This window comes from Bombus vosnesenskii, unplaced genomic scaffold (genome assembly GCF_011952255.1).
Source record: "Bombus vosnesenskii isolate JDL3184/JDL3185 unplaced genomic scaffold, Bvos_JDL3184-5_v1.1 scf7180000016264, whole genome shotgun sequence".
Classification (NCBI taxonomy): domain Eukaryota; kingdom Metazoa; phylum Arthropoda; class Insecta; order Hymenoptera; family Apidae; genus Bombus; species Bombus vosnesenskii.
In genome coordinates, this window is record NW_022884333.1 from 59,203 (window position 1) to 169,449 (window position 110,247).

Here is a 110,247-nt window from a genome sequence, read left to right on the forward strand (position 1 = left end):
TTACGTTAATCAAGGGATTTTTAAAAAATACTACACTTGGCTTATTTATGAAACTATACAGATTAAACAGCAACAATAAACTATACAGATTGAACAAAAGAAAGTAACAGGAAGCATATCGTGGGAATGTCCATACTTAATAACACAACACCAACAGAAAACAAGCAGAAGCAGGAGTTTCATAGCTCGAAACTCCCAATTAATACATCGTTTCGTGTCAAATATTCGCTCTTTTTTTTCAAAAATAAAGTTTTAAATGAAAAAATGTTATTCTTTTTTCCGGCTTATCTTTTCACGAATCGCCACCGGGACTGTTGTATTACTATTTTCAGGACACCCTGTATGCACCAGATGATCTAAAAATCAGTTGCCGCGATTTTTCACGCACGTCTGATAGTCGGAGAACAAAATGTTTCGGACAAAAGTTAATCAGCTTTTAATCGACTACAAATTGCAATATCATAAATTTCAAAAAAAGCTTTAGTTCGCTGAAAAGTCAACGTCGCCTCTATTTTTTAAAAGGAACAATGCATTTTTTAATTCTCTGCAAAAAGGTATCAAGGTACTTGGATCCAAACATGATTAGCTTAAAAGATGTTTTAACTTCAATGTTGTGAAACTTGTCGGATAAAAAACAAGGAAAACATAAAAACAAAAAAGTCTTACGCTATCTTTCCTTGTCTTTCACACGATTAATTTTACAACATTAAAGCTAACATATTTTTTAAACTAATCACGTTTTGAACCAGGTGCGTTAATACCTTTTCACGGAGAATTAAAAATGAATTGGATGGTGTAAAAAAAATGTGTTGTTCCATTAAAAAAGTGGAGCTGACTTTAATTTCTCGTTGTAGTACGATGTTTTTTAAGTTCTTAATATTGCAAATTTGTAGTCGATCAAAAATTGATTAACTTTTCTTCGAAATATTCTTCTTGTTCGACTATTGCTGATCTAACCTGAAAAATCGTGACGATTGATCTTTAAACCACCCTGTATATAGATATAGATATTATATACAGGTTAACTGAAATTAAAAAATGCGTAATATTGAACACATGGTATCTATTTATTTTGAAATGCCAAATTCGACAGAAGTTGTTATATTAAAATAAAAACTGTAGTGACCATTTGAAAATCTTTGTAAGTATAATAATAATTCGCGCGTTCTAATTAATATCATCTTATTTTGACGTACCTTACAGATTCTCTTCGGGTTTAAAAGTTGTTCCTTTCAAAGATCCTTTAAAACATTTTATTAATTATTCATTCTGAGACGGTTGAAAGGTCAAATGCTCCGAGTTTAAGTGATATCGACTAAAGATATCTATATATATAATCAGGAATTATGATAGTCGACCTACTTGTTCCTTGGAAACGTCGATTTCGCCTTCTCGATAATAATTCCTCATTAGGAACAAATATCGAGTATTCTGTCTGTTGGATTTCTTGCTCGGACAGTTAGCATAAAAAAGTTTTTTAGCACTCGAAATATCTAACTTCATAGAAAGTATTTTTTAGTTGATAAATTTAAGTGACGCAACCAATAAATTTGAAGTTTGGAATTGTAATTGCAGAGTTTCCGTGCTTATTATACAATTAAAGGCTTAGAAGGTTTTCTTGGTTTCTTAGTCAACACTTTAACTGCCACGTTGGTCATATATGACCGGTCACGGTTTCTCATGTGACGCCACGGTGGTCATTGGTGGTTATTCTTACAATTATAAAAATGGTATGAAAATTGAAAGTTATGACATTTTGAATATAACCGATAAATAGAAGATACTTTAAAACAAAAAGTGCTCCATTAAACAATTAAACATTTTTATTAGAACAAATTTTGCATCTAACGGTGCACTGTGTTTGCATCCATATCTTTGAATATTATCTAATCTATGAATATTATTATAAACACACCTTAGAAAATAATCGTAAATGCTGCTTTATAATCATATAATTCAAGTTAGAAGTGTGCACATACCTTACTATTATACAGTGTGATTGGTAACTGGTAGTACAAGCGGAAAGGGGGTGATTCTACGCGAAAAAAAGAAGCCGAAAATATAGAATAAAAATTTTTTTTAATTTTCTGTTTTTTTTTTTTTTAATTTTTCCATCGAGACAACGATTTACAGTGAGATCCGTTATAACGAGTCGTGATAAAGTGCACAAGTACCGAGCGAAAATTCAAAGTCGATTTTCTCGAAAACAAAACCTCAAACGAAAAATTTTATTCTATATTTTCGACTTCTTTTTTCGCGTAGAATCACTCCATTTCCGCTTACACCACCAGTTACCAACCACCCTGTATATAGAATGAGCAAATACTGTTTACTAATATCTTTTACGCGTTTCAACAATATATTCTGGACGTTTTGCTTACGACGAAATAACGAATGCGAATGGTTTGTTGAAATAAACGAAGCCTTGTTATCATATATCACTATTAACTGTTACCAAGACGTCACGGTGGTCACGTATGACCACCAATAAAATAAACGGTCCATTGGGGAAGAATGTTGTCTTACATCATCAGTTTATTATTATTTTGCCATTATATGCTTTGAAGAATAAAAATACTCCCGTGGCGACCTGAACGAAACATGTAATTTCGGCGTCAAAGTGTTAATGGTAATTATTAATTTCAAATTCTGACACTATATACGTATATTATGCAAGCTATCGCAATATAACTATTGTTATGTACTGTGCCCATTTAAAATTTATACACGCGATTACATCTCTATGTAACAAACATACGAAAAAATGTTTCAGACGAAAGATGTATAGTATCAAAGGGGACATAATCTAATATAATTCAATTTTTTGTAGATGGCTAAGTGAAGATCATATGAACGTTTTTTAAAATGGAATCATATAGCTTGAAATATAATAATCGATCGGTCTCGACATTTCCTACAAAAAGGTATTAACACATTGTAGACCAGCAATTTTACTGAGAATTTATCCCATGTCACCGGCTATTATTTCGTAATTGGATGTGGAAGTAAAACAATATAAATAAATTTTAATAAATTTTGTTTATTATTCAACTTTTAATATTTCTTTTTCCTATAATAAACAGTGTAACAATCACCTACGTGTAATGGTACACAACAGCTTTTGCAAATATATCTAGTTTCGCTGCGTTTTCTTTTTGAATAGCATACTCTACACGCTCTAGTCAGATTTGTTTTTCTTCCAGTGACTATTTTTTCTGAGACGTGGTCTCTTAGTTGTCCGGAAAGCCTGAAAGGTGTATCATTATAAGGAGCTGTTTTAGAAATTCGAGAAGCGTCAGGTGCAATGCTGCATTCTTTGAAATCCACAGTTATCCATTTTCTAGCTACTTCCAGTAGAAATTTTTTGTATACTGTTTTATTTTCTGGCAGATAGGTACAGTACATTTTATATGCATTGAGCAAGGTGCAGTTTATTAGAAAAAATGCTAATTTTTTCGACCACTTTAAAGTTAAACGACGCTGATGCGAAAAAAGCGCATCACGAGATAACTCGTGACCGGTCAACGATGTGTTTACCTATTTATGACGAAAAATCGTTAATGTAGAAGATGTCTTAACTTCAATTTGCCAAATTTAATTTACGTTGTCTTCGCTTTCCATACGCAAATTTAACAAATGAAAGTTAAAATATCTCCTAAACTAGTAATTTTTCGACATATATAGATTAATATATTTTTGTGATAATGCCGAATCGATTATTGTATTTAAATTCGCTTATGATTCACTTTCATATGACCTCTACTTGGCCACCTATGAAAATATCAATTTCACCAGATTATGTCCGCTTTGATACCATATAACTTTTTACTGAAACATTTATTTCTATTTCTCAAACTTACAGAAATAATCGCCTGTATACACTTAAAACGGACATACAGTGTACTTGCTTTTTTACCGCGTTCTAAAAATTTAGTCCGATAGAATTACGATATTTGCATTATAAAACATCAAAATTAATTGAATTAATCAACTTTATTAAAACGACGTACCTTCCAAAACCAGATACGTGTCATTAAATATTCGTGTAAGAGCATAAGAAAACATCAAAATTAATTAATTTAGTTAATGTTATTAAGACAACGTACTTTCCAAAATCAGAAACGTGTCATTAAATATTTGCGTAAGACCATAAGAAAACGAAAGAAATCAGGGTAGGGAATGCCGAATAGTCGATGACGATAGAGAAAGGGCGGCGATGAAGAGCCAAGAGGGTAGTCGGTAGGTAGATTCTTTCTCCGTATAAGTGGCACAACAGCATTTTCGTTTCAACCCACGTTGCCTCCGGAGAATTTACTTCTCCTGGCATAGGCATCAACCTACACGAAATATCCTGCGCGTTCTCCGTGACTTTTGCGATCTCCCCATCTCGTGGCCACGGTCCCACGGGAATCCCGGTTCGATGCATGCCCCGGTATAAGCCTCTGCGCGTCCCCATGGCCATCCGGTTCCCGTGGCACATAAATAAATAAATAAATGGATTTACGAGGGCTCGAGCACGAGCTCATCCCGTGACTCGTGACGGTTCGCTGGAACGAAAAAGGGAACCGAGGACCTTCTACGCTTCAAACTATGCCGGAACAATGCGAATATTGCGCCGAAAATAAAGCGGCAAGCGTGAAATACAAAGGGGTTGAAAAAGGTGGAAGATGAAGGTGCTGTTACGTCGCGAATACTTAGCGGTTTTCTACTTTCAAAGTGGACTGTATGATGATGCGTGAGTACAGATTAGATCCACTGAATATTGAATGAAAAGGTAACAAAATTAACATGAAGTTTATATTTCTTCACAGCCAAAAACACTATTTTAAGAAAAAATTTCAGTTTCTCCGGAAAGAAGACAATTTTTCTTTACCGTACCTTCAATTTTGTCTTACATTACAATATAAAATTATATGAACGATCTCATCAATTTTTGTTTTAATATTACGAAGAATCTAAAAATAGAATCGAGTTTATAATTATTCATGACACTGCCAATGTCTGGAGTTTCCAACTCGCATCTTTCATTCCCTTCCACGAGGGTAGGATGCGCCAAGTTCCTTACGAGACAGGAGACTGAGCGTTGCGCAACGAATAATTAGTTAACTTCTCAAACATTGCTACCGCCCAAGAGAACGCCGATCTGAGGACGTAGGTACGAAGTACAGGTCATCTGAGTTAGGCAAAGTCGCGTAAATGTGACGATGCACACCGTTCGCGTGCGTAGGTTCTATACTGCGAGAGTTTACAATATGCCAACTGTTACTGAAGTGCCAGGCGAAACTCCGACTATTTCGTTAATTTTATACAAATTAAAGTTCTCCTGACTATAAACGAAATTACGTGGTATGTAGCAGTTATACGTATAGAAATCTAAACTCCAAAATAGGAAAATAGGGAAGTCGCGTCAGTATCGTAAATCCTGCAAAACTAATTGCTGACGCCTTAACAGATGCATAGTGGCGCCTTCGCCTTCATATCACACTGATTGCGAGACTTTCATCTCCCGCTTATTAACATATAATTATAATTGTAATATTATATAAATAAATATATAATTATAATTTGTATTAAATAGTTTGAATAAGTTGTAGATAGGCTATTTCATAAGAACGTAGAATATACTCGAGAATAAACTTCAAACGACATAAGGAAAACCGTATGAGATAATTTATAGAGACGGACGTTTATTTGTCGTGGTTCTCAAAAATATTCCAATACTTACATTTCTTATTATTGATTATAGGTAATAAATTAGAAAATGTAATTAGAAATGTAAGTAGAAATATAAGTAGAAAATAATCCTTTGTTGTAATAATTATTGCTTTATTGAATTTATATTTGAGGAAACCACGTCAATATTTTGGATTGAATTCTTGAAAACTAACCGTTAGTAATACAAAATAAACAGAGAAAACAATATTGGCGTCCACTTGTGCTAAACAAATCTATCTATGTACACAGATAATTTATTTTCAATATGTTCAATAATTTTTGCTGTCACATACTATGCACACATGCATTCATTTTTCATAATAATCGTATAAAAACAAGCAATTGTTGAGAACCAAACGAAATTTTCATTGTTTAATTTCTCCAAAACGAAGGTGTCAGACTCCATAGTTCACGCAGCTAAAACACTTAAATATACAGGGTGGTTGGTAACTGGTGGTACAAGCGGAAAGGGGGTGATTCTGCGCGAAAAAAGAAGTCAAAAATATAGAATAAAATTTTTTTTAATTTTTCTTTCTTTTAAATTTTTTTAAAAATCTACAGTGAGATCCGTTATAACGAGACGTGATAAAGTGCACGCGTACCGAGCGAAAATTCAAAGTCGATTTTCTCGAAAACAAAGCCTCAAACGAAAAATTTTTATTCTATATTTTCGACTTCTTTTTTCGCGCAGAATCATCCCCTTTCCGCTTGTACCACCAGTTACCAATCACCCTGTATATATATCTACAAGGCTTTGACTGTCCAAATATCGTTTATTTGGTTCAATCCAGTTTCAAATACCACGAGGGTAAAATGAGCACTGTGCCTTTAGCGACCTATATTGACGCCAACGTCAGTCTTTTGCTAAGTTTCTTTCTTTTTTTTTTTTATTATTTAATTTGTACTTCACAATTTGTCCGGGTGGACATTTACTAAATTTTTCTAACTTAATTGCTAAATAACGTGTGGATGGCTACCTCCAGTGGGATACCATCTTCGAGTTTGACTATTTTATTTCTCTTTTGCTAAATAAGTGGATTTTTTATATGCATAATTTTTTTTGTTTTGGTATATATACTAATCTCTTGGCAACAGCCTCAGTGTCGTATATCTCCTATGTTTCTCATACGTTAGTAAGTATGAGATACGGAGCATTTCGTTTTCGCCGCGAGTTTCAGGTCATTTTCCAATAACGAGTAATCCACTGAAAAATCCCACAAATTTAGGCCTCGAAATGATTATACTTTTCTAAGGGCTGTTAAATTTCTTTATATTTTTCTGAAAAATCATAATCTTACGGGTAAGATTCTACAATAGCTTTTTTTTAATATTTGTTAAGTACAAAATTGTGTAGTTTTAAATAAATTCCCTTTTTCTCATAACTTTCCGTCAAATTTTTATTTTTATCGCGAAAAAGTTTAAACATTTGGTTAAAGTATTACTTGTATAGGAAATTGGGGACTATAATAAGTACTTCAGAATTTGTTCGGATCTTTCTAAAGCGCAAAACTACAAGAAATCAGGCCAGACTAAAAGACACACAATGTTGCTCACGTTAGCGAAACTTCATATTCCCGGCGAAGAGTTAAATTAACGTTACGACAAGGCAAAGTTCAATACGTGGAAAATTGATGCAATTACCTTCAAATGTTGTAACGTGTCTTACAAATAAAATCAAGGATTTCGCATTATCTTCTAATGTTTGTCTTCATTTTGTATGTATTTATAATGAACGAGAAAAATTATTCGTGTTATAGTAAATATACTGTTATGGTTTATAAAATACTTGAAGTACCTATCGAAATATAGTTAAAGGAAGGTGCTGGTACAGTGGTACAATGGTACAGTGTCATTGTCATATGTCAAAAATTCCTTTAAAGTCAGTAATATACTTAAAAAATCAGTAAGACGATACTCAGACATAGATAATTGCACAAATTAAATCGAAAAGTCAGTAAAAAAGATTGGAATTTATAATTTTTATCGTCACGAATACGCATTGGTATAACTATATGCATAAGATACCTTATGCATATCCTTTGCACGAATTTTCTCAAGATACTGAGTAAATTTCCCGAGAGTGCGAAAATCATTTTTATAGGAAAGTAAATTTTCGAACTACGATATATAGATATACGTAGGTCTATCGGGCTTAAAACTTCCACGCTTTCCTATATGGATCTACGGGGCTTAAAACTTTCATACTGTTACGATACCCGTACGAGTACCGTACGAGAAGTTATTCCATCATATCCTACAGTACTGAAGATAAAATTTCGTAATCTTTTCTCATCTCATTTAAAGTATAATCTTACTCGCGCAATATCATTATCGATACAATCCAATATTTCGAGCAGAACTCCTTTATACGATTATCTATTATCGCATTATGTTATATCGACTTACATAAAAATCATTATTATCTAAATTCTAAAAATCAGCTTTAAATTGATACAATTCGCAGCTTTGTAAATTACAATAATATATAATATATATATAGCTAATTAATTAAAAAATTTGTGAATGTATAATATATATTCTACTGGAATTTATCCCGACATATTATTATTAATTACGATTAATTCATAGACTAACAAATTTTTTTAAAATTTCAGTATGTAGAAGGATTATATAAAATTAGGATGTGGAGTAAATTTTGTATTTTAATCTCACTTGCTTCTCATTCGTAAAACATTCTTCGTATTGATCACTATTTTATGTTATTATTACTATACTTATTACTATATTTTACTATACCATTGTTACTATACTTATTATGACTATATCTTACTATGATGATGTTACTATACTTATTATTGCTATATCTTACTACGCTATTATTACTATTCTTATTATTACTCTATTTTACTATAGTATTGTAACTATAACTATTGTATTATTATTACACTATATTTATATACATTTTATGCCACTTTATATCATTTAATAGGTTTATCATTCAGGGCACATTATTCATCGAACAGTAAACTATAGAAGTGAATGCTGTGCAGTGAAAACGTGTCTCAAACTTTTGTGATCACGTATGGATGAGTCATAAATACATGAGCGTATTGCAAAAAAGACTTTTCTATAAACTATGATTGATGATTGACGACACGCTTCGTACCAAAAGACAAAATGTTCCTTTCGAAAGTTATTTGTCACTATGAGAGGGACTGAACGAACTTGCAAAACTTAATTGCCACGTTTTATGGTTATGTAGAAATTAGTTTCGGAGAAAAACACAGTGGTGTGAGATGAAAGGCGTCCATTGAGTAACAATCTTAAAGAATACAGTGTATAGTGTGACGATGTTACACAACATGTACAATTGAAGACTTCTTGTAGACAACACTGTAAATACCGAACACCATATTTTTTAGCAGAAAGAGAAAAGGCTTCTCTGACTTGAAATTACTTTCGAAATTTCATCTGCTTTCATTATTATAGAATCTTAAGCATATAAAATAATCTAATGCATCAGGAAATTTTCCATTTTTTGCACTAATATTCATCAGACAAATAGGTTTTGTAGAAAAGTCTATATGTGTCTCTTAGTTGTATCGAAAATTGAATGTGCCATTCATTTAAATTTGCAGGCAATATATGTACCAATCCTATTTGTCCCTAGATTACTGGTACAAAAACAAAAAATATATTTCTTCAAGATGTTCTTTTTATTTTTATTATAAAAATGTTTTATAATGTGTGAGTGAGAACAATTATAAAACTTATGATATTTAATGTCCATGTGCTGGAACATGTCTATCGCTTAACTTACATTGTCTTATACAAAGATAATGTTGAACGTACCGGTAGCATCATCCTCAAACAATATTAGTAATTATTTACAAATGGAAATTCCTCATAAATGCTATACTACAACACATTGGCATGTGGCACACTACATGATAAAGAAACAGTTTTTAATTTTTCATTTACAGTGTTGTCTACAAGAAATCCTCAATTTATGTAATGATTTTGTTACTCAACAGCCCAGATGCACATGTAGATAATTTCTTTAATAAAACATAAATAGATCGCGCAACTTTCCTAATTCATACTTTTCTGAACACAAATTCATATTTCTTATGTAAAATAATAATTTTCGTTAACAACAATCTACACAGCCTATAACTTTCACTTAATGCCACACGATATGCATCGCAATTAACATGTAGCTACATACACGTGCATTTTTGTAATTTTGGCATTTAACGAATCCGTGATAAACCTCGAAACCATACTTACGATGATGAGAGAAAAGAGAATCACGTTGCCTGAGACCGTCTAGCGTGAGATAGAAGCACGTAACGTGCATGTATGCATTAATAGGGGGTTTGATGGATTAGGAAAAAAGAGGCAAAGGCACGTTGTAATTAATAGTAGCTCATACTGATTGCAAAGGTTTCGCAAAGTCTTTGGGATAGATCGGTGTACGCTACTGTGTAATTTACCAACAGGTCAGATTCGTTCGCCTGCCGACCAAGCGTCGTGTATTCGTATTTTGATTTTTGACACGTACTGTTGCGAGAAAACGCGAGGCAATGAAGAAATAAATGGTTAACGTCTAAACATGTTGACAGATAACGAGAAAATTACTTAATTAAATACAAAATGTCAAATACCAGACAAATAGAAGAGACGAATTAAATGTTAGGGATTAAATAAAGATTAATTATAGTGCGATTCTACTATGGTAGAAATGTTGTATGTATGTACGTATTATACGAAACTTTTTAAAATCCGCATTGTACATGCAGATACGACTAACGTGATTGTCTTCTCATAGTTTGCATACAATCCGAGAATATACATGTGGGATAAAAGCTGCAAATTACTAGATTGCGGATTTTTATACATTTATAGGAAATTTGAAAGTGCAAAATTACATAAAATGTGCATGATGTGAAAAAATATATAAAATACCCAAGGTACAGTACTTTCTATAAAACTTAGAAGGTAACACGATTTTCTACCAACGTTCTACTTTTTTAACTCTGATATATACTATAATATATTTAACTATAACTATAATAACTATCTTAAAAATATGAATCTGCATAAAAATCCGCAGTCTATCTATTGCAAACGTACAGAAAATTAACGTAAGGTGTAGACAATGATTCTAAACATGTAATTAGTGATAAAAATGGTCTCGCTAAATATTCTGACTTATCAATATATGTAATGGATAAAATAAAAATTCACTGCTTATACATATACAAGGTGGTCTAAAAATCATCAGTTGCCGCGATTTTTCAGGCACTTTTAATAATTGGACGAAAATATGTTTCGAACAAAAGTTAATCAAGTTAAGCTCTCGGTCGACTATAAATTGCAATGTTAAGAATTTAGAAAAAGTTTTACTTAAATGGGAAATTAAGATCAGCTCTACTTTTTTAATGGAACAATACATTTTTTTATAAACCATTGTTTTTTACTTCTTTGTAAAAATGTATGAAGATACTTGGATCGAAAAAGGATTAATTTAAAAGATATTTTACCTCCGATGTAGTGTAAAACTTAACGTATGAAAGATAGGGAAAGACAACGTAGTACTTTATTGTTTTTACGTTCTCTTTGTCTTTTGTACGATAAACTTTACGACATTGAAGTTAAAATATCTTTCAAACTAATCATATTTCTATCCGAGTATCCTAATACCTTTACCTGTCGTAGACGATTAAAAAATTCATCGAATAGTGTATAAAAAAAATGTTACCGTTCCATTTAAAAAATAGAGGTGACCTTGACTTTTCATCGAAGTAAAACTTTTTTTAAATCCTTACTATTGCAGTTTGTAAATGACGGAAAGCTGATAAACTTTTATTCGAACCAACTTTTTCCCCGACTATCGCAAGTCTGAAAAATCGTGACGACTGTTACGATAAACATCCTGTACAGATACCTTGTAATTTCCATACATATTTTTAGATTGTTTGAAATATTAAAATATAATATAACAACTGGTTGTTATTTCTATACTCAGAGATAGGATCACAATAGTTATTATTTTATTGAATGGATAAATCTATCACACAGTTGTGAGCCAAAAAAAAACCTTTATTGCAAGCGCTTACAAAAACTAGGGATAAAAACAAAAAAGCACCTTAAGCCTATCGATTAAATCTATCGATTGTAACTAGGATTATCTTCCAGTTATTATTTCTTATAACTAACGCATCTGCATATGGATGGAGAGCACGAACTCACGTTGTCATTTTTAACACAACTATTTTATTTAATCTACTAAATATTCCAAAGATCGTTCCATTTCGGATACATTATATTCGGATTATTGTACGAATTGTAAATATTTTTACCAACTTGTCGCTAATCAAAAAGCATTGTGTTAAACTACTGGCTTAGAAATGTTAGGATTTCACCTTTGCAGAAGGCATCCTCGTTTCAAACGTTTCTGACTATTAGAACAGGAATCTTATGCTGCCTATCGTGAAATTTCGCCATACTACAACGTTGTGCAACGGCTTTAGAAGGAACGCGGCCGATGCGTTGCTCCATTAATCGACGTCCAGGGGAAAACGAAGACGCGAGCTGAATGAGACTCACCCACGCGCATCGTCGCAATCTGAAAATATTTTTAGCGCTGATAAATCTACCCAAAGAATTTACTTCCCTCTCGTAACGGCTCGTCTTAGTCGTCTTACGGTAGCAGTGCGTGTTACGTGATTAAATTGCGCCATGAAATGTTCGCTCGCTATGATCAAATGATGTATGAAAAATCTAATACGGAGTAGCTTTCGTTTGTACATCGGCTATTTCAACAGATAAATCCAGAACGCGGTGTAAGAAGCATGTGTTATGTTAAGCAGATATATGTATTTGCTCTGCCTTTACTTTGGCGGAAGATATCAACTAGACATCTGTGTACATTAGGTAAATTAAATCACGCACGGTATTCAAGGGAAATCGGTAACACTCGATAGAATCGGGTGACTGCGAAGCTTGTGCAAATGGATTGCAATGTGCGCAGCAAATAAATTTCTGTTTCACTTTCTCTGTCGTATTATTTCACTTCTATTTAAAGATTTTTTTTTTATTTAATTTGTATCTTACAATTTATCCAGCTGGACATTTGGTAAATTTGGTATCTAAAGATGACGCAAGAAAAACGTGATAAGTAGGTTAAGTGACACGAATTTCGTCCCCTGATCAATCTTTGTCGATAGATGCACCAGCCTGTAAGCTGCAATTAGAATTTGAAGTAGGAATGTCGTTAGTTAAGCGACAAAAGAACAAAGGAATTCGTTGTTTCCACAATCTTGTGTGACGTTCTGCTTTTTCACGAGCAATGCACTACGTTATTTTTTAATATTCGAAGTGGCATTTTAACGTCTAACGTACGTGATTTAGTTTTGATGACGCGTAATATGTTGCTTCTACTTTCGTATTCCGAAATGACGTCCTGTCATTTAACGATTACAGCTGGCAATTATATTAGAAAATAGCTTTGTGTCTAATTTCGTCCCCCTACGTAGATACGCGGAGACGAAATTAGGAACACGGCTTTCGCAAAGAAATTCGGAATAGAACCATCGAATGAAAGCGAAGAAGATCAAAATGTGGCCTGTTTTATACGATGTAAGGACAGGTTAGATACACCGCGTCCTTCGGATGTTGCTGTACACTGTGCACATCTATATCACAAAATTACAAAATTTGTATATGATTTTTGTATAGATGCACGATTTGTTTTATATAATTCTATAATGAAACATATTTTGAATGTATAAAAGGCGCATAATACTAAGGAAAACAAACATTTTCTCACCAAAAGTGCAGGGACGAAATTAGGAACACTTTTTTAAACAATTGAAAAACGCATCCTTTCACAAATATATTTTTTACTTCGTTCGTATAAACTTTTATAAAATATCGTTTACAGATCTGCGTTACTAAGCTTCCAAGCTAGTTATACAAATTTTTTCAGATTAAAAATTGATTCAGTTTTAGACGAAATTTGGACACCTTACCCTACGTTTTTGTTAGGTTTCTAATTTGAATGTCACTCATTGTCAACGATCCAACAAACGGATTTTGTTATCAAAATCAGAACCATTTATCCTTACACGATAAACTGTGCGCCTGTCCACTGTCCACCCACAATGTCCATACATCGCCTTATGCAAACACTGAAATTAATATTCGAATCGATTCCAATTCGTGTCATGGGACACGATATTCCTCTGTGTATACATGGCATACGGAGCTCTTCAATTTTTCACCTCGCCGAACATTCTACGCGGAAACGGCAGCAAAAAAGCTCGTCGTTCTGCATCTTGATCGGAAGTGAATAATGCAGCCAGTTAGACACGACCATCGATCAGACCAAGTCGAGGAGGCGTTGTCGCGAGAAAAGGAGAAGAAGGAAGATCGAACGAATGGCAATTCGTAACGCGTTCGCTTCTGTTGAGAAAATTGCTTTCGCGACATTTCGCAGGGGTCGTTGAGTCGTTCGCCCCAGCCCTTCGAGGCGAGAAACGAAAATGTATTTCCGGATGTGTATACCGGTAAATAGAAGACTCCACCCATCGATAACTATTTCTCGTTTTCCCCTATGGACAATTATCCAAGCGGCCCATGTCTTTCTCTGCGACAATTTTTATGTTCGCTACGTATCCGAGAAAAACGCGGGTCAAACTGTAGAGAAAAGAAAAAGACGTTTGTATGAAAAAGATCTGCCTCGGTATCGTTTTTGACTCTCGGAAATTTGGAATGGAAAATCGTTTTTAGTTTCGAGTAATTTCATGTACGTTAGAATTCCGTTTATATGACGTAAATGCATTTATTGATCCTATTAATCCTACCAATTCTATCGATCAGTTTCTATACTTGCACCTAAATAATCGTGCAGCGAATGATAAATGTTCGAAATTCACTGCGATAGTTTCCTATAGAAATGGCAAGATAATAGGCTGTCCGGAAAGTGTCTTTCTTTCATAAACGTGTTTTTTACAACAGTGCACCTTCATACAAACGTGAAACCAAGTCTGTGAAATGTCGCGGTGTTTATCTCAACAGAACAAAATGGACCGTACGTAATTCGACAAAATAATATAAAACAAAAAACGTTGTACGTCTATTATTTCCTCATAAAACGAAAGAAACTTTTCGGACAACCTAATACTATTGAGGTGCTTATAAGGTGTCGACTTATTTAATAAGGTAACAAGTATATGAATTTGTAATAGCCAGATGTATTAAAATAAGTACAAGTACAAGTACAAGTACAGAGATACTGTATGCCGGTTTTAATCGTCGCTCGCTCAATGCTACTATACCAATCGATGAAAGAATAATAATCTCATAGGGAGCACGTTCATACGTTTATATCAACGGACGTTACCACAAGAAACAGTAATAAAAATCTATTAAAAGTCCTTTTTCTTCTAGAGTTTGCCCAACCCAAAACACCTTTAGTGTTCCAAGGCACAATATTATGGATCTTTCAGTTTTGAATTTTCCGTTTCAACTTGAAACTTTTTCTACGGCCACGAACCGCTACACTATGATTCAATACTATAACTCGCTAACTCGAAAACCTCTACGAGACCGCAGTTTTGTTCATCCCCTCCCACTGCGCTGCGAAAATCTCTGAAAGTCGAAATAAAGTTTACTCTAACTCGAATTCACCTGTCCAGATGCGTTATTTGAACTCTGTAAACCGAATTTAAAATTTCCAAACACAGGTCGAAATTTGCCTCCGTAAGTCGAACTTTTATCCTCGCTGCCTCTGCAAGTCGAAGTGTACCTGTAGCTATGCCGCGTGTCACAAGATATGAGAAACCAATCGTTCAATATCCAATTAGAATACGAATAAACATTTATTGTGAAGAATATTTGTCTAATAATATAACAGGATTAAGCGAACATTTATTTTCACCAACTTTGATCCTCTCCCGTGCCAGTACTCCTGCGCGTAGCAGGTTAGCCGAAACGTGAAGTTTAATTGCCAATCGCATTAAACATTAGACAACGCTACAATTTAATCTGAATTCAAAAATTAACGGCAACACAACCAAAACGAACCAAACAAAAACGTACCAGGGTAAATATTTTGGATATGAACTCCTTTCATTCAATCGTTAGAATCACCTCTAATAACGTAAAACGACACAAGCTGTATCCCTACTTCTTTGCCCTTTGACCACGTGCATATCCATGCAAGCTAAACGCTTTTTAAATGAGTTCCAAGAGCAAGGTTAAAATACTTTCGCTTTCCGAAATGACGAACGAACTTCGATATGTTTGTTTTATTTTTATTATTTAATTTGTACTTTGCAATTTGTCCAGTTGGACATTCGGTAAATTTTTCTAGCTTAATTGCTAAATAACATGTGGATGGCTACCCCCAGATGGGTCTTCGAGTTTGTCTATTTTATTTTTTTATTGAGGTCAGTGGGGTGTTTTCTCTTTAATCTTCTTTTTATGAGAGTCTTCGATATGTGGAATTTTCGTTTGTTGAGCCTCTTTTACCCGGAAATTTCGATAAATCGAAACCGCCGTAACTCGAGGATTTTAGCTCTTCCCTCGAGTTAGTTCGAATTACCGAGGTTCGACTGTGACAACGTAGATTATTAAATCGGAGCGCAGAAATTAAAACGGTCGCTAATTGGGCGATCTGAAATGGAGGAAATCGTAGAGAAATGGAGAGAGCGCGAGGTCCGAGGGTCCGCACGGCCGGCTATTTCGTGCCCTTGTAATTCGAATTGAATTTACCGCCAGGAAAGGTATGAACGGACCAGGAACGGGGCAGAGGGCCGGGTATGGAGCGGTTCGCGGATGAATAATGGAAGTTCCAATGAAATTTTCCAGTTCGCCGCGGGGCTCCGTAATATTAGCAACTAAAGCCCCCACCGTGAGGAATGGCAAAGCGGCCCGGGGTTGTCCGCCCCATACTAGGATTTTAGAGAGGCGACCTTTTCTCGCCTCCGAGAACGCAACGGCCTATTGTCAGGCCGGCGAAAAACGGGGAGAGGCGCAACGAAATCCGGAGCAAAACGACGAAGAAAATAAGCATGGAATTGCCACACTTGCCAAGGGGAGTTGATTAAGACAGCGGTAAACGAATCTGCTGGAATTTACGTCTCGCTTCATTATGACGTCTGCTCAATGTTATTTGATCGAACGTTGATTGCGCCGGTAAACGGGGAAGCAATTTATGGCTATTATTCGCGTTTCAGACAATTGAATTGTATTTATATTTCTTCGAAATGAAATATTAAACGCGTTCATAAATAACTCTCGCTTGAAACGTTTCTAAATGGATATGATGGATTCATTGAGAATAATTGAATTGGAACGGACGGCTTCTATAGTTGCTGTAGCCTTTCATTGTTTGTAGCTTTCATTTGTTTGTCTCTTTGATCACGAGATACAAAGCTAAAATATACGTGTTTTCAAATAAATGTGTAAATAAATACAGGGAACTATTCGACACTTTTTGTTACTTTTAATATCTTTCAAGTAATCGTTTATTTGATTCGAAGGTAAACGATGTGTACTTATACAATTTGAGATTTTAAGTGCGATTTATAGCAAGATTCTTAGTACAGGATATTGATACAAAAGAAGATTCTTTTTACTTTGCTTTAACACTAGAACTACCGATAGTTAACACGAAACTATTTCTACCAAAACCAATCAAAATGACTGGTCTTTAAAAAATACGTAATAATAGAATATTTTTTATTGATTTATTACTTTCTTACAGAAGGAATTCCATGTTATATAGTACATTTTTGGTATTATTAATCCATTGGGACCATGATCCCTAAACGAGGGTCGACACATTTATAAAATTGTAAAACCAGTCGTTTTGACTGGTGTGGTATTTCTAGTGTTAGTATCTAGCGATCTAGCGATCGATCCGGAATTTCCCTCATAATAAATATCATCATATCGAATGATACACAGTAAAAATTTTAAAAACGTGTGCAAAGTTGTGCAAAACGAGGAAACTGGTTCGATAAACAGATTGCAGGATCCTTTTACAGTTTGACAAGTACCAGTTATTTTGACTGGTATTGGTATAAGTAGCCTTGATACAAAATTATTTTGAATTTGAATACATAAAGAACAAAATAAAATTCATTATATTATATATATATCATTGTTGCGAAACTCGTTACATCATTGCGGGAAAAAAATATAACACGAAGTAAGAATTTGAAAATGAAATTGTAAAACCAGTCAATTCGACTGGTGTGGTAGTTCTAGTCTTAAACTACTAGTGGATTTGCATATAGTGGTTCTGTATCTTTATTGTTGAGGCTCACTGATAGAGGAACGAGTAGATGAATTTGTAATAGAAAAATATATTGAAATAAGTATAAGTATAAGTATATTGTATGCTGATCCAGATCCTCACTCTTACATTGTTACAATACAATAGGAAGAAGAATGGGGAGCACGTTCATATATTGAGTTGGCAACAAAGTGATTGCAGATTTTGTCATTAGGTAGTAATACAATCCAATACAATATTTATAGCAAAGGACATTACCAAAAAGTTAACCTTGGTGTGTAGCTCTAGCTGAAGGCTACAAGAAACAGCAATAGAAATCTACTTATAGCTCTTTTGTTTCTAGACCTTGTAACACAAAACAAAATTTATATTCAAGGACACAATAATATGGACCTCTCCTTATTTTGAATTTTTCCACTAAATTCTATTCTCTTCGTAGCAACGATCTCCAGGTCACGGATATGCAAAAAAAATAAGGTGTAGAGATTTTCTTGAAGTAATTACTTCAACAGTTATAATGATAAAACATAATATATTTGAACAATTTACTCCGTCATATTTATAATAACGAGCATATTTTAAAATAAATTTGTTTAAATAGATTCGTTAAGTAAGATGGGTTTAATTAATAAAATGTAAACATACGTACAGTGCCTGCATAGCAATGATAAAATATAATAATGATATAATATATAATAAAATATAATAATCAAGATAAATGATGAGTATGTTGTTAGTTTGCGATGAAAGTTGCAACATCTATAACCAGGGAAATAAAAAAGGAAGAAATAAAGAGATATCTCGTGACCAGATGGACGCTTCCCCAAAAATATCGTAGACACGTGCAAATGGCTATGTGTCTCTGGCTCAGTCTCAGAGGGATGTAGTTGTAGGCCCTTGTACATACCGCAGGGAAAAGTAGCTCGCCTTCTCACTCCCATCGACGAGATCAGGAAAGGAGTGAAGCAGGGGAAAGAGGCAATAAAGTTTCATGGCTCGGCCAGTAACGTTCCTCAAACTCAGGGAAATCCCCTTTCCAAACACTTCAACTGACATAGCTTATTTCTCCGATAAGCTTTTAAAAAACGATCGTTCCGTATATCGTCTTATCTAACTCTAAGTAATCAAATTGACATACTGTAATATATTTGTTTGCTTAAATCTTCCGGGAAACTGAACAGAAGAAAGATGTGATATTTGAGATAATCTTCATTAGCAAAGTACCTAAAGGTATCGTTGACTGTCCGGATATCACGCAGCTGCTCTTCCTCGATGTATCATCAAGAAGCTTAAGATGTCACGTATTGTTTCATACATAACAATATTGCGCGCTATTTAGTCACTATATTTGCATAAATCGTATGGTCAATCACGTAAACTCTTGCCATGATCTTCGACCAATCTATAGCATCTTTAAGACATTCTCTCGAGCGTTTTCTATGACAATGTTATGTTGTAACTTGTTTTTATACTTCTATGCCGTGCCTCTATCTCGTTACGTCTATTCTTATTCCTTTCCATTTTTTTCTGTACACATGCATCTTCTGCTCCTTTTTTGTTCTTGTGTTTCATCTTTTCTTTTTTCGTTCTTCTGTTGCTTATGTTAATCTGCTATGTAACATTCTTCCAAGAAACATTAGCTTCTGAACCGTACCTAGCCAAGGACACGCAACGTCATCCAAAAATAGAAAAACTTGAAAATTTCTTGACGAAAAAACATGAAAACTTTCCTCCAAAGCCATGCAGAAGTGGTTGATCCCATAACGACGAGCCGACGCTTTACGCCTTACGCCTTACGCGATCAAGAGAAAGAGAGAGAGAGAGAGAAAGAAATAGAAGCGTAGTATTTTTCCACAAAGAGGGGTGGTACACCGGTGGAAAAGCTGGCGTTGGGAATCACCTCCAAGTAGGTAACTTTTCTTATGAATCCCCGCGGACACTGTGCGCCACGGGGAAAAGAACGAGGAGAATAGGGGGTGACGATCCAAGTTTTCCCTCTTTTCACGCGTTCAGCCGACTTCTTTTTGGTCGTTTCTGTTTTTCTCCGGTGAAGCAGCAGAAAAAACGTGTAGGAAAGCCGTACGCAGTCTTATAGATACATGCTTAGGTTTGTAATTTCTTAATTTATGAAAAGAATCGTGCAATCGATATAGCATTTATTAAGTGTTTTCGTAATGAAAGTGAAATACCAGTGGTGGCTCACAGTATACAAGACTCAAATAACATTGGCCAGTAAACACTCGATAATTGCAGGGAAGGAAACTTTCGTTAATTGCACGGTTGTCATCCCCACCATAGGCAGAAGGTTTCCTTCAACGCACGGAGAAATTTGACAGCTCGCCATGACCAAGTAGTCTAACCCGATCCAATGTGGGGTTGCTGAGACAATGTCTAGGTATTAATACAAAAGTGAAATTCTTTTATTTTTCTACATTATGTTCATTTATGTTTTCTACATTAAAGTTCTCGCGTATTCGCGAGATCTTGCCAACCCAAACAAGACCCAACACGATATAATTTGAATTATATTTACTTATCGATATGTATCTAATTATCGTTTATCAAATAAACAAATATGGGCCAAATCATGTCGTGTTTGGTGTCGTTTTAACCAGAAAAATGTAACAAACATGTCGGTAAAACTTTCATTCGTCACAAGTCAAAAACAAGCGAGTTTGATTTTTTAGTTAAAGGTCTCAACCTATCGCGGGCCTTTAACGTTTACCAAACGCTTGGACTTTTAGTCCCTTCTCTTTCACTCGCGTTGCCCTTTTCCACGTTCGGTACGTCTAAAATCTCCGTTTTCACAAATCGTTCCTACCTTCGCATAATTGGGAAACCTGCGTTCCGATTTTTCTCCAATTATCGATGGTTCCCTCTGTTATATACGATCTTGCCCTGCTGTACAATTTCATATGAATTTCTCCTGTCTTCGTGATATATATTACAAAATACGTACTTTGGATTGTGAAGCCACTTTTTCACCGCGTTTTAACGTTCGTAGATACCTTCGAACGGAAGAACGGCTGCTTGCCACGATGTTAGATTAGGTCGAGGCAAGAAGCGATAAAGTCAAAGGCTCGAGTAAATCGATACCCTTGTAGAAACGGGAGCAGATTCCTCTTTCTGCTCGGGCTTCTCCTTTTTTAGCCATTTTCAGGATCTTTTTCAAGGCGAGGTAAAAAGAAGCGTAGGAACAAGACCGCCTTTGTCAGGCGAGATGCGCCCTTCTTAGCTTGGATTTACTACTACTTCATTAGATAAATTATTCGAAGCCCTCGGAATGTCCGCTGTGGCACGTTTTTTTGATGACTTAACACTCTTTTTGGACAGATTGAACGAACGCTTGTGGAGTTCGTATTAGTTGTCGGATTGTCTTAAATTGACATTAATAGATTCTTATATTATAAGGTAAATTCGCAATGATACAATTTTATATAGTCGTTAAAAGTCTATAATTTAGTATTTATTATGTATCGTTATAATTAGATATTATTATTCATATCTCTCTGTCTTACATGCCATATAGCTTTATCTATATAGCGCCGTGAATAATTATAAACTCAACCCTATTTTGTCACGTTTTCATACAAAATATATAGTGGAGTTTCCTTTATTTTTGATTACTTGTATTAGTTTGTTAGGTAATAGTGTTTGAATCTGTAATTATTTTTAGCGCTGTATATTATATGTATATCGCTTACTCATACGAATAATTCACATTATCAGAATATGAAAATATTCTATAATTTGTAGGGAAAATAACTAACAATGAGATACCATGTCACAGAAAATAATGTAAAAGTTGTATAGATATCCGTAAAGTAATATCAGTAAATATCCAAACAATCGCAGGAAATGTTTCTACAAAATGTCTTAATTTAATAACTATTCTAAATTTAGAAACAAATATTTCCCAATTTTTACACGAGTCATCGAACGCAAACGTTTAATATCGTACACAAAATATCGATAACCTCGTTGTTTATCGAGTTTATACGTACAAACGTAACATTCAGCGTTGTTTTACAATATTTTTGCAAATATACGATATGAAAGCTCTTTTTACAGCATCGCTTGCCTTTGTATTTAATGCATTACCGTTGAATGAACATCCGAACGGAATTATGGCGGACTTCTCTTTGGCCATACTTTGCCTTTGATCTCGAGCGAATCGTATTTTCGCCGCGACTGCGACTCCGAGAGCCTCTTTTGCGGCATGATCTGAGAAGCAAACAGTGCTGTTCGAAGGGTGAGCAGAAGGGTGAACGCGAACACATTCCATAAACCTATAATAATAGATATAATAGAGATCTAACGAACTTTGGAAATCATTTCTTGAGAAAATTATTGAACAGCGCTTGTAGAAAACGCTGTAAGTGGTAAAATTTGAAAATTTTGATTTCTTATTGAGAAATGTTCTACGTAGCATTGAGAATACTGTACTGTAGAATTTAAGAGCAATTTCCCTTTCCAAATAATGATTAATAATGCCAGAAAATGGTATCACAACGCCGCCTCTACAGAAAGAAATATAAGTAGTAATAAACATTAGATAACTGAAGACTTCTGGTAAACGACACTGTAAGTGCAAAAATGTTGTTTGTAAATAATTATACATAATAATATATAATTATATTTTTGTAAATAATTATATATACACAATAATTATTAATATATTATATATTTGTAAATAATTACTAGTAGTGTTAAAAAGTGATACCACCGGTGTTTCTAACATTGTTTCTGTATAAAACAATATAAATTAAGTGATAGATATGCTCGAACACGTGAATACTAAATATCACCAATTTTATAACAATTCTCACTCCAAATATTATAAAATACATTTTTACAATAGAAATAAAAATCACGTCTTGAAAGGATATATTTCCTGTTTTTGTGCAAGTTATCTAAGAACAGACAAGATTGGCACTTACAATACTTGCAAATTTATATGAATGACACATTCAGCTTTCCCTCCAATTAAGAGGCACATATTTTCTATAAAAATAATTCTGTTTATGATGAATATATCAGCGCACAAAATAGAAAATTTTGTGATGCATTTGGATTATTTTGTATACTTAAGACCTTATATTAGTCAAAACAAATGAAGTCTTGGAAATAATTTTAAGTCGGAGAAGCTTTTTCTCTCTGGTGAAAAGTTTGATATTTGACACTTACAGTGTCTACACAAAATCTTCAATTGTTTCTTAGATTTTATCTACGCCATTTGTCTAAATGAATGGAACATCGAGTTTTCTTTGCAACTAAGGAGCACGTACAGACTATATTTCTACAGATACACTTTCTCATAAATTTTGGCTACATTAACGTACAAGTTTTCTTTTCCTCCTGAAAAACTTGTTTCTTGGTACTTAACGATATCTTCTATGAGCTCTCATCATCTTGCACCATGTCTTCAATTTTATTTTTTAAACGACGTTAGATTAATAGATCTTTTCGTGCCTTACAGTTCGTACACATCATCTGAAATTCTTGAAAGATTTCCGTTTGATTGATTGATTAATTGTGTGCTGTATGGCGGTATAATTTAATATCGACAAGGTTTCGTAACGTAGAAAAATCCCATGAATTGCAGCGTACAAACTTACCAGGTTATTACAAACGAAGATTGATCGCAACATGCCATAACCTTTTTCGTAGCCTATACGATTTTATGTGCCGATTTACATCATGCTAACGATGGCTTGTGCAAACATTGTATAAATATTAATACAGTTTATTTGAGCGCACGTCTTCCCTGTATGCGCAAGCCACAAGATTTTTATCGTTAGATTATAGAAAACGAAGGTTAATTGTAATATTGTATTTAGTATATAATTTTGATTTATGTATTTTATAGAGTTTATACGATACATGTTATTGATGGTCTTCATGACGCAAAATGTGCTATATAATACGCTTCGTAATAAATATACTATAGACATTAGAGTGGAATATTCTACAATTAAGTAATTGCTTCTAAAGTCTTGTTACAAGTCAATCCATTACAACAAAATGATACCAATTAGGGTTTAATGATGTGTTATGATGTGGGTAATGATAAGAATTAAAGATACATTTTTAATGGCATCATTAACATCTATATGTACTTCTCATTGTCGTTTCTTAAACATTCTATTTAACAGATAAATAGTCAAAAGATATATTTCAAAACAATGATAGCTTCTTGTGTTTGTGAAGAGCCGAATTTACACTGTTTCATACGCGGATAAATATATTCTTTAACTATTTCTTTATTCATGCGCGTATGAAACAAGAATGAAAGCAGCGTTCATCCGCCGTGTTCCCCTAAAGTGAAACAATGTAAATTTAGCCAAAACGATTATAGAAAAAGTATAGGAAATTTGTCAAAATATTAACCATTTTCCAATTTTTCTATAAATTCAAATAATTATACAATGGTCGTCCAGAAAGTACTATCCGTTTACGTATATAAATTTAAATATAATACGTAAATTTACGTATATAAAACGATGTACTTGTAGAATGTCACCTAGCTTCCTTCATACGTCCACATAAGTCATAGCAAATTTTCTGTTTAAATCTTTAATATTCTCGTCGTATCGCACGTTTAAAACGGTGATGCGAATTGAAAGTCCCGCCGACGACAAAGTACAGTCTGCCGCATTTTTACGCTTTTCAACTGCTTAAAACATTCTTCTAGAAGGAATTTACTACCGAAATACAGCACTTTACGGTAATAAAGTTATGGATGAATCAATGGCAATACGGTGGATGTGGGACTTCGATACGGCTAGAGAAACTGTATGCGATCGTAAGCGTTCGATCTCTCGTTACGGAGAAACTCAAAAGTCTCAAAATCAAAGAATTCGACGTATGTGTAATTTCATTGCAAACGATAGATGCATCAAAAAAGCCAGATTACTATATTTTTGCAAAATTTTAAGAGATTTTTGCTCGGTAACGCTTTACAGGAAACGATGATTCAAGCGTATGACGATAGGGTACAAAGGGGAGAAACTCGTACAACGTTACTATGTGTTCACATAGAGCTGATGGTTGTATTGAGAAATAACTTAGTATATACACTAAAGTTACAAATTGATACATTTGTACTTGTTGAATTATTACAAAAAGTACAAATTGCAAAAGTGCAAATAGGACGGGTGATTTATTGAAAAATAACTAAATAAATAAATAGTATATATACCAAATAAAGAAATATATATTAGAAATACAGACAACTTTTGAAGATGCATTTGTATTTCTTGGATTATTGTTAGAAGTGTTCAAATAGGGCTGGTGGCTGTATTGAAAAATAACTTAGTATATACATTAGTTATAAACAAAGGAAACCTTTTAACACTTTGACTGCCACGGTGGTCATTGGTAACCGGAGCCCTTGAACTTCTTACAATTGTAAAAATTGCATGAAAATTGGCAGTTGGGACATTTTGAATGTAACCGATAAATAGAAGATACTTTGAAATAAAAAGTGCCCCATTGAATAATTAAACATTTTTATTACAACATCAATAAAAGAAAATGAGAACAAATCTTGCATCTAACAGTGAACTGTGTTAAAACACTTTAAACATAGATGTGGCTCATCGATACAATCTGGACAATAGGTGGTCACCTTTTCGGTCCGATTCTTAGCAATTTTTGATCGTAACTGTTTAACATTTTTTTTATGGCACTCTCTGCAAAGTTTTCGTGCCAGGTACGCTTACCCTTTTTTCTTGTGCATTTCGTGTCGCACAGTTAGAAGTGTGCATATACTTTACCATTATATATAGAATGAGCAGTTACCGTTTACTAATATCTTCTACACGTTTCAACAATATATTCTGGACGTTTTGCTTACGACGAAATAACGAGTGCGAATGATTTGTTGAAATAAACGAAGCCTTGTTATAATATGTCGCTATCAACTGTTACCAAGGCGCCACGACGGTCACCCCTGACCACCAATAAGATAAACGGTCCATTAAGAAAGAATGTTCTCTTACATCATCAATTTATTATTATTTTGCCATTGTATGCTTTGAATAATAAAAATACTCTCGTGGCATCCTGAGCGAAACATGTGATTTCGGCGTGACAGTCAAAGTGTTAAAACGCATTCGTATTTGTTGGTTTATTGTGAGAAGCGAGTACGTGTGTGATTGGAAACATCTAATCAACGTATCGTAAATGTCTTATACGTGGATTGTAATATGAATGGGAGTGTATTGTTTAGTATAAGTGGACGGCGATCTTCTATTTTTTTTCTTTTTGTTTCATTAGTTACGATTAATTTTTGAAGAGTAAATCAGAAAAATAGACGCACCTTTCTCAGATAGAAATTAGTTGAATTAAATAATTATTGCAACAAGAATTATTACATCTTATAATTTATTACCTTTAACCAACAGTGTTGTTGTTGTTTCAAAAGGAATATTACTTTCTGCAGGACCCTATGATATAATTTTATTATAAAAATATATATTGTTTATTAAATTAATCCGATGGGTTTTAATATCTCGTGCGCGTTTAAATTTGCACGAATATCCGCGTAATCGACTAATTACGCAGCATAAAAGTTACACTAACTTCCATCATCGCATAAACGTAATTTTTCTCAGAATCTTCTTACCAAGCTACCTGCGTGAAACGCGTAATCTAATCTCGAAGAACAGCTCATTGTCAGAGTCGACCTCACTCGTTGAGCCGGCAATCACGACGAGCGAATTAAAAATTTCTCTTAACGATCGCCAACACGCGATTCGACGATACATGTTCCCTGAAACAACAATATTTGAAGATGCGAAATTGCAGTAAAAGACCGCCTCGAGCGAAACACGTACCGATTAAAACGATAAGCGCTCGCTTCGTGCATCATGGTGTATCCTCGGCCGCAGGAATATCGCGTTTAAATAGAAACTTAACTTTCAAAGCCTCTGTTGAATCGAATATGGTAACAACTTCCAATTGTGTATTGTTAATATTTCCGACAAGAGCTGCTGTGGATATGATATGTCGTCAGAATGCTATCAGAATGATATTGAGTGGATTAAGACGACGGCACACGGATGTTCAGTGTAATCCCTGGAAGTGTACAGTTGGGATTCTGAAATGATATGCATTTGTGACATCGAGAATTTGATTATCGCTCGATACATGTTTACTTACTATTACTACGTAGTATTACTATTACAAGAAATAACGTTTCGTTTTCTGTGTTTATGAAATACTTGAATTGTATTAGGGGTATGAATTAGATTCCAGGGCTCTCAAAAGAATGCTATAGTTGTAAGTTACAGCGGGCGCATCAAATTAAAGATCTTGGTGCAAGAACAGGGCAAGTGCAGAATTTACAAGTTGTAGGAAATTGAATAAAGCTGAATTAAGTACAATTTGTTTGAGCATTGATATTAACATTTTGGATTTAGCAAAACATTCGTGTGACAAATAATACAGACAATAATATTTTTTACATTTATGAAGAATGTACCTAATAAATCTTTTCCAATATTTGGATTTGTTTGATTTCTTCAGCAAAGTGCTGGGAATTTGAAATGAAATATTTTACCTTTTCACATCTTTATTTCTGCTTGACTTTCTTTCACGTTCCATAAAAGTTCCATAAAAGTCATCTCTCGTTGGCACATATTTACTTTCTTGCAGAGAACGCTGTGAATGGAAAGATTAAAAAATATTACTTCTTTATTGTATAATGTCTTACATGCCAAAGTAGAGTATAGAATTTAAGAACAACTTCCATTCAAATAAGTAAATAATTACTAATAATCCAACATTGCCTCTGTATAAAACAATGTAAATGCCACTATTTTATAACGATACTTATTCGGAGTATTATAAAACGCTGTTTCTCAATAAAAATGAAAAGAACGTATTGGAAAAGTATATTTTTTCTTTTTATACAAATTGTATAGCAACAAACAGGATTCGCGCTTACAGTGCTTGCGAATTTAAATGGCACATTCAGTTTTCCCTTCAATTAAAAGGCACATACAGGCTTTTTTTTACAAAGACAATTCTTCTTCTGATGAATATACTAGTGCAAAGAATAGAAAATTTCGCGATGCATTTGCATTATTCTACACTAAAATCTTATAATAATCGAAACGAGTGAAATTTCGAAAAAGAATTTTATGTCAGAGAAGATAAAGAATTGGATGTTTGGCATTCACAGTATTATCTACAGAAAGTCTTCGTCTATGTACGATGTTTTCTATGTTACTGGTATATTACGCTGTAAAAGTAATGAAACGAATCTTATAAAATTCACAGTCGAAAGGTAATGCTTACTATTTGTTAGAACCAAAAGGATCTGTTGAAACCGATCGAAGCTGTTACTGGTGATCGTTATCGCGATCGACAACTGTCCAATTTGAACCGTACTCTGCAAGAAAAATACCCAAAAATACCAAATGAACAACGCAATTTCATTTACTTGAACAGCAATGCGCGACTAGTCGTTGCAATAAGCAACGTTGTTTGAACGAAACGAATGTTGTTGCAGCTCGAATGGAAAGTCCTGGTTTCATTGGCTCTTTTCTGGTCAATACAGCACGCACTGCAAGGTACACGCTTCTCAAATGTCGAAGAAGTGCAAAAATTCGTTGATGAATGGATCGATTCGAAAAACAAATATTTCTATCGTCGTGGTTTTCATCTCTTGCCAAAAAGATGGACAAAAGTTGTAGAGAACAGATAATAAAATACTCGTATTTTGATCAATGTAATAATTTTTTCCCTCGATTCTCTTTCAATAAATGCGCTTTTAGTCAACAAATTCGTCGAAACTAATTCACACTGCTAATACAAATTGATTTGAAACTCCAAGAATTTTGATCGCTAGAAAGGTGATATGTCACTTGCGCGTAACACAGTGCTATTTACAAAAAATAATACGATGCAATTAACCATAATAATTATATATAACAATCAGTATAATATTATATATAATGAATAATAAATATAATATTATATATAATGAAAATGCAAATGTCCTCAAGTATCGCTTTCTTGCGTTGACGTTTCACGAGATGTTATGAGATCCTATAATGATAATAATAATAAGATTGTATAATCGATGGACTAACCCTCTCTGTAAATCCTTGCGAAATAACGTCGCTAGTGGGACCCAAGGTATTTGCCCTAACTGTTAGAAAAGTTTCATCCGCTGGGCTACTTCGTAATCTTGGCAATTTAAATGTTTGTCTCTGATACGGATACGCAGGATCGCGTATCGTTCAGCTTAGGGAAGCGGTGGTAATCCCTTGTTGAAACAGCGTTAAGCCCTTACGGATTGTCTGTGGGATTGCAACAACGATACGACAGAAACGCTCGGAAGGGCTACGCACCCTTCTCCGCAGTTTTCTCTTCGGCGGTTTGTCCAATTCCTGTACCTGTCATCTATCTTTATTTCACGTCGCAGACGTGACTCGACTCTCACAGAATTAAACCTGTGATAGAGATTAGAAACAAAAATATTTAGAACTGTATTATCGTTATTATAAAAGCATTTAACCCATGTACGTTCGAAACGTGTATGTACGTTCGATTCTTCTGGTTGTTACATAGGTGTTCTTGGGCCATGTTCACAATGTTAGTAGCATGATGAATGATAGTAATATGGATTGTATTTATAATATATATGTGATCCGCGTCAAGCCATTTTTGCGAAATTGTTATTTTTCGAATACGTATGCATTTCATTTTCGGTAGTACATTGTAAAATTTGATAGATCTGTGAAAATAATTTATTTCTTAATTTTCTATGAAGTGAAATTTAATTGTTAGTAAAATGAATATTCAATATATATATTTACAATATATGGTATAAAATAATGGTTAATGTAAGCGATATTATCCTTCTTACAACGGTTCATAACGATTTATATCAAACAAGTTACTTAATCGCGAAAATGATAATTTTCAATATTTTACTTTCCCTCGAACGTGCTGTCATATTAGTACAAGTCGATATCCTCAACTAAATTTTTACGAAAGGAAGTATGTAGTTACTAAAACAATACAAATGATTATATGTACATTGCGAAAATAGATTGCGGAGAGACAGAACGAGAAGCGTGAGCAAGCTGAAATATTAAAGAAACCCTAGGGACAGTATCACGTGAAATAGACGAAATCGAGCATTGTCCTCGAAATTGCTCAATATGTTCTATGGATGGAGGAAAAATCGGTTTCGTGCAAACCAGGAGGAATACGAAGTCAATTTTACCCTGGAGATTCACGAAACGCAGCAGACATTAATACCGAATCTAGATCCACCCTCGACTGATCTATTGCGAACTGTGACTAATTCTGAAATAGAACCTAAGGCAGTATGAAAAAGTACTCAGTATCACGCGTGACAAATTTTATTATGCACCGTTTCGTGACAAAAGACTATCAATGTAACGTAACTATAATTACATGACATATATATATATATAAACATGTATATTTTACTAGGTCATTTTTTGTGTACAAACCGTAATACTAATAATAATGAATAAAAAATATACATGTGTACTTTACTACGTTATTTTTTGTTTAATATTTGCTGATGTGTAGAGAACGATTAATAGAAATTTAAAATACTAAGTTTCACTTGTTGTACAAAATGGATTTTGATGTTATTTTAATGACATGGATAAATTCGTGAACATTTCTGCTTTATCAGCTAAATTATATATCTTTTCATCTTTGAATATTGACGTATATTTCTAACTTCGTGGAAAAAATTAAGGACGCCAGACAGAATAAAAGTAATTTATTATTAATGTTGTTTTAATAAATTGCACCTAGCCCGATCCTAATTTATAGTTAGTTCAGAAAAATAGAAAGTACTATTATTCTCCCAAAATTGAGAAATGCAAATTATCTATCTTGTACGACACCTGAAATTTGAATTTCAAGAAATGTTCAATTCCTTGCTTGAAAGATAACATTTATCTATAATAAATACAATATTTACTGATCTAACAGATCCTACAGAAAGGATCATCCGAACATTCGAATCATGTTTATATTTTCACGAAAAGTACATCAGTACAAAAAGTACAAGTGAAATCGGGCGAATCGAATGTTTTCCTCGACTAGACAGGCTATTCGATGGCGTTAGCAGGAGAGAAGCCGCGTTTCGTGTCGCGCAGCCTGTTCTTATATTCCAGAGGCACTTAAGAGCGCAAATATTTATGGTATCTTGAAGTTTCGTGCAAAAAAACAAAGGCTTCTGGCGATGCGGGAGATGACTTAAAGAGAAAAGAAAAGGGAAATCCATCCCTCGCAGGTTCCGTATACCCCGCGGGATTAACCTTTAATTCTATCCTGACTTGACAGCCCCTTCGTCCTTGAGGAGGGGTCCTCTACGTGCACATCAAACGTCCTTCAAGTTCCGACATCGAACAGGAAAGGAACAAGATGAAAATGAAATTTCGAAAGTAGATTTTCAGGAAGGAACGAGCTCTGTGAAATTATTGTTAGAATCACATGAAACGGCTGAAAGAAAATGCAAGAAATTCTCATCATTCGAGGTATCAAACGAACCTCTATAAGACCTCTATTTTGTTCATTTCAGGTTGTTGAAAGCAATAAATTGAAAGATGCGATAATTCTTGTCGAGGAAGACACATCCATTTTTCTGATTTATTCTAGAAAAACTGGTCGTAACTAATCAAACAAAACAAGCGACAGGTTCTTTCACTCATATTAAATAAATGGTTGCCACGTCCCTCTGCTATTCATATTACAATCCACGTATAAAGGAACATTTACGATACGTTGATTAAATTCTTTCAGTCGCTTCTTACAATAAATCAACAAATACGATTGCTTTTTAAAAAGTTTCCTTTATTTATAACTTTAATATACTAAGTTATTTTTTAATATAACCAGCAGCCCTATTTGAACACCTCTCGCAATAATCTAACAAATACAAATGAATCTTAAAAAGGTTTGTTTATTTCTAACGTCGAATAAAACGAGTCCCAAGAGGAAGCTTAAAGTACTAATACTTTTTAAAAAGGTGAACTTAATTGTGTCTTCGTACGAAATTTCTGTACATCAAATTTTCATTTGTTTGCCTCGTTTACTTGGAGATTTCGATAAGTCGAAAGTTCTACAACTCGAAGATTTTAGCTCCTTCTTCGAGGTTCAACGATATGTAAAGTGAAAATTAAAACGAATTAAAATGAAGTTTTCCAGTCATTTATTAGTTGCTTTCGATAGCTTTGTGTTTGGAGGTTCCGCATGTCAGAAATCAGACAGGTCTTTCCGGCAGATCTAATAAATTTACAAGCCTTTTAGTCACTGACTTCCGTACATAAACGATCGACATCCTTCCGCAAATACCCAAAGTCCATAATAGAACACGCAACCAGCGATAAACCCATGAAATTAACTAACTGAAATAGCTAACGGATGTAGGCGTAATTGAATATTTAATTGACTCCAAGTTTAATCCTCCAAGTAGCATAATCAATAGATCTACTCTATGGTCGCACGATTTTAATGTCTATTTCACTGTCATTTTTACCGTCATTTCTATTGACATGCAGCAACTTATTAGACACCACTGCATCTTAATCTTCAAATTTCTCAAATTTATTTCTTATTCCACTTGTTTTTTCGACCGTTCGCGGAGAAACTCGATCGCGAGGAAGCGCGTCAACGGGAGTCGTAAATTCCCGTTACGATTAGACAATCGACGCCACGAACTGATCGATCCCCTATTTCGCTTAGGATAATAGAGGTGATTTAATGAGTAGAACGATTGATTAACAATTCAAAGGCAGTATATATTTCCAGCAACTTTGTAGAGAAGATAGTTACGCTGGTGCTTTGTAGAGAAGTAGGTAACTGATTGAAGGGTATAAATCCGGTAAAGAGATGTTGACTGTTCTAAAGATGATGAACCAGTGAAGTTCGGTGACGATCCTATTGCAAAGGAAAACTCTTGCTCGGTGATGATCACCCCACCCCTGGTTACTTGCGGGTGGAATTCCGGGAAACATGGGGGAAAACCAACGTTTCCCCAATTTTTACCTGATGGAGCAATAACCATAAGGAACCTCTTGACTCGAAGATGTTTTATGCCAATTGACGGCCTTAACGGCAAATCAAAAAGCCTCGTTTTATGACAGTTCCTTAGGATTATTGCGATCCGCTTAATTCTATGTGTGTAGCTGGTGGCCGCCTCGAACGTAAAGAGTCGCCGGACGTAACACCACTTTCAAAAAAATGCAATTTAACAATTGCATGCAATCATAGTAAATTAAAGTATGTCTTCAGCTACATCCTCTTCAGCATCGAAACAATGTGGAACAATGAACGTCAGTTCTAACTTCAATCAGTTTCATAGAGATTCAACTACTCGCATTTATAATAGCTACTGTACAATTGGCTAAAATGAACATTTGTACGATGTTACAAAATGTACAACTGTGCACATCATTGATATTATGTTATTAAACTAATAACTGCAAACATTTAAACAAATTTCAGAACGATATCTAATGAAAGTAATAAAAAGAAGACAGACTTACGTGGTTAATAATATTAAAACTAGAAGTTAGAAGTTTATTAGATGATGCGTAAAAGAAATTTCGAAAAAATTGCAATTGGTCGGAAAGGTGGGAAGAAAAGTAGAGATTTCTTTTTGCAACGTTTTTATCTAGGATTCTAATGAAAATGTAATAAATTTCGAAGATTTATGCCAGTTATATACATGTTGGAAATTTTGTCAAAATCGGTTGATGCAGAAACAAGGGACAAACATCGGGGTAAGAATCTCTAGATTTTAGGTCGAGAGCCGCAAAAAATGCGATCTTCGTCATTTTTAACCGTTTGTAGCTTAAACCAAAGTTAATCAATTTCGACGAAATTTTTTGCGTGTACATACCTGACATAAATCTTCAAACTGTTGTGCTATCTACATTTTCATTACATAAAAAAGTTATAGAAAGTAACCTTTAGTTTTTACTTCACGATTTCAACCAATTGCAGTTTTCTCAAAATTTTTTTACGCATCATCTAGTAAACTAATCCTGCTAACTTCCGTCCCCCGCCCCAAAAAACACTCAAATTATTTGGTGAAACTTTAAAAACATTATTTTGTTCTAAACAGTAGAATAATATTAATGGGAGAAGCTGTCTCCATATATTGTTAAAATACTCCATTTTTCTCACTCATCATTGTCCCATTAATTTTGAATTTTGACATAATTTACTGTCAAAAAATCGACGTGTGTCACATAATATGTCATTTCTCTTGTGCCATGCGAAAATTACAAAGGCCTAAAAAACAAGCAGTATATCATCAATTAGCTGGACGTACAAATACGCTATATAAATCCAACAACAATTTCTATTTCGAAGCGGAGAAATAGGACAATCGTCGTTAATTTAGAAGAGTAAGATATCGTCGCTACACGGATAAATTAAACGAATGTAGCAAGGGTAAGCTGGGTTTCGTGTTTCGGGTGTGAACACAGAAAAGACGTCAGGTCAAGTGGATCGATCCAGGTTACCTACGAACGCCTACACCTTTATAGCGTCTTCTACGCGTAGGGTAGAGTCTCTTCGAAAGAATAAAACTCCTCCATTTGTTCGACTGACGATACATTTGCCAATAGCATACAACAATACAGTGTAGTGAATAATTATAAACTTAATCCTATTTCTAGATTTTTCACGCCATTGAAGCAAAAATTGACGAAATCGTCTATGTAATTTCATATTATAAAGTGAAACAAAATTGAAGAATTCTTTCAAAGTTTGGAGGAAATTAAATTTTCTATTAAAATTGCATTTTCGGATGTGAAAAAATATATACCCGACGTTAAATTTGTTACTTTTTCAATCGATATTTAGTGGATTTTTCTTTAATTTTTCTCGCTTCTATTAATTTGTTAGACACACTATCCTCTAACTTATTTAAAGTTATTTTTTGAATATCTGTTTCTTCTTAAGTTCAACAATATTGTTCACAGGTAGCTTCTCCTGATCAGGATTCAATGTTAGCCATGGTAATAGTACTGCTCCAAAATATTGAAACTACTTTTTGGTACTGGCAGCTGTACGAATGGCAGCATTGTCTCGTTGAAAAATTTTCTTCTTATCTTATCAACTCGCCATACGAAACAACTTTACGAAAACGATTTCACTTAAGAAATCCAGGCATGATCAGTGATTTCTTGGAGATGTTGAAGAAATAAAGCAGAAATTGTGTTCGAGTCTATATTATTCACAGCACTGTACAAATTCTATAAAATAATTTCGGTAATTTTATTTAGGACAGTTACTTACAAGCATAGGGAATGTTTCCTCTGCAAAATGGAAACACGACCTTGCACTGCTATTGTAAGGATAGCTATATGTATCAACCGCTATATGTATGCAACCTCGCATAAACGCATAAAATTCATAGCTGAATTTTATGTCAACAGATCGTACAGAACTTTATCGTGTGCGATAAAATTTACCATATTCCAGTGTTAAAAAATAAATGCTAGGAAAACCAGGTCTGAACTTGCTTCTGTATTATGGGCTAAAAGGAAAAGTTCACATTTTTATAGTAAGGTCAGTTAAATATTCACCGAACCGCGTATGATACATCTCCGCAATGTAGCTTATCCAAATAGGATTGCGTGGGAGTTCAAACAGGCGTGTTTTAAAGACGTTGAGATCGCTTCACGTGGTGCTCTGTTTATGATTTCTTCGGTAGATAACACAATGAGCGAGACAATAGTATCGTCTTCCGTTGCACAACGTAGAATTATTAAGCTTTTAACCGTTGAGAACGCAAAACCCATTGAAATTTTGCATACATTGCGACTATAGTTTGGGGATGGAACATTAACAAGAAGCCGAGTGTTGGCGCGGAATAAATCGTCTTCCAGTGGACGTCGATACGTCCAAAACACGTCGTATTCGCAACGCTTGAGACAAGTGTAACGCCAGCAGACATCGAAGCTGTTGGAGAAACGAAATTTGCTCAAAAGTTTACATTAGTCATGGAAGCGTGGATTCCATCATCCAGAAGGAGTTAGCGTTCCGCAAGATCACGATCACTTAAAGAGACGTCAGGAGGACGACGTTTCAACAGTAACGAAGAAATAGAGCAATTCGCGTGCAATTGGCTTCTGACTCAGTCCTCCACTTTCTACGAAACTAAAATGAAAAAATTGTCGATCTGGTGGCAAAGGCGTACAGAGAGAGAAGGAACATGCATGGAAAAATAACTATAGATTGTTCTTTTTGAAACGTTTTACCGAAATTGCAAAGTTAAAAAATCCGGTGTATACTTGACTGACCCTCATGGGACGATACCAAAAACTCTACTGATAGAATCGTAATATTCATCTTCTAGTTTATTGATGAAATTTGAAAAGCTTTTGTACAGGACCTGAAACGTATTCGTAAAACGTTCCTATGGCAAGTGTCCGAATACTCTTATGAATCTGTCTCTCTCTATATATATACACATATATACGCGCAGCTTCATTCAAACACAAAGGCCAAAGAAGGTGCAATCATCAAACAAAAGCGTTCGATCGATCGAAACTAAACTCGCCTTTCTAAAGCAACAAACTCTATCGGAAATTCCACTTTCCTAGAGAACGGTGGAACACGGGTCCAATAGCGAGCCTGCATCATACATCGTGCAAACTATCGAAACTTTGGTCGGTCAGAAGCGACCAGTCAGTAAATTTACCGTAGCATCTCAACAGAAAACCGACCGAGATATTTTACGAAACGGATGCATAGTAGAAGGTGCAAAGGGGCGAAAGGTATCCTCACAGCGGGCCGGTAAGTGCGCAGAATCCAGGGTAACGATTGCAGGAGCAGTCAAAGGCAGCCATCGCACAGGTAAGGCGAGACCGGCTGATCTGGGTCACCACGACCTCGTCCCAAAGGCTGCACTTGCCGGAGGTTACGACCCGTTTAATAGTCGCTCGATTCGCCCATCGATCGGTTGATCGGTCGTTGACGGATAGTTTATCTCTGCTCGTCTTTTTATTCGCTTCTTGTCCCATCTGTTTGATAGGCCGAGTGGCTGGAAAAGCTGGATTTACATCTTACTCTCGAGTCGTTCGCGTACATCGGCAAGAAGAAAAATCGTAAGGCTTCCTCTGCTCTCCCGGCTTCTTCGCAGGGTCCTCCGCTCGACGAGAGGATCTGAAAGAAACTCGAACGATATCGGGGGGTTATGGGCTTACCAATACGATAAATCCGCGTTCGCATGGATTATTGCGGTCTCGGCTAAGTCCGGGAAGCTGGTGGCTTCCTTCATCCGCGGTAATCAATTTTTGTCTCGTTGAGAATTGCGACGAATTCACCTTTACTTATCAAAGTTACTGTGTTTATAATTGAAAATTACAGTGTATGCTACGTAACGAGCGAAAGAAATGTGATATTTAACCCGTAATTGCTTTCGTGAGCTCCTGCATTAGCTTGGATATTATAAATATTGTCATAATTCCGCTCTAAAGTACATGACGCATAATTTCGTCAGCCTACAATTTGAGAAGTGTTTGCATATTTTTATGATATTAAAGTTTCCTCATAAACATTGTCATAAATCCGCTGTAAAGTAACACACGACGCGTAATTTCCTCAAGCTTCAATTTGTAAAGTGTTTGAATATTTTTATCATATTACAATAAATTCCATTTCTTTTCATTCCCTCTTTTATTATCAAATAATTGTGCGTAAGAAATAAAAAATTTTCTTTATATCTTTCTATATGTACACACCACACTGTTATTCCGTAATATATTTATTATTTGCTGTGTATTTGACAAAAAAGAAAAATTTATATATATTTAAATTCTATAGAATTCAAACTACCCGCCAACCGACATTTTTACTGTTGCTTTATTTTATCGGTAGCCATTTTACTGAATAGAGTAGATCACGAGGTTAGATCAATTTAGGACTTAGAAAATCGATTTTCGATTTTCCAGGTAACATTTGTAGTAAATTTGTTATTAACTGTTATTGTATGTAATTTAATTTATTCTCAAAATGAACTCAATTTTCCAGAATCGATCGTCTTATTCACCCCAAGGATTTACGTTATTACATATATATAGTACTTATAAGTCAAAATTATACCAAAGTTCGATTCTGAGTGTCTTGAGATGAATAATAGCTAGTATTCATACAGAAATATCCATAATTGTTTACACAAGTTGCATAATGAAAGATGACGTAGTAATTACCAGAGCAACGAGAATTAGTGTCATTTAATCGAAATATGCAAATTTGAATATAGCACAGTTACGTCAACTAGTAACAGGCAAGCAACTAATTAGAAACTTTGGAACAAACATATCTGGCGTGCATACGAATGAATGAGACATAACGTATTACTTCGTTATAGTAGCCATTAATAAACGTACTAAATTCTAATAAACGCGAGATTCCTGATACAAAACGTAATTAGAATCTCAGCCGTTCGATCATCTGAAAATTGCTCGATCATCCTATAACTTGTTAATTTGTATAATGGCGCAACAACTATAACAACAAATAATTGAAATAATCTCAACTGCAAGCGAAATTTCGTACACGTCATCGACAAAAGCGTGAAAAGCGTGTATCGTGCGATAGAGAGGGCGGAAAGTTAATTGTTTAACAAAATAAGTTTAATAAACATTAAATAACTGAAGACTGATCTGCAAGATTGGTCTGGTAAACGACGCTGTAAGTGGAAAACTTACAAAATGTTTTTTGTAAATAATTATACATAATTATATATAACTATATGATATATAATTATATTTTTGTAAATAATTATATATATACAATAATTATTAATATATTATATGTTTGTAAATAATTACTAGTAGTGTTAAAAAGTGATACCACCGGTGTTTCTAACATTGTTTCTGTATAAGACAATATAAGTTAAGTGATAGATATGCTCGAACACGTGAATACTAAATATCACCAATTTTATAACAATTCTCACTCCAAATATTATAAAATATATTTTTACAATAGAAATAAAAATCACGTCTTGAAAGGATATATTTCCTGTTTTTGTGCAAGTTATCTAAGAACAGACAAGAGTGGCACTTACAATACTTGCGAATTTATATGAATGACACATTCAGCTTTCCCTCCAATTAAGAGGCACATATTTTCTATAAAAATAATTCTGTTTATGATGAATATATCAGCGCACAAAATAGAAAAGTTTGTGATACATTTAGATTATTTTGTATACTTAAGACCTTATATTAGTCAAAACAAATGAAATTTTGGGAATAATTTTAAGTCGGAGAAGCTTTTTCTCTCTGGTGAAAAGTTTGATGTTTGACACTTACAGTGTCTACACAAAGTCTTCAATTGTTCCTTGGATTTTATCTACGCCATTTGTCTAAATGAATGGAACATCGAGTTTTCTTTGCAACTAAGAAGCACGTACAGACTATATTTCTACAGATACACTTTCTCATAAATTTTGGCTACATTAATATACAAATTTTCTTTTCCTCCTGAAAAACTTGTTTTTTCGCACTTAACGATATCTTCTATAAGCTCTCATCTTCTTGTACCATGTCTTCAATTTTATTTTTTAAACGACGTTAGATTAATAGATCTTTTCGTACATGTCACCGACAAAAGCAGGAAACCTGTATCGTACGATAGAGAGGGCGGAAAATTAATTGGAGATTTCCGAAGGCCGTGGGGATCGTCGAGATTGCAGGCACGCTTAGTTAATCTCCGCGGACGCGAATTGCCACCGAAACGAGGAAGTTCCTGATCCTGTTTTCATCATGGATCAGGAGGAACCGCCGCCTCGAGCTCGGTGGCCTGTCGAAGTCTCCACGTCGAGGTCTCCACGATCGATTGAGTTCCCTGTGTCCGACTGCTGCGTACAGCCGCCGACACAGTTGCTCGAGGAAGTGTTCGAACACTTGTAGAAACGAAAAATTTTGCAATTTCTTCCAGGACACAGTGACACTACACTATCGTGATAGTATTGATCAAGAAATATTTGGAGAACTTGAAAAAAATGTGAAAATGTAGATACGAGGTACATATTTTTGAGAGATCACAAAAGCATTTATCAATATAATCAATGGTAATCTAAAAATAAAATTGAAATTAAAATAAAATAAATAAAATTTATAATTATAGATATAGTATTATATATATTATATTATATAGTATAGTTTATAGTTATATAATATCAGTCATATAATAGTTATAAATATTATTATAAATAAACAATAAATAGTTATATTAATAAATGTAATTACGTATTCGATAAACCATAGCTGACGCATATTACAGAGCGGCGAGCATATTAATTTTTTTACTTTACTTCAATTTACCGAGCATCGTATAATGTACAGTTTTATTCATTTTTATGTACAGTTTCTTATATATATTGGCTCACGAAAATATTCAAACGTTCTTTAAAATAGAATAGCAATTTTGGAACTGAACCGAACGACTTGAATTTTTTTGAGAGGTCAGAAGGATCAGTTGACTTGCTAACGTGTAACAAAATTTTAAATAAATCGCAGTTGTTCAAAATCGCGAAGAAAATAGTAAAAGTCACCTTTTGCTGTTTCTTTTTACATTCTTTATAATTTTACATTGCATTTAAAGAACTAATGTTTCTAACCACACGCAAAAATTCAAATCTCGTCCAATCCGAAAAAAGTCATTCTGTTTTGAAGGGCGTTCGAATATTCTCGCGAATCACTGCAAATCCAATATAAAATATCCAAACATACAGGAATGGTGAATGTTTCTGCCAGCACATAAATAGAGAAAACGTCTTTTCTTCGATTTTCGTACGTGCTATACCTAGGAACAATAAATTGTAATATTTTACATCAAATTTTTATTTTGTTGGTCCACGTTTCTTTTTAATAGTTTCGGCACATCTGCGTGCTATGAAATTTACCAATCTTATACAGCATTTTACTGGTATTTTCTTCATGTCTTTTCGATCATGTCATATAATTTGTTTAAATTTCGTGCTTCTTATCTCTCCTTCTTTTTTCATATAATCTCTCAGCGTCTTAATCAGGTTTATATTGAAATTGACCTGACCACTGCCTAACATTAACATTACGCTCCTGTAGAAGAGAGATTTGACATTTCGTTTAAAGTACGTTTAGGATCGTTGTCAGCCTAAGAAATCCAATACCGAGATAAATTATCATTCTCATGTATGCAGCAGTAAATAACCGTTTAAAGTGTCGATATAAACACGTTGACTCACGACCCTATTAGTGCAACAAATTGGACCAGGTCTATTTCTGCTCATTCCTTCCTAAACTAATACAGACCCACCATTTCCGTTAATAGTAAATTTTATGCATTTATTATTCATTTCTTCCTCGATTCGCTGACGAATATACGATCTTCCTTCGGAACCGAAACGATTAAATTTTTATTCATTGATGAAAATATCTGCTAAAATTTGTTCTCTTGGCCGATCAATACGAGTTTTCACAAGCTCATGGAAACTGGAGTTTCCTTATTTATATGTTCGCCACTGTGCACATTTACGTTTGCTTAACCCTTTTAGGCGATATATCGACTCCGCAGTTTTCCCGAGAAATACCAATATTCCGGCTAAATGTGAGTTTCTATAGCAGAAAATATTTCCACTAAACAGAGAAATGTACAGTACTGTGAATGTCTATAAACTGAAACATATTTTCTGCTTTATATTTCTTCAATATCTTCAAGAAACCGCTGCTCATGCTTGGGATATGTTAAAGGAAATTACTTTATGAAAGTTGCGTATAGTTGAACGTTATAGGATATGAGAGATGTTACACGGCGAATTATTGCCTTTCGTGAGCAAAATAGAAGACAAAAAGACTATTTTTCAACGCGACAATGCTCTCATTCATATAGCTGTCGCTATAAAAAGGTGGTTTCAAGATTTCATAATAGAGTTATTACGATCCGAACACGACCGAAAACCTGCAGCGGAATTTTAATAAGAAAAATTTACGATCATATAGAGTTACCTAAAATAAAAAATATCGTTAAACCTGAAAAGGAATAAAATTCGCATGGGCGAATACTCAAAACGAAACTGTAAAAAATAAGTTAATGAATAGCGTACTTAACAGATTAATAGAAGTGATCGAAGATAAAGAAAAATCCACTAAATATCGAATGAAAAGGTAACAAAATTAACATGGAGTTCATATTTTCTCACATCCGAAAACACAATCTTAAGAGAAAATTTTACTTCTTCCAGACTTCAAAAGAAGAAAATCTTTGTCGTATCTTCAGTTTTGTTACATGTTATAATACGAAATTGCATAAACGATTTTGTTAATTATTGTTTCAATATAGTGAAAAATCTAAAACTACGATTGAGTTTATAATTGTTGATGGCACTGTACGTATTTACGTCTATTTTGAAGAAAATCAATATACAATCAAAAACAATATAAAATATTAAAGTATAAAATAGTAAAATATACGATATGAATTCCAACAAATGTCTTGAAAAGTGCATTTTTTCTGGTCTTCGCATAAAAAACTTGTGACCTACTGAAATGATTAAGATTGTTGTTCGTGTAACATTGTAATTTTCTACCGAGTGTATATTTGTAATAAATTTCACATTCTACATAGCATACACGAGACATATGCAAGAATTTTCTATGACGAATGTCGAAATCCTTCCGCGAGCCACTGCAAGGATTGTCGTCACGTACTCGAGTAAGCACATAGTTACGATAACGACTCCTCCAGGCAGAAACGAAGGCCAACGTGGAATTTAATTATAATTGAATCAACCGCGTCTCCTGACCTGCGACAATCACTTGGTCGACTCAGTGAATCGATTACTGCAACGTGCACCCTGAGATGACTAAATATTGAAATTAAGCAATTAGTGCTATTATTAGGTAAACTCGATGATTCAATTCGACGCAACTGCCCCTTTCACACTTGCGATAGCGAATAAAAAAGACTTATATCTTTTGTATTAATATTTTGTGCTAATAGCTCAGCATAAATATAGACAATGAATATAAGATCAGCTTTCACAAAGTTGCTTGAAACGAGCAGAGGCGCGCCGACATTTTCTTGTTGCACTCTTCGTCTAATTCTTTCTATTCAGCACGAAAAACGAATCTACTCTTTGCGCAAAAATGTGTATGTATCGAGGACAGTGAATTCCGAAATTATCTTGAAAGTGTAGAAAGAAAACTTCTACTATTTGTCCGAACAGCCAACTTGTCGATACCGTGATGCGGTTTTGTAGAAAACAAAATTAGCCTTATTTACAGTTCTCTGTAAATTGCTTTCCTGACCTTTCCCATTGTTTACCGTGTTTTCGCTATCTACCACCGAGGTACTTACAATAGCCGAGGAATAGTTTTAATACGGTACGTAATATCGCGAAATTATTGCGATAGCGAAAATATAACTTGGACCTTTCACTTCCAATTGTTGTTTCGTGTAATTAACATGGGATATCGGTACGGATTTAAATAATGTTTGTACGATAAATCACGATCTCGAGACAATTTGCTGCCGTATATTCGTTATTACAATTACGACGTTAATTATTTCAATTGTATGAAATAATTTAGTCCGTGCGTGACAAATGTCTCGAGCATTAGAATTTTCATTCATAATAATCTAATGGAATTACTAATTACGAAAACTATGTTAAAATGATGTCATTATCATCAGACTAAAGAATGTAAAAATTTATCGTCGATTAAAATTAGAATTAAAATTAATAATCTTTAAAATTTGTAATCTATAATAAACTATTTAAATTAAATAAGTTTAAACTAATTAAGTTTCCTTATTTAAATATTCTTCTACAAAAACGCGAGCAATAAAATAGTCATTCTAATAGAACATTCAAAAGAAAGGTGGTTTTTTGAAGACGCAGTACATAGATTTCGCTTTGCTTTATCTTTGGCTCAGAAAATTTGGATCATCCTTACGGAATATCCGTACGGAAGACATTTTAAAAATTAGAAAATGCTTCGACACATTTTTGCTTAAATATCAATAAAGCTCGATAAAAATAAAAATCGAATATTATCGTGATTTATCTTTTCATGACGTAATTTTTTCTCAGCAATTTCATACAGCGAACTATGTATTCATTTTCTTCGCATAAATAAACATTTTCATTATTCTGAATATGAAAATTCTAAAACATTTAAAATAAGACACAAGTATTATACCTTTCTACAACAAGAACTTTAGTGCAAGGACAATTGCTAATATTATTATTAATTATTATAATATTACCGTCTAAATATTTTCTGACTAGTTCCTTTATGTCCTTCGCAAAAATAAGAAATTTTCCTTCATTTTCCTGGTAGGAATAGCGCTTATTGCGAAATTCAATTTTAGCCTGCATGAATTTTTAATATTTTCATCCAGAAAGGGATTGCAGCTTATTCCCGTCTGTAGAATTAGCTTGTGGTATAAGAACTTATAGTTCCACGATTCTTTTATATCGTATTATATACCCTCTATATCTATTATATATCATACTATTTATACCGAATTATACTATTTCTATATCATAGTATGCCTATATCCATCGCGTAATACTTAAGACGCGAAATAATAAAATTAGAGAAACGATTCGAGACTCTGCATATAAAAATAAATCGAAAATCTAGAATCTTAATTGAGATTTTCTTTATTTGAAAACATCGTTTTCAACAAAATCAAATTTGATAATTCGTCAAGTGCCTACATGTTACAGTTAGACACGTGTAAGACTGATTCTTGATTTTTGTCAAAAAACGAGACTTGGAAGGAAAAAATGTTGTTCTGCGTTTAGTTAAGTTCAATTTATTATTCTAACAATCTAATTTTTACACAATAACATGCAAATAATAGGATTAATCTGTTCCCGATTGGCTGCTTATATCCAGTCAGAAATTTATCAGGTTGATGCGTATTTAAGAAACTTTCAAATTTAATCTTCTAGAAAATAAAGCTTGAACAATGAAAACACCTTGTTCTACAACTTATTTCGACTTACTTTTATTTGTAAAATAACCATTGTTTATAGCCAATAAATTAGAAGATGTAACAAGCCTATCTTGTATTAATGACTTCTTTATTTAATTTATATTCAAGCAAGGTACGTCTATGTTTCAAGTCGAACTCTTGAAACCAAACCTTGAAGGAAAAGAATATTTGTACGTTCACTCGTACTAAGAAAATGGTTGCTATTCTCTCATTTATATTACAGTCCATGTATAAAGATAATTGAAGGTTTCTTGTAGACAAAACTGTAAGTGCAAAGAATAAAAAATATAGTTTTCTTAACGTATAATGTCCTACTTGTCAATGGAAATACCTTAGTATACTATTTAGGTGCAACTTTCCTTTCTAAATAGTTATTAATAATACCAGAAAATGTTATTACAAGGTCGCCTCTACAGAAAAAAATATAAGTACAATCAACACTAGGTTATTGAAGATTTTTTGTACAGGGCATTGTAAGTGGAAAGATTGAAAAATGTTATTTCTTTATCGTATAATGTCATGTAGCCAAATTAGAATATAGAATTTAAGAACAACTTCCATTTAAATAAGTAAATAATTACTAATAATCCAACATTTCCTTTGTATAAAACAATGTAAATGCCACTAAGTAGTAGACACGCTCCACACTAAATATCACCAATTTTATAACAATACTTATTCGGAGTACTATAAAACACGCTTTTTCAATAAAAATGAAAAGAAGATATTGAAAAAGTATATTTTCTGTTTTTATACAAATTGTATAGGAACAAACAGGATTTACGCTTACAGTGCTTGCGAATTTAAATGAGTGGCACATTCAGTTTTCTTTTCAATTACGAGGCACATACAGGCTTTTTTTACAAAAACAATTCTTTTTCTGATGAATATATTGCTGCAAAAAGTAGAAAATTTTACGATGCATCTGGATCATTTTGTACACCTAAGATCTATAATAATCAAGACAAATCAAAAACCGAAAATAATTTTAAGCCAGAGAAGTTACAAAATGTTATGTTTGTTTACAAAAAGTCTCCATTTCGTTTAATGTCTAGTGTACAACAAGTAACAAACGCGTAAACAATTGAATTCTGGAAGTAGTTAAATAAGTCCTATGAAATCCACAGTCGACCCAACAATAACGCAACAATAACCTTTTGTTCAATAGTAGCGGCTGAAATTATTAACAACTATTATAATTGTCCCTCATAGCAGCCGATAGCAAACATGGATTTGTGTTCAACTCTGGCTTATCAAATTGTATTGGCCACCCTTTTTGCCGAACAGAGCTCGCTCTCTCGTTTCTCTCGCAGATCTCTCTGCCACGGGGTATCGAGTTTCCCGTTTAACGCGATACTTCATTAGCTACGGTGAAAACGACGGGTCGAGTTGTGTCGTACAAAAGGTTTCGCAGAATTGATGGATCCAGCCATCGCTTTCGCTCGAACCCTACGGCACCGATCGACCCCTATCATCGCGCACGGGGCACCAACGAGTAACTCGTGAAACTTGCACGTGAGAAAACCGAATATCTCTGGCAGCACAGTGGTTTCCAAACCTTATTACATCGCGAAAGCCTGAAATTCTGAAAAAAGTCAAATTCCACGCAAGGAAGCGGAATATTTTTGATATTGCTCTTAATAATATTGTTTACGACGATCATTCAATACGACGATCTCCAAATGCTATTGTACAACTTATTTCGCGAAAGCTTAATTGTCTGGAAAAAATTAATTAAAGAAAAGAGAACAAATAACTGTGGCAGGATAGTGGTTTGCAGAGCCAATAATTTACCTTGCGAAAGCTTAAAATTCTGGAAAAAATTAATTGCACGCGAGAAAAGTGAATATTTTAAAAAGAAAACAGGGCGATTTGTAAATTAAGTGACTCGCTTCGTGGAAGCTTGGAAATACTGAAAAAAAATTGCACGCAGAATAGCGAAATATTTTTATATTTTTCTCCAAATTCAATAATATTTTTCATGAAAATAAAAAATTGTGGAAAAAGTATTTTTAATGGTACAGTGGTCGCCAAAAATCGGTAATTCGCTTCGCGAAAACTTGGAATTCTGGAAAAGGTTAATTAAGAACAAATACCCCAAATAATTTCAATAACCAGCGGACAACTGGAATCATAAAGAATCTAAGAAAAGAAACGTGTGAGGAAATCCGAAAAAATTCCCAGAATATCCTACGTGCGTTGGATCTCTTTGAGATGTGCAGAGGTGTGCAGAGGTGCACTTTGGAAACCACTGGCACGGAGATACACAAACGTCGGCGGTTGCGTTCCAGCGAGTGGTCGATAATGCCGAGTTTGCGCTGACAGAGAGTCACAGGGTGAGTTAAACAGATTCTACGTATGTCGTACACACGTACAATCTACATACACGTATGTGTGAAAAAAGAGGCGATAAATAGAATATCGTAAAAAGAAAAAGAAATAATTAAGAAAAAAAATCAATGAGTCACGCTAGTCTATAAAGGAGGAGAAAAATAAATATTGTAAAATAAAAAACGGAAACTGGAGAAGGGGGGTGAAGAGAAAGCGAAGATTAGATAGAAGAGGATTGGATAGCAGGTGATTGGATATGGAAGAGGATAGAAAGTGCGTTTGAGCTCGATGGGAAGCTGTCGAGTATCGTGTTCGGGTTCCTGTTGAAATCTCCGTAACCTGACACCCTCGCCATGAACTTCGATGAACGGGGTTGATGTCTCCCAGTCGATTCCGGTTATGTTACACTCCAACAGAAGTTGCCTAAATTAGTAAACAAATATGTACGTCGCTTTCACATCTCTTCTGGTACAAATTCCTGACGCCTGCGATATTATTGAAAATGTCTAAATGTCTGCTGTTAAACGAACAAAGATAGAAGCTTATACATGCCTGTCAACGACGACACCTTGTAGAGTCTGAGACAAAGACAATTACTTCAACGCTATAGTTTCGCCTCGAAATAAGCAACATGCTATGTCCTCGTCTTTATTCAAATTCGCCGACAGAGGGAACGAACGAAGTCCGAGAACGAGTAAGATGGCCATGAAAGCGAGAAGCCATAAGTTTTTGTGGTCGAGTGAAATCGTTTAGTAGAAGATGAATAGAATATGTACAATGCTGTCTCGCTTCGGTATTAACGAGTCTGACGTATTATATACTGCTCAATTGTATTCTTTTTTGTTCCATTCAACAACAAAGTTAAGTCGAATGGTATATTTGTCTCGTAATAAGCAACTAACAGTTCCCGGACTTGCTGCTTATTTGGAGGAGAAACTATATTTTGCTCTCAACTTGAAGAGTGCTTATAAGACGAAGTTATGGAGAATGGTAATTGGAAATCACCCAGCTATCGTGTGTCACTGATCCATCTCTTGAAACACATTCATGTAAAACTATTTAATGTGAAGAATAGTAATTTAATTCTTTGAGGTTCTAACCGTGAAGCGAGGAAGACCTTCTGGTAGCCCAAAACCTTGAAAAAGGAAAGTCATCCAAAGAAAGTTCCAACACACTCTGTTTCAACTATTTTATATATCTTCGCGCATTACGCAAAATTAAATTTTCCGGAAATGCATAAATATTCACAGTCTAGTCGCATGTACTTATACATAATTAATCGATATCGTAATTAATCGATATAACAGAAAACCTCTTGCAAACTACCATATTTCCTATTCTATCGGTACCTGCGTATTGTTAATAAAGAAAAAGACAAAGTATAAAAGAAAACTAAAGCTACACCAGGAACTCGTATAAAGTATTTGCCAATGAACTGAGGTGGATAGGTCGTGATAGATGCGGAAGAAACACTTGAATATATTTAACAATATATGTATATTTATTAACATATACTCTATGTGTACACTATGCGTAGGACTCACGATTACAAGTTCGAGTTCTGGTCGATGCGTTACGACGTACGATACAAGTGCAGATGATGATTGCTTAAAATGTCGAGAAACTTGGATCAATTATTACTGTTAACTACGAACTATCGACTAGGACAGGCGTCTAATGACTACGCTGCCGTCGTCCGATTCTAGTTGGTGTCGAGTGCCGCTACAGTACAATGTATCCCGAACCGCGAGGTAAGGGGGTACTGTAGCGGCACTCGACACCAACTAGAGTCGGACGACAGCAGCGCAGTGGTTAGAGCCTTAGGTTACGAACGTGTTCGGGACCCAGGCTCAAATCCCGGCGACTATAGTTCGATCTTTTTCCGCGACACAAAAATCAAAAGAAAAGCAGCAATACGTCATCAGTGACATCTACAGCCAGCAGTAGCACTATCTCTAACAAACTACTAACACTACACCTCAAATTTGGTTCACATCGTCTTTTAACACGTTGTGAGAGGCGAGCCATTCGTTTATTCCAGCGTTTGGAGGTGGTAGATCGATTACTGTCGTTATTCGGGCAGTACGCTGGTAATCCTCTCCAAATTCCCCTGCAATAAGATCCGCTTGCTTCATTAGCTTTTTCGGATTAGTTTTCAATCAACGCGATTCTGAGTGTGTCAGTGCAATGGAAAATAATAACCAAGGAAGTTTGGGCAGTCAGATGATCAGCATGTCTCCGTTGCTGCCCACGAACACCATAGCGGACAGCGTGCACGGATAAAGAAGCTGGTGGAAAGCGAGGAGCTAGGCGACGGCAAGCCATCCCAATTTTACCAACACCTTGAAAAAACTCCACCCCCGATGATTTTATCCTCACGCTGTGAAGGCATCGATTACCCGCCCGCATGCAAATGCAACCGGATCTTATTGCAGAAGCATTTGGAGAGGATTTCCAACCTCACCTCAAGACGCTGGAATGAACGAATGGATGTGAACCAAATTTGAGGTGTAGTGTTAGTAGTTTGTTAGTGATAGTGCTACTGCTGGCTGTAGATTGGCATTGATGGGGTACTGCTGTTTTTCTTCTGATTTTTGTGTCGCGGAAGAAAAATCGAACTATAGCCGCCGGAATTTGAACCCGAGTCCCGAACGTTCGTAACCTAAGGCGCTAACCACTACGCTGCCGTCGTCCGACTCTAGTTGGTGTCGAGTGCCGCTACAGAACGATGAAATGAACACTCACATGAAATACGCAATTACCAATGTTAACTTCCGACGCAATTCTAATTCCGTAAAGTGGTTAACGTTTCCTATTACGTTTCCTATTAAAGAAACGCACAACTTTGAGTTCAAAGGCTTTCGTAATTTCTATAGTGTTACGTAGAATGTAATTGAAAGCGCATTAATTCAATATTACCTCACGACGACTTTTAGCAGAGAAATATCTCTCTCATTATGTCGCTGCTAAGCGGATGTGTCAAAGAAGCTTTTATGCTCGTCTGTAATCTTCGTAACGAAAATGGCTCGACAATACGTTTAGCCAACGAACTGAAACCGCTTTTACAAAACGATTACGTAATGACTTAAACGTGTCATTATATCATAATAGTATCGTAGTATAATAGCTGAAGAGGAACGATACCAGATCTTATAATAGATCTCTGTGTCCATTGATCGATTTGTTTGTAACTATTGAACGTGGAAAGGAGGGAAGACAAATATGTCAAATAGATTACAATTAATAATTAAAAAGACAGTTAAGCGATCGTACACTCTGTTGTTCTTGATGAATAATTGTAAGTAAAAGTTTTAAACTTGTACTTGCGAAATGCAAACTTCCTTTCGTAAAGGAACATTTCTGAAAGTGAAATTATTACCCCGTGTCACCGAGTTTATTTAACAATTGTGATATTTTTTAATGTAGAATACAATGGACTATGCCAGAACTAATTGAATCAACCGTTGATAGTTCAATGACCGTTGTCAGTGATCGTTCAACTAATTGGTAGTTGAAACTAATTGGTTTTAGCACGTTTTAGCACACGTAAAAATATAGGTATATGTATATATTGTACATGTACATAGACAAGTAGGAATAATCTGCTCCAAATCTACAAATCCAAAATAAGATTACTAGTCAATACACGGATTTAAATGACATTTTAATCCAAAATAGAAAATGCAAGTAAAAGTGTATACCGATATAATAAACTGGTTTCATTGGAATAAAGACGATAATAATGACGATTTTACACAAGTGGAGACAACAAACGAGCACCAGATTTTCTGACAGACATTGGTTTATACAACTTGTTATAGATTCCTTTCGTCCCACTGATCATTCTTAACGTAGTTAGTAGTAGCTGTGAAAGGTGCGCGTGACCCTAAAAACCTAATTAAAAAGAAAAATAGCAAACGAAAGTGACAATGAAGAGGTGCCTTTTTCTAAAAGATTTCGACGGTTCGAAGTACAAGAAGATATTCTTCATAAATATTTAAAGAAGTCGACTAAATCTTAGTCGGTATTGGAATACATGAAATAATAAATAATAAGATATAATAAGAAATAATAAATCAATAAGATCGAAGTACCACGAAGGGGTTAACGTAGTCCCTAACAACCATAAAAGCTGCATGTGACCTTAAACACGCAATTTAGAAGAAAAACAACAAACGAAAGTGACGATGAAGAGGAGCCTTTTTGTAAAAGATTTCGATAGTTCGAAGTACGAAAAGAGATACTTCTGTATGCAGATTCAGCAGCCAACAAGATATGGGATTCATAAATATTTAAAGAATCTGTCAATTAATCTTAATCTGTATTTGAATAAATGAAATTCTACATCGGGAAAATGATCGTTCCATTATCGGAATATTCCATTATCCCAACAGTTTTATCTCCTTATTAGTTCGGATAAGACAGGCTTTACTGTATTTCGATGATACTGACTTATAACTTATAAGAGCTTCGTCGCAAAATGATACGGGAAGCAATTTATACAAAAGAAAATCGTGGAGCTCTTCCAAGGAAAAATGAAATTATATCGGTGAATTCTTCTTTATAACCTTTTCCCAATTATAACTTTTCGCTCCAATAAAACTACAGTCCGTCCCGCGGCTAACAGGTAGAAAAGTAACGTACTCTACAAAAAAGGCGACCGAACAATTTTCTCCGCCTCTCATTTCCTGTTTAACTTGAAGATAAATGATCGTAAGATTTATCTTTGACATTTCAATGTCGTTTCATAAACGAATGTAGTGGTATCTTTGACATTTCAATGCCAAACGTCACGTCTGAAAAGAAGAAAGACATGTTACAAACAAAAAAGCTGATTTCTGATTGTCGAAGGATACGCATTTAAAAGCGATTACGAAATTTAAAAGAACATCCGCTTAAGGAGTAAAAAATGATAAGCAATACCAATCAAGATTAATGACCGCGTCATATTTACGTTGGTTAAAAATACTTTGCACGATGTACAGAATGAAGTATTCATAGAATAGTAAACAGAATAATAATAGAATGGCAGACAATCTTGTAGAAACTAGTTACATATGTATTAGGCTGTAACATAAATTTTCGTGCTGTTTTCTTTACTTACAATTAGTATGTATATACATTGCTTTTTTTCGTCTATGAGCTTCACAAAATTGTTACAAATATATCGTTTTAATTTAAAGAAAACCAATATATTATATAGATTTTTTTCGTTTCATTCTTCTATACATTAAGAATTTTACATTTATTTATTTTACACTCAATTAGATCACGCAGGAACGTTTACAAAATCACACACGTTTCATTTTGTACAATAAAAAATTTACTAGAATTTCCTTGAATTTTGTTATTATTCGTAATAATCGATTTTAAAATTCCTTAATTTTAAGTAATTCAGTTTTAATTTAATTTATTTTATTTATAATATATATTATAATACATTTAATTTAATTGAAAAAAAATTGTCGTCTCGATACATCGACGCGTATAAGATAAAAGAGAATAAAACGATACAACACTGTATAAATAGAAGAAAAAAACAGAAAGTGAAAACGAAAGTAATATTCCCAAAGATGCTCGTCATTATCCATTGTCTGAACTGTCATTGCACGTCAAACTTTAGTAACTACCTACAGCTCTATGATGAAAGCCAGCAACGCAACATCGAAAGGATCGTACGTTTCGTATCGCAAAGTAGTCGACCGGGTAATTCATATTACGCGAGAGAGCTGTAAGGTATCAGTCAGGCGTAACGACGTCTCATTAAGTCACAGAAGATGCTCACAAATCCTCACGAAACGTTCCGTTTCGTAACGCACCGTGGCTTCCGAGGCCGGAAGATAGAACCGATAGGTCGAACTGAGAACAGATCTGCAGTCACTCTCAAAAATATTCGCACACTGATATGACTTCTACGTTCTATATCTGAAAAAAATATATAAAACAGCAAAACTGTTTTACAGTATATTCAAGTATTGTAATAAGTATATAAGTTGTTTAAATATTGAAGGAATTGTTGGACAAAATTCAATTTTATCCAACATCTCCTTGTGTATAAAAAAATATAACTAATTTATATATTTATAAATAAATCAAATCTCAAAAATATTTAGACACTTTAAAAATTGACGTTAAGAAGCTAAAAATGGCAATTATTTTATAAAAGTTTAGTATCCTTTTTTTTCGATAATATGTTTTATATGTTGAAGATTAATTTTTGTTAGTAGTCGATGCTGTATTTTATTCCTCTATTAGACGATTTTATCGTTTTTCTTTAGCGTTTATTGTTGTTTTTTAATTGTAAAATAATGCTTCTATAAAAAAAAACTCGTCTTATTTACTTAACTTAAATTTTAACTTAACTTACATTTGTAATGTATTGAAATATTCTCGCAAATTTTTAATTCATTTTCTTCTATTTTACATACGACATTAAATACGATGGTAAAAGTGTGTGACGTAAAATATGACGATACGGTCTGTAGATATCAGAAATAAAAAATCTGTTGATTTGTAATTTATCAAAAATAGAAAATTTATTAATTAATTAGGTACCGTTGCCTGAGCAGCGTAAGATAAACCGAAGAGAAATGCATTTTTAATTTGCAAAAATATAAACCACAAATTTAAGTTATCAAACTGAGATAACGAGATTTTTTACCTGGACCGTACCTGGACAGTAAAAAAAGGCGATAAAAGCTAAAGAAAAATGATAAATTAGATTACTAATAAAAAATAATCTTTACCATATTAAACAGCTTAATACGTGACATTAAACAAAATTGGTATCGTACAAAATATTAAACTTTCACAAGAAATTGTCATTTTAGTTCCTTTAACGTGAAAGTTATAAATTTCCAATTATTTTTTAGACATGAAAGATTGAGATGCGAAAGACTCTGAGACTTTTATTCAACATTCCTTTTAATATTTGACTACGGTTTGTTTTAAGTCAAAAGCTTTTAACTTTCTGATATCCATATACTTCGATATACTGTCAAACATTTTTATTGTTCTATCGTGTATCTATATCAAATATGGGACATACTAGTCAAAACTATGCTAGTGTGTGAATATTTCCACGACTTGTTGTTGATTGCTAATTCAACTGGCAAACAGTAAATAGAAAGGAAACGTCTATGTAAACGTTTCGTTCTTATCTCGTTCTGAAGAACCGTGGTTAATTAGTCAATTCTAAATGTTCGAATGTCATAAAGTAGCAAACGTAACGAGACTCGGCGAGTTACATATGTATATCTGATTTATGAGTTCAGATATTAACGATTCGTATAAAATTATGTCGATTAATCTATATCTACGTGGAGACTTTAATGCTGTTTTATAAATCTCCTCGAGTGAGTATGAAATACTTTATGGCCGATATAAATATCATGCTATGAAAGGTATCTAGTAAATCGTTACTAATGATATTTTCGCCTTGAAATATTATTAAGGTTTATAGCCCCTTAACCTTCTTAAGTACACATATTTCTGACAATTTATAGCTTGATATGAAATGAAATATAGCGAAATATAGCGCGCATTGACCAAATAGGGAAGTATTTGAATTTTATTTTCTCTCACTACGCAAATAATGAATCTTTCTACAACTTCACTTCATAATGCTTGAAATTATCTCCACACAATGTCGAAGCAATCAGTATTGTGTATTTGTCTTCATTATTATATATTCTTTCCAAAAGTTGTCATACTCGACAAATATCTACTTTCAGTCGTTTGTACTCTATCATTTTACGTAAAGCATAGTACCATTAATTACACAGTTAAGCATCCCTCATCCGAACACCAATTATCCGAATACCCTAATATTCAAACGTTATATCCACCATGATATTTTCAAGTAATGGATGTCTTTACCCTTTTCAAATATTTACATACAAAACATGAAATTAATAAAGTGATACATACTTTATAAACGTTCATATGGAACGTTCCTTTGTATTGTTATTGATATTATTTTTTATATTATATTTCTTTTATTTATGATTTTTACTTTGCACTTATTGTACTTATATTTATACTTATTGCTTTATATTACTTCATATTCGTTCTTTTAACCGATCGTGTGAATTCTGATTTTAAGAATTTAGTATGTAACTTTAGTATGAGATAGCGTCGTAACTATCGAAACAGAATACGAGACATAATTAGCAAAAATACATGATGTTGGAAAAACCACAATATTAAAAACATTAAGAAAATTATCTGAAACTCTTAGATTCCTGACAATGGTAACAAAGCCTTAAATACAGTGTGGTTGGTAACTGGTGGTACAAGCGGAAAGGGGATGATTCTACGCGAAAAAAGAAGTCGAAAATATAGAATAAAACTTTTTCGTTTGAGGCTTTGTTTTCGAGAAAATCGACTTTGAATTTTCGCTCGGTACGCGTGCACTTTATCACGTCTCGTTATAACGGATCTCACTGTAAATCGTTGTCTCGGTGGAAAAATTAAAAAAAATTTTTATTCTATATTTTCGACTTCTTTTTTCGCGTAGAATCACCCCCTTTCTGCTTGTACCGCCAGTTACCAACCACCCTATATATTGAGGTAATGAAATGGCTTCATCGCGATAAAGACCATAATAATGACGATTTTACAGCAATGGAAACAGCAAACGAGCACCAGATTTTCTCAAAGACATTGGTTTATACAACTCGCTATAGATTCCTTTCGTTCCACTGATCATTCTTAACGTGATCATTAATAGCCGTGAAAGCTGCGCATGACCTTAAACACGCAATTAAAAAGAAAAGCAGCAAACGAAAGTGATGATGAAGAGGTGCCTTCTTAAAAATGGCTTCGATGGTTCGAAATACAAAAGGTGATTCTTCATAAATATTTAAAGAAGCTTTCAACTAATCCGAATTTGTATTTGAATAAATGAAATTTCATATCAGAAAAGTAACTGTTCTATTATTGGACAATTCCAATATCCGAACAGTTTTGTTAACTTATTAGTTCGGATAAAGCAGGATCTAGTATATTTCAGTCTCGATAAACTTGTAGAACCACTCCAATTTCGTTGATATTTGAATTCGTTTGAATACAAAAATATTTGAACAACTTTTTCCTATACATATAACCGTCGGTTGGCCTTTATTTCCAAGATATTCGCAAAAAACTACCGGTATCACTGCAGAAATATCTATTATAATTCACTTAAAAATGTGCATCATCAATGTGTTAGGTTTGGGTTTGGCCTAGTTTTCTAAATCGCAAACGACGCTTGCGTGAAATAATAACAAGTTGATTATAAAAATAATAGGCTAACGAATAATTGATATTATTTTACGAAATAGAATAACCCTTATTATTTTCAAAAGTTCTAACGTAAAGATGACACAATAAGTTGATGATATTTACTTTTTATTAAGTCATAAATTGTAACAGACGTTTCTTGCAGCTTAGTATGTGCACGTTGTGCATGGATCCTGTAAGCTCGTCCAACCCTTGTTTATGAACAAAAGATAAGAGACAACTAATACTAACGCACACGCTGCCACGATCGCACAACTGTAGAGAGAAATACTTCGCAGTGGTACGTACAGTTTTTCGCGAACATCTCGGAAAATAAGCGAGAGCGGCGGTTATATGTATAGGAAAAGGTTGTTCAAAATATTAAGCTTTACAACATATTCGAATATCATTGAAATCAGAGAGGATGAGTCTCAACTTAGCGTCACGAATCTTCCATATATATAATGTGTACGATTTATGTATCGTAATTACGTGATATCATGTTTAGTTTCAACTTGTAACTAGTAAAATGAAACCTATTAGACCCCGGAAATTTTTACTATTGTGGTAATTTCGAAAATGGTCACTGTGAAACATTAATTGTATAAGCGTCCGTTAGTCACGGCACAACCGATCATGTTCTTAATTTTTTAACGAAAAGTAATTAGTAAAGTAAAAATATTACCCTTTTTCTATTTTTAATTACCTCATGCATTATTTCGCTACCGTTGTAGGTACCTATGTATTCCATTCTTTGTGACACAGTGCAAATGCAAATTTGTGTCAGGAGATTTATCGCAGATCTCTTCGCACGCGATTGTTTAACTTACGTATCCTTTTAAAAAGTGGTGGACATGAAAGTCTTGTATAATTTATAAGACTCGAGGTACTTTATATTTAGATACTTAACACGTTTAAACGAAGTGATGTACACGTATTATACACGTAAACGTAATGATAATGTCTAATTAGAATATTAAAATTGTATGTTCTCTCGCAGACGAAATGTGACGCATACGTTTGTACTTAAAAATAATTCGTTATGTGGATAGATAATTACGTTCTACAAAAGATACGTCCAAAAACTCGAACTAATTAATACAGCGAGGAAGATCATTCAAAGGATAAAATGCATCGTATACGAAATAGAATTTCTCTGAAACTCTGTGCCAGCTAAATTACAATGATATTGTTGAAAAACTTTTTAAATGTTGATATAACATAAACGACAGTTACAAAAGAAGAAAATTTTCGAAGCTCTATGAATCGCTAAAAATTGCATGAAGCTCAAGTTGGAAAAAAGAAAAAGTTGTAAATAAATTGACAAGTTCGTATATTTACAGAGTATGAGAAAGCCAAATATGTACATATAGTACTCTATCAAGTGCATTATCGAGCGTATACCACATCTATTACTCATATCTGCAATACATAATACTTACATCCTCTTGAGAACGCTCTGATTACATGCCTACATTTTGCTTACTCGTTTGCTAGAACATTGCACGTGCTTCTGCTGGCGTAACACGTTACCAAAGATGTGTCTCAACCTCAACACGTGCTTTCCGGCCAACGTGCCTAACGCATCTTGCAGAAACACGAGACGGTGAAAAAAGCCGCGTACAGCGTCATACATTGATGTAAATCTACTTCGAACGCTTCCCACTAAGGGGAAACGCTATTAATATTGCTACCTTTTTATGTGTTCATAACAATATAGAAAATTCGACGTGTATAAAAAATACAGTTACACGATATTTATATCTTAAATAGATGTATATTATTATTAAGTAATTTGCTAATAATTAATCGAATAACTAAGAAATCTATGTAACGACCAATTTTATAAATGCGTGAAGCCGGTTAGAATATAGGAAAAATATGTATTGATTGAACGTACGAATAACATTTATCTAAATTCAATTGAAAAAATATAAACTACTCGGAGAATATCTTCTTTTTAATTATTGTTTATCATTACATGTCCTGGTAAAGTATTAACCACAGTTACATGTATTCTATAAGTTACATAAATGTTAAGTAAAATGATGTATAAATAATAAACATTATATGAATGTTATTTGCATGCTTAGTTTGTTACAGTTGTCTTAGTTAAGTTACTAAGTAAATAATTAACTATCAGTTAGTTGCAGTTAGTAGCAAATTGGTACAGTTTGTATGCATCTGTAGGCAGTGCAAAAGATTTATTTTTTTTAGGACGCTTAGAAATTTTTTACATCGTTAATAATTTTAATTAGTTGGAACGTATATAATATCATATTGTATTGCATTATTAAATTCTATATTGTTGGGTATCCTTAAGTTGCGTCTCGTGTGTCTTCGAATTTGTTTCTATAGCTTCTAAATGCTCGATGCTGTTGTTGATACAGCAGTATTCACAGATTACCTTGTCCTGTTTTTTAATAAGATGAGGATGTGTGAGGAATTGCGATGATCGTAAGCGGTCTCGTTTCGTGTGTGTTGCTTCTGGATTTACGTAAAAATGTGTGGTTCTCCCAGCAGTTGTTTCCCATTCTTCTCTCGTCTTTATTTTTATGAACTGTTTGCCTTTTAAGTCTTTGTTCCTAGTTAGTTGTTAGACTGTAACGTTAGTGCACGGCTTAGTGAACGCGGTTTTTTGTTGTAACGCCAACCGGCGCAGGGTTTTAGCAATATTTTATACACCTGGTACAGAGAATATTATACTACAATACTTCCTGACCTAAACGTATATACTACGCATGAGATGAATAGATGAAAGGATCCTAAAGATACTTTCGATTACTAGGTACAAAAACTTAAGCCTCAATTCCACGAAATTGCTCGACTTCCAAAGATAAAACGAAAAAAACACCGCCAAACCATTTGTCTGCCAATCCATGATCCACGTAGCAGCTCGTCATCTGGCTTACTGTTTCCCCTCCCTGTTCGATAAAACCTCGTTGCAAACGAAAAGCTCTTTCGTTCAACGCATCCCCTAAAATCTTCTTGAGAAGAAAAGAAGACCTGCGAAATGGCGTCGCTGATCATCGAGACGTTCGTCAGCGTAAGAAGTGTCGGGACTAACGTGCCGTGTGTAGTCGTTAAAGGACCTTTGAGGGGAAGCAGAAGAAAGAACTGCGCCATAGTCGTGAGCCCACGTCGAGTAAGAGACGCGGAGCGAGCCGGAACGTGCGAAAGATCGTAATCGTCCCTCCGAATCACTGCGCACCGGTATCTGCTCGATCTGCGCGTGTATACGTGTGTCGCGATGCTACGGGCGCATCCCCATTGCGAAGTGATGCAGGTGCACATGGCGCAACCGTTCGCAAGGTTCGACCGTACTTTCTCGACGCGATTGTTCGCGGGTTCGGTTTAAACGGCACATCCACGTGTGCCAGGAGTGAATCGTCGACATTCGCGCACCTCTTTAGCGATTATACGTATACACGCTGTCCCACGTAACTGTGGTCACGATTTTTCGAGCGCTTGCAATAATCCAACGGAAAAATGTCCCGAACGAAAGTTATTCAGTTTTATGTCGGTAAAACATCGTAATGAAAAGATTTGCAAAATATACTTTTTTGACAAGAAGTTCAGTCACTTTGACTTTTTTCAAATGATACTATGTATTTTTTATTGGAGAACGTTGTAGCTGATGCCAAGATGAAGTCAAAGAACTCCTATACTTTGACCTTAACTGAAGTTGAATGCAGAAAAGTGGGAAATGTTGAATTTAAAAATGTCGAGTAAATCAAGGGAAACATCAAAAACGCTATAAACTAATACAAGCTTACTTTAACGATTGGAACTTTGCCTACAAGAAAACGGAAAATAGCTTGAACGTTTATTATAATTCAATGCAAAGAGCTACCGCGACACTAAATAATTTATTTCTTTATTTTATTATGTGCGAATAATTAAAATTTCCTATGCTGAAGGAAGCTATTTTGAACGCGTAATTTCGGGATAATGTGATTTACACCATTAGATATAATTTACTTGAATGACTCGACATTTCTAAATTCAAGATCATGGTATACGAAGTCGTTAAATTTGTGTTGTCATCAGCTATAACATTCAGAAGTCAAAAATACGTAACGTCAGTTAAAATATCAAAGTGACCTTGATTTTTTATCGAAAAAATACTTTTTGAGAATTTTTTCATTGCAATGTGTGTTACTGACCTGAAACTAAATAACTTTTGTTTGAAACATTTTTTTGTCAGATTAGCGAAAGTGTCTGAGAAATAGTGACGACAGTTACGTAGGACATCCTCTACATGGAATTATTAGAGATCTCTATCTGTACGTCTAGAAATGGCATGAAAAATCATTAACAGTGATTTATCACGCTGACCGTAGAATTATGATCTAATTTCGTTCACGACTGAAATCGTGACTTTTTCATCTTGAGTGAATTTGCTCACTATGATCGTTAATTCTCGATCTTGGTTAAATTACTTCTTATAAAATACATCAATATAGGTTGCATAAAGAGATTTACATATAACGTTAATTTAAAATTACATCACGTTTTCTTTGTTTAATTTAAATTTACTCCATTCAATATTAAAAATGAAAAGTAATTCAACATTCTTTTCTTTATCTATATTACTGCAGTATCTTAAAGAGTAAAACATTAATTCTTCCTTGCGATTCCAAAATCATAACATTCGTTTGATATTGTTAATATAAAATATACGAGTTATTTGATGCGTGTGAAGAACAAGATCTTCACCAATCAGAAGCGATCACGAAAAATCACAAGACGAGAGAGATACGTTCCGTTATACGAATTCCGTGTTATACAGACACCTTCTCTGTACTTTATAGAAATAACTATCACACCATACATAAAATTCCCCTTATCGTACAAGATGAAAATAGTAATGCAGAAATGAAGATTTCTTGTAGAGAGCTCTGTAAGTGTAAAGATTAAACGGTATTATTTTCTTATCGTATAATGTCCTACATGTTAATGGGGACACTATTGTGGAGAATTTAAAAACAATTTTCATCTATAAATAATTAATAATAGTGTTAAAAACTGATACGGTACATCCAACATCGCCTTTGTAAAAAGAAATGTAAGTTAAGCGATAGACATACTCGAACACATAGACACTAAATATCATCAATTTTGTAATTCTAACTCGAAACATCATAAAATATACTTTTGTGATAAAGATAAAAAGAAAATCTTGAAAAGATATATCTTTTGTCTTTATACAAGTTATTTGGAATCAAAGAGGATTCAGTACTTACGGATTTAAATAAATGGCACGTTCAGGCTTTTCTAAATGTAAATACGATTCTTTTTCTGATGAATATATTAGCGCAAAAAATAGAAAATTTCATGATGCATTTGCATTATTATAATATATGTATAATTATTATAATAATATTAATAATTATTATATGTATGTAATATAATATACATTATATATAATAGTATAATATATAATAAATAATATTATATATAATAATATATATAATAATATATCATATATAATATTAATATTATAATTATAAATTATTAATATTATAATAATATAACAATAATCAAACTCCGAAAATAATTTTAAGCCAGTTTTTTCTCTCTGCTAAAAAATATGATATTTGGCACATATAGTGTTGTCTACAACAAGTTTTCAAATGTGAATCATTTAAACTCATTATTCACCTTGTCTTATGAGATTCTTTTTCTCTATTTCTATCGCTCGTATAATGCTCGTCGCTGGCATAATATGAAAATCTACAATGGAGGGTACAGAAAAGTTAAATGAAGAAATATTACTTCCGTACTTCTTTGTACATGACACAGTGATAGAAATGTATTTGTAAAAACATTGCTTTGGATTCTAATTTTGCATTTATCGCGAGTAAGGCAATTAAAGGAGCTGAATACGGCAAAGCTGAATTTTACTCGAAAATAAATTATATGGGAAGAGGAAAATAAAACCGCGTACGAATTTCTTTCAGTCGAAAGTAATGCAACAAAATTGTAGCAGTGTCCAATATTTTCTTATTAACACAAACTATACGATATGGTTTCATTATTTTCACTCTCGAAGTTTTATAAGAACAAAGCTACCACATAAAGCTATCACATCTTATTCCCGATGAGAGGAAGAAATTATTATCTACGACAGATTTTAAATCCGGTCTCTAGGTTGATAAATAAGCTGCGGTAACTTATAGAAATTCGCAATATTTTTACGAACACATCTGAAAAAGTAGAACTTACGTAGACATTTATTTCACTCTCTACATATTATAAGTTGTAACAAGTAACTGTAAACGTTTTGTACATTTCTAAATGATATACAATCAGTATATGAAAATTTCCCATAAATACATAAATGAGAAGTGTTTGTAGAAAGCACTGCAAATACCAACAAACAAATTTTTCAGGAGGAAAAGGAAACATACATTAACGTAGTCCAAATTCATGAAGAACAAAAATATAGAAAAGTTGTGAAGAAAATACAATGCTCCATTCATTTAGATATATATAGTATAGACAGAAGTCAAAAAACAACTAACGTTTATTGACGCTTATATTTTTCTCTGTAGTTGTATTATTAATAACTATTTAGAAAGGAAAATTACACTTAAATTTCATACTACAGTATTTTCATTGCTATGGAGAAAATTTTCCAATAAAATATCAAAATTTGTCAATCTTGGTACTTATAGTGCTTTGTACAAGCACTCTTCAAATATTCAAAGTTTGTTAATAAATGTATTAATAGAGTAATTCATAATTCAGTTAAATAGGATGTGATTATAACGTCTAAGGAATTAATTGCATTTCAACTCTAAGTTAATTAATCCTTCATACTCCTCCGGACAATAGTAATTTACCCCTTCTGTCATAACGCCAATTCATGCATGTATGTATACGCGTGCAACATAATATGCATATTAAATTATACATGCATGATACGTATATTATTACGTTGTCTGCATTAATAGAGCGATATGATTGTTCCAACAGTCGAGTTTTCCAATAGGGAAATACATACTTATCTTTTCGTACAGTAGTCATTTTACATCGGTTACTAAATTTAATTTATTGTTCAATCATCTGTACCTGTTTTTTTTACAGAACATATCCTAATAATTTATGGTCTCTGATCAATTTTAATTTTACAATTTCGAAAAAATAGAGAAATGAAAGTGGTACAATTCGTACCTTAGCTGCATAATATTTTCTACATGAAAATGGAAACTAGGACTCTCGGTGAATATTACAATCCTTTAAACTCTTGTTATACCTTTCCTATTTATGCTTCTGTAGAATTATCATCTTTCTATTCCACTTCATACAAAATTTCAAGAAGTCATAAAAGTTACAATATTCGTCGTCGAAAAACACTTATGGTATCTGCAGCTAACATTGACAAAAATGGACCCTTATACAGAGACTAACTTTTTTACTGTAGCACAATGCCGGTATATTTATATCAACTTCGGCAGACAGAATATTTTTAGCTTTGCTTTCCATCGCTCTTATTTCAAATTCATTGCCTTTGGTCTCGTAATGACACTGTAACGTAACCGTAACGTAACTGTAATGTTAACTGTAAAGACACCAATCACAGTCTTTTATATACATATGTATAAGCGTGCTCAAAACCGTACTATCTATAGGCATTTCGAAAGAAAACCCAGTCTATTACATATAACGGATAAATCCTGAAACTAATCGATAAACATTGCATATAAGTTTCAAGCTTAATCGCCATAACCCAGAATCCTATTCGAAAATGTACTCGCATTTCAAAATGAAACGATAGGGTTCTCGATCGGGTTCAGATCAGAATCCACTGCTGGACAAAATCATGAAACCACCTTTTTTGTAGTGGCGGCTGTGTGAATAGGAGTATTGTCTCGTTAAAAGAAATGTTTTTTTGTCTTCCGTTTCAGTTATGTAAGGTAATAATTCACCATGTAACATCTCCTAATATTCTATAGCGTTCAATTTACCTTTTACAAAAACAATTTCACTCAACATATCCAGACATGATCAGTAATTTCTTGAAAATATTGAAGAAATAATGCAGAAGATGTATGTGAGATAAAAATTATTCACAGCACTATATGTACGTATTTTGAAAATTGTTGTCAATTATTTGGTATTTTTAAATTATAATTTACTATATGCATTATACTTACTTAGAATATTAGAATTTTAATAACAATGACTCGCGGTTTTGCTGAACAATAATTTTAGTATTATGTACATATTTATAAGTAATAAATATGTTTTAACGCTAAATATTCGCTTGAGAATAATGAAGGAAATTTAAAGATAATCGTTGACAGAATTTGTCAGCTGTGACGCTTTTTTAAAAGTTCAACGAGGATTGCGGTGACGCGTCATTAAATCCGGATTAAACAATGGATTCTCGTTCACGCGAGACACTTTCGTTTTCGCCTTGTTTGCACGTAATTAATTATCGGCGCCATTATATCACAAAAGTGATTAAAAAAACTTACAAAACAAGTTGTTCACATTCTATACAAAATATATGTAAAATATGAAACACGAAATTACTTTTATATAGCAAAATGACAAATTTGTTATACGTTAACGTTAATAAACACAATTAAATAATAATACGCGTTTCTTTCATTAAAACGTATAGTTGCATATTATTAATTATTAATCGATAAAGTTAATGCTATTAGTAGACTACACATTATTATGCAAATTTGTATTTTTATGAATACAAGTGAAACCGTAGAACGGCAGATACGTATATTTGTTTCGTTTACTAAATTTCGATAAATATTCAATTAGATGTCGAAATAATATATTACGTCAAATTTTTTATACGTTTTAGCATATTGTGTAAAATGATATTTTGTATATATTATTATACACAATATGTTTCAATCTCAGTATGTTTTTGAAAACTATAAAAACTAGAAACAACATCTTGTATAATAAAGTGATAAAAGTAAATGAAATAAATAAAGTAAATAAAGTGACAAAATAAAGTATAATAAATACCTATATAGAAAAAAAAAGTGAATGAAATAAACCAAAGTAAAAAAATTCTTCTCTTATCTGTTAACAGGCAACCGATTGGTGGTTGAATGACATGTACCTGTCTGTGCCTCTGGCTTTACCAATTAATAGTAACCCTGGCCTTGCGGCAAGGCCCAAAACATTTAGCAACCAGAAAGAAGCTGCAGTGTTCCTCGCCAGATTTTTAACAGAGCTGCTAAACTATCAAGAAGTATTAGATAGGTAAGAATAGCCTTTTCGTAATACTTAATGATGGAATTCACAAATTATAAATATGAACCTAATTAAGGAAGTATTGCGGGTAGAATGATCTCTTCAAAGAAATCGAACGTACCTATGGAAACACGTTTTAGGCAATTTCGATAGGAGAACATTAAAATTTCAGTACCGTATTGTAAACCTCGCAGCTTTTGTATACAGTGCCGGACAAAAGTATTCTTACACTTTTGAAAACGGAATAACTTTTTTCAAATTGGGCAAACAATTTTGAAAAAGTTGCAATCTGTTGGACCGCGAAGAAAAGAGCGAAGGATACTTTTTGTAACTTCTTTATGTAATTGAAAATCAATGAAAATTTAAATAACACATTTTAAAGAGTTATGTTAGCTATATACACACTGAAAATTTCGTGGGCATCGCTTGAAGCTTCTATGGGCTACAAACAGTTAAAGATGATAAAAATAACATTTAATAAAATATAGATTAAGATAACTATAGATAAATATAGATTAAGATTAAGATATAGATTAAGATAATAAATCTACATTTTTGCCCATATTTCGGTGCCAGTTGTTTCTGTATCAACCGATTTCGACGAAATTTTCACCGTGCATATAACTGACATAACTCCTCAAAATCAGCTGTTTAAATTTTCATTAAATGCCCATATAAGAAACCATATAAAAACCTTTCTTTACTTTTTTCTTTGCCATTTCGACCAACTGCAATTTTCCAAAAACTCTTTTTACGCGTCATCTAATAAACTAGTGCCTCTAACTTCTCGCGAAAGCTCAAGTCGTCCCGTGCAATTTGAAAAAAATTACGCTTGAAAAAAGTTATTCTATTTTCAACGATGTTCAAAGATGAATACTTTCGTCCGGTACCGTATGTACGCATACATGAAAAATATACATATCGTAATTCTACGCGCGTTAATTGCAAAAACCACGTTTGTAATCTACACACATCTGTACAAAACTTGATATATTAAATGTGTACATTAAAATAAATTAAAAAGGTAAGAATAATAAATGGGTAAGAAGATTCGTAAATAAGTATCGTAGCATTATCAGTCGTCATAATGTTATGAATATGAATGATGTTATGAATAACGTAATGCTTGAATGAATCAAAGAAGAATGGTCGCCTTTTCTTATGTCTCACATTTTTCTTAAGTATAAAAGTCAGAGAGTGTAGGGAAAAGGAAAGGAAACAGAAAGAAAAATGGAAATGGAACGACTGGGGGAGGAGATTCGAAAGTTAGGAGTCTTTTAAAAAAACGCCTTTATCCCAGATACGGCTCGAACCATCTTAGAAGAGGCTGACTAACGATAAGCTAATCGCCGACGCGAGGCTTACAGCCGAGGTGGAAGAAGGCGAACGCACGTGGAAGAAACACGGTTCGCACTAGAAGGAAGAGCTTCGTCATTTGAGACGGTGATTCGAGCGAAGGACAAAAAGAAGCCGCAGCAAAATCAATTTACCGAGGGAGCAGCACGCCTGCGAGGAAATCCGGCTTGTAGGATCCATAGAACACAGCCATAAAGAGAGACTCGTCGAGACGCAAGCGAAACGCAAAGGATACTTCTGCATAGAAAGCCTCAAAGCCCTCGGTATCCTGTATCCGGACGGGAAGGAACCACCGACTGCGAGTGCCTCTTTCTTTTCGGCAACTAACGCAAATTCGCCGAGACGTACTAAGACTGACAGTGAATCGTATAGCTGCTTTAAAAGATACAGTATTTTCTCCATAATTGATCGAAAATCGAATTTCCTCGGCGATGAATTATCGGTGTACAGAACTCGATTGTATAACGATAATAATTGTGATAATTATATAATAATGGTGACTGTGTAACAAAATAATAAGAGAAAGTGGTGCGAGAGTCGACTGATGTAAAGAAACATATCGGTTGGACAATGTTAATGTAACAACAGAACTTTTTTATTTTCAATTTTTGTTGAATAAATCTATTACCGATGTAATTGCGAGATTTTTTTAATTAAACAAGGCCCAACACGATATAATTTGGAGCATATTTGTTTACTGACTGACATTAACTTATTTTTTTTCGTCTGTTATATATACAATAAACATTGGATTGTTGCACAAAAGTCGGGACGCAGGTTTTACAATTATTTGAAGGTAGGAACAATTCTACTTCTGAAAACGGAGGTCTTAGACGTCTCGAGCGTAAAGAAAAACAACACGAGTGAAAGAGAAACAGGAATTGAGAATCGAAGCGCTCAGCGAACATTAAAAGTCCTGGATTAAAAGTCCATTAAAAAGCTGAACCCTTTAACTCAAAAATCAAATTTTCTTATTTTTAACTTGTGACCAATGATACTTTTATCAACATTTTTGTTACCTTTTTCTGGTTAAAACGATACCAAACACGATATAATTTGACGCATATTTGGTTACTCTATACATGACAATCAAATACATTTGGGAAAGTGTATAATAAATATAATTATGTCGTGTTTGGTCTCATTTTAATCAGAAAAGTTTCACAAATACGGCAATAAAAGTTTAATTTAAAAAACGTTGAAAATAAAAAAGTTTCACTTTTAAATTTGCATCTACGTACATCATCTCAGCGATATCTGACATTGGATCACGTTACACCACTCGACCACCGCGGGTTGTCGAACTTCTCGATGCATTAAGGGAAACCTCCTCCCCGTGGTGGGATGCCGACCATGCAATCAACGAGGGGTTATTTTTCTGCAATTATCGCCTGTTTACTGTACATATAAATGTAATTTAAGCTATATCGTGTTTGGTCTCATTTTAACTAGAAAAATTTCACAAATATGTTAGTAAAATATTGATTTTAAACAATCAGAAATGGAATAGTTTCATCATTGTCTCATGGGTAATTAGCATTGTTTCATGGACGATTGAAATCGGATTATACATTTCAGTTTTAACTTTTTTATAGTTGTGGAGGGGAACTCCACTCAACAGTGGAGATGACGATCGACCGGTTATGAGAAACATACTGGCGATAAATTACAGAAAAGGTACTGCAGTTCTTTTTCTTCGATTTGGCGATTGAAGAAATTGCACCAATAAGAAGTCAGATTTCATTTTATATACGTATTAATCATATGTTATTAGATGTATACAAATGAATAATCAAAATTTTTCGATGGAGCTGGAAGTTTATTTAAAAAATTATTATTATTATTCAAACAAAGTATTTGTTTTTGTGTTCTATGACCTTAAGAACCATTATGGAAGAATGGAACGTTCAAAACAAAGGAGAACGTCCTGTGAAATTTCTGCACGACAATACTGGATCACACTGCTTCTACGACAGAAGACGTGGCAACGAGTCTTATGTAGGACATGCTGCTGGAGCCAGTTTATTCGCTAGACATTATTGCTTTAGATGACTACCAGTTCCGATCACTGCAACACGCTTTATTCGATGCTCACTTTTTCAACTAGTCATCGGATGGAATAAATCGTTGAAGATCAGATCTCGTCTAAAGGCACATTTGACATAATTCATCGTTTCGCTGATAGATGACTCAAAATTATAGAAAGCAACGGCGAATAGTTTGACTGAATAACATTCTGTATCTTTTCTCAAGTAAACCTCGGGTTCGTTGAAAAATTGGAGTTATACATGTCGGAGATGAAAGGAAAGCCGAAGCCTTTCCTTGGAAATTTTTAGGAACATCCTCTAGTACTCTAGCCTAGATTTCATCATAGCTGTAATTGTTCGAGATTTGTGATAGCGAGATTGGGTTCGAGGTGACAATTGGTCGCCGAACGTAGCCACGGTCACGGGATGGACGTTTTGCCTAACAGAGGTCTGGAGTGGTTGTATGAGTTTTCCGAGAAATGTGGTTGTGGCGGCATGCGGCCTCGGGAGCGGGCCTAGCCACGTATGATGTTGCCTCGGAGGTGCCGATACGATGGGACATACATTGTATTAATAATCAAACTCCAGGCAGAAACTGCCTAGCAACGGCGTTTGGAACTTTCTCGATGTTTCCAACGAGTGTGTATCAAACTTCAGGCAGAGACTGCCTAGCAACGGGCGTTTGGAACCTTCTCGATGCTTCCAAACGAATATAGAAAACAAATGCAATCGTACAGCGAGAAAAATCTCCACGAGGCTGGCATTCGTGCGATTGCCTTGGAGAGTGACATATCGAGCATTTTCAACAATCGTATTTTGCGCCTAAGATTAGTTTACGCTTAGTAAAGAGTTATTCCGTTGACCGTGGATTCGTTTGAACCCAAAAACATTGTTACTAGTGTTCATTAAACTTATCATTCGTACAATTTATTATTGACTAACTTTATCATTCGTCAAACTTATTATTCATTAGTCTTATTATTTGTTAAGCTTTGTGATAGTCTTGAATATACGTGTAAATATAATCTCGGCTTTGTGAAACAATGGCTAATTCACGTGAAGAGTTGTTACAAAATTCTAATCATAACCCGACATACATTTGTACACCTAATATTTATAGAATGCACACTTGCACAATGTCGCTTATCCATATGGGTCTGCGTGGAAGTTCAAACAGCCGTGTTTTAAAAACGTTGACACCACTTCACGTGACGCTCTGTTTATCGTTTCTTCGGTCGATAATACAATGAGCGAGACAGTAGTACCGCCTTTCGACGCACAAGTTATAATTATTAAGCTTTAGTCGTTGAGGGCACAAAACTCACTGAAATTTTGCATAAATCGCGACTACAGTTTGGGGATGAAACATTATCGAGAACCCGAGTGTTTGCGTGACGTTTTCCAGTGGACGTCGATACGTTCAAAACACGTCGCGTCCGTGACGCGTGAGACAAGTGTAACGCTAGCAAACATCGATGCTGTTGGGGAACTGATCGAGCACGATCGACGCATAACAATCGACAAAATCTGCCCGAAAGTTAATATTAATCATGGAAACGTGGTTTCCCTCATTCAGAAGGAGCTACGGTTCCGCAAGACAGCGATTACTTAAAGAGGATCAGGAGGACAACGTTTCAGCAGCAATGAGGAAATAGAGTAATTCGCGTGCAATTGGCTTCTGACTCAGCCCTCCACTTTCTACGAAATTGGAATGAAAAAATTACCGATCCTCTGGCAAAAGTATATAGAGACAAATAACTCGAATATGTCGAAATACGTCGAAAAATAACTCGATTGTTCTTTCTGAAATATTTTACTGAAATATAAAACTATAATATATAAATACAAAACTATAAAATATTCTTAAATAAAGTTATTTTAAATGAATTATTAAATAAAACTATACAAAATATAAAGAAATATAAAGTTCGGTTTATATCTGACTGACCCTTGTATATGTATCTGTCTCGTAAAAGAAAATGCGAACTTTCATTTAGTCAACGATAAAGCAAAGAGGAAGAAAAATTCTTGCAAGAAGAAGATCGGTAACTACGATAATGAGATTGTTAAAATTATACAAGTGCAATATTTTCTTATCGCAGATCCGGTTTGGAAATTGAACAAGTGAAGTCGAAAGATGGAAAGACTATGCAACCTCTGTGCATGGCCCAACATTACCAAATGTACCGAATATATCGACGACCAGGGTCAAACGGTGACGAGCAAGTTATTCTTGATAGAACTACATCGGGCAATCATATCATCGTTGCTCACCATAATCAGGTATATTTCTAAATACTCGAAACGAAACATTTTACGTGAAATTCTAGCGACGTGATCTAAGGACCTTTAGTAATGAGTAAATACATTCTATTGCTTTACTACGTCTTTTCGCCACTATATCGATTTTTTTGGTAATAGGATTCGTGGCTATGTTAATAGATGGAATTTATACTTAAATTTCGAACATACATTTGAAGATACCGTGATATTTAATGACCAAGTAAAGATGGAATTAATAACAATCTATTAAGAATCTAGTCTCTCCAAATACGCATGCTTTGCGTCCAGCAAAATTTTTCTATATAGATCCTTTTTAGATCCTTCATCCTTCATAGATCCTTCATGGTTCCTTCATAGATCCTTTTTATATTCAGATATTACATTTACACATGCACGTATTTATTGACTTTTTACATTTACCTATATATGTATCTATCTAAAAATTTTCATCTGCCATACATACGCATCGAGTGTGTACGTTTTAAGTATATATATACGATTATTTCTGTAATTATCAAAAATATGAAAAAATGTTTCAGGCAAAAGTTGTATGCTATCGACTGGACTATTGTATTTCAAACTAAATGATTCCATTGAAAACTGTATTGTATTTAAAGTTGTATGATTCCACTTTCGTATGACCTCTCTACAGAAAAACTGATTACACCTGATTAAGTCACCTTCGATACCACACAACTTTTATCTGAAATATCTTTTTGTACTTTTGATACTTACACATTAAATAATTGCATAGACATTTGCGTAAAAAATTGTGCGTATACATTTAACGCGGACATACTGTATACGTCAGTACATATTAAAATAAATCTTCTCAAACAATATCCAATTGAAGATCTTTTGTTCTCCCTTGTCATTCTTATTTCTTTTCGTTTCATATTTATTTTACAGAAATACCGTTTCACGCCAGCTGTTCCACTCATACACGTGCAATTTGATTCCTATTTACGCTTTACTTATTTTAAGTTATGCAAGCTTAAGTAAGTGCACGAATATTTCATAATATTATTTAATAATATAACAATTTTCTAATATAATTCGATCAAATAGTTAAGAACTTCTCAACCAACGTTTTCCTCACCTAAAATTACTTGCTTTTGAAAATTGGAGAATACAAAATTTTTAAATCATCTCGTCATTTGAAACTGGAAATTGTAAGAAATACAAATCTGAAAAAGAATTATCTTCTTAATACGGTACTAGTTCTTTTATCGCTGTTTTAAATTTTCTTATATACATAATTCGTATATTTTATATGTACATATATGGTTATAAAATATGAAAACATTGATAGACATTTTATAGATACAGTTCAAAAATTGGTAAATATAAACAGTGCAAGAATGCACTTTGCGAAATTGAATTTCGGGCTCTGGAATTGAAAGATTAGACGAACACAAGTTATCCACTCATATATTACGTATATAAGATACATAAATAACGTGGCAAAGAAACACTTGAAGGTGCCAAAAACAAAAAATATATATAAACTTACAGAATATATGTAGATGTAAGATCTAAATATCAACATATTACACATTACATATTACATATTTTTATCAGCAATCATGCACGTTAAAAGACTGAAAACAGCCCTCAAAATCAATTTTCGAAATCTCCAATATGAATCATCGAAGAGTGCTGGTAAAAAAAATTCTGTAAATGCTAAGAAACAAATTTTTCAGGAGGAAGAGAAATCTTATCGATGTTACACATTGACGTAGTCGAAATTCATAAAAAAAATGGTATCTAGAGAAAAGCCTGTATGTGCCACCTCTTAGTTGTAAGAAAAGAATATTCCATTCGTTTAGATAGATGGCATAAGACAAAAGCCAAGAGACAATTAACTAATGTTTATTGGCACATTTTTTTCTGCATGGGCGACGTTGTGACATCATTTTCTGGCATTATTAATAACTATTTAGAAAGAAAAATTGCACTTAAATTCTATACCACAGTATTCTCATTGATATGTGGAACATTTTCCACCAAAAGATCAGAATTTTTCTATCATGGCACTTACAGTGTTTTGTACAAACACTCTTCCATTAATTTAGTCGAATAAAGCAATAATACCACAGTGTGCAAACTGATTTGACATTCACAAAATCGTTATTTTCTCATCGCTGCAATATTTAACGAGATACTCGGATCAATGGATATGTATAAATTCAGAGAGTGAACTTTTTCACAGTTTTATAGCGTGCCTGTTAGGGCTTCCGACCGAGGGCGCATAACTGAAGCCGAATTAGTTCAACAAATTCTAAAGATCATGGCAACTAAAGCTGATCCTAGAACTCCGCCAGTCGGTATCCTCACAACGATGAAAAGACCAGCTTGGGCAAAAGCTAGAGAAGAATTACTCAGACGTACGTATGTTTATAACTTCCTCTTTAACAGTAATTATGCGATTAATTTACCAATACAACACCCTTGCAATAGTCACACTGATATATTAATTAATACAGGAATTAAAACATCCAACTAAAAATAAAATCTTCGAGTTATAGAGGTTACGACTTGCCGAAATTTCCGAGTAAAAAAAGTTTAGCGAATGAAAATTCGACATACGGAAGCTTCGTACGAAGGCACAATTTAATATTTTAAGCTTCCGCTTAGAACACATTTTATTCGATGCACACAATTGCAGAAGATACAGACGTGGAACATGGCATTTACGCGTTCGACTGATAAACGATTAGCCTTTTACGCGCGTGTTCGAAGGGCGAAGCAGTAAGAATACAGCTTGTGTCGTCTTACGTTATTAGAGGCGATCTTAACGGTTAGAAGAAAGGAAACAATATCGAAGGATTGGTTTCTCACATCTTGTGATACGCGGCATAGCTATAGGTGCATTTCGACTTGCAGAGATAAACTTCGACCTGCAAAGGTCTGGCTATTGCAAATTCAAGTTTCAGAGGTAAAATAACGCATCTGAACAGGTGGCAAATAATTCGAGTTAAAGTGAGTTTTATCTCGACTTCTAGAGGTTTTCGCAGCACAAATGAATAAAGTTGTAGTCTTATAGAGATTTTCGAACTATAAAGTTTATTAGATTGCAGCATATTATAAAATGTTAAAGAAAAAAGAACAAGAAATATTTATATCCATTTGCTGATGTCGATATACTCTGTACAAACGAAGGTACGACTCACACCATTGCCAAGCAGTTAGAGTAATCTTGTTGCAAGTTCTCCGGCAACCCTTGCTGCTACATACCCTCCTACGGCATAATTAACCGGCTGTTCTGCTCTCGCCAATATTCGCAATATTCCCATTATCCTCGTAACCCGACCTTACCCAATGACAACCTACGACCTACGTCTATAAATCGAATGAAGGTGTAACAAGCTAACGACGATACGTGGTTGGGTTCGTTCCCTCGTCGTGCAGAGCAAGTATCTTTAACCCTTTATCAGGTCGTTATCTTCAACCGAAAAATTTTATTACGTGACCAGCCAATAAACGACATTTCTAATATTTTTACAAATTAAAGTTTATGCTTCTTGTCTTGAGAAGGAAAAGATTATAAATGTTTGTAAATTTATCTATATGTATGCAATAGTCTTGTGCATGTGTATGCAATTGTTGTATTCCATGTTTTATTACTAAATATTCTAATTTATATGATTATAAAGTAATTATTAAATTTGCACTTTTTGTTTCATTGCATTAAAGTTTGATTTGGAACAACTTCATACTACATTGACAAAAAATAAAATGAAAAAGGTAATTTGTAGCTATTTCTAATTTGAAAGGTAATAAAATGAAATATTTCAGGAACCGTTTTACGAACAAAATTGTGTTATATTAACGTTATTAAATTTGCTAGAATTTTCGTGCACAGGTTGACAAATTTTTGCAAATAAGCATTCATATTGAATCGGGGAACGTGGAGTAAAAATTATTGAGCTCAAACGAGTCGACTAAAAAAAATTATTGAATAACAGTAAATTTTGAAAAATAAGATATTCCGTATGCCTATAATTATTTTATCTCGATTACCAACGATAAAATTTATGGATTCAGACTTTACTGAAGCAATACATTTCAAAGTTACATACATCACTAAGAGTTCTTATAACGTCGACAATGTATCGACAGTATGCCATTTTCATGGAAGAATCGTTGCTAGTCAATTGTGCGAGATTTTCCCTTGCTCTTATTAAATACACAATCAAGAAACACATTCTAATAGGAAACTGTAATTACGTGAGTAATAAACGATAATATAACCCAAAGAAAGAAATAAAGGCAAAAGAATTTTGCAGACGAGCAAAATCGGCACAATCTGGAATTGCTGGAGAGATGTCTGTGCGTGGTATGCATCGACGACGATGTACTGCCAACAACGTTCAATAATCCCCTGAACAAGGAAGATCGATGGATCGGCGACCGAGATTACGCTAACGTGCTTCATCATGTTCTCCACGGCGGAGGTTCCAGACATTTGGGTGCAAATCGTTGGTTCGATAAAACTTTCCATGCTATTCTTGGCAAGGTATATACCTACCTACAACTACACGCTATACCCGATTAAGAGAAAAATTGTAGTTTCACATTGAAGCAACAACTTTTTCTCCGCGCAACGTTATTTCTGTCCACTCGAGAGTTATTCTTATTCGAGCGATCTGTTTCATTTTCCCATCCAAGTTCCTAGGTCGGTTTGTCATTCCGCATAGGAATGGGAAGAAAACTTGGAAAACATATGTACACGTACATAACTGGTGGTTACTACGATGTTAATATAGCCGTTACTTCTATTACGGTCGCTAGCACATTTCCATGATAATTTGTAATTTCTCTCATTCTGCTCTCGTTTCATGCTATTATATTTGAGCCAATGAAGCATCCTGATCGCTTTATCCTCTCTCTCGATGCAATATCCTGCCTAGATCCACCGAATTCGTAACAATCAGTAACGACTAACTCATTTTCGCCACTTAATGTATCCTTCGTGTGTGAACTTGATACAATGATAGAACATCGATAAGATGGAAATGATTGGAGATATTTTGTAGACAACACTGTAAGTGGAAAAATTAAAAACTGTTGCTCCTTTATCGCGTAATGACCTACTTGCTAATGGGAACACTGTAGTATACAATTGAAGAGATAATTTCTATTTCCAAATAATTACTACTACTCCAACATTGTCTCTGCATATACGAACAATATTGCACTCAATATAGGTGCCATTAAAAACGATAGACATGCGATAGACATGGTCGAACACATAGACACTAAATATCACCAATTTTATAACAATACTTACTCGGAACGTTATAAGATATAGCTTAATAATGAACACAAAAAGAACATTTTGAAAAACCATATTTTTTTATTTTTATATAAGTTATTTAGAGCTAAACAGTATTGGTACTGTTGGAGTGACACATTCAGTTTTTTCTACAACTAAGAAGCACATACAACTTTTCTACTAAAACAATTCCCTTTCTGATGAACATATTAGTTCTAAAAATGGAAAATTTTGTGACGCATTTGGATTATTTCGTACATTTAAGATTTTATAGTAAACAAAACAAATGAAATTTCAAAAATAAGTTCCAGAAGGTTTCTCTCTGTGCTAAAAAGTTTGATGTTTGGCACTTAGTGAAATGTTCAATCGTTTCTTGGCTTTTGTCTATTTTATCTGTCTAAATGAATGGAACATCGAGTTTTCCTTACAACTAACGGGTGATATATACAGGCTTTCCCACGAATACACTTTTCTTTTTCGTGAATTTGGATTACATTGACGCGTGAGGTTTCTTTTCTTGATTCTTATATCTTATATCTTTTCTGATTGATTCTTATATCTTTTCCTATAGAGAGTAAAAACTAACTGTTATTTATTATTTAACAAAATTATTTATTATAGAAATAACATTTAGAAAGAGAAATTGCACTTCGATTCTGTGCTACAGTATTATCATGTAGAGCATTTTCCGCTAAAAAATCAAAATTTTCCAATTTTCACGCTTACAGTGTTTTCCACAAGCGCTCTTCAGTTCTCCTTCACAGGTGGCAGATTTCGTTCGCGTGTCAAAGTCAGCAAGTTTCAGGAAAATTGTTCTGTAAATGGCCGAATAATATAATATTCTACCGGAAAAGTGTGTCAAATTGAAACGAGGACGGCTAAGGGTTAGATTGACTATTATGCGTATCATCTTCTCGCGTTATTTGTATACTCTATTTCACTTGTCTGTTTACCAAGGACGGAATGTGGGGCATGAACTACGAACATTCGGCCGGCGAAGGTCCAGCAATTTTTATTACGTTCGAAGAACTAACAGAAAAGGTCGATGCCATGTCGCCACCCGAGGAAACTACGGTACCTTCGCATCTACCTGCGCCAGAAAAGCTGGAATGGCACCTATCCGAACAAAGCCTCAGCGATATCCAAGATGCAATGATATCTTTCGACGCGTGAGTAACGATGAAACATTCTCGATTGTCAAAAAAACTTCGTAGTTAAACTTTACGTTTCCTAACATCTTATATTATGGTCCGGTTCCTAAAGTCTTAATCTCGACGTTCTGAAAAACGAAGCAAAGCAATTTTCTTATCCTTGACTTTCATCATATTTTGAGTGATGGAATCTTTATATCGTTTGAAATCTATATTACTTTCATGTATTTTAATGTTGCACTTGTATATAGATTGCATTTCGTATACAGATTGAGATCTTTACACTCACGATCAATGACGATACTAACCCTTAACGCTCCGACTTTTAATTGTGAATATCGACCGGCAACTCCAACTTATTCTCATCATACTTCGACTTGTAAGTTTTTAAGTGTCAGATTTTAACACGTTGGTCGCCACGTCACCCATATCTGTGTGACTGGTATACTTTCGTGGGGGCCCCGTAACCCAAATATGGGTGACGCCCTTCTTGTTGGAGTTAATTAAATATAAAATATTATATATAGGATATATAACATAAAAATACTAAAAAGACATTATACCATACTTTTTATTAATTTATATTCTGGATAAAATATTACATTATGCTATGTCGCATAGTATTCGTTAAAATATTCCAAACACATTTGGGGCGATTTTGTACACTTCGAACAATATGTTGCAGTTCTTTTTACGTTTTTTCTTGCTTCTTGACGTGCGACAGTTTGCCTCTTCTTCTCGTAACATAGGGCGCACATCCTTGTTATAGGCTTGCCCTGCTGATTCTTACGAATCTCCAAATGGCGGGACACCTTCGTTTTTTTCCGATGGTTGTCGGGCACAGTATTTCCTGAGGACACATCCGACCATTCGGAAACGAAAATTTCCCGAAATTTTCTTATTTGAATTTGTTTGTTTGTGGCTGTTTGGTACACAATATGAGCAGTTACTATAGTTGTTCCTAAGAGTAAATGTAGTGATAATTTCCGATACTACTTGATGCTTTTCAGTATCGTAGTGGCATATGAGGCCATCTGGTCACTTCTGTCGATACCAGTTTTTCCATTATTGTATACTACTCTCCTCACTTTCAAATATATTTCCACGCTGTCTACTGAACATTTTAAGGATGAAAAAATCGCTGATGTGCGTCTCACAAGAAGTATGCCTCTCGACTAAATGAAAGATCTGGGATATCTGCCATGAGAGCGTACCGACGATCGGATTTGGGCCCCGCAGGAAACTTAGCCGAAGTGCGCTGGGCGACCAACGTTAACACTTTGACTGTGTCGCGTAATAATTTAACAAATTATTGAAAAAGTGTCGATCTCAAAACAGGAGATCGAGCTCTTTATTTCCACATACTTATACAATGATTGATAATAAACTTTCGATGTTCGAGGTTCATAACGATAGACTTTTAAAGTTTTGGGTAGTTTCGAATTATGCAGACTGCAAACTGGCAGACTAGCTCGGGTGATTTCGGGCGGAGTATTTATATTCTTTTATTTGTTGGAGTGGGAGAAAAACTTTGGTCGTGCGGATCTATCATATGGTTGGATGTTACTCTGGATTTTGGTTGTACGGATGTATCATGTTTAGAGTGATTGGATGTTACCCTGGCGGTGACTCGTGATAAGACGGTTGGGATTAACTATCTTATCGGAGTCAAATTTACCCTGTGACAACTGCCACGACACTCGTATTCGGGTGTCAGCAAAGTTTCCGGTGGGGCCGCGTAATCCGTATTCAGGTGTCGTTTATTTGACTACTTGCGAAGGATCGTCGTAAATATTTGAAAAGATATTCCAAAGGAAATGACAAAACTATTGAATTGTTATAAAAGTAATACTAAAATGGTTTATTAAAGAGTAGAGCGCCGCACGTCGGTGGTGAGTGAGAGGCACATTTGGAGCGTTAAGGACTAAACATTCATAAGAAACAAACTTGATCGAATATTTTACCCGTTTATATCAATAATAGATGTTAATAATAACATACAATTATTAATTAAATATAGTAAAAAAAATAATAACTAATAATTATAGTTTTAAAAAAATAATAATAACATATAATATGTAATATATAATAATAATTGTATTAATAGACTGGTGGAGGACCTGGACCTTTGTATTTTATGGTTTCAAGAATATTCGAAGGAATTTATAAAATCCCACAAGATTAGTCCAGATGTTTATATACAACTAGCATTACAATTTACACACTTTAGGTGAGTATCTATTTTATATTCAATAGTTACCATTTTTTTCCATATTCATTGTTTACTGCGAACAAATTTAAATTGCTAAAAGTATCTATACGGTGAGATACAAAATTAAATCATACAACGAAAGAATTGATCTTAGAGGTTTTAATCTTTAACACGTTGAATGTCAGCTAATGTTACAGGGATTGCCCGTGGCGTCATGATGAATTTTTATTATGCGATATATATAATGTTGAAATATTACTTACAAGAGATAAGTTGCGGTGTATAATCATGTTTAATGAATTTAACTCACAGGAGTCATCAGTAACCCCCATGGCGCTGAAGTGCGATTTCGCGCGATTCACTTATTTTTTGCGATTATCAATTATCTCATATTGTTTCTTCGTGTTACTAAATAATTGTCCCACGTGTTTATTCTTGTCTAGAGCGTGTAACAATCAAGTAAGAGCGTTTATTATACTTTTATATGCTACACAAATGTTTGCACTTCATGCTTTCTGTTTTTTAGTTAGCCCTTAAAGTTAATATAATTTCAAATGAAGATTATGCGTCAAGCAATTCCACTGACGATACATTTTTATCAAATCCCTCCAAACGATGTCGAGTACTGTCAGACAGAGGAAAGTTCTTTGAGCAGTTTATCTAATATGATAATAACAATATGCGTACATAATAGGTCTATATTTCATGTATAAATACAACTATTTTTATGTTTTATATTGCATTAATTTCGTTACACCATTGTAGTAACGATGGTAATAATGAAAAATTTATAATTACTGACATTTGTTCAAATTATGTATTTCTACTAATATTGGCGTGCCAGTAATAATGGCTCCCACGGCGCTACCGACAAGTTGTCACCGGTGACCCCGTGGCATTCAGCGTGTTAAGCATTTTTTACTTCACTCTGTGAACATTGAGCTTCTAAACCCTTCGGTCGCTTTATTAACATCCTGCACGCTTATCGATTGACAAAAAAGATAATAAACTCATCTATCGATTTACACAAGACGTTTTTTATATGATTGACATTTGCGTAAAAGGAAGCTGCTAGTATAAGGCAAACGCGTGGAAAGAAGAATGTTATAAACATATTTATTATAAACAAAAATTTTACTAGCATTCGGAAAATTAAGGGAATTTTAATGCGTGTGTGTGTATGTTAAATTGTAGGAAAAAACCGAATAGTGCGCTATGTGTAACTCTTTGAATTGCCTACAACTGCATAAATGTTCGAGGTATACATAGCTACTATTTACTATTTACGAAGTGTCACAATGGTCCTCGCTTATGTTAACACGCTGCTCAAAACAATTACGTTCTAATTATTATGAGATGTTCCTTCTTCCTGTTACTGCGACTTTTTATATCCATTCCATGCGTTCTTTTATGCTATGTTAGTTTATCTTCCAAATTATTGTCTTAAATGTATCACAGTGTCATACGAATAACATATCTTATTAAGAGACATTAAGTCTATATAGCTTGTTCGTTTGATTGATGCTATAGAACCATTCATAAGAGCGATTTTTTATTGTTTTGAGCAACGTATCAACATATGTATTAACAGTGTGGTGAATAATTCGAGACACAAACGCATTTTCTGCATTATCTCTTCAGTATTTCCAAGAAACCATTGATCATGTCTAGATATGTTAAGTGAAATTGTTCTTGCGAAAGTTAAATTGAACGCTACAGGATATCGAGAGATGTTACATGGCGAATTATTGCCTTTCATGACTGAAACAGAAGACAAAAGACATTTCTCAAAAGGAGGCCGCTACAAAAAAGGTGGTTTCAAGATTTCGCAATAGAATTATTAACATGAACAGTATTGAGTGCTGATTTGAAAACGATCATGAACTTGTGGGAAATTCTTGGTTAAAAACGTTTACGATCAGGAGAAGCCAACTATAGAAAATATCGTTGAACTTAAAAAAAAAGAATAAAATCAATGTGGGCGATTATTTGAAACACAACTTCAAATAAGTTAGAGGATAGTGTACCTAATAGTTTAATAGAAGTAATCAAAAATAAAGAGCAATCCACTAAATATTGAATGAAAACATAAGAAAATTGAGTTTATATTCTTTCACAGCCACAAACATAGTTTTAAGAGAAAATTTAATTTCTTGCAAACCTCAAAAGAAGGGAATTTCTGTTTGTTGTATTTTCAATTTTGTATTATATTATAATATGAAATTATATAAACAATTTTGTCAATCTTTGTTTTAATATTATGAAATATCTAAAAATAGGGTTGAGTTTATAATTGTTCAGGATACTGTACATATGCACTCTGAATTTATTAACAACTGTAAAGAAGCTAATAATAAATTCTTATGTCTAAAATCTTTTGTTTGGAACAGATTGCATGGAAACTTAGTAGCAACTTACGAGAGCGCAGGCATTCGAAGATTCGCATTAGGAAGAATCGATTGCATCAGAGCAGCCAGCCCGGAAGCTCTGGCCTGGGCGAAGGCCATGTGCCAAGGGGATCCCGAAAGTCAAACCACGAATCAGCAAAGCAACACCCTAGACGATGGCATCAAAAGAGTTCAGTTCACCATTTACAGTGTAACTGAAACTTGGCTGTATTTCGTAGAGTTTGTCGTTTGTAGCGACACGATACTCCCCATAGACGAAATATTTTCAAAACATAACGACCATCCAATTACTTAAGCTTCAGATTACGCTGAAACTGTGGAAAGACTGACTAGGCTCCGATTTCGGTGATTTTAGGATATGTTGTAGAAATTGATATTTTGAACAATTTCTCCTATACATATAAAGGCTGAATTCGTTTAGTCTCTGAGATACTCGCGAAAAACTGCTACGGTGAATTCTACCTATAATTGCGCATCTGTGGCAACGTATGTGTCAGCATTGATTATCGAGTGTGAAAAATAACACTTAACCCAAACCGACAAACTATAAGTAAAACATGATATATAACGATAGTAACGTATAATGTCAGAATTGGTTGCTGAGTGTGAAAAATGACACCTGATCCAAACCGATAAAGTATAAGCAAAAGAATTAGGTTTGGTTTAGGCGTTATTTTATCCGGCGGATAATGAGACATCCAGCAACCAATATTAATGCATACGTTGCCAAACATGCGCAACTACAGTATGTTCGTTTTAGTTGTATAAACACGATTACTTCTGTAAGTATCAAAAGTACAGAAAGATATTTCAGACAAAAGTAGTATGGTACGAAAGAGCATAATCTGGTGAAGTTAGCTTTTACATAGATGGCCAAGTAGAGATCATATGAAGGTGATATACATTTTTTTTTATGGAATCATATAATTTTAAATACTGTAATAGATCCGTTTCAACATTCTCTACAAAAAAGTGGCCACCTAATTATGCAGAAAAGTCATTAGTTTAGAAGATATTTTAACTTTAATTTGTCAAATTTAAAGTACGGTAGACAAAGAAAGACGCAAGCTGATAGTTTAATACTTTAAATTTTACAAATTAAAGTTAAAATATCTTCTAAACTAATGATTTTTCTACATAATTAGGTGAATACTTTCTTTGTAGAGAATGCTGAGGCGGATCGATTACTGTATTTAAAATTATATGATTCTATCTAAAGAAACCTATATGTCATCTTCATATAACATCTACTTGGCTATCAGCAAAAGAATACTGTACGCATACTGTACGCAGAATTCAGTTCTTCCACCAGCAGTTCTTTGTAAATATTTCGGAAACTAGGCAAGTCCAGCCCTTATATGTGTCGGATCACGATTCGAATTTTAGGCGCGCGACGACTCTTCATGTGGACTAGCCATCGTTTCACAAAGCCGAGATTTTATTTACACGTATATACAGGTCTATCACTAAGCTTAACAAATAATAAGTACAACTAATAATAAGTCTAACAAACACTAAGCCTAATGAATAATACGATCTACGAATAATTAAATCAAATAATACTATTAGCAATGTTTGAGTTCAAACGAATCCACGGTCACCGGGATAACTCCTTACTAAGCGAAACTAACTTAGACGCAAATGCGATCGTCGAAAATGCTCGATGTATCACTCTCCAAGGCAATCGCAAGAATGCCAGCCTCGTGGAGATTTTTCTCCCTGTACGATTGCATTTTGTTTTCTATACCCGTTTGGAAGCATCGAGAAGGTTCCAAACGCCGTAGCTAGGCACACTCGTTGGAAGCATCGAGAAAGTTCCAAACGCCGTTGCTAGGCAGTTTCTGCCTGGAGTTTTGATTACTAATACAATGTATGTCCCACTGCATCGGCACCTCCGAGGCAACATCACACGTGGCTCGGCCCGCTCTCGAGGCCGCATACCGCCACAACTACATTTCTCGGAAAACACATACAACCACTCCAGACCTCCGTTAGATAAAACATCCATCCCGTGACCGTGGCTACGTTCAGCGACCTATTGTCACCTCGAACCCAATGTCGCTTATTACAAATCTTAAGCAATTACAACTATAATAAAATCTAAGCTAAGGTACTAGAGGATGTTCCGAAAATTTCCAAGGAAATGCTTCGGCTTTCCTTTCATCTGCGACACGGCCATCCTGACTATCACACGTCCTCGGGTGTACCTTCGTCAACAAAACAGAAGGAAACAAGATTAGTATTATTGTGATTAGCATTCAAAGTGCCAATTGCATTCTGCGTGCTTTCAGTCGGGTCGTAATGACATGACGGACCATTCTCGATTTCACACCCAAATAGGTCTCATCCTTCGAATCGCACATACTCTCAAAGTTCGTTACATAACCAGCTTCGTAACACGATCGCTGTCAACACTAGACCGCCTCCAGCCTCGTGACATTGTCACTGTCGGTACTAGACCAGCTCCAGCTTCGTGACATCGTCGCTGTCGGTACTAGACCAGTTCCAAATCCGTGACATTGTCGCTGTCGGTACTAGACCAGCTCCAACCTCGTGACATTGTCGCTGTCGGTACTAAACCGGCTCCCAGCTTCGTGACATCGTCACTTCCAGTGCCTGACCGCACTGAACTTCATCCCATGGCCGCACCTGCGCTCATATAATTCTACGATCCTCTGGGATCGGGGTACTCACATCGCCATGGTCACTGTTCTCGTCATCACAACAGACATCCAACTCCGCAGGAATGCAACTATCCGGCATTTTCCTTAACCTGTCATGACTGTACTTGTATGACCTTTTCCCATCCAGTGTTTTCAAGGTATATCGGTCTCCTTCCAGGACCTCCGATATCACAAACGGACCCCTGAATTTTGGATCCAATTTTGTCTGGTTCCTTTCTTCATTTTGGCGTAGTACCAAATCACCGAGATTAAACCTAACTGCTTTAGCTTTGGTTTTATCGAATCTCTCTTTGTCATACCTAGCACTAGTTTCCATCTCTTTTATTGCCTGTTGTCTTACACTGGAGATATCTATTTCTTTTTCCTCGATGTTATCAGGTAGTAATAAGTCATACGGTCTTGCTGCTCTACCAATCAATAACTCTAAAGGACTCGATTTGGTTACGCGGTTGATGGTGCAATTCAAAGCCAATTGCATCTCCCCGATCGCGTCTTGCCATGAACGCCCGGTCGTTTCTACCGTTGTGAACATATTTTTTAACGTGCTCATAACACGTTCTACTTGCCCATTGGCCCTACTTGCACCGGTCGCGATCAAATGAACTTTGATTTGTTTGCTTGCACAGAATTCTTGAAATTCCCGGCCCGTGAAACATCTACCCTGATCTGCTATTATCCGACAGGGACTACCGAACAAAAACACGGCGGACTTAAGTGCTTTGATAACGCTAAGCGAATCCAATTTGCGTGTGTGATGTAAGTGCACGAATTTCGTAAAGGCATCGATCAAGACGACGACATACTCTTTCGAGTCATTCTTGCCACTCAGCTTGCCCGTTATGTCCATGTGCACCGTATGCCACGGTATGCCGGTCTTAGGTATAGGATGCAGTTCAGCCTGTATTTTACCTGAACTAGCCTTCGAAACTCTACAAGCATGGCAGTTCTCGACAAATTTGCGAACATACTTCGCCATTCCCTCGAACCAATAATACTCATAGAGCTTCTCGAGCGTTTTATCCCATCCTAAGTGCATAATTGACTGATGCACATGGTTGATGACGGACCATCTAAAACCTCTCGGAACAATGGGTAAGCAAAGGGTTCTGCCCTTTCGTTGTATTTTACGGTAAAGTGTACCGGATCGCAGTTCATAGGTATTCGCGATATCTTCCGCGAGCTCTTCGTTCTGTAATTTATTAACGATTTCGGAGATTTGCGGATCGCGACGTTGTTCCGCTAATAGCCAATCTTCGGAGATCTCGGCCAGATTAATCTCTTTCTCTGCGACCTTGTCTATCATACGGCGATTCAAGTCTACAGGGTTTCGCGAAAAGAAATCTACGTGGGCCATTCGTTTACCCTCTCGATACATGATGTCAAAATCGAATGTTTGCAAATAAGCCCACCACCTATAAACCCGGTCGTTTAAGTTTACTTTGTTGCTGGAGGCTTTCAAGGAATTACAGTCGGTAACTACTAAGAATTTCCGTCCATGTAAGTAGTGTCGGAAATGCTTGACGGCGCTTACTACTGCTAGTGTCTCCAGTTCGTACGAATGATACCTAGATTCCGCGGGACTGGTCCTTTTACTATAATATTCGATGACTCTGTTTTCCTTTTCGACTTTATGCATTAAAATAGCTCCATACCCCTCCGAACTAGCGTCGGTATGTAGCTCTATGGGACGATTGGGATCAAATATCATTAACACCGGCGCGTCGGTCAGGACGGAAATTATCTGTTGTCTTATCTTTTCGTGCCTGTCCGTCCAAGTTATGTGCTTGTTACTAGAAGTGAGTGCGTACAAGGGTTTCATCACTTGTGAAAATTTAGGAATAAATTTTCGGAAGTAAGAGGCCAAACCTATGAACTGCCTAAGCTGTGTGACGGTCGACGGTGCAGGTAAAGAATTCAAAGCTTGTATTTTTCCCGGGTTTGGACGAACTTCTCCGTTACGAATTACATATCCCAAATAAAGTACCGACGTCTTCAGAAAAGAACATTTAGCGAAATTGAAAGAAAATCCGGCGTTTACGAGAGTGTTTAGTACAGTGTGCAACCTTTCTAGAGCTTGATCTATTGAGTCGGCGATTATTAGAACGTCGTCCAAATAAACAGCGACATACGAATAAGCGAGGTCGCCTAAGGCCTTGAAAATGGCTCTCTGGAAAACGGCTGGTGCATTTTTCAACCCAAACGGCATCGTCACATATTCGTATTGACCGTCGGGGGTAACGAACGCAGTATATTCCGTCGAGTTAGGATGAATGGGAATCTGGTGAAATCCGCTAGCCATGTCCAGGCTAATGAAGTATCTCGCACTCTGCAATCTCGCGATTTGGTCAGCAATAAGGGGTAAGGGATACCGATCCGCGACCGTATTTTTATTCAGCGCTCGAAAGTCTACACACAATCTGTCTGAGCCGTCCTTCTTCTTCACGAGTATCATAGGGCTCGCGAACGGCGAATTACTAGGTTTTACAATTTGTGCTTTAATTAATTCGTCTATTCTCTCGCGTACTATTCTTCGCTCTTCCTCGCTAAGCCTGTAAGGGCTTCTCTGCACGGTGACGTTAGAATCAATTAGCCGTATTTCCAACTGGCCCGTACTGACGCGAGTACGCGGGAAACCCGTAATGAATGATTCTTTAAATTTTTCGAGAACAGAGATTAATCGATCTTTATCGTTACCGATCACATCAGTGTCAACCTCGTTAATGTTGACCGCATCTTCCGCGACTTTACCACAAGCGTTAACGACCTTTGTTTTACAAATAACGAGGCTATTTTGCGTGATATTTACGTCGAATCCCTGGCTCAAAATCTCGCGACCAATCATGATGTCGTATTTTAGGTAATCGTCAGCAAGGACATGAAAAACTATCTCCAATGTAAGACCGTTAATACAAACAGTGGACAAAATCTGAAGTGTACTCTTAATACAAGTATTCCCGATCCCCCGCATCACTACCACATCGGTTATTCTTTTACCCGAAAATTTCGAGGCTAGGGACTCTTTGATTAACGAACACTCGGCCCCAGAATCAAAGTAAAATGGATACGACTCACCCAGATGGCTTAATCTACCAGCCGGAGCTTCCACTACACAGGAGTCGATCCGGCGTTCGTCAATGGAATCGTAGTTTCTTTTCCGCGATGATGGGCAATTAGGCGCGATATGTCCCTCCTCGTGGCATTTGAAGCAGGTCACCTTCGACGATGCGACTGGTCGTATATCCTGCTCCTTCCCCGTTTGTGTTTGCAGGCGACACTCCGTTCTCCTATGTCCGTGAGCACCACAGCGGTAGCACTTAATCCGAGGAACTGATAGCCTGCTTCGTTTAGCTTCAGGTTCCGTTAGTGAATTTCTTGGCGAAAATGTCGGCTGATCGTTGTAAGGGAGAATCCTCATTTCATCATGAAATTGGTCCTCCGTCCTGATATTATTCGCGAGCGTTAGTCGCCGAAAGCGTCGATCTTGTGAACTCAGTATATAAAGGGCGAGGGCATTGATCACTTCGGGCATCGTTAGATCTTGCAACTTCGTCTGCAGCATGGAGCGGAGGCGACTACCGTACGCTCCCGGGGATTCAGTCTCCGACGGTCGTTCTCTGGATATCCTTATTAACGCCGAAGCGGCTGTCTCTCTGCCACCAAAACGCGAAAGAAATTGTTCCTTAAACGTTGGCCAGGTAAGCTTTCCACCACGCACCATTTGTGAAAGCCAATGCGCAGCAGGACCCCTTAGGGCGCGATTTACAGCGGAAAGTAACGCACTATCTTGCATCGGGTGGTCTTTCAAAATCAGATCAGTATGAGAGCACCACGCGGATGGATCGGCGTCCGCGCCTTCGGGGTCAAAACGTGGTAACGTTGCATCCTTAGATTCCGTACTCGGTCTTTGCTCCCCCGGTTTGTGCGCTAGCGTCTGAATTAACTCACGCATAAGGACCATTTGCTCTTGTAGCACTTTAAACGGTTCTAATACCACTTCTGATGTCGGATCACGATTCGAATTTTGGGCGCGCGACGACTCTTCATGTGGACTAGCCATCGTTTCACAAAGCCGAGATTTTATTTACACGTGTATACAGGTCTATCACTAAGCTTAACAAATAATAAGTACAACTAATAATAAGTCTAACAAACACTAAGCCTAATGAATAATACGATCTACGAATAATTAAATTAAATAATATTATTAGCAATGTTTGAGTTCAAACGAATCCACGGTCACCGGGATAACTCCTTACTAAGCGAAACTAACTTAGACGCAAATGCGATCGTCGAAAATGTATCACTCTCCAAGGCAATCGCAAGAATGCCAGCCTCGTGGAGATTTTTCTTCCTGTACGATTGCATTTTGTTTTCTATACCCGTTTGGAAGCATCGAGAAGGTTCCAAACGCCGTTGCTAGGCACACTCGTTGGAAGCATCGAGAAAGTTCCAAACGCCGTTGCTAGGCAGTTTCTGCCTGGAGTTTTGATTACTAATACAATGTATGTCCCATTGCATCGGCACCTCCGAGGCAACATCACACGTGGCTAGGCCCGCTCTCGAGGCCGCATGCCGCCACAACCACATTTCTCGGAAAACACATACAACCACTCCAGACCTCCGTTAGATAAAACATCCATCCCGTGACCGTGGCTACGTTCAGCGACCGATTGTCACCTCGAACCCAATCTCGCTTATTACAAATCTTAAGCAATTACAACTATAATAAAATCTAGGCTAAGGTACTAGAGGATGTTCCCAAAATTTCCAAGGAAAGGCTTCGGCTTTCCTTTCATCTCCGACATATGCATAGAAAAAGGTAACTCAAAACCTTAGTTAACTTAAGTTTTACAAAACTTAAGTTTTACAATATACCAAAAATCATCGAAATCGAAGTCTAGTCAGTCTTTTCACAGTTTCACCCAAATTACTCGAGCTTTTCATGTTTCTTTCACTTTTCGCAAGTTCTCATACTCATCTACAGAGGTGTACGTACACAGCATTAATCCGAAAAGAAGAACCGAAATCATAAATACGATTCCACAAAAACGACAAGCGGTGGACAAGTCTATATAGATGGGAAAAATAACGAAATAATAAAGGAAGGGAGACTCTTGAAGAAAAAGGCAATCAATTAAACTAGACCGTGTTCGCTCTTTTTCCCGTTGGAGTGTTTGCCTGGTCTCTCGAGTGGCCTCGGGCGAGTTTCATGGGGGTTTACCGTTTGCTTTCTTTCCGCGGTTCACCCTCGTCTGGAAAATGGCACGGCGAGCTGACTGTTGTTTCTCGTTTATCACGATGTTATTTCAGCCGTCCTCTATCCCGCAATTACTCGGCTGTTCATCGAAAATGCACGATAATGAAATTGACTCCCTCCGTGCGTGTAGTTTTCTACCCTAACGACTAACGAGCCCATACGTTTCCGTGGATACACTCGTTTTCGTGTACCGTATACAGAATGTTTCCTAGTTTGCACTAACAACAGAAAATGGGGTGGTTGATCGCCTAAAAATATTTATGTACGTATATAGCCACAACCAGACAATATTTTCTTCTTATATGCATAACTTCATTTCCGATCAAGTTAGTTTTCAATGATTTTCACGAAAGAAATACTAGGTACTCAAATGTCAAATTAATAGTTGACAATGGGAGAACAAACGAGTACTAATTAAATCGTAATGGTTTATATACAAAATAATTTTAGTAACTGGGACGGACTGTAGTTTTATTGAAGCGAAAAGTTATAGTTAGGAAAAGGTTATAAAGAAGAATGCACCGACACAATTCCACTTTTCCTTAAATGGAGCTCTACGATTTTCTTTTGTATAAATTGGTTCCTCATATTATTTTGAGACGAAGCTCTTATAAGTTATAAGTCAGTATCATCGAAATACAGTAAAATCTATCTTATCCGAACTAATAAGGAGACAAAACTGTTGGGATAATGAAATTTTCCGATAATGAAGCGATCATTTTCCCGATGTGGAATTTCATTTATTCAAATACAGATTAAGATTAATTGACAGATTCTTTAAATATTTATGAATCCCATATCTTGTTGACTGCTGAATCACATAATTCTGCATACAGAAGAATCTCTTCTTGTACTGCGAATCATCGAAATCTTTTACAAAAAGGCACCTCTTCATCGTCACTTTCGTTTGCTACTTTTCTTTTTAATTGCGTGTTTAGGATCACGCGCGCCTTCTACAGCTATTAGTGACTACGTTCAGTGGAACGAAACGAATCTACAGCAAGTTGTAGAAACCAATGTCTTTCAGAAAATCTGGAGCTCGTTTGTTGCTTCCATTTGTGTAGAATCGCCACTATTATCGTCTTTATCGCAATGAAACTATTTCATTACCTCAGTATATTTAAAGCTTTTTTACTATTGCCAGCATCAGAGGAATATGCATCGGATAATTTTCAATATGATATTTTTATTTTTTAATGTCTGTGATCGCGGCTTTCCCAACACTATGTATTCTTGGTAATTCTGTTGCACTTGCACCAGTTTCGAGTTTTTTAATTATGTCGTAGTTTGTTTCAATAGTTAGAACGCTATTAGTTTCATAATAAATTCTTATAATCAAAACTCAATCAATCGAATCTAGGATAGAGTACGTTATATATGAACACTAATAAAATATGTATATATTTGAAAGAAGAGAAATGAAGAAGGGAATACTGAGAAATACTATGTTTAGATAATACAGCGTTTGGATATTAGGATATTCGAATAAGAAAGATTATACTGTACATATTTCCTTTTAAATTCACGCTCAACAAACGCTCAAACAAACATTTTCCTAAACATTTTCTTATTTTCTAACTTTACCTAAAGTAAAACTATAGTTCGTCTCAGAGTTAGTATATGAAGACCACCGATAAAAAGCATAACAAATCACATTTTCTGTCTTTTATAATACAACACTTTAAAAATTCAGTACGTTGTCAACCGTGCTTCAATTAAATATGCGTTACATATAAATATATTAATATTTTTTATCAGTGAATAATATACGACGCTATAATATACGACATATAACACACGATGCATATTAACGTACATGCTGCCTTTGTGCAGGAATCAAATTCGTTCAAAGGTATAATAAATTTTCGAAATTAATTTTTCTTAGTAATTAATATTAATGAATATGTACAACAAAATGCGAGGCATCATGTATACGAAAGTACTTATATATATACACGCATGCATTTACATATATTAACATGAACTTAATATGTCCATTTTCTGCGTACAAATAATTCTTTAATGTTAACATTTCTAATGAATTACTACAGAAGTGTAGATATATAAATATAGAATATACATATGTATATGTTATTTTCGCTCACCATTGAAATGGTCCGTTCGCAATGGCTTTTTCAGCAAGAGAGGATCAAGGAGCTGTTTGATTTGGCGGTACAACGACAGACTAAGGAAATGAACGACAACATAAATGGTTATGGAATCGACAACCACTTAATGGGCCTCCGTTACGCCGCGCAAGAAGCTGGAGAGCCAATCCCGGATATTTTCACTGATCAGGCTTATAAGATCGTCAATCATTTTGCTCTTTCCACGTCACAGGTTAATAATGATGATCAACGATTGATCGATACTTGAAACTCTCACATGTATGCCACTTTCATGTAGGCTTTCGTTCTCCAACACCTCAAAGTTGTCCACACGAGGTCATTATACACGATGACCAAACAGATCTGTAGCACTTCATCATCATCATCATTATCTGTCAGATTGATTCTGCATACTACATAAATTATTAGTTGTACATCTTTATGTCCAAATTGATTACGAGATTATTAATATAATAATTTATTAGAGTCTCCGAGCACAGTAATTTGCTAGCTAATTACGTTAGCAAACTGATAAATTACTAGGTATACAGCGCTGTGAATAATTATAGACTCAAACACATTTTCTGCATTATCTCTTCAATATATTCAAGACACCACTGATCATGCCTGGAAATGATTGAGTGAAATTGTTTTTGTAAAAGGTAGATTGAACGCTACAGGATATTAGGACATGTTACATGGTGAATTATTACCTTACATAACTGGAATGGAAAGCAAAAAACATTTTTTTAACGAGACAATGCTCCTATTCATACAGCTGCCACTACAAACAAGTGGTTTCAAGATTACGGAATAGAATTATTACTTATAATTAGAATTATTAGTCAGCATTGAGTGCAGATCTGAATTCAATCGAAAACCTGTGGAGAATTCTGGAAAAGTTTACGATCAAAAGAAACTATCTATAGAAAATATTGAACTTAAAAGAGAATAAAATCCGCTTTAAAAAAATAAAAGGAAAGCCACTAAATATTGAATGAAAATGTAACAAAATTAACATATTTCATATTTTGTTACGACCGTTCGCGGAGAGACGCGGTCGCGAGGAAAACGCGTCAGCGAGAGGCGTAAATTCTCGCTACGATTCGGTGAATCGACGCCGCGAAGTAGTCGTTCCCCTGTTTCGTTTAGGATAACAGAGGTAGTTGATTTGAATATGACACAGTAGTAAGTTATATTTCACCGTTTATTCCACAACTTATAACGAGGATAGTTACACTGGTGCGTATGTACGAGATGAGTGAGTGACTGAGTGATCTGCGGGTGTGTATACCCGCTCGAAGGATGTTGACCGTTCGAAGGATGCAAAAACAGTACTCTTGGAAGACGATGCTGTCTCGGAGGAGAGCTAAGGATGAGTGTGTCTAGCGCACGGGACCATCGGATTTGTTGGTGCCGATGTTATTTAGGAGAGTGAGGGAATAGGCTTCGTTTTTAATTGGTTAAACGAAGGGTCTTAACCGCCCTCGAGAGAAAGTGGTTAGTGGGAGGAAAGTTGCAGCGTACGTGAGAAAACCAACTTTCCCTTTTTCGCCGTGGTAGACAACAGTCTCTAGAAATTCCTCCGAACCAGATGTTTGTTTTGTTTGAAGGACCTTTTCTAGGAAATCTATGTGATTTATGGAAGGTCCTTGAAATCATGGAAGATACGCTGGGAGTATCCGAAGACATCTGGTTGCCATATTGCCAGCGGTGTGTGGCCTCGGCTAGGTAGTGTTACGCGACGTAACATATTTCTTCACAGCAACAAATACAATTCTAGCAGTAAAATTCATTTCATCCAAACTTCGAAAGAAGAAGATTTCTGCTTGTTGTATCTTCAGCTTTATTTTATATTATAATATGAAATTGTATAAACGATTTTCTCAATTTTAATGTTTTCTCATTTTAATATTATGAAAAATCTAAAAATAAGGTTGAGTTTATAATTATCCATGACACTGCAGGTTACAGACTCATACTGCATAAAGATTATGATTTTACGATTTTACAATTTGACAATTTTAGTACTTAGTAAATTACAATTGAAGTGGTTAACATTTACTTGTAGCATCGAAACATTAAACAAATCGATCAATCGAATTTCTGCTTAAATTCTATTTTTTCTAATAATCTTCTTAATAATTTAATTTCTAATAATCCCTATTTTAATCTCCCCCGTACTTTAAATACCGACTAACAAGAAATATCCAATTTTCAGGTAACTTCGAAAAACGATGCAATCATTGGTTACGGTCCAGTAGTACCAGACGGTTACGGTTGCGCTTACAATCTGAGAAGCAACGGCATCATATTTTCTGTATCTGCTTTCCATAGCGATGGCAGGACGAACGCAACACGTTTCGCTCAAACGCTCAAGCAAAGCTTATGGGACATGGCAGACATGTTAAACAGAGCGAATCAGAGATAAACTGGCGACTAAGAGATAAAGTCACGCCAAAGCAAAGTATTAAGATGCTAGATAGAAATAATGATCATTTCTCGGTTGCGAGTCCGAAATCATATCGAAAGGAAGTATACTCGAGCTCGTCTGAGAAAGTATTTAGCGTAGTACGAATAGTAAGCGTTTAAGAGAACTGTTCGCATTAGAACTCACACAATTTGCTAGATATCGCTGATTTGATTCCTCTTTAAAATTATGAATAGGAATAGAACAGAACCGATGCAAAAACTTTCTATATCTATTTCGAACAATCTATTTCCAATGAATGCATTTTAGCTAATAATTCTACATATCATAGTGAATTTTGTATTTGATTGTTCCCTCGATTCATGTTCGTGATATAATAACGCAAATACGAATAGAAATAACCAAAAGAAATTGTGTCATTTGAAAGAAATTTTGTCTCGCTATTCTTCCCAGTTTACATATTTGATATTTAATATCTTTTTTTAAGTATCGTATAATATTGTCGATAATTTTTCTGATAATTAAAGATAGTAGTTTGTTTGTAACAAAATAGTAATCTGTGGTTATCTTAATGAAACTGTTTTAATTTTATTTTAAAATTAGAAAAGATATACATGTTCCCAGGGCCAGAGTGTATTAAGTCAAACTTTTCAAGCTTTAAAGGAGAGGAAATCAAAGTTGCAGAAATTTTGTAACAAAATGTGCAACTAATATCAGTTTTACATTTTTATATTAAAAACTAAAGGATTAAAGAACGACAAAGTTCTTATCGTCGGGATAACTTTAATACGGGTAACGTAAAATGTCTTTTTTTTCAAAGTGGACTCAATTATTATTACATATTTACAGGTAACAATATTTTATTACAATATTTTAAGTAAGAAACGATTCGTTGCCTTAATTTTAAGTTACTATAATATTTTTTAAACAGTTAAAATAATTGCTTCTCTCTCTCTCTCTCTCTCTCTCTCTCTAATATATTATATTACAGAATTAAACTTCAATATGCAAAGACTCTCCATCAAATGGCACAATTTGTTTTAACAAAGATTATAAATTACCGTACGAAGGAAGCCTTCTATTACGAGCAATACATGTATAGAAACATCACGTTCATCTTACTTATTATTACAGTTATCGATATACATATCTAGAAGAAAACTGCGTTAATCATCTAATCGTTAATAAACTTAAAAAATTCTTCGCAAATCACTGGACACTGTAATCTCATCTGTTGTTAAGTAGGTACACGCGTACAAATGTTTATCAGGTAATTGACGACCAAAGCCGAACAAACCGAGACGAAAACGTTTAAACGGTAGTCGCTGCGTGTAGTAGGCAATATAGATCGATCGGTCATTGTAAAACTCTAGTCCTGTTACGAAGATCGTCGAACATTTATGTCCGAGCGCTGGAAGTTCCTTTCCACCGAAAGCGAAGTTTCGTTATTTCCCTCTCGCTTGGTTTTAATCGTGCATTCACGATTAAAGGGGGTCTAATTCTAATAATTAGTTGTATTGTTAAACTATCGGTGCTTTAACGGGTTTAGCCACGTGAATTGGATGTTCTATAGTGACATGTAACCTTAAATGTAATCAAACGATTAGTTAGTAATATCTAGGGATATTTAGAAACTACGAAAATGTTAATACACGTAGCTTCATGTTGCGAAATTCAAATAATTTAAGAGTAATTCGACGATTAAATGAGATATATCGATATGTTTGGAAGCAATGACATTTACTTTTATTGTTAGCTCGATGAGCGTAGATTTTATTGTTAGTTGTCTCACTATGAAGCGTACATTTTATTGAATCTGTATGCATTGAATGAAAAAGGCATCCAAAATGTGGTATTCTGTCTCAGGAGAAAGCATTAATTAATCATGTTTGATAAAACATAGTTGAATATCGATGTACCTTTATCTTCACATACAACGTCTCACAAAAGTATTCGAACATCCTTTAAAACAGAACTATCTTTCTTAATATCGAACCAAACGTCTTGACTTCTTTTGACAAGTTAGATGGATCGGTGGTTAACATTATTATGAGTCACAAACGATTGGCGAAAAATGGTGAAAATCGCAGTTTCTCACGAGTTTGGACCTATGACTGTAATACATCTAAAGATTCTTACATCTTTCGATGCCTGTCCCTTGTTTCTGTATCAACCGATTTCGATGAAATTTTCAGTACGTATATAATTAAGATAAATCTTAACACATCTTTCAAATTTTTATTACAGGCTCGAATAAGGAGATTGTAAAAAAGACCTTTACTATTTTCTTCGTGATTTCGACCAGTTGCAATTTTTTCAAATATTTTTATAAACTGGTTAACTAATTCATCTATGTTCCCAAAAAAAATTCAAGTCGTTTGGTCCAATGTGAGAAAAGATATTCTGTTTTAAAGGGTGTTCAAATACTTTCACGAGTCACTCTAAGTAAACTTTATAGCTCAATTATTGTAAGCAATTAACATACCACAGTTATTTTCTGTAGAATTGATAATAACCCATCGTTTAAAACTGTAAACAAGAATACGTTTATTCAGTGCTATGATGATTCAACTATTTCGTGTGAGAAAGTATCAAATCTTCCTGTTAATCCTGCTAGTGTCCAATTTTTCTATCTTAATATCGCTTTCATTTCAACTACAATTTTGTCATATTTTTCTCAAGCCAAAATTATTCACTAAGAATAGGAAAACACTATTACGTTAAAAATGATGTAAAGGATGCAACAGACTTAAATACAATTTTGAAACAAACTGCCTTATTTGGCAAAAAGATCATATGTTTCGACATGAAACAGTAGAAACGTAATACATAATAATACGTGCCAATTAAACGATTGGAAACTTTGATTACTTTTACGTCATAAGAAGGAAACGTATATATTTTGTACAATCTAACGTATACTTTACAGATATTAAATTATTATAACAAAAAAATTTAATCGCGAAGCATCACGATATAAATTTCTTCGTAACGGAAGCACTTTAAACACCAAGTACAAAATCTTAAACACGTGTTTTAGATTTACTAAACTGTTATTAAGTGAAAGATTTATTTATATCATATCAAAATTATAAAATTGCTGTCGAGTATGAAACATAAAATATCAATCGTAAAGGCTGTAAAAATATATCATTCGCGGTGTTAAGCTTGTTTTATAGTTTGATACCTTTACAGTAAAGACAACGAAGAGACAGAGTACACGAATAGAAGTTGAAATACTAAATAACTCGGTAAGGTAGAGAAAAGATTTCTAGCGCACGGACCTCGTCTGTCGCAACACATTCTAAACGTGGCCAATCGTTCGTGTTTTGGCGCCCGCACAGTAAACTCTTGTCCAATTCTTAGGTAGGTCAATGGTTTGCCCTTCTTCGATAGACAGGCAAACGTTGATGATAGCTCTATCTCTCTATCACATTAATGTTCTACGTCTAATTAACTACTACTGTAACTAACGCTACTTTTCTTATATACCAAGCTCTGTCGATAGTGAAAAATTCAATTTTCATTTCAAAGGATAGAAATATTAACGATCGGCGCTACTGTCACTTACATCATTACTCTCATCCTATTGTATCAAATTATCATACTTTACCGTAATTTAGAATCAAACAGAAATGATATATATATACACACATATATACATAAACATATATACGTCTATACATATGCATAGCGTAACACACGTTACATACTACGACACATTTGTTGACATTATTTATATTTTACGAAGCTGTTTGTTAGCTTTGTTATAAACTACATACTTCCAATGTGCAAAACACGCGTGTTTTAGGGTTATCATTAAGGCTTAGCAAAGTTTTCTTGCGCTAAAGCATAAATGTTCTATTGAAAATAGTGTTTTATCTAATACATATATTGTCGTTAAGTGATGAATTTGTTGCGTATTACATTAAATCGGAAATTTTATATTCATGGTCTGAGCAATTGTTTGCTTCGACTTAAACGTAGAGTGAATCTTCAAATAATGCGAGGAATTGTGGTGGTTCCTTATACTGTTACTAAATAAAATTATATATAAATATACATATATAACTCAATACACGTACATATACGCACATATCAAGAAACGTTTAAATATAAAAAATCTATATCTGTTTTCGCGCATATGTGTACGATATATGTATGAAAGTGTTCTGTATTATTTTTAATCTTAAGCTGCAAATACCTATTAAATTTAAAATGAAACGGGATGTCACCATTAGAAGTAGTTATGCGGATCGCAAAACTGTTGCGATCGTATTTTCGCGACCAAGAATATCGCGCATATCAGGCGAAAGCCAACATAGCGACGACTCTATCAAATAGAACATACGCTAAACTTATTAGAATTACTTACGAAATAAAGTCAACTGATTGTGGGCTAAAATAACATATATATAAAAATTCAGTCAGACATTATTTCAAAATACAAATATTCTTTACGAAGACTGCTGTCGTTGATATGAAATTATATCATATATCTTATAAGATGTAATAAAATAATAAACACAGTTGGTAATGATAGGTGACAATTGCAGAATCGCAAAAAAAAAATTCTTTATGAAATAGTCGTCTTCGTATGCGATATATATATTTAGTAATGTTAAACTTGTAAGCACACTTCACTTTCTGTTTATATGGAAAGTATACACAGCATACCTCTGTAATTAACTAATTTGCGGCAAGTATGTTGTATCATGTGTACGTTTTCTTGTGCAAAAATAAACACTATTGTGGCACCACCTTCCACTTTTATTTCCTTTTTCTAACAATACAATGTTTTCGTTAATCACAGTGCAATGTTTAACTACAAAAAACAAACAATTTATTTTCTGTATTGTAAAATAATTTACAACAATATTATACATATATGTATGTATGTACACAATGTAAGTACCTTCTTCAAAGGTAGGAATGTTAAAAATTTACATACATCAGCTGCATTATATTTTGTTGCTATAGTATTAAAAATACATGCTTTACGTTAGAAAATTACTTTTCTTCTTAAAACATTTTCGCCTTAATACTGCATAACCAGATTAGTACTTACTATCTAGATGCCTAATTTTTCCCACTTTTTAGAATACAAATACAAGAAAACAACCGTAAAATAATCTGAGAGAGGAAACTGGTATGGTAAAAGTATATGAACTATCAATATATTTAACCTGATGCAGGTAACAACGGTGTTATAAGTTAATTTATGCTTTCAAACTGAAAGAATCTACATACGAATTGACTATCCCTATTATGCTTATTGTCGCAGTATCAACAAGTCGGCGTTAACATCTTCGTATGCTTGTGTAAACGGAAGTGTAAGTAAGGCATTTGCTGTCAACCTTTTCTTTGGATCATGTTGTAAACATTTTCTAATTAGGTTATCTCCTTCAATGGAAAGATTTTTGGGCAATGCTGGAGTTTCACCCATTCCCACCTAAAGGAATTAATACATAAAATAAAACAATGTAAAAGGTAAACATTCTGGAGAGAAGCGTGATTACTATCACATACCTTAAACATAATTTGATAATTAGAATCATAATCTGACCAAGGTCTTCGTCCACTCGCCATTTCTATAACGCAGCAACCAACTGACCAAATATCAGCAGCTCTGCCATGTCCACTACTTTCTGATTTCATAAATACTTCCGGTGCCATGTAAGCTATGTGCAAATATTAAATGTTAAATTATTTTTAAAGACACAATATCACAAATATTAGAATGAGGTACAGAAAGCTATTGTTATTTGTTACAATTATTTCTATAACACATATATGAATGTGCATACCCATGGGCATTACTGTAATCATAAATAAAAGCTGAAGCTAACCTTGAGTACCAACAAAACCTTGTAATTCACCCGGCATAGTAGTATGTGCTTTAATTTGCACAGCACTTCCAAAATCACCAAGTTTCAAACAATTACCCTCATCCGTTAAAAAAATGTTTGCAGCTAGATATAAAATATAAATATTTCATGATTTGTGGTCAAATCATATACGTACAGGATAATATATTATTGTTATATTACAATATAAAACATACATTTAATGTCGCGATGTACTATTCCATGTGAATGGAGTACTGCTACAGCTGAAAGGAGTTGATGTGTATATTTTCTAACTAATGACTCTGGTAGACCATTTCCACTGCCCGCTACTAGACTTTCTAACGTTCCCTCAGCGCAAAATTCCATAAAAATTAACATTTCTTCCTACAATAAGGCAAATGTTATCCATATGTATTTGTAAAAATATGAATATTCTATTATATATACATCAACTTACACGATGAATTTCTAGTCCATAGTATCGTACTAAATGTTTGTATTGAATTCCTTCAAATATTTGTAGCTCTTCGGCAACACGTCTAATTGCTCTATGATCCCCAGGTTGAAACTGAACTTCTTTCATAGCTAATAACTCACCAGTTTGATTGTTGACTATGGTATATACTTTACCAAATCTTCCTTGTCCTATAAGGAAGAATTTTAATGTATAATGTATATTAAAATAAAAATTAATACATTTTGATATTCAGTTGAGCTTACCTATTTTAATACCTCTTTGCCAAGTAAAGGTAACTCTTCTTGCTTTAATACGAACTCTATCAACAGCTTTTCTATCAGTAACTTGCCCTATAAGTTCGCGGCCTTTTAATCTCTCGTCAATATCACATTCAACTTTTCTTATAGCCCGATTGATTCTTTCCTGCCTGGGTACAGTATGGTCAGAACTATTTATAGTAATACCTACATTTCCATCAACCACACTTGATGAAAAGGATTTTCTAGAACTCGTTGGAATATCTGGAGATCTAACATTATCTCTAGATTTCTGAGGGAGACTTAAACTCGCAGTTCTGCTTCTAGTATGACAAGGTGAAGACGCTCTTGAATGAGGTAACCTTTTTAAATCTGCAATGAAGACAGCTGATCAACATCTGATTAAAGAATAAATAATGCTCAAACATAGAATAAAAATAGAACTTTACTTTCTGTTTCATTTGTAGCAGTACTTGCACTTCCAACAACGTGCGAAATACAACGATCCATACAGGTTTTTAATTCCTCAAATTCTTCATCAGTTAAATGTTTGGTATTATGTGGTTCGCATACTGTAATTAAAAATTCTAAACCTTGATTTGCCCACCTAGGTCGTAAACCTCTTCCACGTTCACATCGTGTTCTAACGAACTCCATCCACAAAAAGGCGAAAGAAACCAGACTTTCAGCTAAAATAGCTTTTTCTTCAAGTGCAAATAGTTTACATGTTTCTTTATGGTAATCAAACCCCATTCGATAAGCCTGATGAAGTATTTCCCTTATTCTTGAACGTATAGCAGATCGATCATATTCATAATTTGATTCTTCTATTTTTTTGAGATCACGTTGAAAATTTTCAATAACGTTTGTGATATCGAATCTGAGATCCATGACTGTATCCTAAATATATAAGGAATATTTCTTTGTAAAGGAATAATTCTAGCTGAATCTATAATAACTTTTACCTTTAAAGATGTTAATGATTTTTCTAATTCTTTGTCAAAGATAGACCAATTTACAATATCACGTTTCAAACACTTAGCAAGCATAACACCTTTAACCACCTTCTCCCGAGCTTCTACAAACATTCCTTGCCATTCACGTCGTACAAACATTCGCTGAAATCTGAGTGATATGCCAGAATAAAGTAAAAACATTTATAGTATAATTTACAAAGTAATCCAATTTTACCTGTTTGACCAATCATCATCATTCCAATCCTCAAAATTTTCCTGAATCTCCCGTGGTCTCTCGTTAAGGTATTCTTTAACTTGTTCAATCATAGTTTTTGCGATTTCACTATAAAATAAAACGCGGAAGAATATATACATTACAAAAATATTACGATGTAACTCACCAGAATTTAACTCCCGCAATCTCGTATCCATTTAATATATTTCCTGCTATTGATTTTACAAACATCCACTCATCCATAATCAAATTTTTGTGGAAACTGTCATGCTGTACCATATCTACCCACTGCTGAAGGTAATCAAGATATACTTCAAAAACAGCCTTCAAACTTTTGTCAAAATCTTTCACGTTTTCTTGAAATAAATTTTCGCAACTATCATTATTATTGACAACTGCTGCACAAGAATGAGCTGCAAATCTGTCGCGATGGATACATGCAATTCTAAGACCTTCCCTAAGTTCACGCATAAGTTGTCGAACTGATAGTGGACTAGGTTGTTCTGGTTTTTGTTCTAATCTCATTCTTAAAAACTCATGAACAACATCTAACGGAACACGAGACAAAAACACGAAAGCAGCCCTAAAAATTTTTTTTGTTATTTAATGCAAAACTTTTAGAATAAAATACAAACAAAATATATACAGGGTGGTTGGTAACTGGTGGTACACGCGGAAAGGGGGTGATTCTACGCGAAAAATGAAGTCGAAAATATAGAATAAACATGTTTTGTTAAATTTTTTTTTTTTTTTTAGTTTTTCCATCGAGACAACGATCTACAGTGAGATTCGTTATAACGTATCGCACGCGTACCGAGCGAAAATTCAAAGTCGATTTTCTCGAAAACAAAGCCTCAAACGAAAAATTTTTATTCTATATTTTCGACTTCTTTTTCGCGTAGAATCACCCCCTTTCCGCTTGTACCACCAATTACCAACCACCCTGTATATACGAACGTTTTACCTATAAGATGGAAGATTTAATTCTCTTGCTTCGGAACTCCACACGCCATATCGTCGCAATTCTTCATCGCCTTCATACTCTTCGTTCAAAGTATTATTAGATTCACTTATATCACTTTTTTCTAACGTCAACCTTGCTTTCCTCAAGACAGAAGTATGTAATCTCTCAAGAAAATTTAAACTTTTTCTTAAACCTCTAGTCTTTAGTACATCTTCAATATACTTCCTAGGAATTAAAGAAAAAAGAAAGAATTAACCTATTCATTAAACGTAAAAGGATTTTTTAATACTTTAACATAATATTCACCTGTAAGCTTGCCGATCGAATTCAACTAAGTAAAAGTCAAATCTATCGTTTTTATCATCGTCTGCACATGTAAATGACGATTCAGGAGTAGAAGGCCAGGATTGTACGAAAGATAAACCAGAAGAATTATTACTATTATTGCTATCTGAAGGGCTGGAATTTTCATCTTGTTGGTTTGAAGTATCAAATCGTACCAAAGTTTGCTTCCACTCTAAATGATCGGTCACATCGGAAGATCGTGAACTAAAACGAAAAAAAGAGTAAGTTTCCTTGTTTAATATCGTATTTTGTTATGATAATATCATTATTTCTGACACCTTATTCCAGAATCTCCAGTATCATCGTGTTTTTTCTTTGTATGCGACATCATTAATAATTTTCCCAGTATTTGTAATTTGAGTCGATGATGCTTAGTCATATTATACCAAAGACACATTGCCTTCACTCTACCAATAAATTCTGTACTTTTGTATAAAGGATAATGTGCAGCAAAGGCTTGTGACGAAGGATAAAGTGCTTCTGCTACCTCTAGCCTAGACAGTAATCCTTCTACTTGCTGTAAAGCTTCACCTTGTGCTCGTGCACATGCTCTACAATACATCGAAAGACAACCTGGACAAATACCTAATTCTATATTTGGACTAGATCCTACATTTACTATTCGATCAATACGCGTGGTATTAATATTAATCCAAGGCGTATTATCATTCTTTACACTCGCAATAGGATCATATCTAAAAATTAACATTATTTTATTTAAATTCTTTTCCGATTTTATAACTGTAGGAATCTATTAAATTCTTACATAATTTACCTATACTCCATTATTTCTTTAAGTAAACCTTCTACAGCCTCACGTTGCTTGCACAAGTACTCATCTTGAGCCATTGGACTCCGATCAGCATGGTGAGCTTGTAGTTCTAGCCATATTAGATCTTTCAATTCGTTTTGCCACCGCGTTTCTTCATGACTGATTTGCCGACGGCAATTACGTTCCGTACTTCCCTACAAAATATAAACAAAACTTTAGTATGTGCAAATTTTTGATATAAATGTATTTTTTACGAGATTATTCGTAATAGAATATTCTCATACCAATCTAATTAAAAAAGAAAATGTATCATGAAATAATTCCCGTTCTTTAAGACTCAACGTTTTTGGTGATTGCGCGATCGATTCCCTATCACCAGTAATTGGAATTTTCTCGGTAAGTTTAACTTTAGGCTTTCTCTCTTCTACATCAACAGGTTTGGATCGCAAGCTACGGAATCTATTTCGAGTTTCAATCTATAAAAATTTTCAATTAGTTGTACATCTGGAAATTCGCCAAACAATTTTCTACAATTCAAATTATTTATTATTATTTTATACCTTCATATGATTAGGAGTAGATACTTGATGAGGATCAAATTTCTCGTTATAATTATAAGCTGCCTCCATATCCAGTTTTAAATCTCTTTCAGTTCCACGTAACACTTTCAATGTCCTTTTGCATTTTCGATTTCCTTCCTTCGCTATATCTTGGTTCACCTCGTTTTCACAATCCTTATCTGCTTTGTCACACATTTCGTTAAAAATAATGTTGTCCAGAGTATTGCGCCTGCGGATCGCTGCTTTCGATGGTATGTCTTTTTCTAACGATTTCGTTTCCCTTAAAATTAATTAAATTTATGTGTACGATTAAATATATGACAAAATACGGTATTCAAAAAGATATGTATAATATATTTTTTAACATATATGAATACGTGTATGAAATTGTAAAGGAATATATTTTTATCTTTTAATATTTAATAAAACTTCATATATGTAATTTAACATTTACGAAAAAATTGTTTAAGATCGCTTAAAAAACTCGTTCTTTCATTTTATTTGATAAACAGAAATAATTTATAATATACTCTTCTGGAATACGCTGATTTATGTTTGCAATGTATCATGAACACTTGTAATAGCATATTAATTTTGATATACATTATATACAAAATATTGGTGACTCATTGAGTACCATTTTAGTCAAATTCTTCATTTTGATTCACTTAAGATGGATACAAGATATGATAGATTTTCTTAAATTCATACTAACTGTTAATAAACTGCTTTAAAAACTTAAAGATACCAATTACAACAATTCTTTTTATTTTATCTTTACGAATGATTTAAAAAAACTTATGGAATATTGGAGAAACTGTAATTATACTGTATTATTATTTATTACTGCATTATATTGCATTTATTTAGTTAAGCCCCATTTAATTATCTCCGTTAAAAAAACAATCCTTTTAAAAAATGTATTAAATGTTGTCTCTTAAATAATTATATTAAATATTGTGCCTTCTACATAGCTATCTATCCTTTACCATTATACCTTTTGCAATAAGACAACATGTTTATTATTATTTGTCTACATTAATAAAAATTAATGAAATAAAAATTCTATTTTATCCTATTCTATTATTTGTATAAAATATATAATCTTACATATACATTGATAAAATTATATTATAAAGATCGATCATAATATTTTTATCATTATAACATTATGATTTATCGTAAATATATTTTTATTAATGATATCTACTTTCATAATAATATATTGATATAATTTTACACCTACATTTACAATTTACAAATTATAAAACAATTGTTGCAAATTAGATTAAAGATCATATGTATATGTAAATACGTGTAAATGTACGGTTTCATAAATGTTTTTCTCAGGCTATTGTTTTTATTGTATTTCCAAATTTTCTATTAATTAGAAAAACAATTATTAAAATTTAACATTAAACATGTAGAGATATATTGGGAAAAATAAAGGAACGCTTCAACTGTTTCGCGTATAAGAAAAGTAAACGCTAATTAACTTACCCTCCGCTAAGTTTTTGTCTCATGTATCGCTTCTTTCGATTAAGTCGAGTTCTCGGTGGTGTCTGTCCATAAATATCGCACATTGCTTGAATCGAGTCATCGAATTCACTTGTCGAACAGCTTGAACCTTTTTTCCTGAAAAAGGCATGAACTACTAAAATAGATCAAATAAAAATAAAATTCGGAGGAGATACATCAAATTTTTAAACATTACAAACTAAAACTTACTTGTATCGTCAAATAACATTACCATACATATAAAATAATATTACTGAAAAAGTTCAATGATAAACATATAGCGCTAAAAATATCCTTCAAATACTTGCTGCCAGGTTTGTATATAAAAAATATTCATTGAAATATTTAACAATTTAAATATCTTTAATTTTATAATTATATCGGTTTATTGACGTATGTGCATGAAATGATACGTATATAGAATGCACGTACATATATGTACTTAGAATTACGATATATAGCATGTGTAATATCATAATAGTATTAAATTATTATTATTAAAAACGTTCATTACATGTGGGAAAAATGATAAAATAATTATATTAAAATATTAATTATATGCGGAAGTAAATCAATGAATCATTTTTATTCTTAGTATTTTTTATTTTTTTTATTCTATGTACTTGTCAAATTGTTTTGAACAATTAAATAAATTATAATCTAATTATATACAAAAATGATACAACCAAAACCAGATATTAATAAAAACTTATCATGTATTTTAAGAAACTGTACCTGTACTATTATTAATTTTGTTTCAAATAAGTGTTAATAAACAACTATTTGATTAAATACATAAGTATATGAAATGAGTGACCAATTTTACGTTACATGTAATAATTTTACAATATTGCATATGACAGACATAAATATTAAAATTATGAGTATAGTAAACGGAATTATATGCATCGCATCACACTAAACAGATATCTATTTTGATAAACGAAATAGACGCTTGCTTTTCTATACAACATTTTTATACAACGTTGACACTTTGCCACGAAGTGCCAATGCATGAAATATACTATCCATATATTGATAAATGTCGTCACTCCAAGATCGACACTCGTTTCGCATGGGTAATAAACTTATTCATTGTATTTTACTATATTGTTTGTTATAGTAATGTACCAGCGATCCTGTTTTAAGTACTAAAAGTCGAAAAAATGTTGAATGACATGTAAACAAAACGTAGACATTGCTCCAATCAAAATTCTTACCGGTGGTATTTTTGTATTACTGTTACTGTAAGTTGTTCGAATCACGTGGCAAAACGAACATCTGACAAACTTACCTAACATAGCCATTATCATCGTCTGATGAACCTGAGAATGAATTTTCTGTAACATGACTTTGTATATCATAACGAAACATTCTCCTCAGATGACAAACACATCGCACTCAAGGCACCGTTGTAATCGTCCACTGAGTAGTAATGGGCGATAGAGTATCGATGTTTCGAATATCGATACTTTTCAATTCAAGTATCGATGTTGAATATAACGATATACTCTAATATCGATACTGTCCAATGAAATAGTTCACTTCTATCTTCCTCAGTTCTGAGCAAACTAACCAAAAAATATTTAACAGTAAGTGCAACACCCGTTTCATCTAAACGAAATCGATTAAATATATGAAGAATATCTACAATTATTGCTACTTTTAAGTTCGCTATCCAATGAAGAATGGTATGCTAAATAAAACATTCTATAGTTTATGTTTAATGTTCTATACATATTTATGTTTATTGTACATTTAAAACATTCCATTTAAACAAACGGTGCAATTTTGCTCCTTTTTTATGACGTGGTTTCTTTTTTTAGCATTTTTATTCAAATATATTAATAATTCTCATACTACATTATTAAATTCTCAAATATATTAATAACATCACATACATTAGTACTCTGAGGCCTGAGACGCGAATTCGCATCTTTCATACTTCATACGGTATCTTATAAAAATTTTTCTACTGTTAAATAAAACAGTAAAAAAAGCAGTGAATGCTATAAACAAAAAGTTATGAAAGTATTTCTACAATACTAAAATGCTTATACAATACTACAATACTATACAATACAATGCTTAAATAATACAAAATCGTTATCTATATATTACATATAACATTGATTGCTTTGAATCTTTTTCAATCGCTCCAAAAACATCAAAGAAATCAGGCTATATGCTCGTCAAAGCAGCCTGTCCCCGGAGTGGTAACATTTCCACCTGAATTTATTTGTATTAAACAGATTCAAATTGTTTCTCATAGGCCATAAAATAAAATTTATATATTCATAAAGTTAATAAATATTGTAGATATAATTAGAAATTATCTAAAGTCAGAAGACATGGATCACAAATAAAGAAAAATACATGGAAATAAATAAATGTTAAAAAAAATGTTATACTTTATCACAAATTACATTTTTAGACAATTGGACTTTGTGTTAATGGCAACCAGGAAATTTATTCCATCAACCTGTTTCAACAAAAAAGTTAAGGTTTTAACAACATCATTGTACAGATGAAGTTATAAAAATATAATTTAAATGTACTTTAGCTTTTTTGGAAATTCATTATCTTCTTCTTATTTTCATCATTCATTATCTTATCTTCTTCTAATTGCACCGTTGTATCTGACACTGCAGTGATGTGCATATACATTTTAAAATTCCTGGAGACTATTCTTATCTGACTTAACAACTAATTAACTTTTTGTACACTGAAAATAAAAATTATGTTGTTACTTAGAATTAATGATATAAAAAATATCGTTTTTAATGTAAAGGCTAATGAATGCTTATCAAGAGATTTTAGGCACAACTGCTAAATGATCTTCTGGTGTGATAAATCTGGATCTTTTTTCATAGTATTAGGATTCAAATTTTCCTTACTTTGTATTTTATCTGGAAACTGGAAAGTATGCAAAACAAATTATAATTCAAATCTAGAGCTTCCTAAATATAAAATAAAAAAACAAAATTGATTATTGTTTAATTAAAGCATCAGAAACAATAGTCTTGATTCATTACTATCAGTCTTTTATTGACAGCTTACTTCGCTTTCATTTTATCAATCCTATTTTACACTAATATCTTTTGCCTTAATTTCGCTATTTTCTTTTCTAATCCTATACTCTTTTACAACCATAAATAAGTTTAGAAACTCAAAGAAATAACTCTACGCTACTGGTTGTTATAAATGAATAAAATTTAAAAAATTATCATTTTTATATTTAATTAAACTTCTTACTTTGACATAAAATTATTTTCTTCTATATTCTTTAGATCTTACAACATTTTTTAG

At 34.2% G+C, this 110,247-nt stretch overlaps 2 protein-coding genes and 1 long non-coding RNA gene across 4 annotated transcripts; 1 reads left to right on the plus strand and 2 right to left on the minus strand.

The window, feature by feature from the left end:
• The first annotated feature begins 65,667 nt into the window (after positions 1 to 65,667).
• Positions 65,668 to 95,579, plus strand: LOC117242175 (choline O-acetyltransferase). Of its 2 annotated transcripts, none has more exons than XM_033508638.1 (9): positions 65,668 to 65,839; positions 71,316 to 71,496; positions 73,709 to 73,883; positions 75,786 to 76,015; positions 77,732 to 77,943; positions 80,033 to 80,155; positions 82,528 to 82,735; positions 92,626 to 92,826; positions 94,816 to 95,579. In XM_033508638.1, exons 1-9 carry the CDS (start codon positions 65,691 to 65,693, stop codon positions 95,023 to 95,025), a joined length of 1,689 nt encoding a protein of 562 aa, XP_033364529.1. In that variant the 5' UTR covers positions 65,668 to 65,690; the 3' UTR covers positions 95,026 to 95,579. The 2 variants fall into 2 exon arrangements, with proteins under 2 accessions (XP_033364529.1, XP_033364530.1); XM_033508639.1 differs by having other exon boundaries at positions 82,528 to 82,714.
• Positions 95,580 to 99,512: 3,933 nt separating this feature from the next.
• LOC117242171 (mitogen-activated protein kinase kinase kinase 4) lies at positions 99,513 to 108,401 on the minus strand. The gene is made up of 18 exons (XM_033508627.1): positions 108,233 to 108,401; positions 106,921 to 107,055; positions 105,421 to 105,700; positions 105,145 to 105,336; positions 104,864 to 105,054; positions 104,367 to 104,783; positions 104,050 to 104,292; positions 103,744 to 103,968; positions 102,946 to 103,362; positions 102,780 to 102,887; positions 102,554 to 102,713; positions 102,038 to 102,488; positions 101,595 to 101,960; positions 101,332 to 101,519; positions 101,090 to 101,258; positions 100,875 to 100,997; positions 100,555 to 100,706; positions 99,513 to 100,477 (listed from the first exon to the last, which is right to left on the minus strand). The coding sequence occupies exons 1-18, from the start codon at positions 108,310 to 108,312 to the stop codon at positions 100,298 to 100,300; spliced, it is 4,077 nt and encodes a 1,358-aa protein (XP_033364518.1). The 5' UTR covers positions 108,313 to 108,401; the 3' UTR covers positions 99,513 to 100,297.
• A 924-nt stretch (positions 108,402 to 109,325) lies between these two features.
• Positions 109,326 to 109,533, minus strand: LOC117242182. Its single transcript, XR_004495194.1, has 2 exons — positions 109,497 to 109,533; positions 109,326 to 109,420 (listed from the first exon to the last, which is right to left on the minus strand). It is a non-coding gene; the product is annotated as an uncharacterized LOC117242182 (long non-coding RNA).
• Positions 109,534 to 110,247: the final 714 nt, after the last annotated feature.

What these genes read in the sequence shown, in the direction of transcription:
- LOC117242175 (XM_033508638.1), top strand. Translation starts at nt 65,691, where the DNA reads ATGTACCTGTCTGTGCCTCTGGCTTTACCAATTAATAGTAACCCTGGC. An exon ending in TTCAGTTCACCATTTACAGT is followed by an intron (nt 82,736 to 92,625) that starts GTAACTGAAACT and finishes TGGCTTTTTCAG; the next exon opens with CAAGAGAGGATCAAGGAGCT. An exon ending in TTGCTCTTTCCACGTCACAG is followed by an intron (nt 92,827 to 94,815) that starts GTTAATAATGAT and finishes TCCAATTTTCAG; the next exon opens with GTAACTTCGAAAAACGATGC.
- LOC117242171 (XM_033508627.1), bottom strand. Translation starts at nt 108,312, where the DNA reads ATGTTTCGTTATGATATACAAAGTCATGTTACAGAAAATTCATTCTCA. An exon ending in TTCGATCGGCAAGCTTACAG is followed by an intron (nt 103,969 to 104,049) that starts GTGAATATTATG and finishes TTTAATTCCTAG; the next exon opens with GAAGTATATTGAAGATGTAC. An exon ending in GATGATGATTGGTCAAACAG is followed by an intron (nt 102,714 to 102,779) that starts GTAAAATTGGAT and finishes CATATCACTCAG; the next exon opens with ATTTCAGCGAATGTTTGTAC.